The sequence below is a fragment of the Microcebus murinus genome, chromosome 16 (assembly GCF_040939455.1).
Source record: "Microcebus murinus isolate Inina chromosome 16, M.murinus_Inina_mat1.0, whole genome shotgun sequence".
Taxonomy (NCBI): Eukaryota; Metazoa; Chordata; class Mammalia; order Primates; family Cheirogaleidae; genus Microcebus; species Microcebus murinus.
In genome coordinates this window covers 65,020,277-65,160,557 of record NC_134119.1, presented here as the reverse complement: position 1 = coordinate 65,160,557, position 140,281 = coordinate 65,020,277, and the positions used below count along the sequence as shown (strand labels likewise).

At 52.2% G+C, this 140,281-nt stretch overlaps 4 protein-coding genes, 1 long non-coding RNA gene and 1 pseudogene across 7 annotated transcripts; 4 read left to right on the top strand and 2 right to left on the bottom strand.

Annotated features, from left to right (window-relative positions):
• Positions 1–3,984: 3,984 nt before the first annotated feature.
• Positions 3,985–4,101, bottom strand: LOC142861434 (uncharacterized; annotated as a pseudogene).
• A 40,976-nt stretch (positions 4,102–45,077) lies between these two features.
• Positions 45,078–46,223, top strand: LOC142861173 (insulin growth factor-like family member 1). Its single transcript, XM_075993379.1, has 3 exons — positions 45,078–45,219; positions 45,781–45,834; positions 45,943–46,223. Exons 1-3 carry the CDS (start codon positions 45,195–45,197, stop codon positions 46,206–46,208), a joined length of 345 nt encoding a protein of 114 aa, XP_075849494.1. The 5' UTR covers positions 45,078–45,194; the 3' UTR covers positions 46,209–46,223.
• A 15,050-nt stretch (positions 46,224–61,273) lies between these two features.
• Positions 61,274–64,960, top strand: PGLYRP1 (peptidoglycan recognition protein 1). The gene is made up of 3 exons (XM_012761480.2): positions 61,274–61,589; positions 64,044–64,165; positions 64,673–64,960. Exons 1-3 carry the CDS (start codon positions 61,300–61,302, stop codon positions 64,849–64,851), a joined length of 591 nt encoding a protein of 196 aa, XP_012616934.1. The 5' UTR covers positions 61,274–61,299; the 3' UTR covers positions 64,852–64,960.
• Positions 64,961–65,452: 492 nt separating this feature from the next.
• On the bottom strand, positions 65,453–85,878 carry CCDC61 (coiled-coil domain containing 61). Of its 3 annotated transcripts, XM_012761479.3 has the most exons (14): positions 85,814–85,878; positions 78,540–78,698; positions 78,228–78,310; positions 74,141–74,298; positions 72,959–73,120; positions 69,081–69,306; positions 68,912–68,994; positions 67,550–67,713; positions 67,386–67,461; positions 66,894–67,045; positions 66,705–66,783; positions 66,476–66,530; positions 65,912–65,984; positions 65,453–65,768 (listed from the first exon to the last, which is right to left on the bottom strand). In XM_012761479.3, the coding sequence occupies exons 2-14, from the start codon at positions 78,685–78,687 to the stop codon at positions 65,671–65,673; spliced, it is 1,557 nt and encodes a 518-aa protein (XP_012616933.1). In that variant the 5' UTR covers positions 78,688–78,698; positions 85,814–85,878; the 3' UTR covers positions 65,453–65,670. The 3 variants fall into 3 exon arrangements, with proteins under 3 accessions (XP_012616933.1, XP_075849302.1, XP_075849303.1); XM_075993187.1 differs by having other exon boundaries at positions 65,453–65,984; XM_075993188.1 differs by lacking the exon at positions 85,814–85,878 and adding an exon at positions 82,045–82,165 and having other exon boundaries at positions 65,453–65,984.
• Positions 69,278–73,868, top strand: LOC142861099 (uncharacterized). The gene is made up of 3 exons (XR_012912473.1): positions 69,278–69,630; positions 72,970–73,092; positions 73,781–73,868. It is a non-coding gene; the product is annotated as an uncharacterized LOC142861099 (long non-coding RNA).
• Positions 85,879–100,127: 14,249 nt separating the features above from the next.
• On the top strand, positions 100,128–129,744 carry NOVA2 (NOVA alternative splicing regulator 2). Its single transcript, XM_012761474.2, has 4 exons — positions 100,128–100,240; positions 109,654–109,797; positions 114,777–114,943; positions 125,455–129,744. The coding sequence occupies exons 1-4, from the start codon at positions 100,156–100,158 to the stop codon at positions 126,535–126,537; spliced, it is 1,479 nt and encodes a 492-aa protein (XP_012616928.1). The 5' UTR covers positions 100,128–100,155; the 3' UTR covers positions 126,538–129,744.
• Positions 129,745–140,281: the final 10,537 nt, after the last annotated feature.

Genomic DNA, 140,281 nt, shown 5'->3' with positions numbered 1-140,281 from the left:
GGAGGGCGTGGGGGGAAGGGCGGGGGGGGGCGGCTCTGAGTGTGGACCAGGGAGGAGTTGCCCCTGCTTAGGAGAGAAAAGTCGCCAAAGCTGTGTCCAGACAAATAAACATTAACACAATGAACAACAGGACTGTGCTTACCCCCAAGACAATGATGGTTCTTATCTCTGACACGGACATTTTCATTAAAAGTGTTCCATTTCCTCTGGTCCCTCGGCAGGCATTCTCAAATTTTTGCCCCTTTCCTCAAGCCCAGGCCAGAGAAATTCTAGCATCCAGCCCTTTTTAGTAAACATCCCCTTAGTGTAGACCCATCCGCTTCCTTTTCTTCACCTTAAATGTCACAGTTTCCTTCTAAAATGTCATGTAAAGGCAATCTGTCTCCTTGCTATCTATAATCACAAGATCCACCACAAATTCTAGGTCAGTGAGATTCAGTCTTTCCATGACAAATTCATGAAGATACCCCTAATATCACATTTATCAGATGGAAAGTATACCAGGAAGTCAGATACCACGTGTTATGAAAAAAAGGAAACCAAAGCATTTAATCATGAAAAACTACGAATTCCCAAGACCTCAGGGGAGAATCAATGAAGATGTGAATGAATGAAGGGCGTGTTCCTAGGTTAGGAATGAAATGGGAGGCAGAGAATTACTTTTGACCTAGCAAAGAGTCTACATATGGTCTGAGGGCAAATTTATGGCCTTTGACTTTGTACAATGCCTTTGGCAATATGAATAGTTAAGAAAATTAATTTGTCATGCAGTGAGTATCTTAAGGGAGAACCAATAGTGAACATCTCTGACTGGTCAGAGGCACCTCCCTCCTCACCTGTCCTCTCCTGCCCATATGTTTTCTGCCTTTGCATAACTGTTCATCTGCTTGCCAGTGATGGATTGGGGGGGGGGGGGCATACAGTCAGCACCATGGACAGAGCCCCACTCTTCATGGTGCAGGTGGCAGCTCACAGTGTGAGGATGGAGGCAATTGAGAAGTTTGCTATACTGGGATTCAGAGCACCCTGGGAAATGTCTAAAAAACATGCCCTGGGATGACAGAGTATGATCTAAGAAGTCTAAATGAGCCCTTTGGGGGCTGAAATCAGGGAGCTTTGGAGAGACTCCCAAAGCCTAGTACCCATCATTAAAACACACCAAGTGTCAGTTCACTAGTGCTACAGAATCAACTACCCCACATCAATGGCAAAAAAAAAAATGACTTTATGATTTCTCATGAGTGTACAGGTCATCAGGGTGGTTCTACTGATCTGAGCCAGCTCAGGTGATCTTGGCAGGGGCCACCCGCATGTTGGTGCTCAGATGGTGGGCAGGCTGGGTGCTGGCCCTTCTACAAGGAACTCATTCACATAGCCTCAGTTGCCTGGCAACAGGCTTCTCTGGGATGTCCTCAGCTGGGACAACAGGGTTCTCCTCTTGGTGATGTCTCACCCTCCAACAGGCTGGCCAGAGAGTGCTCACTTTGTTTTGGTTTCCTGAGAAAGAAAGTGGAAGCACCACTCAAGGAAGTCTCTTGAGTGAAGTCTAAACTTAGACTTTATAACCAGCATTGCTCCAAGAGCCAGCATCGTCACATAAGTATATGATGAAAGAGACTCAGTTTTTGGTTCTGCGGTAATTATTCAAATTGTAATGGTAATGCTCATTATCAATAATACCTTTAGACTCCGGCTCCAGGCGGCCAGCGCGATCGATAGGGCCCAGGCCGCCCGGCTCCCGCTGAGCAGCAGCGGCAGCAGTTCGCTGGAGGCACCGCGGCCCCCCACCCCCAGCCTCAGCCGCCCAGCCCGGGACGGACCCGCGGGGACTGGGGTGGCCTCGGGCTCCGGCCGGCCCGGCCGCCCAGGGCTGCGCCCGGCCCGCGGGCCTCGTCACCCACGCGGATCGCCACAGCCTGGCCGTCCTGTCCCAGGAAGTGGCCGTCCCGAGCGCCATGGCTCACTCCCGGGTGCAGTCGGGCCTGCCCGGCATGCAGAACCTAAAAGCAGATCCAGAAGAGCTTTTCACGAAACTAGAGAAAATTGGAAAGGGCTCTTTTGGTGAGGTGTTCAAAGGCATTGACAATCGGACTCAGAAAGTGGCTGCCATAAAAATCATTGATCTGGAAGAAGCCGAAGATGAGATAGAGGACATTCAACAAGAAACCACAGTGCTGAGTCAGTGCGACAGTCCATATGTAACCAAATATTTTGGATCCTATCTGAAGTAGAGATGGGGTCTCACTCTTGCTCAGGCTGGTTTTGAACTCCTAACCTCGAGCAATCTGCTCGCCTCGGCCTCCCAGTATGCTAGGATTACAGGTGTGAGCCACCGCGCCTGTGGTTTTACCATTTTATATCATTGTAGGGTATTCTGTTATACCACTAAAAAATTCAAGATGACTACGTGTGTTTCATGTTCTTTGATATATGCCTGTTTCACTGAACTTACAAATGTCATGTCTTTTAAGATGGGGTTTTGGAAATCTTAAGATTTGGTGAAATAAACTCTGAAATAATTCTTGTGGGAACTAAAACTTTATAGAAAGAAACGATTTCCTGAGGGAGGCAGAGATAAATCTGAATAATTTGGTCTAGGCCTCCTTCCCTCCTGGGCCTATTTCCTAAGTTCTCCAAGTTGCAGCTGACTGGCTCTCTGATGTATGAAGGGATAGTGTAGGTTTTCGTTTTGTGAAAATGTGATGATGAGGTATAAGTCAGAGGATGGAAATTTGGAGAACTATTGATTTGCTAAAATGAATATTTAAAGGAAATCAAGATTGAGTGGTAATTCTTTTTTTATCCCTCCATTGTATAAAGGATGTCAATATATCATAGGTCAAATGTAACTTTTTTGAAATGGAAAGAGTGAGTTTTGGGGTTAGATGTCCTGGACTTGAATCTTGTTGTCATTTACTTTGGTATGTGGTCTTGAGTGAGTTTTCTTTTCTTTCTTTCTTTTTAAAAATTCCATGCTTTCTCATTTGTAAAATGGAAAATCATGGTATATACCTTATTGTTGCAAAAATTAAATGGACTTAAGTATGTGAAAGTACCTAGCATGTAGTAGCTGTTTAACACATTGACTGCCAGCCAGACTAGAAAAAAAATTTTTTCCTTGTGGCCACGATGTTTTATTGCTGAAATAGAATAAAAACTTCAAAAACAAAACAACAAAAAATAATACCTTCAGAGGAAATGACATTATATACTTGACTCGCAGAGAAGAATAACAATAGTAATACAACAATGACACTCGAAAACCCGATATCCCAAGCTGGGCTCACTTGGCAGTTAGGACAGCAAAGAACCCAACAAACACATTCTTTTGGCTGTCATTCAGTTATTGCAGGGTCAGAATATTTGGCATTTAATACTACGCAAAGTGTTGCCCCCCTTTGATTGTTGAATACTATATAAGGCCATGGAGCATGATGTGAAGTAATTTAACAACTGGAATAATAAGCATTTGGGATAAAACTAATTTCTAATTTCATAGGAAGGCTGATCACAGACACCCACATGATCATTCTACTGTGCTCTAGGGATTACAAAAGGCACAAGGGCAGCTGAGATTAAAGGGGGTGGAGAAATGGACACCCAGCCTTGATAGAGATATTGCAAGTGCTATGAATGAGGAAGGGGGTAATTAGGACCACATCTGCAATCATCCTGTCGCAGACCCTCCCAGCCCTCTTTGCCAAGGCTGAGGGTATTCATCACGCCCTGTTAATTCCTCACACCCTCTCCTGCAATCCAAGTAGCCATGTATTATCCCTTCCCTCCAATCCTGAAGCACTGGGTCCCAAATCACCCAGACCCCATCAGACTGCCCTGCCCCTTCCAAGCCCGCTTGGCCTCACCATACAGTAAGTAGTCGTGTGGGAGGGGCTGTGGCACTCACAAAATTGGGCCTTATTTGCCTCCTAAGGAGGTTTGGTTTTAAAGAGATCATAAAGGCATAAGGCTTAAGGGGTTCTGGAAAATCATGGATCTGGATTTATCCCACAAAGGGGAGAGACTTTTTTTCTAAATTTCAATGAGCAATAATCATGTCTCAGATAAACCCCATTGGCTACAATACTGCCGCTGTGCAAAGCTGAGAAACATATTTAGAGAAGACATGGGGAGACTCAGACCCTCTCCCTCAGAAGAAGAGCCTGACTATCCAGGGGCCCTCTGAGTCCGCTGCAGGGCGGGGCCTGGCAATAGACAAGATGGGAAAGGGTCCAGGCCCCACCCCAAGCTTCATTTCAAATCCGGATGTACCACCCAGAGAGCGAGAGCATTTCCCTGCGGGCTGGAACGGAGTTAGGGGAGGGGTTAGATGTGTTTTCTGAGGCTTGTCAAGAAAGACCTCATTGTAGGTATCCTAGAGATTCTTAACTTGCCAAATTTGACATAAAATTGGTTGACAAATAAAATCAACAAGAGAAAATCATACTCATTTTCATTTAATTTTAAAAGCCCAAAATAAATAGATACCACAAAGCCCTGGGCCAAGTAAGGGAATAGGCAGGACCATGATGGGAAGGAGAGGGGAAGGGGACTTGTCCCGGGTCTGGTTGGCAGATTGGACCCCAAGACAAGCCATTGCACTCCAACTTTGGGAGACAGAGCAAGACCAAGTCTCTAAAAACAAAAAGAATATGGCCTCTAGTTGGGTGAGGAGAGCTTGTCCATCATTCCCAAGATGGGGTGGTACACCCCCTCTGTCACCAGTGGTACATTGTAGGCGTGACTTTCCCAATAATGCGGGTTGTGTGTAAACTCCAAACCAGGGACTTGAAGCAGCCTTGGCCAGTGCATGCCCAGGTCCCCATGTACACACATATGGACAACACTAGTGTGGAGTCACCTTGGGGAGGTGGCGAAATGGCCAGTGCACGGCGTTGGGAGTGAGGTTCCAGTTCTCTGGGGATGGAGGTGCCCACGGCAAGTTGATGAAGGAGACAGACTGTGTCTATCCTGGCTCTCAATATGCGTCCAAATTCTCATAATTTAAGTCGCTTTTGAGCCTCCCAATACCTTTCACTTGACTTCATAATGAAATTACTTTGGACATTGGTGTGGAACATGTATGCAAATATAGCAGGTTCTTTCTTTTAAAGTTCACATTGTAAATTCAGAAGTAAAAAGGGGCAATATTTACTGCCCCTTCCATATAAAATAATACATAGAGGTCCCCTGATGAATGTCTTACCAAACATTGTAAAATATATTATGGCTGGTTCCTGTTTTTATCTCATATTATGTGGGTACAAATATTCGTATCTTGCGCCTGCCCCCCCCCCCCCCGCCTCCCCGCTATGCCAGAGCTTCACACGTGGCCAGTTAGGGCTGGTTCTATGTGAAAAAAAGGGAAAAAGAGAAAAGCGATTGCTCCCAGCTAATTGCAAAGGGCGGCTGTTTCTTTGGCCTGTTTTTCCATTTTTTTCTCCCTCTTCCTTCGGAGGCTGGCCTGTCAGTCCGGTGAGAGTAGGAGCCTCAGAGAGTTTGCACCCCTGCTGTCTGCTCTTGGCTCTTCAAGGCTGTTAAAACTAACTTTCAAACAAAATAATTTAAGCCACAGGTGATTAATGTTAAAGACAAGGAGTGAAGCCACAGGTGGTTAAGCAAACAAAGGCCAAGTTGTGCTGTGAGAGTTTTCTCCCTTTTTTCCTCTGTTGGTTTAGTTTTCTCTCTTTTAGATAGTTTGTTAGCAAGCTCATCCTTTACTCTTCCAGGCACAGAACCTTCTGGAAGGCCACTCCAGAAAGCATAGATAGTGAATTGCATAGAGGAGGAACACAAGGGCTCAGAATGCGAAAAAGTTGTGCTTTTCATTTTATTCATTTCCACGCTACTTAAATTTTAAAAGAGCACTTCTGATGTTGATAAAGTAATGAAAAACACCAGCTATGCCCAGATGAAAAGAAGGTAAGAAAAAAAATTCAACGATTACAAATAAAATGTTAAATTAGATTGCCAAAGAAAAACAAACAGACCCTTTTAGCCAAAATATGTCAAAATCTCACATTTTTAATCTCAAAGACAGTGATCAAATGATGGGTGGGGAGAGAGAGCATGTAGGAAATTGTCACCCTCGATGTATGACAAAGTGACAATGTGAGAAGCTGCTGGCTCATTCCTGCTCTCCAGCACAACGTCACAAAGCCCTCAACTCTGTGACGCTGCAGCTCTCCGGAAAGATGCTTTGGAGATAGAACGGAATAGAACACACTGTCCCTAACCCCGTGGCTCTTGCCTGGTCTGGCCCCTACAGGGTCTGAGACTGAGAACCGGTTGCAAAGTTTGAATGAAGTGCAGGACACATTGAGGGATACACCCCTGAGCCTTCTCCCAGTGTAAGCCCTCCACCGCAGCAGGACGGACCCGTCCCACCTACTCCACTTTCCCAACTAGCCATCCACACCCCACTTAATGATCATCTCCTCAGCCCAGGTCAGGCCAGACCTGATTCACAGCCCTTGCTGGGAGGAGCACTGCAGTGTGGAATGGCTGGGGCTGGGGTCCAACCTGCCTCCCCGTCCTCGACAGGCCCCTTCCCCTCTCCTTCCTGTCGCGGTCCTGCCCCTTCCCTGCCTGGCCCAGGGCCTTGTGGTAGCGGTTCACTGTGGGCTTTGAAAATGGTGCTGGACGTGAGTATGATTTTCCCTGTATTCATTTTATTTCTTAAATCAATTTTATGTTAAATTTGGCAAGTAAAGAGTCTCTAGGAGGCCAGGCGCGGTGGCTCACCCCTGTAATCCTAGCACTTTGGGAGGCCAAGGTGGGCGGATTGCTCAAGGTCAGGAGTTCGAAACCAGCCTGAGCGAGACCCCGTCTCTACCAAAATTAGAAAGAAATTAATTGACCAACTAAAAATATATATAGAAAAAATTAGCCGGGCATGGTGGCGCATGCCTGTAGTACCAGCTACTTGGGAGGCTGAGGCAGGAGGACCGCTTGAGCCCAGGAGATTGAGGTTGCTGTGAGCGAGGCTGATGCCACGGCACTCACTCTAGCCTGGACAACAAAGTGAGAGTCTGTCTCAAAAAAAAAAAAAATAAAAGAGTCTCTAGGATGCCTAGAAGGAGGTCCTTCTTGACAAGCCTCAGAAAACACAGCCACCCCCTCCCCTCTGTCCCAGCCCACAGGGACATGCTGGTGTTCTGGGGGTGCCGCGTCCTGAGGGGCCCGAGGTGAAGTGGAGCTTGCCTTCTGGGGCCTCTGTCATATAACCGTTGGGTGTCTCTGGGGAGGTGACTTTGCCTTTCTGAACTTCAGTTTTTCTGCCTTGTTCACACCCAGCGGATCAGATCACGGCAGACGCAGGCTGAGGGTCACAGAGGTCACAGAATGACGTGGGAAATTGAGTCTGAGTCTTGCCTGTCCCCATACACACCCCGCACACCCCAGGTCTCAGGAGACCCCAGGGTCCTCCCTCCACCCTCATCCCTGGCGGGAACGGGACCTCACCTGTCACAAACTCTGTCATCCGAGGTTTGGGCCGAGGAGCACTTCTGGCTTCTCAGTTTCACCAGGAAAGACTTCCGGGGTCCCGGTGACCAGGGGCAGCACTGCTCGAAGCAGACTCTGAAGGTGCAGTTGCCACACCGTCGGCTCCTGCCCAAGGGCACCACAGCGTCGTCATAGCAACAGTACTGCAGGGGGTCATAGAACTTGTCCCCACATCTGGTGTGGGGCTGGCACAGCATCAGGTGAGTGTCCCCGGGGGCCACTAGAGGAGACACAGTTGGTGAGGCCCTAGCAAGACGACAGGAGGTCCCACCTGGGTTCTCTGGGAGCCGCACCCCGCTCTGAGCATCCCTGTCCCTCCTGGGCTCACCTGGGTGTCCCTGTGAGTAGAGACGTGTGAGAACTCGGAGAACGGCCAGGACCCCTGTGGGAGAAGAGTGGGCAGGGGGTGGCGGTGCATCTGGCACTGGACTTGGGAGCCCAGCCTGGGGCAGGGGAGGGTCCGAGGGGGCCTCTGTCCCGACTGAGCCCAGGGAAAGGCTAGGAGCAGACTCGGGTGGGGCCCAGCGCCCTGTGCTCAGGGCTCCTGTGCAGGGCCGGGCGGGGCGGGACTCCTGGGAGGAACGGGCTCAGGGCTCAGGAGCTTGTGGCTGTTTCCCGGGCGGGTGGGGGGTCAGAGCTGGGGCTCAGCCGGGGTCAGGCAGCGAAGGGCTGAGCTGAGTCTGCCAGTGCATGGCGGGGGTGACGCGCCCCAGAGTTGAGAAGAAGACAGGGTGGGAGTGGGACCCTAGGGGGCATCTGGCATGAGTTTGGGGACGGAACAGGGAGGTGGATGGGGCTGTATGGGGATGTGGAGCAGGAATTGCCATGAGGGAGTCACATATGGGAGCAGACAAGGCTTGGGGACAGGGATGAGGTGTGGGTCGGGGCAGGGTGGTGGCTGAGATGGGACCGGGCTCAGGACTGGGGCTGTGTCCTCCTTACCCAGGAAGCAGCTTCGGGGAGACATGGTTGTAGGAACCCACAGAGGAGCAGATGGCTGCGAGCAGACGTGGCGTCGGGGAGCAATGGCCCTGGGTGTCCGCAGTGGAGCACATGGGTGTGAGCAGACGGTTTATATACAGCAGGGCAGTGGGTGCTATCACTGGATCTCACTTGAGCAAGAACGGGTGACAGGCAGGGTGGGTCATGCAGAATATCTTAGAAGGAAAGACCACACCCATGCCTCTCCAGAAGCATTCAGATTTGGTTGATGTCCATTTCTAAAGGGCAATAATAAAAGAAAAAATATATATAAAATTTAAAAAATTAAAAAAAAGAAGCATTCAGAGCCTTAGAGGGCCAGGAGAGGCCGCTGTCCCCTCCACCTTCTCTCCCCAAGTGCCTCCCTCTCAGCCCGGCACCGAGGCCTCCGTGGCAAGCAGGGGGGTGCAGGACGCTCCTTGGGGTCGTCACCATCCCCACTGAGACAGTAAACCGCTTTCCCGTCACACCCCCTGGGTCCTCAGCCTGACCACACGCGTGGCGCATCCTCCCAGGTCCCCTGCGCTCCCGACCTCACGTCCCCAGCCCAGGCCCAGACGTGGTCACTGCTCACCCCCTGCGGTCCTGGCGCTCAGGTGGGGGACACCGTGGACCTCGCTCAGCTCAGTGTCGCATTTCTGGAAAGGTGGGAAAGGGCGCAGCTCAGGCGCCCCGGGGCCCTCGTCGTCCCTGAGTCTCCTCACTTGTGGCACTTACGTCAGGAGCACAAGTCCCCGTGGGACCTCGGACGCCCAGGCCTCACCCCAGACACTGGTGACGTCGTGCTGAGTAGGATAGTCAAGGTCAGTGTCTTCATGAAGGTCGGACACGGAGGGTGGGAAGGAGACAGAGAGAGAGAGGAGAATGGGAAAGGAAAACACCTTAGTTGTGGTCACTGAGCCCAATGTCCCTGTCAGTACATGTCCGAGAAGGTCTCAGGGAGAAGTTCCACAACCAGCCTGAGACGCTCACAGGCTTTTTGCCTAACGTGCTTCTTTTTTGTTTTATTTTGAGAAAGAGTCTCACTCTGTTGCCTGGGCTAGAATGCCGTCACGTCAGCCTAGCTCACAGCAACCTCAAACTCCTGGGCTCAAGCGATCCTCCTGCCTCAGCCTCCCGAGTAGCTGAGACTACAGGCATGCGCCACCATGCCTGGCTAATTTTTTCTAAATATTTTAGTTGGCCAATTAATTTCTTTCTATTTATAGTAGAGATGGAGTCTTGCTCTCGCTCAGGCTGGTCTCGAACTCCTGACCTCAAGCGATCCTCCTGCCTCGGGCCCCCAGAGTGCTAGGATTACAGGTATGAGCCACCGCGCCCGGCCATCCTAACGTGCTTCTTGAGAGGGGTAGCTATAGGGTTTTCCCCAAGAACAGGCTGGGGCTCAGAGTGTGGGGACAGAAGGAGAAGAGCCATTTGGGGACAATCCTGTGGGCCCAGGTCACAGTGTGAGTGAGGACTGGGGAGGGAACTGGTCCCAGCTCCTGCAGGAATCTGTCGGCCCAGAGCACACAGGCCCCGCCTGGCATGGAGCGGCCGTTCTGTCTGGGGCCAGGAGAGGTGACCAGTCACCTTGTAGGCAGTGGCCGCCTGTACAGCCCCGTCTGCCTTTGCACAGTCGCCGCCGCCCACGTCTCTGCTGCCCCAGGGAGCCTGGGACGCCCGCTGCCCATTCCCCGTCCCCAGCCCAGGCCCAAAGCTCAGGCTCCAAATGACCTGCTCTCCTTCCAGACTGGAACCAGAGCTGCAGGTGGCCCTGCTGTGACATGGGAATCACTCTGTGTTCAGGCCCAGCAGGAGTGGAGGATTAGTTAAAGGTCCTGGGTCAGCTGTGAGGCTGCTGATGGTGGAATCTCTGTTGTCACCCACACAGGGGCAAGGGTGTGGTCACCTCTGCAGCTCTGGGAGGTGGATGGGAAGTTGGCGCTGGTGCCCACTCGCTGGGGTCCCCACCCCGAGAGATTACACAAAACCGTATCCTTGCACAAAATCCTGTGTGTCCTGCCAGCGGGAGGAGCTTCTCACTCCCTGCCCCACGCACAGGGGATGCCATTTGTCTCTCCTGCATCTCGCCACACTCCCTGCCTCACACCTGACCACCCTGTAGAGCCCAGAGCAGAGGCACCCCGCTCCTTCCTGGGGCCTGTGTCATGGCCAGACTCTGCCATATAACTGTTGAGTGACCCTGGGGAGGCAACTTTGCCTCTCTGAGCCTCAGTTTCCCTGCCTGGAAATGGAGACAGGCTGGCTCACCTGATCCCCGTCTGTGAGACTAGTAGAGACGCACGGTTAAAGGCCTGGCAATAAGCATTCCCTGAGGACACCTGTGAGCCCTGTTGCCTGCCGGATGAGGTGAGCTAAGGACACAGCGGTGACATGCGGCAGGCCCCTTCGCAGCAGTGAGGGGCACAAACCGGCCTCAGAATGCGAAGACTCAGAGCGCCAGCGCTGGGATGGGGGGCCCAGGGTGGGGAGGCCCGAGGACGCCCCGCCGCAGCCTGGGAGTCAGGGACGAGGACGCTGCGTGGGAGGGCTCGAGGTGGAACAGGAACGGTGACTGTTTCAGCAAAGGCGGGGTCCCCAGGAGCAGAGGGCAGGGCAGGAGGGGCAGCAGGGCGGGTCACCTGGCAGGGCAGGAGAGGAGGCTGGACTCCACCCTGAGCACACGGGCACCGTGACCGGCCCTAGCGGGGGTGGACGTGGTCACTCTCGTGTGTGACGGTCAGGCGTGCCTTCCTGGGGAGGGTGGACGCAAGGCTTGACCCTGGGACAGCAGAGCAGGAGAGCTGCCGCAGCAGCGACCGCACCCGAGCGCCGAGGTGCTGGGCGCCCTCCTTCCCCCCTCCTGGCACCGCCGTGCCACCTGCTCCCCCGCCCCTGCCTGCCCGCTGTGGGCCCCGCAGAGTTTTCCGGGACACAGATTGGGACTTTTTAGTAGCATGGAGAATCAACTCAGTGGGCACAAAACAGTGTTATTTTGTTAAGTGAAAAGAATGTGTGGTGGCTCACGCCTGTAACCCTAGCACTCTGGGAGGCCGAGGCGGGTGGATCACTCAACGTCAGGAGTTCGAAACCAGCCTGAGCGAGACCCCATCTCTACTAAAAATAGAAAGAACTTAATTGACCAACTAAAAATATATACAAAAAATAGCCGGGCATCATGGTGGCGCATGCCTGTAGTCCCAGCTACTCGGGAGGCTGAGGCAGGAGGATTGCTTGAGCCCAGGAGTTTGAGGTTGCTGTGAGCTAGGCTGACGCCACGGCACTCACTCTAGCCTGGGCAACAAAGTGAGACTCTGTCTCAAAAAAAAAAAAAAAAAGGAATGGATTAGAAAATGGAATAGTATGCACAGACCAGAATGCTCTGCTAGATTGTTTGTCACACTTTATCTGTGACTATGGGAGGCAGTGATGGGATATCTACTATTCCTAGGGAATTCTAGCTAGATGGTTAGTACACTTGGGACGAGAGCAGGCTCCAGGGTCACCCTCTCCTCCCATAAGAGCCATCTACATATCTGCCCTGTCATGTCTTCCAAAAAGGGGTGTGTACTCACGTGCTTGGTTGGAGACATCTTCTGGGAGGCTGAAGAGGGGCCCTGCACAAGGGTTTGCTTTTGGTTTTTTTGTTTGTTTTGTTTTGTTTTTTGAGACAGAGTCTCACTCTGTTGTCCCGGCTAGAGTGAGTGCCGTGGCGTCAGCCTAGCTCACAGCAACCTCAAACTCCTGGGCTCAAGCGATCCTCCTGCCTCAGCCTCCCGAGTAGCTGAGACTACAGGCATGCGCCACCATGCCTGGCTAATTTTTTCTAAATATTTTAGTTGGCCAATTAATTTCTTTCTATTTATAGTAAAGATGGAGTCTTGCTCTCGCTCAGGCTGGTCTCGAACTCCTGACCTCAAGCGATCCTCCTGCCTCGGTCCCCCAGAGTGCTAGGATTACAGGTATGAGCCACCACGCCCGGCCATCCTAACGTGCTTCTTGAGAGGGGTAGCTATAGGGTTTTCCCCAAGAACAGGCTGGGGCTCAGAGTGTGGGGACAGAAGGAGAAGAGCCATTTGGGGACAATCCTGTGGGCCCAGGTCACAGTGTGAGTGAGGACTGGGGAGGGAAGTGGTCCCAGCTCCTGCAGGAATCTGTCGGCCCAGAGCACACAGGCCCCGCCTGGCATGGAGCGGCCGTTCTGTCTGGGGCCAGGAGAGGTGACCAGTCACCTTGTAGGCAGTGGCGCCTGTACAGCCCGTCTGCCTTTGCACAGTCGCCGCCGCCCACGTCTCTGCTGCCCCATGGAGCCTGGGACGCCCGCTGCCCAGACCCCGTCTCCAGCCCAGGCACAAAGCTCAGGCTCCAAATGACCTTCCAGATCAGAACCAGAGCTGCAGGTGGCCCTGCTGTGACATGGGAATCACTCTGTGTTCAGGCCCATCTTGAGTGGAGGATTCAGTTACAGACCTGGGTCAGCTGTGAGGCTGCTGATGGTGCAATCTCTGTTGTCACCCACACAGGGGCAAGGGTGTGGTCACCTCTGCAGCTCTGGGAGGTGGATGGGAAGTTGGCGCTGGTCCCCACTCGCTGGGGTCCCCACCCCGAGAGATTACACAAATCGGTACCACTCCTGTGTGTCCTGCCAGCGGGAGGAGCTTCTCACTCCCTGCCCCACGCACAGGGGATGCCATTTGTCTCTCCTGCATCTCGCCACACTCCCTGCCTCACACCTGACCACCCTGTAGAGCCAAGAGCAGAGGCACCCTGCTCCTTCCTGGGGCCTGTGTCATGGCCAGACTCTGCCATATAACTGTTGAGTGACCCTGGGGAGGCAACTTTGCCTCTCTGAGCCTCAGTTTCCCTGCCTGGAAATGGAGACAGGCTGGTCCACTTGATCACCCGTCTGCGGGACTAGTAGAGACGCACAGTTAAAGGCCTGGCAATAAGCATTCGCTGAGGACACCTGTGAGCCCTGTTGCCTGCCGGATGAGGTGAGCTAAGGACACAGCGGTGACATGCGGCAGGCCCCTTCGCAGCAGTGAGGGGCACAAACCGGCCTCAGAATGCGAAGACTCAGAGCGCCAGCGCTGGGATGGGGGGCCCAGGGTGGGGAGGCCCGAGGACGCCCCGCCGCAGCCTGGGAGTCAGGGACGAGGACGCTGCGTGGGAGGGCTCGAGGTGGAACAGGAACGGTGACTGTTTCAGCAAAGGCGGGGTCCCCAGGAGCAGAGGGCAGGGCAGGAGGGGCAGCAGGGCGGGTCACCTGGCAGGGCAGGAGAGGAGGCTGGACTCCACCCTGAGCACACGGGCACCGTGACCGGCCCTAGCGGGGGTGGACGTGGTCACTCTCGTGTGTGACGGTCAGGCGTGCCTTCCTGGGGAGGGTGGACGCAAGGCTTGACCCTGGGACAGCAGAGCAGGAGAGCTGCCGCAGCAGCGACCGCACCCGAGCGCCGAGGTGCTGGGCGCCCTCCTTCCCCCCTCCCGGCACCGCCGTGCCACCTGCTCCCCCGCCCCTGCCTGCCCGCTGTGGGCCCCGCAGAGTTTTCCGGGACACAGATTGGGACTTTTTAGTAGCATGGAGAATCAACTCAGTGGGCACAAAACAGTGTTATTTTGTTAAGTGAAAAGAATGTGTGGTGGCTCACGCCTGTAACCCTAGCACTCTGGGAGGCCGAGGCGGGTGGATCACTCAACGTCAGGAGTTCGAAACCAGCCTGAGCGAGACCCCATCTCTACTAAAAATAGAAAGAACTTAATTGACCAACTAAAAATATATACAAAAAATAGCCGGGCATCATGGTGGCGCATGCCTGTAGTCCCAGCTACTCGGGAGGCTGAGGCAGGAGGATTGCTTGAGCCCAGGAGTTTGAGGTTGCTGTGAGCTAGGCTGACGCCACGGCACTCACTCTAGCCTGGGCAACAAAGTGAGACTCTGTCTCAAAAAAAAAAAAAAAAAGGAATGGATTAGAAAATGGAATAGTATGCACAGACCAGAATGCTCTGCTAGATTGTTTGTCACACTTTATCTGTGACTATGGGAGGCAGTGATGGGATATCTACTATTCCTAGGGAATTCTAGCTAGATGGTTAGTACACTTGGGACGAGAGCAGGCTCCAGGGTCACCCTCTCCTCCCATAAGAGCCATCTACATATCTGCCCTGTCATGTCTTCCAAAAAGGGGTGTGTACTCACGTGCTTGGTTGGAGACATCTTCTGGGAGGCTGAAGAGGGGCCCTGCACAAGGGTTTGCTTTTGGTTTTTTTGTTTGTTTTGTTTTGTTTTTTGAGACAGAGTCTCACTCTGTTGTCCCGGCTAGAGTGAGTGCCGTGGCGTCAGCCTAGCTCACAGCAACCTCAAACTCCTGGGCTCAAGCGATCCTCCTGCCTCAGCCTCCCGAGTAGCTGGGACTACAGGCATGTGCCACCATGCTCAGCTAATTTTTTCTATATATATTAGTTGGGCAATTAATTTCTTCCTATTTATAGTAGAGACGGGGTCTCGCTCTTGCTCAGGCTGGTCTCGAACTCCTGACCTCGAGCGATCCTAGGATTATAGGCGTGAGCCACCGCGCCCAGCCAAGGGTTTGCTTTTGTGCCAAGAGCAGTGCATGAGGAGTTAAGCTTCCCAAGGCGGACTTCCTAATGCCAAGACTTGTCATCCTGCTCGACCTGCCCCAAGGTATGTGGCTCCTCCTTTTCTTTTTCAAGCAGCTTTTCCTGTTCTCCCAACAAGATGTCTTTCATATTTGTTTCTTGGCCGTCCTCATTGTGTCAATAATTGGATCTTTGTGTAACGAGCACCTGACCTACGCAGAAGTCCCCTTGTGGTTTCAATGACAGGAGCACTAAAGGGGAAATTCTGTAAAAACTCCTCAACAATAAGATTTGGTCTTCCTGCTGCTGAATACTAGGAGGTATTGGGAGGGTGCTATGCCCTGAGAGAGCATGGAAGCCCCAAATACCTACCCCACACCTTCTCATCCTCTGCATGTTAATCCAATCCTTTGTGATGCCCTCCATAATAAACCAGGAAAGGTAAGTAAGTGTTTCTCTGAGTTCTGTGAGTCATCCTAGCAAATTAACCAAATCCTAACAGCGTATCGAGGAAACCCTGGTTGGTATCCAGTCTGTAAGAAGCACAGGTGACAACCTACTACTTGCAACTGGCACCCAAAGTGGGGAGCAGTCTCGGGGATCTGAGCCCTCGATCTGCAGGATCTGACACTGTTTTCAGGTAGGTTGTGTCAAACTTGAAGCGGATTACAGGACACCCAGCTGGTGTCTGCTGGAGACCTGCTCGGTGTGTGGGGGGAGAACCCCACGCTTCTGGTCACAGGAGTGCTCTGTGCTGAGCGTGAGAGGACAGAGGACAAACACGGGGTTTGTCCCTTTAGACAGGGGAAGCAGGAGGGGCAGGACCCCAGGACCCAGCCCAGGGCAGACCCGGCAGCCTAGGGGTGCAGGAGCTGGACATGCACCTGCATGTTTATGGGGACAGAAGGCTGACAAGTGGGACAGAAGCCACCGGTGCACGGAGGTGAAGGAGCAGTCTGCATGGATGGAGGCGGAGAAAAGGGGGTGTTGGAGACAGGCAGCATGGCGCAGGACGCGGCACCCAGCCGCAGGGTGGAGAGCTAGGAAAGTGGACCCTCAGTCGGACCCTGAGGCCCCTTAGAGGGGACAGGGTAGAGGTCCTGAGATAGACCCTGAGGCATGTGACAGAGAACCAGGGAGTCATACAGCCTGTCACTGCCCAGATGACGGGGCCATCAAAACAAAGCTTCACAAAAGCTTCACAAAAAAGGAAATTTCTGATCTCAGGGAAGCCTGTGGGCAAAATCCTGGAAAGGACACACGCTCCTGGCCGTCTTGGGTAGCTGCTGAGGGAGGACAGAACTTCTCCTGTCCTTAAAGGAATGGCCCAGCCTGGGCAGACTGGCTCACGCCACCGTGTGGCAGTGCCCGTGTGGGCTCATCCTACGAGACGCAGCCGCAGATGCCAGGTCTCCACGCCAGGATCTTTATATTTATCAGGCATCTTGTGGTCTGCCCCGTTGCCCCACCCTTGTTGGATCCTCCCAGCTGCCTGATGCCACTTCAGCACAGAGGATGGGGCCACCACAGGGTGCCAGGAGGCTCGGGGCACCACAGCGCCACCTATGGGTGTGATAGGAATTGACCGCTGTCTGCTTGTCCGAGGGAGTGCTGTGCAGTGACTGTGTAGCTGACAGCCTTAGAGTAGCCCGTGATGAGCACACCGCACAAGAATCCTTGGAGCTGACAGTCACAGGTCTGTAACGGGTAGGCTGGGAAACAAACTCTGGTAAAATTCAAGGACCAGCCTAACACGTGACCTTTTTGGGGTCCCCCTGGGCTGGAGCTCAGTGTCATGAGCTCAGTGTCCAGAGCCCATCAGGGAGAAACTGTTAGCTTTAACCTAGGCAACTATAGGAAAGGATGCCCAGGCCTTGTTTGGATTTTTCAGACATTAGAGAAAACATTCTCCACCTGTGTGTTTTTTTTCTTCTTTTTTTGCCTCTCCGCACCAGATAACCAGGAATGTAGCTGCACCCACTGGGGCCCAGAGAAGACCAGACACCCCGTCCACACTGAGTGCTCTCACTCAGACCAGTGACACCGAATGGGTGAGGTAGACCCACAGTCAGGCCCAATATGGAGAACGGGGACAGATGAAGCTGAAAGCAATGGTGCCCAGCACCCAAAGACAAGATGGGTTCAAGTCCACCTGAGGAACTGCCACTGCCCCCATGCCAAATGGGGATCACAGTGACAGGATGCAGACTCTGACGCCTTCAACAAGTTCCCTGGAGGCTCAGCAACACAGCAGCCTGCAGGACACAATGGTCACAGCCACCGTCAATCTGGACACAGGAGACATGACCAGGACAGTGGCGGGGCACGGTGCCAGTGGGCAGGTTACAGGTGCCCACGAGCTAGACCTGTGGCTGTTGCCGTGAGGTTGAGCCCAGAGAGAGTGAGGACAAGGGTGGGGGGGTTGGCAGGGGGTGTCACCTGTGAGGCTTAGGAGAACCAGACTCTGACATCGGGGCAGTGGGGCCACAGATGACCCTAAACAGGGGACAGGTGTGATCAGGTAGGTGTTTGTGGCAAATCCCTTCATATTTCTTTGTGTGGAAGGTGGACAGGAGGCCTGAGAAGGGAGGCAGGACACCAGGGAGGAGGAACTAATCCTGCAATTACCAGAGTCCCAAGGCCCACCCTCTCCTGGGGGGGGCAGCCCCTCCCCGGCCCCAGCCCTCACTCTGCTCTCCCCCCTCCTGTCGCTGCAGGGTAGAGCAGCGCTCCACAGTGTGGACCACGCCCCTCCTTCAGGATGTAAAGCACTTTGTTCCTCATCATCAGTATTTGGAATATGAAAATACAACAGAAAGGAAATAGGAAGCGTGTGCCCAGCACAGGCCACAGAATCTTACCCCTGGTGGTCACTAGGCTTCCTTCTGGACCGTGTGTGAGCTCACGGTGATGCGATAAAAGCTATTCCCGGTGGGTGACGGCCACGTGCCTCTGCAAGGGCAAAGGCTCCGGGCTGGGCCTCCCCTGCTCCTTCCTACAAGCCTCTGACGTTGCTGCTCTGTCTCCCAGACAGTGAGTTCGACTGTCACAATGTCATTCCTAGCTGCTTCCTGGGGAGGCAGAGGAGGGCTTGGGACCCCGCCTGGTGGCCTCTGACAAACACAGAGGCCCGAGAGCAGCAGGTCTGGAGTGACGCACCTTCCCTAGGTGCTTGTCCCCACGTCTGCTGTGGGCTGGCTCAGCATCCGGTGAGCATCTGTGGGGGCCACTGGAGGAGACAGAGCTGCTGTGGCCCAGGCAGGGGGACAGGAGGGTCCCACATGGGGTTCTCTGGGAGCGGCACCGCCCTCTGAGCGTCCCCGACCCTCCTGGGCTCACCTGGGTGTCCGTGTGAGTAGAGACGTGTGAGAACTCGGAGAACGGCCAGGACCCCTGTGGGAGAAGAGCGGGCAGGGGGTGGCGGTGCAGCTGGCACTTGTCCTTGGGAGCCCAGCCTGGGGCAGGGGAGGGTCCGAGGGGGCCTCTGTCCCGACTGAGCCCAGGGAAAGGCTAGGAGCAGACTCGGGCGGGGCCCAGCGCCCTGTGCTCAGGGCTCCTGTGCAGGGCCGGGCGGGGCAGGACTCCTGGGAGAAACGGCTCAGGGCTCAGGAGCTTGTGGCTGTTTCCCGGGCGGGTGGGGGGTCAGAGCTGGGGGCTCAGCCGGGGTCAGGCAGCGAAGGGCTGAGCTGAGTCTGCCAGTGCATGGCGGGGGTGACGCGCCCAGAGTTCAGAAGAAGACAGGGTGGGAGTGGGACCCTAGGGGGCATCGGGCATGAGTTTGGGGATGGAACACGAATGTGGATGGGGCTGTATGGGGATGTGGAGCAGGAATTGCCGTGAGGGAGTCACATATAGGAGCAGACAAGGCTTGGGGACAGGGATGAGGTGTGGGTCGGGGCAGGGTGGTGGCTGAGATGGGACCGGGCTCAGGACTGGGGCTGTGTTCTCCTTACCCAGGAAGCAGCTTCGGGGAGGCATGGTTGTAGGAACCCACAGAGGAGCAGACGGCTGCGAGCAGACGTGGCGTCGGGGAGCAATGGCCCTGGGTGTCCGCAGCGGAGCACATGGGTGTGAGCAGACCCTTTATAGATACAGAGGAGTGGGTGCTATCACTGGATCTCACTTGAGCAAGAACAGGTGACAGGCAGGGTGTGTCATGCTGAATGTCTTACCAGGAAGGACCACACCCATGCCTCTCCAGAAGTATTCACATCATTAGAGGGCCAGGAGAGGCCCGCTGTCCCCTCCACCTTCTCTCCCCAAGAGCCTCCCTCTCATGCCCGGCACCGAGGCCTCCGTGGCAAGCAGGGAGGTGCAGGACGCTCCTTGGGGTCGTCACTGTCCCTGCTGAGACAGTAAACAGCTTTCCCGTCGCACCCCCTGGGTCCTCAGCCTGACCACATGCATGGGGCATCCTCCCAGGTCCCCTGCGCTCCCGACCTCACGTCCCCAGCCCAGGCCCAGACGTGGTCACTGCTCACCCCCCTGCGGTCCTGGCGCTCAGGTGGGACACACCGTGGCCCCCGCTCAGCTCAGTGTCGCATTTCTGGAAAGGTGGGAAAGGGCGTGACTCAGGCGACCCCGGGGCCCTCGCCGTCCCTGTGTCCCCTCACGCGTGGCCATTACGCCAGGAGCACAAGTCCCCGTGGGACCTCGGACGCCCAGGCCTCACCCCAGACACTGGTGACGTCGTGCTGAGGAGGATAGTCAAGGTCAGTGTCTTGGTGAAGGTCAGACACGGAGGGTGGGAAGGAGACAGAGAGACAGGAGGAGAATGGGAAAGGAAAACACCTTAGTTGTGGTCACTGAGCCCAATGTCCTTGTCAGTACATGTCCGCGAAGTTCAGAGGGAAGTTCCACAACCAGCCTGAGACGCTCAAAAGCATTTTGCCTAACATGCTTCTTGAGAGGGGTGGGGCTCAGGGTGTGGGGACAGAAGGAGAAGAGCCATTTGGGGACAATCCTGTGGGCCCAGGTCACAGTGTGAGTGAGGACTGGGGAGGGAACTGGTCCCAGCTCCTGCCGGAATCTGTCGGCCCAGAGCTCACAGGCCCCACCTGGCATGGAGCGGCCGTTCTGTCTAGGGCCAGGAGAGGTGACCAGTCACCTTGTAGGCAGTGGCGCCTGTACAGCCCGTCTGCCTTTGCACAGTCGCCGCCGCCCACGTCTCTGCTGCCCCATGGAGCCTGGGACGCCCGCTGCCCAGACCCCGTCCCCAGCCCAGGCCCAAAGCTCAGGCTCCAAATGACCTTCCAGACCAGAACCAGAGCTGCAGGTGGCCCTCCTGTGACATGGGAATCACTTCCGTGTTCAGGCCCATCTTGAGTGGAGGATTCAGTTACAGACCTGGGTCAGCTCTGAGGCTGCCGACGGTGCAATCTCTGTTGTCACCCACACAGGGGCAAGGGTGTGGTCACCACTGCAGCTCTCAGAGGTGGATGGGAAGTTGGGGCTGGTGCCCACTCGTGGGGTCCCCACCCCGAGAGATTACACAAAGCTCTATGACTGCACAGAAACCTGTGTGTCCTGCCAGCGGGAGGAGCTTCTCTCTCCCTGCCCCATGCACAGGGGATGCCATTTGTCTCTCCTGCATCTCGCCACACTCCCTGCCTCACACCTGACCACCCTGTAGAGCCAAGAGCAGAGGCACCCTGCTCCTTCCTGGGGCCTGTGTCATGGCCAGACTCTGCCATATAACTGTTGAGTGACCCTGGGGAGGCAACTTTGCCTCTCTGAGCCTCAGTTTCCCTGCCTGGAAATGGAGACAGGCTGGTCCACTTGATCACCCGTCTGCGGGACTAGTAGAGACGCACAGTTAAAGGCCTGGCAATAAGCATTCGCTGAGGACACCTGTGAGCCCTGTTGCCTGCCGGATGAGGTGAGCTAAGGACACAGCGGTGACATGCGGCAGGCCCCTTCGCAGCAGTGAGGGGCACAAACCGGCCTCAGAATGCGAAGACTCAGAGCGCCAGCGCTGGGATGGGGGGCCCAGGGTGGGGAGGCCCGAGGACGCCCCGCCGCAGCCTGGGAGTCAGGGACGAGGACGCTGGGTGGGAGGGCTCGAGCTGGAACAGGAACGGTGACTGTTTCAGCAAAGGCGGGGTCCCCAGGAGCAGAGGGCAGGGCAGGAGGGGCAGCAGGGCGGGTCACCTGGCAGGGCAGGAGAGGAGGCTGGACTCCACCCTGAGCACACGGGCACCGTGACCGGCCCTAGCGGGGGTGGACGCGGTCAGACTCGTGTGTGACGGTCTGGCATGTCTTCCTGGGGAGGGGGGACGCAAGGCTTGACCCTGGGACAGCAGAGCAGGAGAGCTGCTGCAGCGGTGACCGCACCCCAGTGCCGTGGTGCGGGGCGCCCTCCTTCCCCCCTCCCGGCACCGCCGCGCCACCTGCTCTTCCGCCCCTGCCTGCCCGCTGTGGGCCCCGCAGAGTTTTCCAGGACACAGATTGGGACTTTCTATAGCGTGGAGAGCCGGCTCAGTGGGCACAAAACATTATTTTGTTAAGTAAGAAAACAATGGATTAGAAAACGAAACAGTGTGTGCTGACCGCAATGCTCTGCCACATCATGACACTTGTTTGTGACTGTGTCAAGCAATGATGGGCCATCTACTATTGCCAGTGACTCACAGCCGAATGCTGAATGGACTTGGGAAGGCAGCAGGGGCCAGGCTCACCTGCTCCTTCTGGATTAGAAAGTGGGATCATACGCACAGACCAGCATGCTGTGGGAGAGTTTTTGTCACACCTTTTTTTGTCACTGTGGCCGGCAATGATGGGAAAACTACTACTGCTAGGGAGTCCCAGCCAGGTAGTTAGTGCACTTGGCCGGAGAGTGCGCTCCAGGGACATTTCCTCCTCCCTGAGAACCACCTACATATCTTCATTCTTATGTCTTCCAAAAAGGGAGGTGCTGTTCACTTCCTTGGTCTGAGACATTTTCTGGGAGGCTGCAGGAGGGCCCTGGGACCGGGCCTGCTTTCTGTACTAAGTACAGTGCATGAGGCTTGGCCTGGGTGTGAGCCAAGGTTAGATAAAAGCAGATTTCTTGGGTCTGGGCTGGGGTTGGCACCTGTGAGGACGGAGGGCCCCAGCTGGCCCTCCTTGGCCTGAGCCAGGTCTCTGAGGGTAGATGGGTCAGACCCAGGCCCAAGAAACAGAGGGCGGTCATGGTGGGGCAGGGGGCTGGGATGTTGGGAGTGCAGTAGGGGCCAGTCCAGGCCTCCCTGGCCACTAAGATCCCCTGACTGGACATTGATGAGGCTTTGCGTTAAGACAGCCCTGGGTTCCAATCCTGTCCCTGATGTTTCTGAAGGCATCAAAACAGCCTTTGCCCATAATGCTCTCCAATCCCACCTCCTGCCCTGTGGGCCTCCCACCCTCTTCTGGTCAAGCTGAGGAATGGGTCTCACTTCTGCACGGGAGCCCAGCCCGGGCTATCTGGGTGGAAGCTTCCCCTCGGGTGTTAATAATTTGGAACCTAACCAGATCTAGAGACGATTCTGGGCTTCTCGACAATAGGTATAAGATCCTAGCCTTAAATAGCCATTTGTTTAATTCTCTCACCCTACTTTCTGGGTCTAATCAAGATACTGGTTGAGGTCCTGCTGCTGCTCAGTGACACAGACTGGACTAGTACTCAGGTCTCCTGACCAAGGACAGCCAAACACTGTGTTCCCACCCCTCTGGGTAGGGCAGGCAGGCCCTGTTCCAAGACACCCATGAATGACACTCAGGTGGGAGGTTCCCAGGGCCCCTGGGTGTTGCTGGTTTCTCTGGGCTCCTGGAATGCGAAAAAAAGACAGAGATTGGGGCCGGGTGTGGTGGCTAATGCCTGTAATCCTAGCACTCTGGGAGGTCCAGCTGGGAGGATCACTTGAGCTCAGGAGTTCGAGACGAGCCTGAGCAAGAGCGAAACACCATCTCTACTAAACAAAAAAAAAAAAAGAAGAAGAAGAAGAAAGAAATTAGTTGGACAACTAAAAGTGTGTGTGTGTGTGTGTGTGTGTGTGTGTATATATATATATATTAGCCGGGCATGGTGGCGCATGCCTGTAGTCCCGGCCACTCGGGAGGCTGAGGCAGGAGGATTGCTTGAGCCCAGGAGTTTGAGGTTGCTGTGAGCTAGGCTGAGGCCATGGCACTCTAGCCCGGGCAACAGAGTGAGACTCTGTCTCAAAAATAAATAAATAAATATCAGGCAGAGGTTGGCATTTCATGATCTGAGAAGCTTCCCCACTAGCTCGCCCTTTTCCCCAGAAAAATAGAATGACTTTTCCTCCTGGGAGCTCTGGGGTATTATTTTCATCTGACTTCTGGAAAGCCCTCCTCTGCTGGCTGATAGGAGGAGTCTCTGTCAATCCTTTGCTCCAGACACAATAACTCAGGAACAGGTCCTAAACATCTTCCAGCCTGAGCAAGAGTGAGACCCTGTCTCTACAAAAAAATAGAAAAATAAGCCTGCTGTGGTGGCGCATGCCTGTAGTCCCAGCTACTTGGGAGGCTGAGGCAGGAGGATCGCTTGAGCCCTGGAATTTGAGGTCGCAGCGAGCTATGATAACACCACCATACTTTAGCCCAGATGACAGATTGAGACTGTGTCAAAAAAAATTTTTGGTTACAGGCTCAACATTTTCACTGTTCCTCTTATTCCAACTATGTTACATTTCAGCAGGAAGCAGCCAGATAGATCAGTGTCCTAATTACTCCAGATTGAGGAATGCACTAAACAGAAGAGGGGAGTTGTAAAGGGCTCAAGAAACAAATTTCAATGACCCCTATATGTTTTTCATAATATTTTCCCCTAACTCACTACTTGAAATTTGAGTTTTTTCTAAGAAATGATGAATTTTCTGCAAGACAAAGGAGTTGAGATTCTGAAGGTCCCATAGCAGACTTCCTGATGCCAAGACTCACCATCCCCCTCAAACTGCCCCAAGGCATGTGGCCCCTCCTTAAAAAGCCCATGATCTCCTTCAATGTCTCAAGCAGCTTCTCCTGTTCTCCCGACAAGACATCTTTCATATTAAAAATTCCTTTCTTGGCAGTCCTCATTGCCTCAATAATTGCATCTTTGTGTAACGAGCACCTGGACCTATGCAGAAGTCCCTTTGTGGTTTCAATGACAGGAGCACTAAAGACCACCTCTATAAAAACTCTTCAACAACAAGATTTGATCTTCTGGTTGCTGAATACTTGGAGGTATTGGGAGGGTGTCGTGTCCCCAGAGGGTATGGAAACTCCAAACCCCTACCCCACACCTTCTCTTCCTCTGCATGTTAATCCAATCCTGTCTAATGTTGTTCATAATATACCAGTAAGTGTAAATAAGTGTTTCTCTGAGTTTTGTGAGTCATCCTAGCAAATTAACCAAATCTAAGCAGGGGATCGTGGAAACCCTGGTTGGTATCCAGTCTGTAAGAAGCATAGGTGACAACCTACTATTTGCAACTGGCATCCAAAGTGGGGAGCAGTCTCGGGGATCTGAGCTCTCAATCTGCAGGATCTGACAGTATTTTCAGGTAGATTGTGTCAAACTTGAAGCAGACTATAGGACACCCAGCTGGTGTCTGCTGGAGACCTGCTCAGTGTGTGGGGGGAGAACCCCATGCTTCTGGTCACAGGAGTGCTCTGTGCTGAGCGTGAGAGGACAGAGGACAAACACGGGGTTTGTCCCTTTACACAGGGGAAGCAGGAGGGGCAGGACCCTGGGATCCAACCCAGGGCAGACCCGGCAGCCTGGGGGCACAGGAGCTGGACATGCACCTGCATGTTTATGAGGACAGAAGGCTGACAAGTGGGACAGAAGCCACCCGTGCACGGAGGTGAAGGGGCGGTCTGCATGGATGGAGGCAGAGAAAAGGGGGTGTTGGAGACAGGCAGCATGGCGCAGGACCCTCTGGTTTTAGGGCAGGACGAGGTCTCCCATCCGCAGGGTGGAGAGCTAGGAAAGTGGACCCTCAGTTGGACCCTGAGGCCCCACAGAGGGGACAGGGTAGAGGTCCTGAAATAGACCCTGAGGCATATGACAGAGAGCCAGGGAGTCATACAGCCCGTCACTGCCCAAATGATGGGGCCATCAAAGCAAAGCTTCACTAAAGCTTCACAAAAAGGGAAATTCCTGATCTCAGGGAAGCCTGTGGGCAAAATCCTGGAAAGGACACGTGGTCTTGGCCGTCTTGGGTAGCTGCTGAGGGACGACAGAACTTCTCCTGTCCTTAAAGGAATGGCCCAGCCTGGGCAGACTGGCTCACGCCACCGTGTGGGAGTGCCCGTGTGGGCTCATCCTACAAGTCGCAGCCGCAGATGCCAGGTCTCCACGCCAGGACCTTTTATATTTATCAGGCATCTTGTGGTCTGCCCCGTTCCCCCACCCTTGTTGGATCCTCCCAGCTGCCTGATGCCACTTCAGCACAGAGGATGGGGCCACCACAGGGTGCCAGGAGGCTCAGGGCTACCTGACAGTGTCACCTATGGGTGTGATAGGAATTGACCGCTGTCTGCTTGTCCGAGGGAGTGCTGTGCAGTGACCGTGTAGCTGACAGCCTTAGAGTAGCCCTTGATGAGCACACTGCACAAGAAGCCTTGGAGCTGACAGTCACAGGTCTGTAATGGGTAGGCTGGGAAACGAACTCTGATAAAACTCAAGAACTAGCCTAACATGTGTCCTTTTTGGGGTCCCCCTGGGCTGGAGCTCTGTGTCATGTCCCAGAGCCCATCCACCAGAAGCTGTTAGCTTTAACCTGGGCAACTAGATGCCCAGGCCTTGTTTGGATTTTTCAGATATTAGAGAAAACATAGTCTCTACCTGTGCATTTTTTTCCCTCTCTGCACCAGATAGCCAGAAAGGTAGCTGGACTCATTGGAGCCCAGGGTAGCCCGTCCATACTGCGGGCTGTCACACAGATCAGTGACACTGGATGGGTGTGGAACATCCAAGATCAGGCCCAGTGTGGACAGAAGCAAGTAATCAGGCTGAAAGCAATGGTGGCCAGCTACCCAAAGACAGGATGGGTTCAATTGCATCTGAGGAGCTGCCACCGCCCCCCATGCCAAATGGGGACCACGGCCACAGGATGCAGACTCTGACACCTTCCACAGGTTCCCTGGAGGCTCAGCAACACAGCAGCCTGCAGGGCACAATGGTCACAGCCACCGCCAATCGGGACACAGGAGACATGACCAAGGACAGTGGCGGGGCACGGTGCCAGTGGGCACGTTACAGGCAGGACGAGCTAGACCTGTGGCTGTTGCCGTGAGGCCAAGCTCAGAGAGGGTGAGGACTTGGGGGGTGTGCCAGCGGGTGTCACCTGTGAGCCTTAGGAGAACCAGACTTTGACGATGGGGCAGTGGGGCCACAGATGACCCTAAACAGGGGACAGGTGTGATCAGATTGTTGTTTGTGGCTAATCCCTTCGTGTGGAAGGTGGACAGGAGGCCTAGGAAGGGAGGCAGGACACCAGGGAGGAGGAACTAATCCTGCAATTACCAGTGTCCCACGGCCCATGCTCTCCTTGGTGGGGGCAGCCCCTCCCCGGCCACAGCCCTCCTCTGCTCTCCCCCCTCCTGTCGCTGCAGGGTAGAGCAGCGCTCCACAGTGTGGACCACGCCCCTCCTTCAGGATGTAAAGCACTTTGTTCCTCATCATCAGTATTTGGAACATGAAACTACAACAGAAATGAAATTAGAAGACTGTGCACAGCACTGACCACAGAATCTTACCCCTGGTGGTCACTAGGCTTCCTTCTGGACCGAATGTGAGCTCACGGTGATGCAATAAAAGCTATTCCCGGTGGGTGACGGCCACATGCCTCTGCAAGGGCAAAGGCTCCGGGCAGGGGCTCCCCTGCTCCTTCCTACAAGCCTCTGACTCAGCTGCTCCGGCTCCCACACAGTGAGTTCAAGGCTGACAGCCTCAATCCCGGGTACTTGCCTGGGAGGCTGAAACCGGGCTTGAACCCCAGCCTGGTGGCCTCTGCCAAAACATTGTGAAGCCTCTTCCCTGAACCGGGCAGGGTTCAGGTTGGCATCGCTTGAGGAGGGAGAGGCCCACTTTATCGCCCTTGATCTTGTAACAGAGGTAATGTTCTGATCAAGGACAACGGAATGTTTTAAAACCTTTAAAACGTCTTTAGAAACATCCCCACCCTTTTTAGAAATCAAAACCTACATTGCTCGCCAAGGCCAGTAATCCAAGGAGCAGAAAACTATTCTTTGCTGTTTGTTTTCAAGTATCTTAAAGCACAGGAGAGGGCTGGACAGAGTAGTGAGAAGATGTTGGTCGTGGAGGTGAGGGCTACTGAAACCATCACATGTAGTCAAATAAAAAAAGCCCGAAGCCACCACATGCGATGCTGGTCATGTAGACCCAAGCCCAACTGCTGAAAACCCCCCTTTAAAAAGCCTTGTTTTGGCTGGGCATGGTGACCCATGCTTGTAATCCTAGCACTCTGGGAGGTCGACTCGGGAAGATCACTTGATCTCAGAAATTTGAAACCAGCTTGAGCAAGAGCAAGACTTCATCTCTACTAAAAACAGAAAGAAATTAGGCCAGGCGCGGTGGCTCACGCCTGTAATGCTAGCACTCTGGGAGGCTGAGGCAGGTGGATTGCTCAAGTTCAGGACTTTGAGACCAGCCTGAGCAAGAGCGAGATCCTGTCTCTACTATAAATAGAAAAAATTAATTGGCCAACTAATACATATAGAAAAAATTATCCAGGCATGGTGGCGCATGCCTGTAGTCCCAGCTACTCGGGAGGCTGAGGCAGCAGGATTGCTTGAGCCCAGGAGTTTGAGGTTGCTGTGAGCTAGGCTGACGCCACGGCACTCACTCTAGCCTGGGCAACAAAGTGAGACTCTGTCTCAAAAAAAAAGAAAGAAAGAAATTAGCTGAACAACTAAAACTATATATAGAAAAAATTAGCCAGCCATGGTGGCACATGCCTGTAGTCCCAGCTACTTGAGAGGCTGAGGCAGGAAGATCGCTTGAGCCCAGGAGTTTGAGGTTGCTGTGAGCTACGCTGATGCCACGGCACTCTAACCTGGGCAACAGAGTGAGACTCTGTCTCAAAATAAATAAGGAAAAGAAAAGAAAATATAAAATAAAAAGCCCTGTTTCTCTGCTTAATGGCAGGATGCTGGTCTTTTGAGATGCTAGTCTGCTGCTCTCATCATTCACTGGCAAATGAATAACCGTCTCTTTCCTTTTCCTCAAACCACTGTCCTCATTCTCCATTCTCATTGATTCCGCCTCAAGGACCAGTATGGAACCTTCAGTGCCAGCCTGAGCCTGAGGAGCAGGGGCGTCTCACAGGCCGGGACAGTGGGAGGGCAACAGGAGCCAGTGCAGGACTCTCTGGAGGGGCCCTGGCACCGGCAGCCCTGGCCTGGAATCTTTTCTCCACATTTTCTCGAAGGGTCAAAGAAGTCACCTTTTAGTAGCTGCTCATCTCCAAGTATAAGAGGAAAATTCGATTTTGGATGTTGGACTCTGACCACTTGGGAGCCCTTCCCATGTCACTCCCACTGTACAGCGGGGTGCACCCTGTGCTCCCTCTCTTTGCAGCAGAAGGAAGCTCAAGCCACTCAGACCCCGGCCCACATTCAGGAACCTCACCTGGCCCCATATCCTGGCCCCAAAAGTAGTGGAAGCCACCTGCCCCATCTTGCACTTGCTTCATACTGGCCCAAGCCTCCCAGTGGCTTTGGGAATTTTGATATTGGTTCCAGTGTTCTCTGCTTGCCCTATCCCAGAGCTGCCCACTCTCCGTTGTCACCGTCTGGGGGCAAGTCAGTCACCTCTACTGGACCTAGAGCCCTGTGAAGACAGGAACCAGGGCTGCATCGGTCACTGCCATGTCCCCAGTGGTTGTCTGTCTCTTGGGAAATAAGAGTATACTCAACCCTCACTGCTCGTATTTTCTCACCCGAATTCCTTCTCCGTAGGAAAGACCTGCAGGTGAGGGCAACTGCAGGTCCCAGACACAGTCTGGACTAGACCTGGACACCCCAACTCTCAGACCAGCAACCTCCCTAAGTCCGGGCCCAGCCCCTCCAGAAAGGGTGATGAGGCCCTGATCCCAGACATCCCTGGCCCGGCCACAGGTAGGACTGTCACACATCGCCCAGGTGGCACTGGGAGTTCTGTGCTTCTAGAGTGTGAAAAACAAGAGAACCTTGGTGCCAGCCTCCATGGCACCAGTCCAGAAGAGGCTGACTCATCCTTGTTGCACCTGTGTGTTATTTACCTCTGGCTTCCAAGAGCCTCTGCCAAGTGATAGGTAGGAACCTGGCCATATTTCGAGTGCTCAGGAAAACTGGTAGGTGTGCAGGGTGTCACTGAGCGCGTGGAGCTGGGCCTCCCACGTCTGACCGGGTGGGATCCAGGGCTCTTTGCCCCACCTACACGCTTCATGCTTGCAGGCTGCTGCTTGCTACCTGGACGGTCGGGCCTGATCCCTTTCTGCCTAAAACATTTTGCCACAGGAAAAAGAGGCCACTTCCTCAACCAATATAAAGTAGAAGGAAGGAGCTTCAGTTCAAAGAATGGGGAACTGCTGACCAATCCTCTGGCAGGGCTGCATGTGCTGGCTCAGTGCTGGGACCTGAAATAACCTGTAACAACCGGAAAACTTTAAATTAAAAGCAAAAAACAGGCTTGGGGTGGTGGCTCACGCCTATAATCCTAGCACTCTGGGAGGCCGAGGCAGGAGGATCGCTCAAGGTCAGGAGTTTGAAACCAGCCTGAGCAAGAGCAAGACCCCGTCTCTACTAAAAATAGAAAGAAATTAATTGACCAACTAAAAATATATATACAAATAAATTAGCTGGGCATGGTGGCACATGCCTGTAGTCCCAGCTACTCGGGAGGCTGAGGCAGGAGGATCACTTGAGCCTAGGAGTTCAAGATTGCAGTGAGCTATGATCATGCCACTGCACTCCAGCCTGGGCAACAGTGTGAGACCACATCCCCCCCAAAAAAAAAGAAAAGAAAAGAAAGAAAATTACTAAAGGCAACTCTCCAGTGTGTACAATACAGAGGTAACCAAGTACTACAGTAATCCCACATTTGAGTGTCAATGGGGAATTTCAATTAGATAGCGGGCTTGTGTGAGGGATCTAGCCCCTGTGAACGCTGGGGTGATGGCTGTCCCTTGTCTTGGGGACCTGCCTCAGAAGTAGCCATGTTGTACACTGGTCCAGGTGACTTTCAGTCTCTGAGGTGTGGAAGGAGAAGTTCCCACTCCCACTTCCCAGAGAGACATAACCAAGTACAATTGGGAGTGAAGAGTCAGACAGGGAACACCTGCACGCTATGGCCTTGGAGATTTCACCAAAATCCCTCTGCAGCCATTAAATCATCTTGGTTCTTCATTAACCTGACTCCCATGGCATGAATTCAGTGTTGGGAACTTACATTCTCGGGGATATATGTTGTGAGAGACTATGCTACTAACACACATTGGCAGGACCACCATAGTTTTTAAAGGACAGAAAATTCCAGAAGTCAAACCCATAAATAGTTGCATTTGACCAGAAATTACTGGCAGGAATAGTGTGGTTGTCATCCTCTCAGAAGTGGAGGTTCAGGCACCACATGTACTCAGCAGCAAATTGGTATTAACTGATCAACACCCAAGTGGACATACAGGAATAACATTTATCAGGCGTCAGGCAGATGGGAGGAGCAGGAGGGGATGGGTGTATACATATATAATGAGTGCCATGCGCACCGTCTGGGGCATGGATGGACACGCTTGAAGCTCTGACTCTGGAAAGAAAGGCACCTAAATATTTGTACCCCCATAATATGCTGAAATAAAAACAAAGTGGAGGCTCTGGGCAGCGGGGGTTGGAAGATGTAGGTGAGGCAGACACAGAGCAAGAAAAACACACAGCATGCCCGAGGGCTGCTCAACGCTCCACCCAGTGAAACGTGCCTGACTCAGCAGCCTGGGCATTGGCAGACCAGGAATAAACAAAACGTTGATAGTGAGTTACAAGCTACATAAGAAAGACGAGGCAAAACCGTGGCATCATTTTTAACCAAACTAACAGCTGGATTCCAGGACTTCTTACTGCAGGAGACAGGTTGTCACGGGGATGTGACCTTAGAGTGAATATTAGGACAACATGAGAATGTTGAAGACCAAAGAGAGGAGGATGTAACTTTTTTGGACGTGATAATCATGACTCAGTTATGTCCCCAGTGGGTTAGGCAACAGCACCTTCTTGGTCGTAACATTTCAATAGAAACAACAGTATTTTATTTTATTCTTATCACACAAAGAATGATTTGGACATTGTCAAGTGATCTTTTTAGGAAACAAATCTGTTCTTCTAGAACATCTAACCATCTAATGTCTTCCAGAAAGACATCATACATTTTTGGATTATAAGATTTAATATTAAAATGGAACTACAAACCTGAATTGAGCTAGAGATTCAATATAATCCCTATCAGAAGAGAGCTACTACCCTATTTGCAGAAATTGGCAGCCTGATCCTCAAATTCACAAAGAAATGCAAAGGGGCCAGGCTCGGTGGCTCATGCCTGTAATTCTAGCACTCTGGGAGGCCGAGGTGGGCGGATCCTTTGAGCTCAGGAGTTTGAAACCAGCCTGAGCAAGAGCGAGACCCAGTCTCTACTAAAAAAAATAGAAAGAAATTAATTGGCCAACTAAAAAACTATATAACTATATAGAAAAAATGAAGGCCAGGCGTGGTGGCTCACGCCTGTAATCCTAGCACTCTGGGAGGCCGAGGCGGGTGGATTGCTCGAGGTCAGGAGTTCGAAACCAGCCTGAGCAAGAGCGAGACCCCGTCTCTACTATAAATAGAAAGAAATTAATTGGCCAACTAACATATATATAGAAAAAATTAGCCGGGCATGGTGGCGCATGCCTGTAGTCCCAGCTACTCGGGAGGCTGAGGCAGCAGGATCACTTAAGCCCAGGAGTTTGAGGTTGCTGTGAGCTAGGCTGACGCCACGGCACTCACTCTAGCCTGGACATCAAAGCAAGACTCTGTCTCAAAAAAAAAAAAAAATAGAAAGAAGCTAATTGACCAACTAAAAATATATATACAAAAAAATTAGCCGGGCATGGTGGCACATACCTGTAGTCCCAGCTACTCGGGAGGCTGAGGCAGGAGGATCGCTTGAGCCCAGGAGTTTGAGGTTGCTGTGAGCTAGGCTGATGCCACGGCACTCACTCTAGCCTGGGCAACAAAGTGAGACTCTGTTTCAAAAAAAAAAATAAATATATATATATATAGATAGATAGATAGATATACACACACACAGATATATAGAAAAAATGAGCCGGGCATAACATGGTGGCGCGTGCCTGTAGTCCCAGCTACTCGGGAGGCTGAGGCAGGAGGATCGCTTGAGCCCAGGAGTTGGAGGTTGCTGTGAGATAGGTTGACGCCACGGCACTCTAGCAACGGCACTTGGGCAACAAAGTGAGACTCTGTCTTGAAAAAAAAAAAGAAATGCAAGGGGCCTAGAATAGACTGCCCACCTTGAAAAAGAAGAAAAAAGTTAGAGGACTCTCTTCCCAATTCAAAATCACTACAAAGCTACTGTAGTCAAAACAATGTGATACTGACATGGGATAAAAATATACATCAATGGAATCTAATTGAGCATCCAGAAATAAATTCCCACATTTATAATCAACTGATTTTCAATAATGGTGCCAAGACCTCTCAATGGGAAAAGAATAATCTCTTCACAAATAGTGTTGTTACAACTAGATATCCACGTGCAAAAGAGTGAAGTGGGGCTCCTGCCTCACTATGTTAAAAATTAACTGAAAATGCATGAGAGAAGTAAATGTAAGAGCGAAAACTATAAAATTCCTAGAAGAAAACACGGAAGTAACTCTTCACAATCTCACAACAGGCAGTGGTTTCTTAAACTAGAGCAACATGCAAGAGACTAAAGAAAATCAGATAAATTTGACTTCACCAAAGTAAAAAGCTTTCTGCATCAAAGGACACATTTAAGAAAGTGACAGCCTGGGTGGTTTGGGAGCTGGTGTTGTAGGACTGGGGGGAGGCATGATCAGGGCTGCTTGGATGCAGGAGGTCGGGGGTGGTCAGTAGAGGGTGTGAGAAACATCCTCAGCCTTGGCAAAGAGGGCTGTGATGGGGTGATTGTAGATATGGTCCTGAATCCTCCCTTCCTCTTTCATACCACTTGCAATGTGGCTTTGCATCTTCTGTTACGATTTGGTGTCCATGTCCCCATGCCCTTAAGTCTCAGCTGCTCTTGTGAATGTCGTGGTCCATAGAACACAGTGAGGTAATCCTGTGCCAGTTCTGAGTTTAAACTTCACTCAAAGGACTGTGGTGCTTCCACTTTCTACCTCAGGAAACAAACAATGTGAGCACGCTCCCGTCAGCCTGTTGGGGGCTGAGAGACCACATGGAGGCGAGCCCACCAGAGGACATGTGAACGGGTTCGTCGTAGATGAGCCAGCACCCGGCCCCCCCCCATAAGCTGAGCACAAATGTGGGTGACCCCTGCCAAGACCAGCAGAGCCTGGCTTAGGTCATCAGAAGCGCCCCAATGACCTGTCGACTTGAGCAATTGTAAAGTAGTTGGTTCTGCAGCAGCAGCAAACTGACACATGGTGTGTTTAACGATGGGTTCTGGGCATTGGGGTCCCTGCAGAGCTCCCAGATTTTGGCACCCTGAAGGCTTGTTCAGACTTTGCTCAGATCCTACTCTGTCATCCTGATACCAGCATGGACCGCTGCATGCCATGGGTGAGAGGGTTCTCTGCCTTCATGCAGGAAGAAATTCAAGTGCCGGATCACAAGTGAAAGAGAAGAGTTCAGACACAAAGTAGGGCCAGAAGTAGAAAGACCACTGAAAGCCATTAAGAAAAGGCAAAAAGGGCTGGGCGAGGTGGCTCACGCCTGTAATCCTAGCACTCTGGGAAGCCAAGGCCGGCGGATTGCTTGAGGTCAGGAGTTCGAAACCAGCCTGAGCAAGAGCGAGACCCCATCTCTACTATAAATAGAAAGAAATTAATTGGCCAACTAATATATATAGGAAAAATTAGCCAGGCATGGTGGCGCATCCCTGTAGTCCCAGCTACTCGGGAGGCTGAGGCAGGAGGATCGCTTGAGCCCAGGAGTTTGAGGTTGCTGTGAGCTAGGCTGACGCCACGGCACTCTAGCCTGGGCAACAGAGTGAGACTCTGTCTTAAAAAGGGGAAAAAAAATCCTTGGAATTTTTCCAGGGCTAAAATAGTCGTGAGTTTTCTGGGAAAGGGGTGGCAAGTTCCTAGAACTGGGTCCCCTGCCATTTCCTCACCTTATAGGGTGACTTCCGGGAGTTGCCATGGCAATTGTAAACTGTCATGGTGCTGGTGGGTGTGATTTTTACTATGTTAAGGAGGGTAGTTCTTTTAGGGACAGTCACCTCAACTGTGCACATGCTCCAATTAAAGGAATTGCCCTTCTGCTTCAGATAAATGTGTTAAAATCAAAATAGAGTAACTCAAGAGACCCAATCGCTACCTTTGTCTTAGCTAAGCGTATTCACATTCTTGTAGATTTCTTTTTTTTGAGTCAGAGTCTCACTGTGTTGCCTGAGCTAGAGTACCCTGGTGTCAGCCTAGCTCACAGCAACCTTAAACTCCTGGGCTCAAGCGATCCTCCTGCCTCAGCCTCCTGAGTAGCTGGGACTATAGGCATGCACTACCATGCCCAGCTAATTTTTTCTACATATTTTTAGTTGGCCAATTAATTTCTTTCCATTTTTAGTAGAGACGGGGTCTCGCTCTTGCTCAGGTTGGTTTTGAACTCCTGACCTCAAGCAATCCGCCCGCCTCGGCCTCCCAGAGTGCTAGGATTACAACCGTGAGCCACCGCTCCCGGCCTCTTGTAGATTTCTTATCCTGTTTGCCTTCTCCTCTGACCCCTGCCCTAATGGCCTGTAGGATATCTGACTCCTGTCTCAAACCCAGGACGTGTTCTTTAGACATTTTATGTGCTCTGTTTCCCAGTGTGGGAGACTTCTCAGTTGCCTCCATCCTAATGCCTGGAGCTGCCACCTGCACTATGCTGAGTGGGGCTCTGTCCATGGTGCAGACCGAGTGCCTCCATCCATGCAGTGGCAGACGAACTGTCATGCAAAGGCAGGAAAAACATGGGCAGGAGAGGGCAGGGGAGGAGGGAGGTACCTCTCACCAGCCAAGAGTGTCAACTTTTGGTTCTTCCTTAAGGTAATCACTGTTTGGATGACAAATTTGCTTGTCGATTCATGTTGCCAAAGCCGTCTAACAAAGAGTCTTTCACTGGCTGTTTCACACAGGCTAGGAATTGCCACTCAGACCATGTGTAGTTTCTTTGTTGGGTCAAATGTAATCCTCTGGGGGAGGAAAGACCAGCCAGGGAAGCAGAAGGAAGACCAAGACAGTCACTGTCTTGCGGGGCGCCGTGGCTCACACCTGTAATCCTAGCACGCTGGGAGGCCAAGGCGGGCAGATTGCTCAAGGTCAGTAGTTCAAAACCAGCCTGGGGTGTTAATGAGGACACTGGTCTTGGGCCCAGGAGCTCCCTGTGGCGTCAGTCCCCTCCCAGCCCCCCACACCCATGCCTGCCCTCGCAGAGTACAGCTCGGACCACCAGGCGGCCGACATGGCCGAAGTAGATGCCCGCCTGAAGGCCTTGCAGGAATACATGAACCGACTGGACACGAGGTCGTGACCGTGGAGAAGGGGGTACTGCCCCTCCACCCCCACCCTCTGCTGGGTATGGCATGAGGGGTGGGCCAGGGTGGCCTTCCAGCCCCGCCCAGGCTCCACCCCTCCTGGTGCTCCTGGGGTCTCAGGTGTGTGAGGCCCTGACCCCGTCCTCTCCCCAGGCAAGGCATGCTGGGGGGGAGGATATGTGCATTTTGTAAATAAACATTTATGCCTTTGGGACCCCTCAGCTTATGACCAAAGGGTGAAGGTGGGATGGGGAGAAGGGAAGACTGGGGGGTGTAATTGGAACCTGAGTGCTCTTCTGGGCATGTCTGTGACTAGGAGGCATATTGGGAAAAACTCCCGCACCCTCTAAAGCACTGCAAGGAGGGGAGACCTGAGGGGTGGTAGTGAGCAGCCTGTCACCAGAGGAAACCAAGCAGAGATTCTGCACAGGATGCCTTTGGCTGTGTGGTGGGAAAGGGTGTCTTGCAGCACGGTTCCCTGCCTGGGAGGACCCCCGGCTGCTGTCGGGGACATCCAGGCCGACGCGGTGCTGATTCCTGGGCTCTGACCTGAGACCTCTGGGTTCTGAGCTGTGATGTTGCTTTCGAGCTGGGATCTCCGGGGTCTTGGTTCAGGGTCGGGGCCTCTGGGTTCTGAGCACCGGCGAGGAGAGCGTGGGGAGGAGACGGGAGGGCTGCGGTTTGGGGGGGCAGGGGACAGGGGAGGCTGCCTAGGAACACAGCTTGGGCTGCACCTTTATTGGAGGAGGCGGCAGTGGGCTTCTGGCCATGGGCTGAGAGGAACGGGGTGGGGGTGGGGGGCCGAGGAGCAGGTCCTCAGTCGTGGTAGTGCGGCCACTTCTGGATGATTCTGTAGAGCTGGTCTCCCGGAGAGAGCGTCCTCTGCGCATCCCGGTGTCCTTTGAGCTGATATATGGGTCTCAGGACTCCCCGAGCCACACCGCAGGCCAGCAGATTCTGGGCTGCCCGCAGGGCCCGGGCCGGGGGCTCCCGCTCTGGGGGAGGCAGAGACAGGGGTGAGGCTGGGTGGCCATCCTAGGCTGCGTAGGGGCCAGAGTCATGCACACTAGAGACCCAGACCAAGCTGGGGCAGCCTGGAACTGCACTTTCCTGCCACCCTGGCAGAGCTCAATGGAGGGCTCATTGGAGTGAAGGTCAACCCACACCTGGATACACACAGTCTGGGTTTGAATTCTGGCTCTGCCATCTACGTGCTGTGTGACTTGGGCGTATCCTTACCCTCTCTGAGTCTCACATTCTTTAATTTGGAAAATGTTGCTGCTTTTGCTTTTCATACCATACCCCTTTAAAGGACGGTTGTGACTTGGTGGTTACAAGTCCAGGCAGATCTGCATCCAAATTCTGACTTTCCCACTTCCCAGCTGTGTGAACTCAGGCGAGGGCCTTCCCCTCTCTGTGACAAAGCAGTGGGACAAATAGTAGTCCAGTTACATAGGGTTGTTGGGAAGATTCCCTAACCAAGAGGTGTGGCGACTGTTTGAAGAACTTTGCATGTAGGCCGGGCGCGGTGGCTCACGCCTGTAATCCTAGCACTCTGGGAGGCCAAGGCGGGCGGACTGCTCAAGGTCAGGAGTTCAGGAGGCGGAGCCTGGAGAGAGGGACAGGGAAGCCATCAAATCCTACTGGGGTTATTTCAAAAGGACAGTAAGAGGGCCAGGCACGGTGGCTCATGCCTGTAATCCTAGCACTCTGGGAGGCCGAGGCAAGAGGATCACTCAAGGTCAGGAGTTCGAGACCAGCCCGAGCAAGAGCGAGACTCCGTCTCTACTATAAATAGAAAGAAATTAGCTGGACAACTAAAAATGTATAGAAAAAATTAGCCGGGCATGGTGGCTCATGCCTGAAGTCCCAGGTACTCAGGAAGCTGAGGCAGAAAGATTGCTTGAGCCCAGGAGTTTGAGGTTGCTGTGAGCTAGGCTGACGCCATGGCACTCTAGCCCGGACAACACAGTGAAGACTCTGTCTCAAAAAAAAAAAAAAAAAAAAAAAAGGACATTATGAGCCAACCCAAAGGGGTTCCTACTGGCAGAAGAAAATAAGAGCATCAAAAAAGAACAATTTGCCGGCTGCGGTGGCTCACACCTATAGTTCCAGCTACTGGGGAGGCTGAGGCAGGAGGATCATTTGAGCCCAGGAGTCTGAGGTTGCTGTGAGCTAAGCTGATGCCACTCTAGCCAGGGCAACATAGCAAGACCCCATCTCTACAAAAAAATAAGAAAAAATAGCCAGGAGTGATGGTGCTGCCTGCCTGTAGTTTCAGCTACTCGGGAGGCTGAGGCAGGAGGATCGCTGGAGCCCGGGAGTTGGAGGCTGTAGCGAGCTATGACTGTGCCACTACGCTCCAGCCTGGGCAACAGAGAGAGACCTTGTCTCAAAAAAACAAAAGCAAAGGTAAGAAAAAGCAGCTGGAGGACAAGTATGTGTATAATATACTCCTGTCTACTTTTATGTGTGCTTAGAATTTTTCCTACTAAATCATTCTAAGAATCTGTGGCTGCCCTACACTCTCCAAAGAGCTTCACCCCACCTACTTCTCCCGCAGGGCTCCAAGTTCCTTCCTTCCAGAATGTTCTCTCCTTCTCCTCTGGCAGAAATAACCCCACGCACCCAGGGAAGCCTGCCTGCCCCCAATGCTCTCTGCTCCCCCAGCTCTCCGTACATTTCCTTCCTGGCACCAACCCCAGCAAAGCTGTCATCTGTCGGTCCGATTGTCTGTTTTCTGTCTAGCCCCCCCTTCTGGGACGGAGCCTCCACCTGTCCGGGTCACCGTGTAGGAACCTGGCTCTTGTCATCGGCGAAGAGGGATGGTCACAGCCACACCCACCTGTGGGGTTGTGGGACTGTCTAAAGAGCTTAGACCACGTCAGGCATAATAAACATTAACTATGCCGGGCAGAGTGTCTGGCAGTGTGTCTGACACAGTATGAACTCAATAAATACTGGCCAAATGAAGGAAGAAATCCTGGAGCCTTCCCAAACGCCCTAATTCCAGGCCGGAAAGAGGAGGATAAGAAGCCACTGACCGGCTGTGGGATCGCAAGTCACCCTCTCCAGTTCTGTGGGCGGAGGGCGCCACCTTGTGGCCAGCCTGGGAAAACGCACACACGCACACACCGCCCCCACTCCTCAATCCCTCCGCTGCCCAGGGCAGATCCTAAGGATGAGCTTACCCTGCTTCCCACTCTGGCCTCCCCACCATGGCCTCCCTACCCCTCGGCCCAGCCCGGCCCAGCCGAGCTCCTCCAGGAAGACCCGCAGGGTTTCTCCAACCCCGGAGCTCCCATTCCGGGAGGGGAGCGGGCAGGTCCTCTCTGTCCTGGGCTCGCAGCCTGGATCTAAGGTCGACGCTGGCCTTACTGCTCACTGTGTGACTTGGGGCAAGCTCCCTAACTTCTCTGGGCCTCAGTTTCCTCTTCTGTGAAAAGGGGTTGAGGGCAGGGCCTCGCTCACACGGTAAGATCAAATGAATTCAATCATAAAGCACTGACCGGAGTCCCTGGCACACGGTTAAATGCTCAATAAGCGTTAGCTACTGGTATTATTATCATCACTAAAAACATTATCAGTCCTCCCCAATGAGGCGGGCCTCTCCAGGTTCCGGCTCCCCCACAGCCCGCAGCACGTGGCAGGAATGAATGAATGTGCCACAAGCCTTCGCTTTCTCCAGTTCTCTCTTCGCTCTTTCAGTCCACTTGTTCTCACCACATTCCCACTGAACACAAGGACTTTGCACGTGCTGTTCCCTCTGCCCACAACACTGTTCCCTCATGCAGTGCCCAGGCCCTCTGCCTGACCCACCCCAATCCCCCACCAAGGTCCACAGCACAGGTCCCTTGCCTGCCTAACCCCACTGCATCTGCAATGGCATCTCAGGGGGTTATGTGACTAACGCCCACCTGCCCTGGGCTGGGCATCCCATGAGGGACAGCGCACGGGGTGGTGGCCAGCATGTGGCCCCGGGGAAGGCGGATTCAACTGAATATAGCTCAGCCTCCCACCCTGTCTCTGACCTGCTGTTCCCTGTGCTGAGAACACTCGTCCCTCACCAAACAGGGCCAGGTCCCCCCTCTGGGATCCCCAAACCCACCTGCTCTGAGTCCCCACTCTCTGCAGAGAGAGGATTGCTTGAGCCCAGGAGTTTGAGGTTGCTGTGAGCGAGGCTGACGCCATGGCATTCACTGTAGCCTGGGCAACAAAGTGACACTCTGTCTCAAAAAAAAAAAAAAAAAAAAAAAAATTCCCAAAGCCACTGGGAGGCTTGGGCCAGCATGAAGCAAGTGCAAGATGGGGCAGGTGGCTTCCACTACTTTGGGGCCAGGATATGGGGCCAGGTGAGGCTTCCTGAATGTGGGCCGGGGTCTGAGTGGCTTGAGCTTCCTTCTGCTGCAAAGAGAGGGAGCATGGAGTGCACCCCGCCAAGCAGTGGGAGTGACTCCCAAGTGGTCAGAGTCCAACATCCAAAATCGAATTTTCCTCTTATACTTGGAGATGAGCAGCTACTGAAAGGTGACTTCTTTGACCCTTCGAGAAAATGTGGAGAAAAGATTCCAGGCCAGGGCTGCCAGCGCCAGGGCCCCTCCAGAGAGTCCTGCCCTGGCTCCTGTTGCCCTCCCACGGTCCCAGCCTGTGAGACGCCCCTGCTCCTCAGGCTCAGGCTGGCACTGAAGGTTCCATACTGGTCCTTGAGGCGGAATCAATGAGAATGGAGAATGAGGACAGTGGTTTGAGGAAAAGGAAAGAGACGGTTATTCAGTTGCCAGTGAATGATGACAACGGCAGACTAGCATCTCAAAAGACCAGCATCCTGCCATTAAGCAGAGAAACAGGGCATTTTATTTTATTTTATTTCCTTTATTTATTTTGAGACAGAGTCTCACACTGTTGCCCAGGTTAGAGTGCCATGGCATCAGCGTAGCTCACAGCAACCTCAAACTCCTGGGCTCAAGCGATCCTCCTGCCTCAGCCTCCCGAGTAGCTGGGACTACAGGCATGAGCCACCATGCCCGGCTAATTTTTTCTATATATATTTTTAGTTGTTCTGCTAATTTCTTTCTGTTTTCAGTAGAGATGATGTCTCACTCTTGCTCAGGCTGGTTTCGAACTCCTGAGCTCAAGTGACCCTCCCGAGTCGACCCCCCAGAGTGCTAGGATTACAAGCATGGCCCACTATGCCCAGCCAAAACAAGGCTTTTTAAACGGGGGTTTTCAGCCGGGCGTGGTGGCTCACGCCTGTAATCCTAGCACTCTGGGAGGCCGAGGTGGGCGGATTGCTCAAGGTCAGGAGTTCAAAACCAGCCTGAGCGAGACCCCGTCTCTACCATAAAAATAGAAAGAAATTAATTGGCCAACTAATATATATAATATAAAAATCAGCCGGGCATGGTGGCTCGTGCCTGTAGTCCCAGCTACTCGGGAGGCTGAGGCAGGAGGATCGCTTGAGCCCAGGAGTTTGAGGTTGCTGTGAGCTAGGCTGACGCCACGGCACTCACTCTAGCCTAGGCAAGAAATCGAGACTCTGTCTCAAAAAAAATAAAATAAAATAAAATAAAATAAAATAAAATAAAATAAAGGGGGGTTTTCAGCAGTTGGGCTTGGGTCTACATGACCAGCATCGCATATGGTGGCTTCAGGCTTTTGTCGTTTAACTACATGTGATGGTTTCAGTAGCCCTCACCTCCACGACCAACATCTTCCGACTACTCTGTCCAGCCCTCTCCTGTGGTTTAAGATACTTGAAAACAAACAGCAAAAAATATTTTTCTGCTCCTTGGATTACTGGCCTTGGCGAGCAATGTAGGTTTTGATTTCTAAAAAGGGTGGGGATGTTTCTAAAGACGTTTTAAATGTTTTAAAACATTCCGTTGTCCTTTAAGAACATTACCTCTGTTACAAGGCCAAGGGCGATAAAGTGGGCCTCTCCCTCCTGAAGCGATGCCAACCTCAACCCTGCCCCAGGGAAGACGCTTCACAGTGTTTTGGCAGAGGCCACCAGGCTGGGGCCCAAGACCGGTTTCAGCCTCCCAGGCAAGTACCCGGGTTTGAGGCTGTGAGCCTTGAACTCACTGTCTGGGAGATGGAGCAGCTGAGGCAGAGGCTTGTAGGAAGGAGCAGGGGAGCCCCTGCCCAGAGCCTTTGCCCTTGCAGAGGCACGTGGCCGTCACCCACCGGGAATAGCTTTTATCGCATCACCGTGAGCTCACATTCGGTCCAGAAGGAAGCCTAGTGACCACCAGGGGTAAGATTCTGTGGTCAGTGCTGTGCACAGTCTTCTAATTTCATTTCTGTTGTAGTTTCATGTTTCAAATACTGATGATGAGGAACAAAGTGCTTTACATCCTGAAGGAGGGGCGAGGTCCACACTGTGGAGCGCTGCTCTACCCTGCAGCGACAGGAGGGGGGAGAGCAGAGGAGGGCTGGGGCCGCGGAGGGGCTGCCCCCCCCAGGAGAGCGTGGGCCTTGGGACACTGGTAATGCAGGATTAGTTCCTCCTCCCTGGTGTCCTGCCTCCCTTCTCAGGCCTCCTGCCTACCTTCCACACAAAGAAGCACAAAGAGATTAGCCACAAACACCAACCTGATCACACCTGTTCCCTGTTTAGGGTCATCTGTGGCCCCACTGCCCCGTCATCAAAGTCTGGTTCTCCTAAGGCTCACAGATGACACGGCCCTGCCACCCTGCCCCCCCCCGTCCTCACCCTCTCTGGGCTCAGCCTCACGGCAATAGCCACAGGTCTAGCTCATCCTGCCTGTAACGTGCCCACTGGCACCGTGCCGGCCACTGTCCTGGTCATGTCTCCTGTGTCCTGATTGACGGTGGCTGCGACCATTTGCCCTGCAGGCTGCTGTGTCACTGAGCCGGCAGGGAACCACTGGAAAGTGTCAAAGTCTGCATCCTGTCACTGTGGTCCCCATTTGGAATGGGGGGGTGGCGGCAGCTCCTCAGATGCAGTTGAACCCATCCTGTCTTTGGGTAGCTGGGCACAATTGCTTTCAGCCTGATTACTTGCCCCTGTGCATACTAGCCGGGTCTTGCATGTACCACACGCATTCAGCACGGCTGATCTGAGTGAGAGCCCACTCTATGGACCGGGGTGTCTTGTCTTTCCTGGGCCCCAATGGGTGCAGCTACGTTCCTGGTTATCTGGTGCAGAGAGGCAAAAATATGCACAGGTGGAAAATGTGTTTTCTCTAATATCTGAAAAATCCAAATACCTGCTGGGCATCCTTTCCCACAGTTGCCCAGGTTAAAACTAACAGTTTCTCGAGGATGGGTTCTGAGACATGACACTGAACTCCAGCCTGGGTGGATGCCCAAAACGGGGGGCCTGTGAGCTCCTGGGCTGACGGATTCCCGCAGGAGCTGGGACCAATTCTCTCCCCAGTCCTCACTCACACTGTGACCACGGGACTTCCCCCAGATGGCTCTTCTCCTGTCCAAACACCGACCCCCTGGTTGTACTTCCTGGGGAAAACCACACAGCCATCCCTCTAAAGAAGCACATTAGGCAAAATGGCGTGTAGGGGACTGACATATATTTTTCTAGTTTAAGAATTAACGTTAGTGAGTAATGTATGTGTTCTGCCCAGAGCGTTTGAAAGTAATCTGTTCCAGACAGTCTCCCTGTGGTAAACAAAGGTGTTGCCTAGAGGCATAACAAAGAACCTGAGCTGCAAGTAGCAAGAGCGGCCCTGCCCCACGGCACTGGGGGTCTGGAAGCCACACGATAAACACATTGCTCCTGTGATTGCTGCCTACACCTCATAAGATGGCTGGTTAGTCAATGACGGGTAAGACCCCTCAAAGGAGGGGCGACCTAAGCCATGCACAGCCACCGGGGTTCAGCCGAAGATCTTAGGGGGTCACCCTAAGAGAAGCTGGGGATGAGACATGCCCCCTGTGGCTCACCTTGCCCATCCTTGCTAATCTTGGTCCTTTATCTATGCCTAGTGCCTAGAGCAACCACCTTGAAATTCTGAGTCAGGGGCTATCTGCTTCCCTAAGGCCACGCATTCCGGAATTTATGGCTGTCACTGCCATGCCTGGGTGGTTGCACAAGGAACTAACTTTAATCTTTTAGAGTATAAAAATAAAACGGACCCAGTATATTATTACTCAAGTCAACCATTTGTATGTGTGTCTGTGTTTTTCTTTGTATTCTGCGCATTTGTGTTTTATGTTCTGTGTTCATCCTCCGTCCTGCAAACGGGCCACGACAATGCCCTTTTTTTTTTTTGAGACAGAATCTCACTCTGTTGCCCAGGCTAGAGTGCCGTGGCATCAGCCTAGCTCACAGCAGCCTCAAACTCCTGGGCTCAAGCGATCCTTCTGCCTCAGCCTCCCGAGTAGCTGGGACTACAGGCATGCGCCACCATGCCCGGCTAAATTTTTCTATATATATTTTTAGTTGGCCAATTAATTTCTTTCTATTTATAGTAGAGACGGGGTCTCGCTCTTGCTCAGGCTGGTTTCAAACTCCTGACCTTGAACGATCCTCCCACCTCGGCCTCCCAGAGTGCTAGGATTACAGGCGTGAGCCACCATGCCTGGCCAGCAAAATGCCTGTGAGCGTCTCGGGCTGGTTGTGGAACTTCTCCCTGAGACCTTCGCCGACATGTACCGACAAGGACATTGAGCTCAGGAACCAAAACCTTGACTATCCTACTCAGCACGACGTCACCAGTGTCTGGGATGAGGCTTGGGCGTCCGAGGTCCCACGGGGACTTGTGCTCCTGACGTAATGGCCATGCGTGAGGAGATGCAGGGACGGCGAGGGCCCCGGGGTCGCCTGAGCCGCGCCCTTTCCCACCTTTCCAGAAACGCGACACTGAGCTGAGCGAGGGCCACGGTGTCTCCCACCTGAGCGCCAGGACCCCAGGGGGTGAGCAGTGACCACGTCTGGGCCTGGGCCGGGGACGTGAGGTCGGGGAGCGCAGGGGACCTGGGAGGATGCGCCACGCGTGTGGTCAGGCTGAGGACCCAGGGGGTGGGACGGGAAAGCTGTTTACTGTCTCAGTGGGGACAGTGACGGCCCCAAGGAGCGTCCTGCACCTCCCTGCTTGCCACGAAGGCCTCGGTGCTGGGCTGAGTGGGAGGCACTTGGGGAGAGAAGGTGGAGGGGACATTGGTCCTCTCCTGGCCCTCTAAGGCTCTGAATGCTTCTGGAGAGGCATGGGTGTGGTCCTGGTAAGACATTGAGCATGACCCACCCTGTTTGTCACCCGTTCTTGCTCAAGTGAGATCCAGTGATAGCACCACACTGCCCTGCCATATATAATCCGTCTGCTCACACCCATGTGCTCCGCTGCGGACACCCAGGGCCATTGCTCCCCGACGCCACGTCTGCTCGCAGCCATCTGCTCCTCTGTGGGTTCCTACAACCATGTCTCCCCGAAGCTGCTTCCTGGGTAAGGAGAACACAGCCCCAGTCCTGAGCCCGGTCCCATCTCAGCCACCTCCCTGCCCCGACCCACACCTCATCCCTGTCCCCAAGCCTTGTCTGCTCCTATATGTGACTCCCTCATGGCAATTCCTGCTCCACATCCCCATACAGCCCCATCCATGTCCCTGTTCCATCCCCAAACTCATGCCCAGTGCCCTCCTCGGGTCCCACTCCCACCCTGTCTTCTTCTGAACTCTGGGCGCGTCACCCCCGCCATGCACTGGCAGACTCAGCTCAGCCCTTCGCTGCCTGACCCCGGCTGAGCCCCCAGCTCTGACCCCCCACCCGCCCGGGAAACAGCCACAAGCTCCTGAGCCCTGAGCCCGTTTCTCCCAGGAGTCCTGCCCCGCCCGGCCCTGCACAGGAGCCCTGAGCACAGGGCGCTGGGCCCCGCCCGAGTCTGCTCCTAGCCTTTCCCTGGGCTCAGTCGGGACAGAGGCCCCCTCGGACCCTCCCCTGCCCCAGGCTGGGCTCCCAAGTCCAGTGCCAGCTGCACCGCCACCGCCTGCCTGCTCTTCTCCCACAGGGGTCCTGGCCGTTCTCTGCGTTCTCACATGTCTCTACTCACACGGACACCCAGGTGAGCCCAGGAGGGACAGGGATGCTCAGAGCGGGGTGCGGCTCCCAGAGAACCCAGGTGGGACCTCCTGTCGTCTTGCTAGGGCCTCACCAACTGTGTCTCCTCTAGTGGCCCCCAGGGACACTCACCTGATGCTGTGCCAGCCCCACACCAGATGTGGGGACAAGTTCTATGACCCCCTGCATTACTGTTGCTATGACGACGCTGTGGTGCCCTTGGGCAGGAGCCGACGGTGTGGCAACTGCACCTTCAGAGTCTGCTTCGAGCAGTGCTGCCCCTGGTCACCGGGACCCCAGAAGTCTTTCCTGGTGAAGCTGAGAAGCCAGAGGTGCTCCTCGGCCCAAACCTCGGATGACAGAGTTTGTGACAGGTGAGGTCCCGTTCCCGCCAGGGATGAGGGTGGAGGGAGGGCCCGGGGGTCTCCTGAGACCTGGGTGTGCAGGGTGTGTATGGGACAGGCGAGACTCGGACTCAATTTCCCCCGTCATTCTGTGACCTCTGTGACCCTCAGCCTGCGTCTGCCCCGATCTGAGCCCCCACCCCAAGCTCCACTTCACCTCGGGCCCCTCAGGACGCGGCACCCCCAGAGCACCAGCATGTCCCTGTGGGCTGGGACAGAGGGGGAGGGGCGGCTGTGTTTTCTGAGGCTTGTCAAGAAGGACCTCCTTCTAGGCATCCTGGAGACTCTTACTTGCCAAATGTAACATAAAATTGATTTAAGAAATAAAACGAATACAGAGAAAATCACACTCACTTTCAGCACCATTTTCAAAGCCCACAATGAACCGATACCACAAAGCCCTGGGCCAGGCAGGGAAGAGGCAGGACGGCGACAGGAAGGAGAGGGGAAGGGGGCTTGTCCGAGGACTGGAGAGGCAAATTGGACCCAGCCCAAGCAATTCCTCACTGCAGTGCTCCTCTCAGAAAGAGCTGGGATTCATTCAGGTTTGACCTGACCTGGGCTGAGGAGATGATCAGAAAGTGGAGTGTGGCCGGACGTGGTGGCCCCCACCTGTAACCCTAGCACTCTGGGAGGCCGAAGAGGATGGATTGCTCAAGGTCAGAAGTTCGAAACCAGCTTGAGCAAGAGCGAGGCCCCGTCTCTACTATAAATAGAAAGAAATTAATTGGCCAACTAATATATATAGAAAAAATTAGCCGGGCATGGTGGCGCATGCCTGTAGTCCCAGCTACTCGGGAGGCTGAGGCAGGAGGATCGCTTGAGCCCAGGAGTTTGAGGTTGCTGTGAGCTAGGCTGACGCCACGGCACTCACTCTAGCCTGGGCAACAAAGCGAGACTCTCTTGGGATGGCTAGTTGGGAAAGTGGGGTAGGGAAAGGGCTGGGTGGGACAGGTCCGTCCTGCTGCGGTGGAGGGCTTACACTGGGAGAAGGCTCAGGGGTGTATCCCTCAATGTGTCCTGCACTTCCTTCAAACTTTGCAACCGGTTCTCAATCTCAGACCCCGTAGGGGCCAGACCAGGCAAGAGCCACGGGGTTAGGGACAGTGTGTTCTATTCTGTTCTATCTCCAAAGCATCTTTCCGGAGAGCTGCAGCGTCACAGAGTTGAGGGCTTTGTGACATTGTGCTGGAGAGCAGGAATGAGCCAGCAGCTTCTCACATTGTCACTTTGTCACACATGAGGGTGACAATTTCCCACATTCTCTCTCTCCCCACCCATCATTTGATCACTGTCTTTGAGATTAAAAATGTGAGATTTTGACATATTTTGGCTAAAAGGGTCTGTTTGTTTTTCTTTGGCAATCTAATTTAACATTTTATTTGTAATCGTTGAATTTTTTTATTCTTACCTTCTTTTCATCTTGGCATAGCTGGTGTTTTTCGTTATTTTATCAACATCAGAAGTGCTCTGTTTAAATTTAAGTAGCGTGGAAATGAATAAAATGAAAAGCACAACTTTTTCCCATTCTGAGCCCTTGTGTTCCCCCTCTATGCAATTCACTATCTATGCTTTCTGGAGTGGCCTTCCAGAATGTTCTGTGCCTGGAAGAGTAAAGGATGACCTTGCTAACAAACTGTCTAAAAGAGAGAAAACTAAACCAACAGAGGAAAAAAGGGAGAAAACTCTCACAGCACAACTTGGCCTTTGTTTGCTTAACTGTAGAGCAGAGGAAGGGAAGAGGAATTTTTCTAATTGTCAGGAATTTACTTGGGTGGGGCAGTGAACTAACCGCTAACTTTTGCTTCTGGTCGTTGCTTGCCTGCTACACCGCTGTAGGGGGAATTATGGGATGAGTTCATTGAAGCACAGGCCACTGGCCCATCGGGCAATAGAGGGCAACCAATCATATTAGAAGGACAATAGTGGGCAACCGATCATCTTAAAGGTCAATGCATGATTCACGCGTGATCGGCTTGTGCACCATTTGTGCGCCATGGGTATAAAAAGCATGCCGTTACCCCAGTCGGGGGCCCTGCCTGCGAAAGAGTGGCCACTGCGTTGGTGCTCTAAGGCTCGGACCCTGGCTAGCCAGAAAATAAAGCTCCTCTCTTGTGTGACTGCATCCTCGGTGACTCTGTCTCTCTGTCCGGTAACGGTAACGCTGTGGGTATCTCGACTCTAACATAACCACCTGTGGCTTCACTCTTTGTCTTCAACATTAATCACCTGTGGCTTAAATTATTTTGTTTGAAAGTTTGTTTTAACAGTCTTGAAGTGCCAAGAGCAGACAGCAGGGGTGCAAACTCTCCAGCAGTTTCCGGCAGCTCCTACTCTCACCAAATCACTTCAAAGACTCTGAGACGCCAGCCTCGCTCTGTTCCAGCCCGCCGGCTCTCCTTTGAAATGAAGCTTGGGGCGGGGCCTGGACCCTTTCTCCTGTGTCCATTGCCAGGCCCCACCCCGCCCTCCAGGTGACTCAGCAGGGCCCCTGAATAGTCAGCCCCTTCTGAGGGAGAGGGTCTGAATCTCCCCATGTAAATATATTTCTCAGCTTTGCATGGCGGCAGTATTGTAGGCAGACTATGTGCAGACACTTCGCTAGGTGAAATGTAATTCTCTGCCTCCCATTTCATTCCTAAGCTAAGAACACGCCCTTCATTCACTCACATCTTCATTGATTTCATGATTAAATGTGTAAGGCTGGTGGCGGGCCCACTTCCTTCCCTAGATCAAAAAAGAAAAGGCTCACGAGACCAGGCCCGCCAAAACTGCCAAGGCCCCCTGAGAGGACCCACACCCAGATCCCCTCCTAAAATCCCCAGCTCTTCCGCCACAAAGTCCCTAGCCAGGCCCAAAGGATATAAAAGGCCTCAACCACTTCAAACAGCGGCGACTTCCGGGCCCCCCCCTTGGGGCCCCAGAACCTCGTCCACGAGTGTATAATAAAGCCATGTTGTTTGCCCCCCACTCTTTCTCTCTCTGTGTCTGTCTTTTCTTTTCGCCGCCGCCGAAAAACCTTACAGGAATCAGAGGAAATGGAACACTTTTAATGAAAATGTCCGTGTCAGAGATGAGAACCATCATTGTCTTGGGGGTAAGCACAGTCCTGGTTGTTCATTGTGTTAATGTTTATTTGTCTGGACACAGCTTTGGCGACTTTTCTCTCCTAAGCAGGGGCAACTCCTCCCTGGTCCACACTCAGAGCTGCCCCCCCCCCCCGCCCTGCCCCCCACGCCCACCAGGGGTCGTGCCCCTGGGTGGACACAGGTGGGGCTCCAGTGGGTTGTGTCCCCTCCCTGTCCTTCACGCTGAAGTATGAAAGAGTTCGAGCCTTGCAATTGAGATGGGATTTTTATCCGTTGAACCCAGGAGGTCCCGGGTGTTTATCTTGAAACTATGAATAGCATATAGAACAGGCGGGTACGTTGGGTGTGTTTTGCTGCCTCTGGGTACAAGAGCAGGGCCCCCATCTGCCCTTTGTGGCCCTTCCCGAACTCTGAGCTCACATGATTGCAGTAAACGCAGGGGACTACATGAAAAATTCCTTGTCCTTTACCTCCTGACAGAGATCAGGGTCTAAAGAAATGAAATTTCTCAAAAAAGGTGTACCCAGGGCAGACCTGGGAATGGTGCCTTCTTTGGCTTGGCCATTGGGGTAGTAGTGAGGGTTCAGGGGCCCAGCAACCTCTCATCTCCACAAAGCCCCCCGTGTTTCTTGAGGAGCATGGGAAGGGGACCTGTCACCCTACCCCGGGAAGTTTCAGGCTGAGTGTTAAGGAGGAGACGGAATGAGAAGGCAGATTGAGTCCGAGTCTGTCCCGTTTCCAAACACCGGCTCCACGTCCCAGACCTGAGTCAAGGCCGGTCCCCTCTCGCCAGGCTCATCCAGGAGGCAAGTGCTGGCTGTCAGCTTGTCACCTGATCTTCCATCAGTTGATGCTGGGGAGTGAGAAGTACAGACCCATCCAGAGACAGAGGGAGAGACAGAAGAGGCATGGAAAAGACAGACAGGAAAGGAAAGCTGAGAGTTCAGTTCAGAGAGTGAGAGCAAAAAGAAGGAGGAGGAGGAGGAGGAGAGAAGGAGAAAAAGGAGGATAGAGATACAGAGGAGAGGGGCACCTCACTCCCCTGAACCCCTAATCCAGTGAAGGGGACAGGACCGCACCTGTGACAGACCCTGCCATCTGCAGTTGGGGCCAAGGAGGCCTTCATACTTTCCCCCTTCACCATGAGGGACCCTGAGTGTGGGTCACCAGGGGCAGCACTGCTCAAAGCCGGCTCTGAAGGAGAAGTTGCCACACGCTTGGATCCTGCCCAAGCGCACCAGGATGGCGACAGCGCGGCAGCGGGTCGTAGGGCCCATCCCTCATCTCACATGTGCCCGGCGCAGCACGAGCTGAGCACGCGTGGGGGCCACTGGAGGAGACAGGGCGGGTGTGTCCAGGCATCTTTCAGTGGACACCCCTGCAACCAAGGTGTTACATTGGTTACATTGGTTACATCCAAGGAGTTACATTTTGTCCTTCTCTGCATGTGACCAGAGAAGTCACATATTCATGTCACATATTGAAGCACACACAAAAAAAATCAGTGTGTGTTTGCAATATGCAGCTTATGGGACGTGAGGGCGATCTGGCTGCAACATCTGTCACCCCATTGATCGCCAGGATTGATTCGGCTGACCTGGCTGGCTAGGCCGGTGCCCCCTTCCTCCCTTGCTGCCCCACGTGTGTCCTTCCCGAAGCTGCACACTCGGTGGCAGAGGACGACCTTGCCCCCTAGAGGAGGAACCGTCTTCGGTCAAGGGTATGCGAGTAGCCACACTGCCCTGCAGGACCTCCAAACAAGCTCACAATACGCAGCTCAGGGGCAGAATCATTTTCAGAGACACGAGGTGCTGTCAGACAGGCCACGGGGGACAGCCAGGTGTGGGCCCCCAGCCCCGCAGGACACCGCGAGCATCTGTAAAGCAGTGGTGGGGGAACACAGGAGGGGGCAGGGCCCAGTGGGGACAGGAGCTCCGACACCCAGACTTCATGTGGGGCACGGCGCCCTCTCCCATCACCCGAGGGTCCGGGCATTGCTTCCCTGACACGATCCTGCCGGCCCCATGGAATTCCGCCCGTCACTTTGACCTGATCCCATCCCAGACTGGCTCCACCTGAGCGCCCGACAACCGGCACGACGGGGTCGGGTCGGATCTGGGTCCCCTGGTCGTCGAGAAGGCTGCTCCTGGTTCCATACGAAACGTAAAATTATTTTTTCTATATCTGTGAAAAATGACGATGGTATTTTAATTGGGATTGCATTGACTCTGTAGATCACTTTGGGTAGTATAGACATTTTAACAATGTTATCCTGCCGCCCTACGAGCATGGTATCCCGTAGGTAAGCTCTTTTTTTTTTTGAGACAGAGTCTCACTGTGTCGCCCAGGCTAGAGTGCGGTGGCGTCAGCCTAGCTCACAGCAACCTCAAACTCCTGGGCTCAAGCAATCCTCCTGCCTCAGCCTCCCGAGTAGCTGGGACTACAGGCATGCGCCACCATGCCCAGCTAATTTTTCCTATATATATTTTTAGTTGGCCAATTAATTTCTTTCTATTTTTAGTAGAGACGGGGTCTCACTCTTGCTCAGGCTGGTTTTGAACTCCTGACCTTGAGCGATCCTCCCGTCTCAGCCTCCCAGAGTGCTAGGATTTCAGGCGTGAGCCACCGCGCCCGGCCTACTCCAGCTTTTCTAAATTCAAATGTTACCAAGTTTAGAGCACTTCTATCTTTCTCTATCTACATCATGGACAAGATTTATTTCTCAATCTGCTCCCCATCGCTGCTCCACAGGGATGAGGCATTTAGCATTTATTTACTTTCCAGATCCCCGTCTCACGAGTGGAGTTTGATGGGAAATCTTTGAAACTACATTTCAACTATTTGCTAAGCTCCCGTTTACAATGAGGGAGCTCGGGAAATTTCACCCCAAAATATGACCCGATGGGATGAAGTGTATTTTGAATGACAGGCCCTTTAAGATAAAATCAAAAAGCATTGGAGGAAAAAAATAAAATAAAAAAAAAAAAAGCATTGGAGGGCTTCCGGAAGATCTTTTGCAGGAAAGAAATAAAAAATTAAAATAAAAAAAATTTTTTTAAACAAAGCATTGCAGGGGACTTCCCCTCTATCTGCTTAAACCAGACTGGCCAATCAAAATATCAAAGGGAAGTCCAGGCGAGGTGGCTCACACCTGTAATCCTAGCACTCTGGGAGGCTGAGGCTGGTGGATCGCTCAAGGTTAGGAGTTCCAAACAAGCCTGAGCAAGAGCAAGACTCTGTCTCTACTAAAAATAGAAAGAAATTAGCAGGACAACTAAAAATATATAGAAAAAGGTAGCCGGGCATTGTGGTGCATGCCTGTAGTCCCAGCGACTCGGGAGGCTGAGGCAGGAGGATCGCTTGAGCCCTGGAGTTTGAGGTTGCTGTGAGCTAGGCTGACACCACAACAGAGGCAAACTCTGTCTCAAGAAAAAAAAAAAGTGAATGCTTTAAATATGCAACAGAGCTGAAAATCAATAAAATAGGTGGAGTAAAATTAAGACAATATCAGTAAAAAAATTAAAAATAAAATGCAGGCCGGGCACAGTGGCTCACGCCTGTAATCCTAGCACTCTGGGAGGCTGAGGCGGGCAGATTGCTCGAGATCAGGAGTTCGAAACTAGCCTGAGCAAGAGCGAGACCCTGTCTGTACTATAAATAGAAAAAAATTAATTGGCCAACTAATATATATAAAAAAAATTAGCCGGGCATGGTGGACACATGCCTGTAGTCCCAGCTACTCGGGAGGCTGAGGCAGGAGGATCGCTTGAGCCCAGGAGTTTGAGGTTGCTGTGAGCTAGGCTGACGCCATGGCACTCACTCTAGCCTGGGCAACAAAGCGAGACTCTGTCTCAAAAAAAAAAAAAAAAAAAAAAAAATGCTAGAGTTCAAATCGGGACTATTCCATTTACAAGAACCAGATTTTGTGCAAAGTTTTTGACCTCTCTGGGACTCCGTTTTCTCATTTCTGAGTGAGGATAATGCATGTTCCCCAGAGGCTAATTTCCCCAGCTTAGTTTTATCAGTATGAACTATGCATCTTTGTTTGGCATAATAATGATGGTTTTAAATTCCATATGACTGCACATTACTAACCATTGCATTTTATTTTATTTATTTATTTATTTTTGAGACAGAGTCTCGCTTTGTTGCCCAGGCTAGAGTGAGTGCCGTGGCGTCAGCCTAGCTCACAGCAACCTCAAACTCCTGGGCTCAAGCAATCCTCCTGCCTCAGCCTCCCGAGTAGCTGGGACTACAGGCATGCGCCACCATGCCCGGCTAATTTTTTTTTATATATATTAGTTGGCCAATTAATTTTTTTCTATTTATAGTAGAGACGAGGGTCTCGCTCTTGCTCAGGCTGGTTTCGAACTCCTGACCTTGAGCAATCCGCCCGCCTCGTCTTCCCAGAGTGCTAGGATTACAGGCGTGAGCCACCGCGCCCAGCCTGAATTCTAGCATTTTAGATCCAAGTTGCTGTTAATCATTGTGTGAATCGCCTCTGAATGCTGTAACAAATTAACCCACAAATTTGGTGCATGAAAACAATGGAAATGTATCCTGTCACAGTTCTAGAGGCCAGCAGTCCAAAATTAAGGTAGCAGCAGGGCCACCCTTCCCCTGCAGGTTCTAGGAGAAGACCCATTCTTTGTCTCTTCCAATTTCTGGTGGCCGCTGGCATTCCTTGGCTTGTGGCTGCACCAGTCCAATCTCTGCTCCTCTCTTAGCAGTGCCTTCTCCTCTCTGCCTGTAGTCAAATATCCCCTGGGCTCACTCTTAAGTGGACACATGTGATTGTAATTAGGGTCTGCCCAGATAATCTATGCTAATCCCATCTCAAGATCCTTAACGTAATCACACACACCTATGAAGACCCTTTTGGGGTTTCTGTTGTTGTTGTCGTTGTTTTGCATATAAAGTAACATTCCTAGGTGCCAGGGATCAGGATGTGGCTATCTTTCAGGGGACCATTTCTCAGATTTCCACAACCATGATATTATACTTTGCAAGATACAGTAAACACAACGGTCCTGAATAATTGAGAGGTAGAAACAAGAAAACAGTAAAAATGAATCTGATCTATTTAGTACTTTAGAGCAGCAAAGGGCAGAAGCATTTGGTGAAGGGGTTGACCTTAAATGAGATGAATTCCATTGGCCCAGCAAGATCATGGCAGGCTGGTCTCTTTCTGCATCTCATCTGCCTCCTGGAGTGTTGACTACACTCATTTTGGCTTCCCTCATGATTGAAAACGGGCTTCCAGACTCTTCCACTACTGCCTGAGAGAGGCGGCCCCCAGGAAAATCGCAGATCAGGAGCCCTGCCTGGCCAAGAGGCTGCCCTGCCAAGATCAGGCTTGGGAGAAAAAAAGCGCGCGAGTGAGGACAAATGGGGACGGCGCGCCCTCTGGCGACGGAAGAAGGGAAGCACGGAGAAGGACGTAGCATCTTTTTTTTCCCCAGTGCCAAGACCAAGCCCAAGGTCAGAGCTGCCAGGCACCACGCTAATCGCATCGCCTACGTGAAATATAGCAGATATGGCTTTTAAAAATAGTTACCAGGGTTTTTTTAAAAAAACTGCTGCCAGTCTTCCCAACTAGAATGTGGGTGCAGGAAGTTCTGTTTTGCTCACGGTGGAATCCCTAGCACCTACAACAGGTAGGTTTGGGGTTTTTTTGTTTTGGGTTTTTTTTTTTTTTTGCATCAGTACTACCCTTAGACTCAGGCCTCAGTCTCTCCTCTCAGGGCAAGGACTCGCCAGGAGCAAGATGTGCCTGTCCCTGCTTCTGGACCATGTTTGGAGGGCTTTGAGATCCCAGAATTCTCTGCACAGGCAACCCCTAACCTCCTTCCAGAACCTGCACACCACTGTTCCCTGAGTCAGCGATGCAAGGGGGTCGAGCATGCCCCAAGGGGCCCTCCATCTCTGGGCTGTGGACAGAGGCAGAGCAAGCAGGTGGCATGAACAAGAGGCCCCCATGGTGGCACAAAAGGAAGGAGATTTGGGAAAAAAGAGGAATGGGCTGTGAGTTGGGAGCCAGGAGCCAGCTCTCGTAAATGCCTCCATGTTCCAGGGCAGAATTCTAAGGTGTCCAAGAATTCTAAACTCCAAACCAGTTTTCCAGCCTCCACTTCCTCTGAGGAACTGAAAAGGGCGCTGCCTGCAGAACTGGGGGCTGGAAGTGCTTTGTGAACAGACATTTCCCAAGTTAGCCCAGGTAAGGGGAGGAGACAGACACCCGTAGGAAATGCCTGGATGGGGGCAGAAGAGGAGGGATGGGAAGAAAGTCCCCTCCCCCAATAAAGAGGAAGAGAAACTGGGTGTTTATTACATGGGTGTCCCAAATTACCGGAAGAGGGGTTGACAAAGAGTGTCCAGGTAATTCAATAAAAGCTCCCTCCTCCCCTTCTCCCCCCTCCCCCAACTCCCCATGTCTTTGGCAGAAAAGGAAATCCATTTTGAAATTGTGCTCTCCACAGTTACTTGTGTGGACTGTTGCTTTGCACATATTTTTCTATTTTGTCTTTTTGAAGGTGTTCGTGTGCAGAGGGCAGAAACGTACTTTGTTTAGCAGCTGTTGGCTTGATGTATAACTTTTAAATATTTAGCAATTCAGTATGTAGCCCTCCATCTGTACTTTTGTCCAGGAATTTGCAAATGAGGGGCAGCCCTGATGCTCACAACAGCCCCCTTCACAGATGGAGAAACTGAGGGTGGATCAATGTCTGATATTTACATGGATGGATGGCCAAACCTGTGCTAGCGCTGAGGACATTATGCTGAATTGGCAGCCCCTTCTTTATCTTTATTTGTTTGTTTGTTTTTTGAGACAGAGTCTCCCTTTGTTGCCCAGGCTAGAGTGAGTGCCCTGGTGTCAGCCTAGCTCACAGCAACCTCAAACTCCTGGGCTCAAGCGATCCTCCTGCCTCAGCCTCCCGAGTAGCTGGGACTACAGGCATGCACCACCATGCCCAGCTAATTTTTCTATATATATTAGTTGGCCAATTTATTTCTTTCTATTTATATGGTCTCGCTCTTGCTCAGGCTGATTTCAAACTCCTGACCTCGAGCTATCCGCCTCGGCCTCGCAGAGTGCTAGGATTACAGGCGTGAGCCACCGAGCCCAGTCCCTTCCTTATCTTTAAATGGGGAAGTTATACATCCCATGTATGCCTATTGGTCAGACACAGAATTATTTTTTTTAGAAACAGTGTCTCACTTTGTAGTCCAAGCTAGAATGCAGTGGCACAATCATAGCTCACTGCAGCCTCCAACTCCTGGGCTCAAGTGATCCTCCTGCCTCAGCCTCCTGAGTAACTAGGACTACAAGCATGAGCCACCATACATGCTCTTTTTTTTTTTTTTTTTTTTTTTTGAGATGGTCTCGCCAGGTTACCCAGGTTGGTCTCAAACTCCTGACCTAAAATGATCCTCCCACTTCAGCCTCCCAAAGCGCTAGGACTACAGACATGAGCCACTATGTCCAGCCTCTGCCTAATGACTCATAGCTCCCTCTTTCACTCTCAAATGTCATGGTTTGAACAATAAATTATATGATGACCCTACTTATAGACCTTCATATATAAGACAGAAATCAATTTAAGTACACAGGTAAATTAAAAACTGCAGTTCTGATAAATTCAAAGAAGAGGAAATGATATCAAGGAAGCAAATACGGGGGATTTGTCCTAGACCAAAATACCAGAAAAGAGGTGTCACCCTAGGAGGTGACAATAAGGATGAGGTGAACGAAAAGGGAGAGCAATCCAGGCTTGGGAACATCAAGGAGGAAAAAAATCAAGAGTCTATATTGCATTTTAAACTATTGCTATTATTACCATTTATTATAATTTTACTTCTATCATTTTTAATACAACAAAGGAAACCAGTGTTTTTGCTAACAGCAAGAGAACCGGAGGAGTTTTTGTTTAACTGGCTGAATTAATTATAACAGGTAAATTAAGGCAGCTAGTGAGTTAAATATTTAAAATTCAATTTTCTAAAACATACAGGAAGTAAATCTAATTTCCTATGAAAACAATACACAAAGTAACATAGTCTCAATATTAAACTCAATATAACAATCAGCGATTACAAGGTGTGTCTCAATTTTAGGCTGACAAAATACACAATAAATGAAACTCTAAGAAGGGAAGACTTCACCCCACCTGGCTATGGTTTATATTCTTAGTATCTTTAAGGAATCTGATGTGTAAATATCCCTGTCTTTTTACAAAAGGCTAGCTCGGTGTTTGCTACCTTCAAGCAAAGGTACAAAGTTCCTGAATTCCTTAAGGTTCCTCTATTTAAAACTGTACATAGAGTGTCCAAAGTCCCCATGGGGGCAGGGTGGTCAAAGCATGATCAAGGGCAGCAAGAAGGGGAAGGTGGCTGGGGGCAGGGGGGTCAGAAAGAGGGTCTTGGGAGTGAGGAGGTGAGGCTGGGATGGGGCCCACCCATGCTGTCCCCAGCCCATTGCTGTTAGCCATGGGGAGGAGCGTGGGCCTCATTCTAGGAGCCATGAGAAGCCACAGAAAAATGTGACTGCCTTTAGAGGGTGGCCTTCTGGAAAAGACCTCATCAGATCTGAATTTTGGTCTCACAGGGGCCAGAGTGCATGCTGGGCAGTCACTGAAGGGGCAGGAACAAAATCCAGGTGAGAAAAGACAGTGACTGGGCCAGGGTGGAGACATTGGAAATAGACAGATGTGGTCTAATTCACAAGATATTTAGGAGGTAACAGCAACATGATCTGGAGGTAGATCGATATTCATTCAATCATTTGGTAACTATTTAGTGAGCACCTGCTATGTGCTGGACATCATTTTGGGTGCTGGATACAAGAAGGGAAGGGACAGAGTTGGTCAAGGATGGTGCTCAAATTAATGGCTTTTGCAGTGGGAAGATGGTGATGCCAGTCCCTTAGGGACTCCTGAAAGAGGGCTGATTCGGAGGAGAAAATCACCTTGTATTGGAGGTGGGACATCCAAGTGGAAATGGGACACCCATGTGGCAATGTCGGGTTAGGCAGAGGGACACACAGATCCAGAACTCAGCTGAGAGGTCCAGGCTAGACACTGAAATCTGAGAGTCCCCTGCTTTTCAGTGGTGGCTAAAACCATTACGCGGTCCAGGAGGGAAGAATTAGTTTGAAAAAGGGGGCGGGGGGGAGGAAAGACCAGCCAGGGAAGCAGAAGGAAGACCAAGACAGTCACAGTCTTGCGGGGCTTGGTGGCTCACACCTGTAATCCTAGCACGCTGGGAGGCCGAGGTGGGCGGATTGCTCAAGGTCAGGAGTTCGAAACCAGCCTGAGCAAGACCCCATCTCTACTAAAAATAGAAATTAATTGACCAACTAAAATATATATATACAAAAAATTAGCCGGGCATGGTGGCGCATGCCTGTAGTCCCAGCTACTTGGGAGGCTGAGGCAGGAGGATTGCTTCAGCCCAGGAGATTGAGGTTGCTGTGATAAATTAATTGGCTAACTAAAAATAGAAAAAAACATTTTAAAAATTAAAAAAATAAATAAAAATTTAAAAATTAAAAAAAAAAGAGGTTGCTGTGAGCTAGGCTGATGCCATGGCACTTACTCTAGCCTGGGCAACAAAGTGAGACTCTGTCTCAAAAACAAAACAAAACAAAACAAAAAAGACAATCACAGTCTTACATCACAGAAGCTAAGAGAAGTAAGCATTTCAAGAAGAAGGAAGTGGTCAACTATGTCAAATGCTGCCCAATTGCCCAAGGTCTTCCGGGTAGATAAAGATCGAAAAGTAAAACACAAAATAACAATATTTTCCAAATAACAAGTTTTATAATCTTGGTGTCAAATGTCCTTCTTAAGGCAAGACAGGAAACACTGAAACCATAAAAGAAAAAAAAAAGTAGATTTTCTTAAATGAATTGGAGGAAAAGGCTTGCAGTACATTTGACAGACATGGGATTACTATCTCTCATATACCACAACCCAACAGGAAAATGGTTAAAAGAGATGGACAAACAGAAGAAGATGGATGTTCACAGCCATAAATATGCAGAGACCATCACTCCTCTAATTAATGTTCAAACGTATGCAAATAAAATAATGATGAGATCCTGTTCCTTGGATTAGCAAAGCATTTTAAAACTGATCACATTGCTGGGAAAAATAAACACTAAAACCTTTTGGGAATGGTATTTGGCAATACCTATTAAAATTTCAAATGTAGCTCTAGTTCTTGATGGATACACGGGTGTATTCACTTTGTGAAAATTAACAGAGCTCTCCACTCTATTAACTCTATAAAAATAAGTTTGCATACTGTTTATATGTATGTTATTCTTTAATGCTTCTTTAAAAAAAAAAAAAACCTGGGACACACAAAATATAAATATCCAGCAACTCAACAATCCCATTTATGAGATACTTTTCTTCATTTTGCAAATGACAACAAAAACGCAAACAACCCAATTTTAAAAAATAGGCAATGGATATGAACAGGCAATTGACAGAAGAGGAAATCGAAACAGGCAGCAAACAGAAAAATAATCTTCTCTGTGGTCATAAAAATGCCAATTAAAGTTACAAGGAGATATCACTTTATAGTATGCCTCCAGGCCTCAGTTTCCTCGACTGTAAAAGGTGTTAATAATAACTTGTACCTCACAAGCTTGTTGTGAGCATGTAATGACTTCTGAAAAGTGCTCAGAGAAGCCTGGTGCACAGTTCCATGACATGGGCATGAACAAGCTCATATGCACATCTATGTGAGGGTGGAGAACATGGTGGAAGAGAACGTACCACACCTCTCTCACTGGTGACCTCAGGTGGACAGAGCTGAAGGGGTGGCACACAGGTGGCAAACATTTTGAATTAATATTAATTCAACTTTGTTACAGCTAGCATGTGTTACTTTTGTAATTTTTAAAAGAGCCACTAAAGCAGAAGGAAAGGAGGAAGAGCAAACCAGGCATCTGCCCTGAACTCACCACCTGCTCTAGGAAGGATGGGAAAGGGGGCCTGGTGGCAGAGAGGCCCCAAGAAAGCCTTCTGGCCCGACAAATGATCCCAACCCACTCATCAGCCCTGGGCAAATGGTTGATTCTCTCCGGAATTCAGATTCCCTCCTCCCCGGAATGGAGCTGCTAGCAGCACCCCTGGGAAGCATGTTCCTTACTATTAATTCCAAGGACAGACTTGAGCTCCAGTCTTGGTGGCGCTTATGTGGCACAATGTGCTAAACATCTTTGAAGGGCCCTACACTTGTCAACTATTTAATCACTCATCAACCCTATGAGTTTGGAATTTATTAATATTATCATCCCCATGCGGCAGGCGGGGGAAACTGAGGCGCAGGAAGGTGAAAGCACTTTCTGGGGCTTGCACACTAGAAGGTGGCCAGGATTCCAATGCAGGCAGCCTGGCTTTGAATCCAGGCGTGGGACCACCAGGCTCTACCGTCTCCTATGTGACTTTCCCTCTCCCAACCTCAGTTTACTCAACTGTGAAATGGGCTTCCTGATCCTCACCTCTCCAGTTTGGGGCAAGGGGTAAATGTCCTCAGGCCTGGACCTGGGAGAAGGAAGTGTTTTTAAAATGGGCCGCTTTGTGAGCTCAATCTCTGCAGGAAGGAGATGTGTCAACACCCCGGGCCTCTCACTCTGGGGTAAGTTCCCGCTGAGCTGTTCAATGCCCCACGGAGGGGACAAAGCAGGGCAAGAATGCAAGCCTGGGTCTTCCAGGAACCAGAGGGCGAAGTGCCCAGGGTCCTGTGCGTCCCTCCGGCCCATCCTCCTCCCCGCCGGACCCAAACCCCCAAACCACACCGCATCCTGTTCTGGCTCTGCCAGATTAGGAAACCGAGCTCGGGGTCCCGCGTGACCGGGCCGGAAGCCCCGCCAGGGTGTGAAGCAAGCCGTTCCCGCCGCTCCGCCCCACAGATAAAGGCGGCCGGGCCCGGCGCGCTCCTAGCGGTCCCCGCGCCCTGCCCGCCATGTCCCGCCGCCGCGCGCTGCCCGCCGGGGCCCTGCTCGCCCTCCTCGCCCTCGGGGGCGCGGCTCAGACGACAGACGACACGGCCTGCTGCGGCCCCATCGTGCCCCGGAGCGAGTGGGGGGGCCAGGAGTCCAACTGCAACCAGAACCTGAGCCTGCCAGTGTCCTTCGCGGTGGTGTCGCACACGGCGGGCAGCACCTGTGAGTCCCCGGCCTCGTGCCAGCAGCAGGTGCGGAACGTGCACCACTACCACACGCAGACGCTGCAGTGGTGCGACGTGGGCTACAAGTGAGTACGGGGGCGGCGGGCCCGGCTCTGCGCCCCAGCCGCAGCCGCTGGCGGACGGCCCGCGCAGCTTGCTCAGCCCCGCAGGGTCCCCACCCCCGGGGTCACCATGTAGGGCGGAGCTGGCGCAGGCAGCACAAAGATGCTATAAAGGACGGGAAAGGGCTGAAGTCCGAACCCTGGTCCCTAGAGGAAGGGCAGGCTTCGCCCCACGCCCCCGAAAGCGTCTGCTACACATTACGAAGGGACCCCATAAAGGATGGCACTGTTGCTAGGAGCCAGAACGCCAGGCCGGGCCAGGTTCCAGCGTCAGCTCAGCTGACTGCTGGCTGAGACCTGCGGCAGGTCCCCTCACCTTCATCTTCCTCTGCAAAGTGCAGGGGATTGCGACCACCCTGGTCGTTCAACGAGCCAATGCGTGCAAAGCACTTAGGGTACCACCTGGCAGGTAACAGAAGCCCCCAAGGCCTGGGCTGTTGGCATTAGGCACCTTCTGTGTGCCAGGGATGGTGGCCGGGAGGCAGCGGTGGGCAGTGCGACTCTAGCCCTACGGGGCTGAAGGACCACAGGGAGAAAGAGGCGAGAAGCAAGCCAAGTCAACAAGATGAGCTCAGATGGGGCCAGAAGCCATAAGTAAAAGGAACGGGGTGATTGATGGAAGGTGACCTCAGAAATGCCCACGCGGACCTTTAAAGGGTGGGGGAAGGGAAGGCCTCCCTGAGACAGTGGCTTTGAGCTGGCACCGGACAGGGCAGCGGAGAGAGGAGCGCAGGAAGCTGGGGCCCGGCAGAGGCCATGATGCTGAGCGGGCAGGTCAGCCTGCAGCGCGGGCTGCCGGACACAGCTGGGCAGTGCCACGCACAAGGACTTTGGCTTTCCTGAGCCGGCAGCCGCAGGAGGGCTGCGGCTTCGGCACGAGGCTCCCCCTGGCGGCCGCGGGGAGTGAGGGCAGAACCGGGGCCGGGGGTGGGGTTGGCTCAGCTTCCAGGGCCCCGCCCACCAGCTCCCCCTTCAGTGCCACAGGCTGGGGCCAGCGCGGGGCAGCGGGGAGTCCCGCGGCGAGAGGGGACAGCGAACCCAGCCCTCGCAGCGGCCCAGAATCGCCCGGTGCACTTACTGCACACGCAGGTGCCCAGCTCCCACCCACAGGCCGCCTCAGTAGACCCCACTCAGAGAGGTCTAGAAGGTTCCGTGGGTATCCCCAGCTCTTCCAGCTCAAGATGTTATCATTCAAAGGCTCCGACTTCAAGGTTTTGCTTCCAAGAGTCAGGTGCCCCAACGCTGGGCGTGCCCAGCAAGCGATGGAGACTCGAGCCCGGCTCCGCAGCCTCCGGACTCAACCACCTACAGAGGAGCAGACTGCAGTCTAAGCTTTTAGGATGCAGAGTTTGATTCTAACCTTCTGAGTCCCCTTGTCGTGTCACCTGCTCTCTGAGCCTGTTGAATGGGGGGCTCTTTCTTGACTGTATGGTGGTTCCAGTTTAACTTAGATGTGTCCATGTGACAAATACGAGGGACCACCGACTCCCTGTGCCAGGGGCTGGGAAGGTGGCAGGACCATACGCCACCCAATCCTGGCAGCTGGCGTCACTGTGGTGTTCTAGTCTCCTCCGAGCCAGATTCTGAGAGCTGGCTTCCTAAGCAGCAAATTCGAGACTCAGAGGGTCCAACATTCTGTGCACCTGGAGCTGAGTCGGCAGATGCAGCCACTCCAAGATGCTGATCTTCCGGTTAACGACAACATGCCAAGTCACACTCGCCCAATCAAGACACGCTGAATGCGTCTCAGGGACTCACTGGCAAGATTAGAAACCTCAAACAGGCAGATGCTGGGGTCACCTGCTTGTGACCCCAATCTTGAGTCCCCGATGCTGTGGCCCCGGTGGACCCTGATGGCGGGAAGCAGGTGGGGGTGAGGGCAGGGTTCTGAGACGCAGGGGTCTTTGAGGACCTCGTATAAATGATGTCGCTTTGTGATCTCTACTCCCTAAGCTTAAAATGGGGATGAGAACAGTACCGACCTCAGAGGGCTGTCTCTTTAAGGATTTGGCAAAGCAAGAGTTCAACAAATCCTCCGGGGAGGCAGGAAAGAGCAAGGAACAAGATGACATGGGTGGGAGTCACAGAGACCTGGCTGGAAGACCCAGCTCATCCCTGTGACAGTCTATGTGACCTTGGAGAGGTGACTCCACCACTCTGACTCTCTATAAAATGGGAGGGGTACTGACTCCTGGGGTTGGCGTGATGATGAAAATGGCACATTCAGACCTGTGCTTGGCACGTGGCAGGGGCTCCATGAAGGGTCAAGGTCATTGCTATTATTGTGGAAAATGAGGGGAAGAGGTTGAGGGAATTATGTGTGCATGGCAGGAATGGGGGTGGGGCGAGTGGAAGAGGGGGCAGGGGTCCTCCCGGAGGAAGCCCTCCCTCGCTCACCCAGCCCCCCTCCCCGAGCAGCTTCCTGATTGGAGAAGACGGGCTCGTGTACGAGGGCCGGGGCTGGCACACCAAGGGCGCCCACTCGGGTCCCAGCTGGAACCCCATATCCATTGGCATCACCTTCATGGGCAACTACATGGGTGAGTGACTGGTCAGCCGGCAGAGATGGGGGCTGACAAGGGGCATGGAGACGGCGTGGCACGGTGGCCGGTGGTCGAGAGGCTCTGCCATCTCCCCATCTCCAAGTCCCGCGGGCCTCCGTTCTTCCATTTGCAACCACACGGTAAGGGCGGGGATTGGTTGATGTAAAAATCCTCACACCAACCCATGGCACTCCAACAAGTGCTTGGACCCAGAAGACCCAGAGGTCTGGGGACAGAGGAGGGCGAATAAGCAATAATCACCATGACAACCAATACTCTGTGCCAGGCACCGTTCTGTGGGTTTTATACAAAATAATTCACTTGACCCTCCCAAAGGGTCAAATGTGGGAGGGTAGGGGCCACTATGCTCCCTTTTCATGGATGAGAAAACTGAGGCACAAACAGGTTAAGTCCAGCTCCGAGCGCACAGTTGTACCCACACTCCCCGCACTACCTCTGCCCTTCTAGTGACCCCAGCCTCACCCCTGTCTCTGCCTCCCCCAGAGCGGGAGCCCCCGGCCCGGGCCCTGCGGGCAGCCCAGAATCTGCTGGCCTGCGGTGTGGCTCGGGGAGTCCTGAGACCCATATATCAGCTCAAAGGACACCGGGATGCGCAGAGGACGCTCTCTCCGGGAGACCAGCTCTACAGAATCATCCAGAAGTGGCCGCACTACCACGACTGAGGACCTGCTCCTCAGCCCCCCACCCCCACCCCGTTCCTCTCCGCCCATGGCCAGAAGCCCACTGCCGCCTCCTCCAATAAAGGTGCAGCCCAAGCTGTGTTCCTAGGCAGCCTCCCCTGTCTCCCTGCCCCCCAAACCGCAGCCCTCCCGTCTCCTCCCCACGCTCTCCTCGCCGGTGCTCAGAACCCAGAGGCCCCGACCCTGAACCAAGACCCCGGAGATCCCAGCTCGAAAGCAACATCACAGCTCAGAACCCAGAGGTCTCAGGTCAGAGCCCAGGAATCAGCACCGCGTCGCCTGGCTGTCCCCAACAGCAGCCGGGGGTCCTCCCAGGCAGGGAACCGTGCTGCAAGACACCCTTTCCCACCACACAGCCAAAGGCATCCTGACCAGAATCTCTGCTTGGTTTCCTCTGGTGACAGGCTGCTCACTACCACCCCTCAGGTCTCCCCTCCTTGCAGTGCTTTAGAGGGTGCGGGAGTTTTTCCCAATATGCCTCCTAGTCACAGACATGCCCAGAAGAGCACTCAGGTTCCAATTACACCCCCCAGTCTTCCCTTCTCCCCATCCCACCTTCACCCTTTGGTCATAAGCTGAGGGGTCCCAAAGGCATAAATGTTTATTTACAAAATGCACATATCCTCCCCCCCAGCATGCCTTGCCTGGGGAGAGGACGGGGTCAGGGCCTCACACACCTGAGACCCCAGGAGCACCAGGAGGGGTGGAGCCTGGGCAGGGCTGGAAGGCCACCCTGGCCCACCCCCCATGCCAAACCCAGCAGAGGGTGGGGGTGGAGGGGCAGTACCCCCTTCTCCACGGTCACGACCTCGTGTCCAGTCGGTTCATGTATTCCTGCAAGGCCTTCAGGCGGGCATCTATTTCGGCTATGTCGGCCGCCTGGTGGTCCGAGCTGTACTCTGCGAGGGCAGGCATGGGTGTGGGAGGCTGGGAGGGGACTGAAGCCACAGGGAGCTCCTGGGCCCAAGACCAGTGTCCTCATTAACACCCCAGTGGGTTCTATGGCTAGTGGTGGGGGGGAATGTGGGAGTCCCAGGCTCACCTTTGATGGGGACCCAGCCACCTGAGTTGGCCAGGTGTCTCTGATGGTGGCTGCGTTCCAGGGGGGTGGACTTCTGGTGACGGGGAAGGCAGGAAAGGGGGTCAGGCACCCTCCCCTCTATTCCTACCCCCCAAATCCCACAGCAAATTCTGAACCTAAGGACTTCTGGAAAAATAAGGCCTGACACCTACTGAACACTCACTACATGCAAAATAACCTCCTGGTGTCCTCAAGAGAACTCTCTGAAGTGACACTACCACCATCCCTGTTTAACCGACAAAGCAACTGAGTTACAGGGAGGCCAATGAACTACCTGAGCCACGCAGGCGGTAGAAGGCAGGTTTTAACACCTGACAATCTGAGGCAAGAGCCTTAAACAGCGTCGCGTGGCCTCGTTGCTCCCACCTCCAATCCACGGGTCTGAAAACACCTTGTTTCCAGAGACAGATCAGAGTGGCCCCTGCGACATGACCCCCAGGATGGAATCATGGGAAATGGGCACACCTGGCTTCCAGTGGCTTAAATGCTACCCTTCCTCCTCCAAGGTCTGAGAAAGACACTCACCCTGTTGGACCCACTCCAGGGTGTGGGGCTGGGCGGCTTCCCACGGCGAGGAACGCTGGGACGAGGGAGAACCAAGGAGCTATGGTGGGGCGCCTTTGGTTCCTCGCACCTTGCCCCCTTTGTGGGTTCAAGGTCCCCAGCCTCCATCACCCAATTCCCCCGCAAAAGGCTGTTTCCAGTCTCCCCAGACACCCTTCGAGGTAGTCCTTTCTCCCAGTCCAAGTTTTACCCTCTGGAGATGGACTCCGAGAAGTCCTCGAACTCGCTACAGGAGCTGGCGGAGGAGCAGCGGCTGCGGAAACTGTCCACTGGCGGCGGCGGCGGAGGAGGAGGAGGAGGAGGAGGAGGAGGAGGAGGGTGAGAGCCGCCCGCACCCTCCAGCCCGCTCGCCCGCCCTGGCCCCAGCGCAACCAGTTACCGGAGGAGCTGCGGTTGCGGTTCCGGGAGCGATTGGCTGCGTCCCCTCGGCCAGTCACGGCAGCCGGGGGCCGGGGCTGACGAGACCATGAGACGGAGGGACCGTCCCCGCTTCCTCCACTGCCCAAGCGGTTCCGCTGCTGCTGCCGTTGCCTGGGAAGCGGGAGAGGACACAGCCGCCTGTGCGCCACACGGTCGTGGCGAAGGGCGCCCTGCGCTCTACCGGTCAAGGCCAGAGCCAGTAATCCCATCTCCCGGCCAGGGGAGAAAGCGTGCGGTGACATGGACCAAGTGAGAGTGGGAAGAGACAAGAAAACAGGGCCGATCCGGGCTGAGGAGAGCAGGCGGTGGGAAGGGGAGACGAGCAGGTGACAGGTGATGGAAGGTAGGAAGAAATGAGTGACCCGCTCAGATGGCGAGAAAGCGGGCACAGGTGAGGGAGCTGGGTGCCGGGGCAGGGATGAAGGCAGGTGACAGGGGAATGGGCACTAACTTCATCCTGATCTCCCTCTGCTTCTTTTCCTTGGCTTTCACAAAGGCTGTGGGGTCGAAACGGAGCGCGCGACCACCTAGGACAGGGTGGGGAAGTGTGGAAAGAGGAGGAGACTGTGGTCACAGGATCCACCTCCCCTCAGGGCAGGGCAGGCGGGTACAGACCTGTGGGTGAGGGCGAGGGGTGGGCAGGGCGGCCCCGGCCCCGGCTTCCGCGGCCGCTCTCCCGGGACGAGGAGCGAGCGGCGACACGGCCACGAGAGGTGGAGCGCTCGCGGGACGACGAAGCCCGGTCCTCCCGGGCCAGCGCCACCGGCGGAGTCCGTCTCCTGGTACATGGGGCCAGCTGTCAGTTTCCTGCCAGGCTGAACCACCTCAATCACAGCCTCCTCGCTAACCCACCGCACCTTCTTCTCTCAACGCCCATCCCCTATCAATTCCTAGACATTCACGCTCATCCCGACCCTCCAAATACTCTCCCCCAGACTCCGCCCCACCCCAAGTCCATAGACCCCACCCACCAAAAAAAAAAAAAACTATCATTTTCCTACATCCTTTCAACACACTCCCTTCACCAGACCCTTCCTCCCGAGGTCTCACTCAGCTCCCTGGAAACCTTTCCCAACTTTCTACCGCCCACCCCAATAAATCCCAACAGACGACACCCTGATCCCCATCTGCTGGGCCGCACCCTTTCTGCTCAAGAACCTCAGGCCCCGCCCCCTTGCCAGTCCCTCTCTCCAGGCCCCGCCTCCTGGATGCTGCACCAGAACCTACTCATCACTCCGCAGGTCCACTGTTGCTAACTCCGGTACTACAGTATTCCCCGTCTCTCCCTATGCGCCACGCAGCCCAGTAGGCACCGCCCAGTCTCAGGCTGCGCCCGCCCCCTCCAGCCGACTCGGCCCCGCCCAGCCGCCCTCAGGCTCCACCCTCTCCCCACGCCCCGCCCAGCCGCCCCCAGCCCACCTACAGGCCCCCCCCCCCGAACCTCTCTCCAAGCCCCGCCTCTTGAATGCTGCGCCAGCACCTACCCATCTCCCCGCGGTCGACTCTTTCTAACTCAGGTACCGCACAGTACTCCCGGTCTCTCCCTACGCTCCACGCAGCCCAGTAGGCCCCGCCCGGTCTCAGGCGCACCGCTCCCTCCAGCCGACTCGGGCCCCGCCCACCCGCGCAGGCTCCACCCTCTCCCCACGCCCCGCCCCCGCAGGCCCCGCCCCGTCTCAGGCGCACCGCTCCCTCCAGCCGACTCGGGCCCCGCCCACCCGGCCAGGCTCCACCCTCTCCCCACGCCCCGCCCCCGCAGGCCCCGCCCGGTCTCAGGCGCACCGCTCCCTCCAGCCGACTCGGCCCCGCCCACCCGGCCAGGCTCCACCCTCTCCCCACGCCCCGCCCCCGCAGGCCCCGCCCGGTCTCAGGCGCACCGCTCCCTCCAGCCGACTCGGGCCCCGCCCAGCCGCCCAGGCTCCACCCTCTCCCCCGCCCCGCCCCCGCAGGCCCCGCCCCGCGGAGCCCGCCTCTCACCCGCGTTTGTACAGAGCCAGCTCGGTGTTGAGCGTCTTCAGCCGCGAGCGCAGGCTCCGCTCCGAAGCCTTCACCTCCTCGAGCTGCCGCGGGGGACAGGGGTGCCGAGGTCCGACTGAGCCGACGCCCTCGCCCCACCGCCCGTCCCGCGGCCGCCCAGCCCCCTCACCTCCTTGGCCAGGCGGCGGCAGTCCTGGCCGCGGCAGTCCTGGCCGCGGTGACCCGCAGCCCTGTGCCCGAGGCCGCGTTCCTGCCGCAGCTCCTGCTCCAGGCCGCGCACCAGCCCGCGCAGCGCCTCGGCCTCCTGGCGCGCCGCCCGGCCGGCCAGAGCCTCCTCGCGCGACCGGCCCAGCTGGCACTCCAGCTCGCGCTTCTCAGCCGCCAAGCGCGACACCCTGGGGGGACACGTGGGGGGGAAGCTGGGCCCGCCCTGTCCCCTGCCCCCGCCTCCCCGCCGATCTCCCACTCACCAGAGGACTCTCTCTAAAATGCAGATTTGATCGGGTTACCACCATGCTCAAAACCCTTCCTTGAGCAAATGACATACACACGAGGCTATTCGTTTCAGCACTATTTGTAATAGCAAAAGAGCGGAAACAGCCAATGTCCGTCAACAGAGAGCTAGTTGAATTTCTGATACACTTACTCCATCGAGCACCCACAACTGCAGAAAGGAATGAGGATGATGTCTACATCCTGTCTATATCCGCGTCTATGATGTATGTATCTAGTCACCAAGTGATTGCCATAACGTTAAGACAGTGCAGAACAGTATGTTTAGTATGTCCTGTTTTGTACAAGAGAATTACAAATTGTATGTTTATGTTTTCAAAAATATATAATGAATACAAACTAAAAGAAATAATAAGGGTTACCCATGGGAGAGAGGAGAACAGGAACAGAAATAGAACTCTCTGAATATACCTCTTTTTTAGTTTTTACTCTCAGACTATGAAAATATTTTATATAAATAAGTTAATAAATGTTAACAAAAGCCATCCCAAAATTTTTTTAAGAAACTGGTTCGGCTGGGCCCAGGGGCTCAGGCTTGTAATCCTAGCACTCTGGGAGGCCGAGGCGGGTGGATTGCTCGAGGTCAGGAGTTTGAAACCAGCCTGAGCAAGATTGAGACCCCGTCTCTACTATAAATAGAAAGAAATAAATTGGCCAACTAATATATATAGAAAAAATTAGCCGGGCATGGTGGCGCATGTCTGTAGTCCCAGCCACTTGGGGAGGCTGAGGCAGAAAGATCGCTTGAGCCCAGGAGTTTGAGGTTGCTGTGAGTTAGGCTGACACCATGGTACTCTAGCCTGGGCAACAGAGTGAAGACTCTGTCTTAAAAAAAAAAATAAATGAGCCAATGTGAAGGGGTTCCTACTGGCAGAAGAAAATAAGAGCATCAAAAAAGAATAATTGGCCGGGTGTGGTGGCTCACACCTTTAGTTCCAGCTACTGGGGAGGCTGAGGCAGGAGGATCATTTGAGCCCAGGAGTCTGAGGTTGCTGTGAGCTAAGCTGATGCCACTCTAGCCAGGGCAACATAGCAGGACCCCATCTCTACAAAAAAATAAGAAAAATTAGCCAGGAGTGATGGTGCTGCCTGCCTGTAGTTTCAGCTACTCGGGAGGCTGAGGCAGGAGGATGGCTGGAGCCCGGGAGTTGGAGGCTGTAGCGAGCTATGACTGTGCCACTACGCTCCAGCCTGGGCAACAGAGAGAGACCTTGTCTCAAAAAAACAAAAGCAGGCGGGGCGCTGTGGCTCACGCCTGTAATCCTAGCTCTTGGGAGGCCGAGGCGGGCGGATTGCTCAAGGTCAGGAGTTCAAAACCAGCCTGAGCAAGAGCGAGACCCCGCCTCTACTATAAATAGAAAGAAATCAATTGGCCAACTGATATATATATATAAAAATTAGCCGGGCATGGTGGCGCATGCCTGTAGTCCCAGCTACCCGGGAGGCTGAGGCAGAAGGATCACTCGAGCCCAGGAGTTTGAGGTTGCTGTGAGCTAGGCTGATGCCACGGCACTCACTCTAGCCTGGGCAACAAAGCGAGACTCTGTCTCAAAAAAAAAAAAAAAAAAAAAACAAAAGCAAAGGTAAGAAAAAGCAGCTGGAGGACAAGTATGTGTATAATATACTCCTGTCTGCTTTTATGTGTGCTTAGAATTTTTCCTAATAAATTTTTCCTAATAAATCATTCTAAGAATCTGTGGCTGCCCTACACTCTCCAAAGAGCTTCACCCCACCTACTTCTTCCGCAGGGCTCCAAGTTCCTTCCTTCCAGAATGTTCTCTCCTTCTCCTCTGGCAGAAATAACCCCACGCACCCAGGGAAGCCTGCCTGCCCCCATGCTCTCTGCTCCCCCAGCTCTGTACATTTCCTTCCTGGCACCAACCCCAGCAAAGCTGTCATCTGTCGGTCCGATTGTCTGTTTTCTGTCTAGCCCCCCCTTCTGGGACGGAGCCTCCACCCGTCCGGGTCACCGTGTAGGAACCTGGCTCTTGTCATCTGCGAAGAGGGATGGTCATAGCCACACCCACCTGTGGGGTTGTGGGACTGTCTAAAGAGCTTAGACCACGTCAGGCATAATAAACATTAACTATGCCGGGCAGTGTGTCTGGCACACAGTATGAACTCAATAAATACTGGCCAAATGAAGGAAGAAATCCTGGAGCCTTCCCAAACGCCCTAATTCCAGGCCGGGAACAGGAGGATAAGAAGCCACTGACCGGCTGTGGGATCGCGTCACCCTCTGCAGTTCTGTGGGCGGAGGGCGCCACCTTGTGGCCAGCCTGGGAAAACGCACACACGCACACACCGCCCCCACTCCTCAATCCCTCCGCTGCCCAGGGCAGATCCTAAGGATGAGGCTTACCCTGCTTCCCACTCTGGCCTCCCCACCATGGCCTTCTACCCCTCGGCCCAGCCCGGCCCAGCCGAGCTCCTCCAGGAAGACCCGCAGGGTTTCTCCAACCCCGGAGCTCCCATTCCGGGAGGGGAGCGGGCAGGTCCTCTCTGTCCTGGGCTCGCAGCCTGGATCTAAGGTCGACGCTGGCCTTACTGCTCACTGTGTGACTTGGGGCAAGCTCCCTAACTTCTCTGGGCCTCAGTTTCCTCCTCTGTAAAAAGGGGTTGAGAGCAGGGCCTCGCTCACACGGTACGATCAAATGAATTCAATCATAAAGCACTGACCGGAGTCCCTGGCACACGGTTAAATGCTCAATAAGCGTTAGCTACTGGTATTATTATTATCATCACTAAAAACATTATCAGTCCTCCCCAATGAGGCGGGCCCTCCAGGTTCCGGCTTCCCCGCAGCACGTGGCAGGAATGAATGAATGTGCCACAAGCCTTCGCTTTCTCCAGTTCTCTCTTCACTCTTTCAGTCCACTTGTTCTCACCACATTCCCACTGAACACAAGGACTTTGCACGTGCTGTTCCCTCTGCCCACAACACTGTTCCCTCATGCAGTCCCCAGGCCCTCTGCCTGACCCACCCCAATCCTCCACCAAGGTCCTGTCACAGCCTCCCACAGCACAGGTCCCTTGCCTGCCTAACCCCACTGTATCTGCAATGGCATCTCAGGGGGTTATGTGACTAACGCCCACCTGCCCTGGGCTGGGCATCCCATGAGGGACAGCGCACGGGGTGGTGGCCAGCATGTGGCCCCGGGGAAGGCGGATTCAACTGAATATAGCTCAGCCTCCCACCCTGTCTCTGACCTGCTATTCCCTGTGCTGAGAACACTCGTCCCTTACCAAACAGGGCCAGGTCCCCCCTCTGGGATCCCCAAACCCACCTGCTCTGAGTCCCCACTCTCTGCAGACAGAGCCATCCCCCTCGTGGGACTGGGAGCCCCCACAGGGCCAGCCAGGATAACCGTGGTCGCCAGCACCACCCAGTACAAGGCAGGCACAGAGGAGGGGCTCAGAATAAATGCATGGCAGATGAGACACAGCTGTCCTCCCAACAGTGCCATGCATGGGACCCTCGAAGTGCATGATGGGACATGCCCCCCTCAGTGCCCCCAGCCCTCCAAGACTCACTGCTCCCGCAGGTGCCAGATCTCAGTCTCCCGGGTGTCCTGAGTGGCCTGGCCATCCGGCCCTCGCAGGCGGCCCAGCTCTTCCTTCAGCGAGCGGATGATGCCCTGCAGGACCACGGGGTCGGGCTTGCCATGGTACGGGAGGGGCAGCGGGTAGTGAATCCTGGGGAGGGGGGATTAGAACCAGGGCAGTTCAGAGGCCAAGAATCCACCCGAGGGCAACTAAGGACTCTGAGAGCCACAGAGTACGAAACTAGACAATTCCAAAACTAGACAATTCCAAAACCTCACCTTCTAAGGTTTACGATACAAGCCTCTCCCTGCCCCCAGGCCACCTGTACCAGTCACTACCCCTAAGAGCCTCTTATATAGCAATTTGGGGACCACTGGGATGGACAGCCCTGGTGCAGTCTGAATTCGCTTCCTTGTCACACCGCTGGCAATGGGACACTAGTATCATCTTACTTGCAGCTAAACACAATCCTAATTCAGATTCCACAGTGGGAGATTTGGGTGGCCTGACCTGGGTCACCCCTTGGATCGGTAACTTCCCACTAGAAAATCCAGAAGCTATCAACACATGGAGCAGACGCTGTCGTCTCGCTGCCCAACAGCCATTCCCAACTCCTTGCTGCCCCCCACTATAAAGGCTGGAAGGCTAGATATTCATTTTCCCAGCATCCCTTGCATGGGATGGCTTCTGGTTGTATATTATGGGAAATCTGTTGGAGAGTCTTCTGGGAACACTTTTGTTTTCCTGATAAAAACAGCAGAGGCAATTAGCAAACACAGCCCTGTCCCTTTCCTTCCTGCCTTGATACAGATGCAATGCTCGGAGGCCCAGCAGCTATTTTGTGACCATGAAGAGATAAAGATGAAGTCAAGAAGCCAACACATTAAAGATGACAAAGAAAAAAAAAAATAAAACAAAAACAGAAAGAGTCTGAGTCCCTAATGGAACTGCTGAGTAGCAGCCACCTACCTAGACATCTTGTGTGATAAACTATTATTTCCCTAAGGCACCGGTAATGGTTGTTCTGCCACTCATAGCCAAGCACAACACCAAATGATACAAACCCCAACACCCCCACCTTGCCCTGGGGCCAGGGATTCCTGAGGTCTAGCCACATCCTCTCCCGCCCTGCCCACCAGCCAGGGCCCTGAGCCAGCCCCTTTTCCCCACCTGTCAAATTCCACGGAGTAGATGAGGATCAGGTAGCGCTTGGAGTTGAGCTGAGCCGACCTGGGGCCCAAGGAGCCCGGGCGGGCCCCCATCTTGCGGTTTCGCAGGGACTCCAGGTCTGTGTAGGTCAGCAGGTCTAGGGTGACCGACTCACTGCTCTGTTGGAGAGGAGGGGAGGAGGTGCCAACACGGCCATGCCCCTTCCCGTTGTCTGGGCTGGCTGGGCTCTCCTCCACTAAGGCTGCCGATCAAGGCGGCCCTGTCCCAGGGGCTGGCACAGGGAGTTCACCAGAGGGAGACACTGGAAAGGACCTAAATGCTCAACCATGGGCAACAGCTGAGACCTGTCAATCTCCAAGGGTTGTCTACAGATCCATGGGGGAATCCCAGATATCTTTCCAGGAAGTCCGTGAGGTCAAAACTATTTTCATAATAATACAGACACATCGTGTGTCTTTGCACTAATGCTGCAAAAGAAATGGTGGGAGAAACTGCTGGCACCAAGTGGTACCAGTTGTCACTGCCATGCAGTCTCAGTGGGAGGTTCGGGAGGAGGCAGAAATAAACAAACAAGTAAATAAATAAAACACAGGAAATGAAACTTAGGAATGTTCTTGATAAAGCAGTAAAAATTATTAATTTGATTGAGTCTTGACCCGTGAGTACACACCTCTTTGCATTCTGTGCAACAAGATGGGAAGCGCACACAAAGTACATCTGCTGCATGACGGGGGTCTCAGGAAAAGCTCTTGTGCAACTGAGCTTTGAACTAAATTGGCCACTTTTTCATGGAATGCTATTTTTACTTGAAAGAACGACTGACAGACAAAACTCGGGTTATTCAGACTTGGATATTTGGCAGGCACGTTCTCAAAAATAAACAAAGTGAGCCTGTCACTTCAAGAAAAACAGCTACCAGGATGTGTTGCCAATGATAAAATTCAAGCTCTGCACTTAAATTAGAATGCGACTTTTGGAAAACTTGTATCTTCTACTATGCGTCTGACAGCTTCTAAAAGTTCAAAGACTTTCCGGTTGAGATCAGAGAGGATATTAACAAACGTGACTTCCTGGTATTATATAAGGAAATGTGCCAACATTTGCAAGATCTGTACAGCTGAGAGAACCAGTATTTTCCAAGTGATCAATGCACGATGTTAGAAAATCATGCACAGGTTTAAAAGATCCATGCAAGGCCAGGATATGTCAATGGAATTTAAGCGGCAATATGAAAAGTTCGTTAATGAAGCTTCAGATTCTAGACTCCAACTAACCTTTAACGAACTACCCCTTGTCCAGTCTTAGTGTGTTAGCAAAAAAGGATATCCATAATTATCTGAGAAAGCTATTCTGGTACTCCCCTTTTCATCCATATCTGTGTGAGGCAAGATTTTTCTGCATATACTTCTACCGAAACATATCATATAGGGTCGATATAGAAGTACATATGAGAATCTATCAATTTTCCATTAAGATAGACATTCAAGAGATTTGCAAAGATGTAAACCAATGCTACACTTCTTACTAATTCTTTGTTTTAGAAAATACATTTTTCATAAAAATGTTATTTAGGCTAACGAATAACAGGTTTATTCTTTTTTTTTTTTTTTGGAGACAGAGTCTCACTCTGTTGCCTGAACCAGAGTGCCATGGCGTCAGCCTACCTCACAGCGACCTCAAACTCCTGGGCTCAAGCAATCCTCCTGCCTCAGCCTCCTGAGTAGCTGGGACTACAGGCACGTGCTACCATGGCCAGATAATTTTTTCTGTATATTTTTAGTTGGCCAATCAATTCCTTTCTATTTTTAGTAGAGATGGGGTCTTGCTCTTGCTCAGGCTGGTCTCAAACTCCTGACCTTGAGCGATCCTCCCGCCTCGGCCTCCCAGAGTGCTAGGATTACAGCTGTGAGCCACCGCGCCCGGCCAACAGGTTTATTCTTGCTATTTTAAGTGAATTCATATTTTGAAATTTTTCTCTGTTCTTTGAATATAACCTGCATAAACAAAAGCTCTTTGGTGTCTTCAATAATTTTGAAAAGTATAAAGGGGTCAGGAGACAAATAATTTGAGTACCACGGGGATAGATAAATCACAATATACAGGTACAATGGAATACTGAGCAACCACTAACAATAAACTCAGTAGCTGATATAAAAGTAGATAATGCCTATATAGCACTTATTGTGAGCCAGACTCTATTCTAAGCTTTTTTACATATTTTATTTTATTTTTGTTGAGACAGTCTCATTCTGCCACCCCGGCTGGGGGTGCAGTGCTGCGATCATAGCTCGCTGCAGCCTCGAAGTCCTGGGCTCAAGGGATCTTCCCGCCTCAGCCTCCTGAGCTTCTTTAAATATACTAACTCATTTAATCTTTGCAATAGTATGAAAGGAGAACTATTATTATTCCCACTTTACAGACAGGGAAACTAAGGCACCGAGGGGAAATAACTGGTCCAGGGCACCCAGCCAATAAGTGGCAATGATGAGTCTGAACTCAGAATCCATGCTTAACTACTACCCTATACTGCCTATAGATATTAAAATGTTAATAGTCCACGTATGGAGCCAGCTGCGGTGGCTCATTCCTATAATCCCACCAACTGGAGGGGCTGAGGCGGGAGAATTGCTTGAGGCCAGGAGTTCAAGACCTACCCAGGCGAACAAGGCAAGGCAAAATCCCATCTCTAAAAATAAAAAATTAGCCAGGCATGATTTTTTTTTTTTTTTTTTTTTGAGAGCCAGGTCTTGCTCTTGCTCAGGCTGGTCTCAAACTCCTGAACTCAAGCAATCCTCCCACTTTGGCCTCCCAAAACGCTAGGAATTACAGACGTGAGTCGCCTCACCCAGCCAATTAGCCAGGCACAATAATGGCACACACCTATAGTCCCAAGACTCCAGAGGCTGAGGCAGGAGGATCGCCTGAGTCAGGAGTCTGAGGTTGCTGTGAGCTATGATGACACGACTGCACCCCACCCTAGGCAACAAAGTGAGTCCCAGCTCTAAAAAACAATTTCATGAGTGCGTATTTTATGTGTAGTCAGAGAAACAATCTAGTTCACAGTTTTATTTTTATTTTTTTTTTGAGACAGAGTCTCACTCTGTTGCCCAGGCTAGAGTGAGTGCCATGGCGTCAGCCTAGCTCACTGCAACCTCAAACTCCTGGGTTCAAGCAATCCTCCTGCCTCAGCCTCCCGCATAGCTGGGACTACAGGCATGCACCACCATGCCCGGCTAATTTTTTCTATATATATTTTTAGTTGGCCAATTAATTTCTTTCTATTTATAGTAGAGACAGGGTCTCGCTCTTGCTCAGGCTGGTTTCAAACTCCTGACCTTGAGCAATCCGCCCACCTCGGCCTCCCAAAGAGCTAGGATTACAGGCGTGAAGCCACCGCGCCCGGCCTAGTTCACAGTTTTAAAATGATATCTAAATACCACCCCTGTTACTCTAAGTTCTAACCTGCTTTTTTTTTTCCCTATTAGTACATTTAACTACTTTACATTATGTATTTTTTCATTTTGCTGGTCTCTCCCACTGGAATGTCAGCCCATAAAGACAGAGATTCTATCTGTGTTCACTGCCCTGTCCCCAATGTCCCCAACAGTGCCTGGCATCCTGTGGATGCTCCCTAAATAAATGATGTTAGAAAATCTGGGAATGGCTATATTCACTGATGTGACTACATTTTTATGAAATATTGTTGAATCTTTTAAAGACATGTTGCAAAATATATCAACTATATACAATCATAGGTCTCAAAATACATACACACACACACATTCAGAAATGAATAGAGAAATGGAGAAATGGCTAGAGTGATTGTCACCAAAATATTAATGGGAATGAATATTAGGGGTGGAGTGATTTTTACTTTCCTCTTTACATTTCTATGTGACCTGAATTTTCTACCTGAGAATAACTATCATTAGAAGCAGAATAAACCATTTAGGACGCTTGGGAAAGAAGAAAAAAAATAGCCCTGTTCTTGCAATGATAGAGAAGACAGGCAGTCTTGCATATATCAGATGGGGATCTACCCCCCAGGGAATCCAGACAGAGCCCACCCCAAAACCCTGTCCCCTACCTGCGTGAGGGCTGACTCCAGCATGTTACAGAAGATGTTGAACTGTTTGAAGTTCCCTGTCTTGTGAGTCAAATCTTCGATGACTGGGTGGGGAGAAAAGTCCCTCCTGAAGTCTGACCACTTGCCCAGCCCAAGGGCAATGCAGCTACGCTCTCCAACTCTCCCCGACTTGGTGCCTCACCCCTCCCCACATTTGGAGAGCTTCTAGTCACACAGAAGAGGCAGGTGGACAGGACTCTGGTGGCCTCATCTTCCAGGAGAAGCTGATCCCAGGGGAGGAGTGGCGAGCCCACCCCAGGCAGGCACACTCACAGCTGGCATCGAACTCGCCCCGCCACTGGTCAGCCGTCATCCGGTCCTCCACCTCCAGCTCCAGCACCTGCCCAGAAACCACTACCCGCACGGCATGCTCCACACCCCGGAAGACGTAGTCCACCTGCAGGCCAGCCGGCTGGTCCATGGCCAAGGTTGCTAGAGAGAGGGATGACACAGAGACCCAGAGGGGCTGAAAACCCAGGCTCGTGAGCTGGTAGCACAAGATTCATATCTTGGCTCCATTATTTACCAGCTATGGCACTTTGGGAAAGCAACTTCACCTCTCTGTGCCTCAGTTTCCTTATCTGGAAAATGGGTATAATGATGGCACCTACCTCATAGAGTTGTGAGGATTAACCTGGGCAACATACATAAAAGCATTAAAACTGTGTCCTGCACATTGCTCTGCCCAACACACGCTGCCTAGTAGAAACATATGATGACCAACAAAAGCATGATTAATATGATAAATTCATTAATCCTTATCCTCATTTTATATTTATTATTCATTCATTCATTGAGCAAATATTTGTGGAGAAAAATCAAGCTGGAAAGGGAGACAGAATATTAGAGTAGGGCAGGACAGAGCTTTTATTTATTTGTTTGTTTATTTATTTATTTATTTTAGACAGAGTCTCACTTTGTTGCCCAGGCTAGAGTGAGTGCCATGGCATCAGCCTAGCTCACAGCAACCTCAAACTCCTGGGCTCAAGCAATCCTCCTGCCTCAGCTTCCCGAGTAGCTGGGACTACAGGCATGTGCCACCATGCCCGGCTAATTTTTTGTATATATATTTTTAGTTGGTCAATTAATTTCTTTCTTTTAGTAGAGATGGGGTCTCGCTCAGGGTGGTTTCGAACTCGTGACCTCAAGCAATCTGCCCGCTTCGGCCTCCCAGAGTGCTAGGAAGGACAGCTTTTAAATAGGGGATCACAGCAGGCATCTCTGAGGAGGTGACATTTGAGCAGAGAAGTGAAGGAGGTCAGAGAGCAAGCCACGTGGCCATCAGGGTTAAGTGCTCCAAGCCAAGGGAACAGCCAGTGCTATATATTATCTATGACTTACTTAAATCATTTACACTGAATTAATAATTAATTTTATTAATTAGTCTGTTATAAGCGTAAGTACGTTCTCTTAGCTGACAGAGCTACTACTTAACGTTAGCTCTATGAGGAGCTGGAGAAGATGATGAGGCCTCCGCCCTCAGCCCAGGATTCTGGAGGTGTTTCAGAATGGGGGCTCAGGGCTGTCTGGATTCCGATCTGGGTTTTTCTGTGTGTACATGGGCAAGTTACTTAACCTCTCTGTCAGCCAGATTCCTTATCTATAAAATGTATGCCAGCCTGGGTGCTGAAGATATGATGAGAAACCAGATTATGTCCCTACTTTCAGGAGGGGACAACAGACAGATATAAAAAAAAATGCCAAGTAGTGGGACAAGGGGATGTGCTGGGGGCAGGGAGGAGAGAGGGGCACATGAACGCCCAAGAGAAGAGTGTCCAGGCAGTAGGCAGAGCCAGGCAAAGGTGTGAAGGTGGGTGTTCCTGATTTGTTCTAAGAACAGCAAGGAGATCAGGGTGGCTGGAAGAGAGTGAACGAGGGACAGAGAGCTAAGTGGTGAGATCAGAGATGTAACAAGGGACAGATGATTATCATAAAGGCTTCTGAAAGCCCGTAAGTAGATAACAGCATCCACTTCTTGGGTTGGTATAAATAAGGCTTACGTGAGTTAAGCATGTTAAACTCCTTGGAGAACCTGAGCAATGCCTGACCTGTAGCAAGCACCCAATACATACTGGGATTATCATCATCATTGTTGCTACTATTACTTTGTTGTTGTTTCTGAGCTTGAAAGGAACTACAAAGAAGTCCATGCTCTCCCCAATGGACAGAAGCAGAAACTGAGGCTCAGCAGGAAAGGGAGTCCACAGCTTTTCCAAAGTCAGAGCCACCAATTCAGACCGTGGGGGCCCCCTCCAATGCCTGATTTCTTTCTCCTCCCCACCACCTCCTCCAGTCCTCACACTTCCCCCAGGAAGTCCTTTTAAAGTCTAACACCGGACAATATGTTGTAAGGCAGAAAAAGATAGGTCCTGAAACTACAGGTCAGTGATTTTTTTTTAAAACCTTTTTAGAGTCCTTGAGCCTTTGAGAATCTAATGAAATCCCTTAACCTTCCTCAGATAAATAAATAGTGCCACAACCTTTTGCAAGTGACTTCAAGGGCTCCCTAATTACCATGCCCCAGGCCCATCCACAGATCTCTTTTCTCAGAGGTCCCAAAACAACAGGAACCCTAGACATCCCGACGGGCACCTCTCTCGAGATCGCAGCTCTTAATTTTATTTGGGGGAAGGGTGCTTTGCAGGGTCTGATGAAACCCGCGGGCTCTTCCCCTGGAAAATTCACACTCTTGAAACTGCGTCTTTATTCTCCGAGGATTCGGAGGTCGAGGTTAATAACCCCTGATCTCGCCGCAAACAAATCGCTGCACGTTTCAATTTACCCTTCACCCCTGGCCCCGCCCACCGTCCCACCCGCAGATTGCGCGAGCCAATCAGCGGCCGCCCCGCCCCGGTTACCAAGGCGTTGGAGGCACCCACGGACTGAACACCGGAGGGGCCGCGCAGCACCACCGCCCCCACTCGTGGTACCCAACTCCCCGGGGGAGACCGAGGACGGGAAGGGGGCCTGCCACACCCCATCCCCGCCACCAACCCGGCCCTGACCTCACCCCGCGAATAACAGCACCTTCCGGCGTTATTCGACTGCCCAGTCCTTAGCCCCCACCCCGCCCTCAGTCCCAGAAATTAAGCCTCTGAATATTCTGCCTGAACTCAACCCTCCCCTTGAAAACACACACACACACACACACACACCCCTCTCTTACCCCCACAAACTTCACCCGCTCCCCTCCCCCATGCCCTCTTCTAGACATGTCATAGGCTCAGTAACTGTTGATGGAATAAATCCCACACCTCTGAACACAGCCCCCCAACACTCATCGCCCCAGACGGCCAAGGGATTCTGGGCTCCCCTTCCCCTCCTCTCTGCAGAAGCTCCCTCCCTCCATAATCCAGCCATGCCCACGAAACCAGTCCCCTCCCCTCCTCAAAGTCCCTAAATTCCATCCAGCTCCCCCAGATTGGGAAGGGGGCAGCCACACTCTTCTCCTACCTACAGCAGCCACCCGTGTTCTCCTGGGGTTCCATATTCGACCCCGATTCTGCGCCCCCTAATCCGCCTGCATTCTGCCCACGAATCTGCTCACCATTCTACTCCACACACCCCACTTTCGGCCTGTATTCCGTCACCCCTACACTTCCCCCGGATTCTGTCCCCTCCCAAATTGTATGTAAACCCCCCACCCCCACCGGCACACACGTTTCCCACCTCTCTTCCCTTTGGAGAGCCGCCCCCCCCAAAACCCACCACCACCACTTCTGAGATTCCGGGGACCTGAGCTCCCCCTGCCCTCCCGCCGCCAACCCTGTCCCTCTACCTGCAGCCTCCCTCCTCGCTTTGTGACCAGTGGCCCATGCTGGCCGCTGATTTCACTCCAGTGCCAAGTCTCTCCTGGCTCCTCTTCTCGGCCTCAGCCTCCTGACCCCGCATCCCAGCGGAGCCTTCGAGGCCCCGCCCCCGCCAACCCGTGACGTCAGCACCCCAACCCTGCGCGCGCCGTGCGGACACCCCAGCGCCCCCATTCTGGCCCACACACCTGACCCCAGTTCTTGGGCTTCACGGACACCACGGCTCCAGCACACGAACTCCCAATTTGCCAGCCCCCAGCTGTGTCCCTCTCATCCTTCACTACGGTGACCCCTTCTCTTTTCCACTGTTGGTTACATCACCGGCCCTGGCTCCTCCTCCCAAACTGCTCTCCCGGATAGCTCAGATTTCACACCCAGGGCCGAGCTCCACGCTCGCTTGGCTTCCCAAAGACAAATCCACATCACCACCTCCCACACCCCACATGGGCAAATCACCACCCCTGGCAGCCGACCCCCCACACACACACCTGATGGCTGTTGTCTCACTCTGCAGCCGCCACCACCACATACTCCAGCCTGGCCATGACCTAGCTGGGCCCTCCAATGCAAGAACCCCATCACACACACAAACACAAACACACACACAGACACACACGTGCCTGGCCTGGATGACCCTTCTGCCCCCATTCTAAGCTCACCTCCCCACCACGTGGGGGACTTTGAGCTGGACAGGATCCCCCGGAATACAGACCAAAGCCTTTAACATTGTCCCCACGGAATGTACAGACACAAAAGCCCTTTAGGGCACCACACAATACAGACCTCCAGTGTCCAGACCCTGCCACCCTTCCACTACCCCACAAATGCCTTTTTAGCCTTAGATAAGGGTCATGCACACTTATCAACCCAGGGCCTCACCCTTAAGTCTGCTCTCTGGAAGATACAACCATCCCGTTTTACAGAGAACGAAACTGAGGCTTGCGTGGGATCCCACAGAGGACAGGAACATCCATCCCCCTACTCATTACCCAGCTGCCCTTCCCTAACCATCTTCTGCTTCCTCCCAGCACTCTCTGCTCCTTTCCCTCCCAGCCCTAACCCACATGTGGCCTTGCGCCTTAATGATGGCACATCTGCAGGCTGGGGACTCCTGGGTTCAGGTCTCGGCTCCACCACTTACCCGTGGTGTGACCTTGGGCAAATCACTTTCCTCATGAGTAAAATGGGACAATAAGAGCTCCTACCCTAAAGCTTATTCTGTTGCTAGGGAAGAAAAATAAAATTAAACTTTTAAAAAATTTTTTAAAAAGAGTTCCTACTTCATGGGATTGTTGTGGGTATTAAATTAATTAATGTATATAAGGTGCTTCGAGCAGTGCCTGGCACTCTCTGTTACCATCTGTGTGATTCGTTGATGATTATTTGACAGACCAGGAGCCCATGAGGACAGAGCTATTTTTATCATTCTTGTATCCTCAGTATCCTGGCTTTGCACAGATCAAGGACCACTTGTGAATTTAATGGGAGATGTCAGGTTATGGGGTTCCAGGCATGAGGGATACAGTCGAGGTCTTTTCCCTTCGGCTCACTCCTTGTCATCCTCCAGGTCTCAAATGGAGGATGCCACCTCCTGCAGGAAGCCCTCCCTGACTTCGCTGACTCCCTGGCTAGGTCTCAATCACCACAGTGACCCCAGCACTACCCAGCAGAGGACTGGCCACAGGAGAGGAGCTTGATGGTAACAGTTGTTTCCTTCCAGCCCAAGCTCTCAACCAGCCCAATGGTGTTTCTCAAAGTGAGGGCCAAAGAACACCAGCATCACCATGGTGCTTGTGAAAATGCAGCTTCCTAGGCCTGGTCCCAAACCTATACAAACAGAATCTCTGCAGGTGGGCCCAGGGATCTGCATTTCCTACAAGCTCCTTCAGACACTAAAGTTGAGACCCTCTGTCTTTGGGCACCACAATCTTCCCAGGTTACTACCCCACCTAACCCCAGCACCCAAGACACTCCCAGCTCAACAACCCTGCCCCATACCACAGGGAGACCCTGAGGGCAGTGAGCACGGTATAGAAGCAACACCTTTCAAGCACCTATGTGCTCTTCTAGGTGCCGAGTTCCATATGCACATGGAGTCAGACACTCTGGTGGGAAGTCTGAGCAGCTTAGTGGATATATTTTTTTTTTTAATTTTCCATTATTAAGTGAGGTGCTAAGCTTAGTGGATATAAATAAACAATAATCTACATCAAGCAGTAGTAAGTGTTATGAAGAAAAATAAAGCCAGGTAAGGGGCCAGGCAGTGGCAGGAGCTATTTTGTCTTGGGTGGGCAGCAGGGACCTATCTGTGAAGTTGACATCTGAACAGAAACCTGAAAGAGGTGACGGAGAAGCCATGTAAACACTGGGGGAACCAGATCCAGAAGGAGGGGACAGCGAGTACAAAGACCCTGGGGTGGCAATGTACTTGCTATGTTCCATGGACAGCGAGGAGGCCAGGGTGGCTGCAGCGTTTGAGCAAGGGGGACAGGGGAGAGGTGAGTGGAGGGTGCAAGAGGAAGGTGGATTGGATGGAGCACAGTAAAGACTTGCTGAGTGAGATGTGAGGCCAGGACCCTTTGAACAGAGGAGCAACATGATCTGACTTTTGTTTTAACAGGCTCCTCCTGACTGTCGAGGCCAAGGGCAGAGGGAGGCAGCCCAGTAAGGAGGCCACTGCAAAAGACCAGGTGAGAGCAGATGACTTGAACCAGAGTGGCAGCAAGGGAGGTCGTGAGACACGGTTGGATTCCAGATGTTTTAAAGGCAGAGCGAATGGGATTAGCTGATGGATAGACCCTATGTGGGTGCTCCAAGGTGTTTGTCCTGAGTATCTGGAACGATGGACCTGCCATCAACTGGGTTTGGAGGTTGAAGGAGGGAAACCTCAAGTTTGGTTTGGGACAAGTTTAAGTCTGGAAGTCAGCTGAAATTCCAAGCAGAGAAGAGTCCACCATCGAATATACCAGTATAGAGTTCAGGGCAGAGATCCAAGCTGGAAGCAGACACCTGAGAGTTATCATTATATAAAGATGGTGAAGCTAGTAAGTGACACAGAGATGAGGTCATTCTATTGATGACGAAACTTAGGCACAGAAGGGGTTAAGCAAGTCGCCCAAAGCCACAGTAATGTTCACCTGTAAGGCCACTGGCAGAGCCAGGATTCAAACTCAGGCAACCCGACCCCAGAGCCCACACTCTTAACTCCGGGTTGTATTAGTTTAAGAGTTAATCCACGAAAAACACGGTAGGTGCCTGGCACGCAGTAAACGCTACATGTATAATATGCCCCCACATCTCATGAAAGCACAGCTCATTCCTGCAGCTCTCCCTCCCCTTAATGCCGATTCCTCACTTGCCTTCCACCTAAGTTAGAGCTTACAGCTCATCGCAGGGACCTCTGTTCCTCGGCACTGCGCTGTAATAACCTGGGCCTTAAAACCCCCTATTAAAGCGCAACGCTGTGCAAGGGCATCTCTTTATTTTGCCATCTGCCGTCCCTGCCTTACAACTTTCCCCATTAAAGACCCTCCCAAGAATACAGAACATTCCCGACTCACAAACCTCTCTCTGCCTCTCAACCCTCACTCAGGCGCCCACCCGTGTTAAAGGGCACCCTACCCCTGGTTCCCATCCTGCCGGGTCACCTGCCCGCCGCAGCCCACTCTCCCCGAGAGGACCCCTCCCCCCAGGCCCGCCGCCCCGGCCCGCGCACCCACACCTCCCGCCGCCGCTCACCTTCTCCGCGGACAGCCCTCGTCGCGAGCCGTTCAACTGCCGAAGCTCCAGCCCCGCCCCAGGATCCGGCCTTCTCGCTCCTGATCGGTCCAGGCAAACCCGCAGCCAAGTTTCCATTAGTCAAAGCAGACGCCCGTCATTCCGTCCCGCCCCCCCAGAGGAGAACCCGCCCTCCAAAGCTTGCAATTGGCCAACTTGGAAGAGGCGTTCCAAAATGGGTTGGGGAGGACCCTATCGTTGGTCTCCTTTCCAATCGCTACTGGCCAATAGTGCTGTCAATCATACAAGGGCTGTTCCCCCAGAGTGGGAGGGAGATAAGCTCGGAAGTAGCCCATTGACCCCGCCCACCACCCCCTGCTGTAGCGTAGGCCGCACCCACGTGGAGGGGAGGGGCTGTAGGAGAGATTTGGGACGTGCATGCGCAGAGGAAAGTCCTGGAAGCGGTCCGGAAGCTGCGGGAATGTTCTAAACATAAAGACAGGTTGAGTTTTATCATCGCTCAGTACATTCCGAGGCTACACGAAGCACTTTGCAGGCCTCGGTTTGTTTGTTTGTTTGTTTATTTATTTATTTATTTATTTTTTTTGAGGCAGAGTCTCGCTTTGTTGGCCAGGCTAGAGTGAATGCCGGGGCCTCAGCCTAGCTCACAGCAACCTCAAACTCCTGGGCTCAAGCAATCCTGCTGCCTCAGCCTCCTGAGCAGCTGGGACTACAGGCATGCGCCACCATGCCCGGCTAATTTTTTCTGTGTATATTAATTGGCCAATTAATTTCTTCCTCTTTATAGTAGAGACAGGGGTCTCGCTCTTGCTCAGGCTGGTTTCGAACTCCTGACCTGGAGCAATCCGCCGCCCCCCGCCTTGGTTTATTTAAAGATCATAACAACCTTGCAAAGTAGGCGATATTATGATCTCCACTTTGCCACTAAGAAAACAGGCTCAGAGAGGTGTAGCCACTAGGCTGGGATCACACAGCTATGAACGACCCCTTCTTTGAGCCAATGAGTCATCAACAGGGCGGATCCAGCTTAAGGAATTGAATGGGCGTGCCCTCTTTAAGAAAAGGAAAATCAAAATTACAAACAAAATTGGATATGAACATGAAACTTCAGTTAGACTGAAATAATAACAAATGACATATTTAAAAGAGCTGACATTTACCACAAACATTTCAAAATCCCAAAAGGTAACGTAATGTTTTTATTAATTTACTGGCTGACACACCTCTGTGATATGTCTCCTACTTTTTGGGCTGCATACACATTTCATAACTTCCTTATCTACAGAGAAAAGAGAAAAGTAAATTGTCTTTCCTCTAGCATGTTTGATGAAAATTTTTTTATTCATTGTAATTTAGAACAAGTTTTGGCTTCACAAGTCAGTATTGGTGATGTCATCTAGATCTTCTGGAAATTTGGGAAAACTTACATGAAGTTTCATTCATACGTTAACTATATGATTTGGAAAATGTTTCCATGGACTAACTTCTAACTCAGTCCTTTCAATACTTGATATCTGCATCACACAGATGCTTCTAGAGTGAGCCACTAAAGGACATTCATTCGGTGGTGAGGCATGGTTGCTCACACCTGTAATCCTAGCACTTTGGGAGGCCAAGACGGGAGCATCGCTTAAAGCCAGGAGTTCAAGACCAGCCTGGGCAACACAGCAAAACACTGTCTCTACAGAAAATGAAAAAATTAGCCAGGCATGGTGGCCTGCACCTGTAGTCCCAGCTACTCAGGAGGCTGAGGCAGGAGGATTGCTTGGGCCCAGGAGTTTGAGGTTGCAGTGAGCTATGATGACATCACTGCACTCTACACTGGGTGACAGAGTGAGACCCTGTCTCAAAAAAAAAAAAAGAGAAGAAGCATTTCAAAAAAATAAAAAAAAAAAAAAAGAGAAGACAGTGAGTACAAAGGCCCTGTGGTAGGCACATGCATGATGCACTTAATAAACAGCAAAAAAGTCAGGAGTGAGTGAGTGGGAGTGTATTAGAAGACAACATAGGGAAAGGGGCCAGAAACCAGGTAGTATGGGGTCTTATAGGCCATTGTGAGGTCTTTTGCTTTCACTCTGAGTGAGAGAGGGGGGCCATTGAAGGTGTTAGGTGCAGGTGACATAATTTTACTCATGTCTTAAATTATCATAATGGTGGCTGCTTTAAGAATAGCCTGTTAAAATAATTTTGGTATGAGAAACAGTTTGCTGGTTCCTCAAAAAGTTAAACATCATCCTACACCAATTCATCTGGGAAAAAAAAAAAAAAAGTTAAACATCGAATTACCACGTGACCCAGCAATTCCAGTTCCCAAGAGAATTGAGAACTGGTGTTCCAACAAATACTTGGATATGAATGTTCATAGCAGCTTTAGTCACAATAGCCAAAAGGTAGAAACTGCCCAAATGTCCATAAATCAATGAACAGTTAAATCAAATATGGCATATCTGTACAATGGAATAATATTCTGCCAGAAAAAGGAATGAAATAAATACTCATACATGTTATGACATAGATAAACCTTGAAAACATCATGCTACATGAAAGAAGCCAGACACAAAAGGTCACGCGTATGATTCCATTCATACGAGTACACAATAGGCAAGTCCCTAGAGAGAGAAAATGGTCTCATGGTGTCAGGGATTGGGGGGAGGAGGGAATGGGGAGTCACTGTTTCATGAGTGTGGGGTCTCCTTTGGGAGTGATGAAAGATGATAATTATACAACATTCTGAATGTGCTAAATGCCACTGAATTGTTCTACTTGAACATGGTTCATTTTATGTTCATGTGAATTTCACCTCAATCAGAAGAAATTTTAAGCAAAAGATTAAAAGAAATACTTCAAGTGCGAGGTGACGGTGGCTTTTCCGAGGGTGGTGGCGGTGGAGGTGGTGAGAGGTGGTTAGAATCTGCATATATTCTAAAGGTAGAGCTGACAGAATTTGCTGTCAGATTGAGTGTTGGGAGGGAGAAAAAGGAGTCAGAAATGATTCCAAGGTTTTTGATCTGAGAAAGATGCCAAGACGAAGTTTCCATTTACTGAGATTAGATGAATTGCAGGTATGGGGAGACAGGGGGCGAATGGGGATTAGGAGTTTGTTTTTGGACACATTGATGTACCTAATAGACTTCCAAGTGGAGATGTTTTAGAAGATAGGTGAATACATGAGTCTGAATGGGAGGGATGAGGTCCAACCTTGATTGATACACATATAGAGACAGGTAGACATTAATAGATAGATATTTAGGAGTCCATCACCAAAGGAGTGAGTAAAGAAAGAAAAGAGAAGAGGACCCAGGACCGAGCCCCAAGACCCTCCAATGTTTAAAGATCCCAGAAACGAGGAGAAATGAGTATAGACGCACCACTGAGCTAGGGGGGAATCACAAGAGAGGGCTGTCCTAGAAGCCAAGGGAGAAAATACACCTCGGAGGACCACTGCGGCCATCAGTGAGACGGGATTGCTCAAGAAATGTGAGGCCAAGTCACTGGATTATCCAACTGCATCCCATGGAGGCCACTAGTAACCTCACTAAGAGCTGATTTGGCCACGTGGCAGCCACAGCCTGATCGCAATGATTCTGGAAGGATTGGGAGGAGCAGAATCAGAGTCCTGAGTACAGATACCTTTCTTTGGGTTTTGTTGTAAAGGGCAACAGAACGTTAGAGCTGGAACGTTGGAAGGAGAAGGGCCGGAGGGGCATATTTGCATCGGAATGTGTTGTGTTGCCCATGGGAATGGTCCAGGAGAGAAGGGAGAGTGGATGGTGACGGAGAGAGAGGGGAGACTTGCTTGGCTGAAGTCCCTGTGTAGGCGAGAGAGGATGGGGTCTAGCACACACATGTAGAAGTTGGCCTCCTTGCCTGAGCGTGTTTTGTAGCTCACAGGAGGAAGCCAAGTAACGGATCGCATGTGTTGGGAACCCGGGAGAGATCTCTTCGGATGGCTTCGCTTCTCCCCAGGAACTAGGAGCAGGGTCAAAGGGGAGAGCGAGGTTGGAGAGGAGGCGGAAGAGATTGGAGGAGGGAGGCACAGGTGTGCAATGGACGTCCAGGAGCAGGGGGGGAGTGAATGGACAAAGGTTGCCTGGCAGCCCAGGCGAGACACCGTGAAATTGTGGCGAGCCCAGTCTCACTGTCTGGTGTGTTTTTCTCCAGCCACGTTCTGTGGGTGCAGGTGCAGAGCAGGCAAGAGTAGGGTGAGAACTGTGTACCCCACAGAAGAGCTGCTGTGTGGGATCCCCATAAAAACCTGGGAACAAGAATGGTACCCAGTGATTGCTGGAAAGAGGGTTGCTGTTGATGGTTATGAACACTTTGATCTGGGGAACAGAGGGGCTCCGGAAAAGAGAGAGCTCATGGGTCTTACCCAGCTCTCTCCCTTCCCAGATGGGGAGATGGCCCAGATAATGTCCCTTCTGGGTTTTATATACTCTAACATGATTTTATTTTTTCAAATCTAAGGTGCTGTTATTAATATGCACGTAAAATGTCCCAGTAGCTCAACCCATTATGCAATTTGCTGAGGCAATCAGGAAACATTCCCCAAACCCTTCTGGGCTGCCCTGTCAGATTATTGCAGCTGTGACAATACAAAATGTTCGTGAAGCCCTAGGTGCTCTTCATGCATCATGTCATTGAGAGACAGTGAGATGGTTAATGAGCCTCTCTGCCTGGGTTCGAATCCCAGCTCTGCTTCTTATAATCAACTTCTACCTGTGTCGGTTTTCTCATCGGTAACATAAGGGTGATGACGGCAGCAGGTGCCTGCTAGGATTTTTGTGAGGAATGAACGAGTAAACATGTCGAGTGCTTAGCACAGGGCCTGCCATGCATGTAGCAAACACATAATAACTGGTGGCTGTTAAGGTCTTGTTGAATCCTCATAACAGTCTGGGAGGATGGTACTGTTAGGAACCCTTTTCTACTGCGACTAGGATTAAAATATTAAAGTGTCAGGCCGGGCGCGGTGGCTCACGCCTGTAATCCTAGCACTCTGCGAGGCCGAGGTGGGCAGATTGCTCGAGGTCAGGAGTTCGAAACCAGCCTGAGCAAGAGCGAGACCCCGTCTCTACTATAAATAGAAAGAAATTAATTGGCCAACTAATATATATATATATATATATATATATATATATATATATATATATATATATATATAAAATTAGCCAGGTGTGGTGGTGCATGCCTGTAGTCCCAACTACTTGGGAGGCTGAGGCAGGAGGATTGCTTGAGCCCAGGAGTTTGAGGTTGCTGTGAGCTAGGCTGACGCCAAGGCACTCACTCTAGCCTGGGCAACAAAGTGAGACTCTGTCTCAAAAAAAAAAAAAAAATTAAAGTGTCAGCATCCAAAGCCTCACACACACACACACACACCTGTTAGTTTGTGGTAGCTCTGGGTGGACATGAAGACTAAAGAAGCCCAGAGAAGCTGCACTGACCTACACAAGAAAGAAAGTACATAAAGCAATATATTCATACACATCGATCAGATTGGCAAAAAATTAGACAGTCTAAGAACACCAAGTTCTGGAGGAGCATATAGAAGGATGGGTCATTCGGCGCTGCTGGCGGGATGGCAGCATGGCGGGAGGTACATCCTTTCTGGAGAACAATCTAGCAATACTTTAAGAAATTGGGCCGGGCACGGTGGCTCATGCCTATAATCCTAGCACTCTGGGAGGCCGAGGCAGGTGGATCTTTGAGCTCAAGAGTTCAAGACCAGCCTGAGCAAGAGTGAGACCCCATCTCTACTAAAAATAGAAAGAAATTACTTGGACAGCTAAAAATATGTAGAAAAAGTTAACCGGGCATGGTGGCACATACCTGTAGTCCCAGCTACTTGGGAGGCTGAGGCAGCAGGATTACTTGAGCCCAGGAGTTTGAGGTTGCTGTGAGCTCGGCTGACGCCACGGCACTCACTCTAGCCTGGGCAACAAAGCGAGACTCTGTCTCAAAAAAAAAAAAAAAAGAAAAGAAATTAAATATGAGGATGTCCGATGGCCCAATGACCCCACTCTCCGCCAGGCACATAAATGAGCTGTGTGTGAGAACACACATTGAAGTGTGGGTTTTAGGTAGCAAGGAGTTGGAAGAAACTGGATATCCATCATTAGAGCTGGAGAAGTAGAATAGGAACACCCAGTGGAATACTATACAGCAAGGTAAAAGAGGGAGCCGCTAACATCAGTCCAGTGCCCAGTAAATGTCCACTGCTGAATGCTTTAAGCTGCCAGTTTGCAGCAATCCTATGAGCCAAGTACCATTCCTTAACAACTCCTATTTTACACATGGAAAAACTGAAGCCCAGGGAGGTTAAGTAACTCGGCCGAGGTCATTCAGCTAGTGAGGAGTGAGGATGGCACTTGAACCCAGGCAGCCTCTTCAGGGTCTATAAAACGCACTCATCTTGAGCCAGAAATAAGCGTAGCCACCTAGAGAGCTCTCGAAGACAACAAAGAAAGAAAAGATAATGAGATTTGTCGCTCAAGAGCATTTTTATAAATTTAAAACATACATCCAGCAACACTGACTTTAAGGATACACATGGATCTTGATAAAAGAATAGAAAAAGAATTGGAAGGCCAAAAATTAAGCATATAAGAGTGGGTGCCTGTGGGGGGTGCAGATGAAGGGGTGGAATTACTAAAATTAAATTCAACCAAAGATGATTGCATAGAATCAGCACAAGGCTACGCACTCGTGGGTCTAAGCCGGGAAAACATCTAGCTCCCCAGGGAAGGAGGAGACCATGGGCTGGGGAGGTGCCAGGGCTGAGGGAAAAGAGTTCTTGAGAAAGGCAGGCGGCGTGGGGAAGCCCCCTGTAGCCAGGCTGCAAGGCCACCAGGGTTCAGAGCCCAGCTCTGTGACAGTCCCACTTGTTAACAAGTGCTTTAGCCTCGCTGAGCCTTGGGTTCCCATGCATGCTATATGTGAAGTCACACCCCGTGGAGAAAATGCACAGAAAGCTCCTTCTTCTTCCGCAACCCGAGGCAAGAAATACAGCAATATAGATTGCTCCTCAATGTTCCTACAGAAATCCCGTTTTTATTTCTTTTGGATACGACTCAGGGTACGATCTGACTCACCTTTGAAAAGGATGGCTCTGGCTGCTGGTGGGAGAGGCCGGGCAAGGGTGGAAGTGGGGGCCGAGGGAGGAGGCTCCTTGGAGAGTACAGGTGGGACTGGATGGGGGACCCCCGGTGGTGGCGATGCAGGTGGAGAGATGGGATCGGATTTGGAACCTAAAGTTACAGCAGAGAGGATTTGCCGATGGTGTGGATGCCGGTGTGAGGGAAAAAGAGGTGTCAAGGACAACGCCAAGGTTTTTGGCCTGAGCAACCAGAAAAGTTTGGAATTTATCCCAGCGGCAGCAGGGAGTCAGAGGAGGATGTTGAGGCAGGAGGATGGGAGGGGACTTGGTCAGATGCCCAAATCACCAAGGTGGCAGCCAGGACCAGGAACTCGGGCCTGAGATCAAGACACAGGGATGGATTCTAGCCCTGGCTCAGCCCCCAACTCATGATGGCCTCCCGGGCAAGCGAAAGCCCCTCGTGGACCTCAATGTTGCCATCTAGATAAACACACAATCAGCACGCAAAATTAAACCTCCTCTCCTCGTCCCCCTCCCCAAACCCTCCCTTGCACCCCTGGACAATACACACGAGTGCCCAGGTTGGAGAACCTGGAGGATAGTATCAGTGACAGTGGCAGGTAGTATTTGTAATGTCATTCTGGGCCAAGAGTTATCCACGCTCAATGACACTAAGACCACACAAGAGCCCCGAGAGGTGGATCCCTGGTGATCGTCCTCATTTGTAAATGGGGAGACAGTCTCTGGACTGTTGAGGGCTGCAGAGGAGAGGTGAAATGACTTCCTCAAAGTCACAAGGGGGGACTGGGACTCCAAGATGTCTCCCCAGGCGCATGGCTATCTGTCATCCTGGTCCAGCCACTACCACCTCTGACCTGGATGGTCCAAGTCACCTCCTCACTGGGCTCCTTACTTCTAGCTCTGCTTCGGACATCACGTTCTTCCCGTGCAGTCAGAAGGATCTGGTGATAAATGCTAAGTCAGCTCACCTTCTTCCTCTGCTCCGAACCCTCCCATGGCTCCCACTTTCGTCAGAGTCAAATTGGCATCTTTACAGTGGTCCTCGAAGCCCTGCACTATCTGCTCCTTGCCTAACACTATGGCCTCTTTGTGCCCACCCTCCCCTCCCCCACTGTCCTCCTCCGGCTTCCCTGGGCTCCTTCCTCTTCTTCCAATGAGACATCCCAACATGAGCTCATGAAGCCAGGATCTTGTGTCCGTTTTGTTCACTGCTATATCTCTCCCTAGTGCCTAGAACGGTGCCCAGCACATGCTGAGTGCTCAGTAAGTCCTTGCTGAGTAGATGAGTATCTGCCTTCCCTGTCTTTTTATGCAAAGCTTTTGTGCAAAGCTCTATGTGTTGGCGTTCGATCCCATCTCTCCATCTCCCCTGCCCCTGCCCAGGGGTCCGGGCAAGGAAGCCCTCCCCCCTGCCGCTCCCCCCAGTCTGTTCTGGCTCCATCCCAGGCCCCAGTCTGGCCAGCACCCTCTATCACCTCTTTGATGCCCATGTCACTTCCCTGCTTAAAATCCCACAGTGACTCAAGGACCCCAACATGTAACCTCCACACCATGGCTTTCCATACTGTTAGTCACAACTGGTTAGCGGGCTGTGACATCAACCAGCATGTTTGAATAGACTAGAATAGGCAGGGCGCGGTGGCTCACATCTATAATCCTAGTACTCTGGGAGGCCGAGGTGTGTGGATTGCTCGAGGTCAGGAGTTCGAAATCAGCCTGAGCAAGAGTGAGACCCCGTCTCTACTATAAATAGAAAGAGATTAATTGGCCAACTAATATATATAGAAAAAATTAGCCGGGCATGGTGGCACATGCCCGTAGTCCCAGCTACTCAGGAGGCTGAGGCAGGAGGATTGCTTGAGCCCAGGAGATTGAGGTTGCTGTGAGCTAGGCTGACGCCACGGCACTCACTCTAGCCTGGGCAACAAAGCGAGACTGTCTCAAAAAAAAAAAAAAATAGACTAGAATACACTGGATCAGACTTTGTGCACATAGCATAGACATAATGTAGACTAAGGTATAGGTGAAGTATGATTTCAGGAAACTTCTGTTTCAGTTTTATATGCCTCACATCATGACATAAGTGTATTTCTTACTATGAGTCAAAAAAGTTTGCATGGCCCGGCGTGGTGGCTCACACCTATAATCCTAGCACCCTGGGAGGCCGAGACGGGAGGATTGCTGGAGCTCAGGAGTTCGAGACCAGCCTGAGCAAGAGTGAGACCCTGTCTCTACTATAAATAGAAAAAGTTAGCCAGTCAACTAAAAATGAAACAAAAAATTAGCCGGGCGTGATGGCTCATACCTGTATGTAGTCCCAGCTACTCGGGAGGCTGAGGCAGGAGGATCGCTTGAGCCCAGGAGTTTGAGGTTGCTGTGAGCTAGGCTGTTGCCATGGCACTCACTCTAGCCCAGGCAAGAAAGAGAGACTCTGTCTCAAAAAAAAAAAAAAAAAAAAAAAAAAAAAAAAAGGCTGGGCGTGGTGGCTCACGCCTGTAATCCTAGCACTTTGGGAGGCCGAGGCGGGCGGATTGCTCAAGGTCAGGAGTTCGAAACCAGCCTGAGTGAGACCCCGTCTCTACCAAAAATAGAAAGAAATTAATTGACCAACTGAAAATATATATACAAAAAATTAGCCGGGCATGGTGGTGCATGCCTGTAGTCCCAGCTACTAGGGAGGCTGAGGCAGTAGGATCGCTGAGCCCCAGAGATTGAGGTTGCTGTGAGCCAGGCTGACGCCACGGCACTCACTCTAGCCTGGGCAACAAAGTGAGACTCTGTCTCAAAAAAAAAAAAAAAAAAAAAGTTTGCAAAATGTTGTACTGCACCATTCTGCCTCTCCCAGACCACATGTACTGAGTGGATGGATGATATTAATAGTAGCTCAGACTCATCTCTTTGCCAAGACCCAGGCCAAGGAGTTTTACCTGCTTTTGTTCATGGACTTCTCGCTACACCCTGAGTATGGTCCCGGTTGCCATTTGATATGCGGTGAGACTGAGACTTAGACTAGAGCAAGCTGGTGCCTGAGGTCACCAAGGCTGGGAAGGCTGAGGCTTGAGCCCCAGCCAGGCTCCCTCCTGCACATGGAAAACCTGCTCCCTTGCCCGCTTGCCCTGCCCTGCTTTGCACCTGCACAGAGCACGCATGTGCCAGCCCATCCTCAAAGCCCCACGGGTGCAAGCTGCCTTGCACTCAAGCTGCCATCGACTCTCCCAACAACCCTGCCAGCAGTAGCGTTTCAACTCAATTCTGCAGGCTGGAAATCTGAGGTCTTTCATCCAAGAAAACAAATGCTAGAAAGCATTCCCAAGAATCTACCACTCTATCTCCCTTCTCCAAATCCCCTCTTTGATAGGTAGGAGAGAGAAATGGCTAAGGACATGACTTTGACCGCCTGGGTTCAAATCCCATCCTTCAAAACTTTGTAGGTATGTGACCCCGCCCCCAGGCAAGCTCTCCGGGCCTCAGTTTTCTTTTTCTGCAAAATGGGGGTAATAATAGTAACCTACCCATAAGGTCATGCTTAAAACAAATAAGTTAGAATACATGCAAAGTTCTTTTTTTTTTTTTTTTTGAGACAGAGTCTCACTTTGTTGCCCAGGATAGAGTGAGTGCCGTGGCGTCAGCCTAGCTCACAGCAACCTCAATCTCCTGGGCTCAAGCAATCCTCCTGCCTCAGCCTCCCGAGTGGCTGGGACTACAGGCATGGGCCACCATGTCCAGCTAATTTTTTCTATATATATTAGTTGGCCAATTAATTTCTTTCTATTTATAGTAGAGACGGGGTCTCGCTCTTGCTCAGGCTGGTATCGAACTCCTGACCTTGAGCGATCCACCCGCCTTGGCCTCCCAGAGTGCTAGGATTACAGGTGTGAGCCACCTCGCCCGGCCTACATGCAAAGTTCTTAGAACAGTCGCCACACCTCTTGGTTAGGGAATCTTCCCAACAACCCTATGTAACTGGACTACTATTTGTCCCGCAGCTTTGTCACAGAGAGGGGAAGGCCCTCGCCTGAGTTCACACACCTGGGAAGTGGGAAAGTCAGAATTTGGATGCAAATCTGCCTGGATTTGTAACCACCAACTCACAACCGTCCTTTAAAGGGGTATGGTATGAAAAGCAAAAGCAGCAACATTTTCCAAATTAAAGAATGTGAGACTCAGAGAGGGTAAGGATACGCCCAAGTCACACAGCACGTAGATGGCAGAGCCAGAATTCAAACCCAGACTGTGTGTGTCCAGGTGTGGGTTGACCTTCACTCCAATGAGCCCTCCATTCAGCTCTGCCAGGGTGGCAGGAAAGTACAGGTTTGGGACTGCCCCAGGTTGGTCTGGGTCTCTAGTGTGCATGACTCTGGCCCCTACGCAGCCTAGAATAGCCACTCCCCTAAAAGTTCTGGGGTGGGGGCACAAGGGTGGCACGGATGATGGCAGAGGGTACAGCAGCCCCCTCCACCAGCCTCTGATTGGGGCCCTGCAATCCCCCAGGATTTGTTGCTTGGAAAGCTGACGTTGGGTTGCTATGGTGATGGGTTTGGGGCGGTTGCCATGGCAGCAGAACTAGCCTGAGTTTAAAAATATCTAGCTGGAGGTTTGTGTTTGTGTGTGAGTGTGAGTGCGTGACCGACCGTGCTGTTGTGTGTGTCCAAACGGGAGGGTTGTGGGGGGAGTGTGGAGTTAGGGCTGCAGGCATGACTCGGGGGTGGGCGCTGAGCAGCATACGCATTCCATGTGTGTTGTACGTGTGTCACTGTGCAGCCCGTGAGGTCCGGTCATTGTGTGTGTTAGACTATGCGGGCCGTGTATCTAAATGTGTGTGTTTACTCAATTTGTGAGCAAGGCATGCCTGAGTCTTCTTCCATCTATAGAGCATATGTCGCTGATAAGTATGGCTTATATAACATAAACCATGTATGTCCTGTGGCTTTCATCACATCTTTGTCATTTCTCAGAGTGTGTGGGTCCGAGTGTGGAGTTGTCGTGGCACCTGGGACACACTTGGCTATTAGATGTGATTACCTGGATATTAGACGTGTGTCTATTTGTGTGTGAGAGCTTGTGCTGTGGCTTTGAGTCCACATGACTGAGTGTGCATTGTGTGTGCGTATGTGTGTGTGTGTGTGTGGCCTGGCCCTTGTGAGTGTGCCTGTGTGACACTGTGTTCAGTCCGTGCACCTGTTTAGCTGCAGCAGGGCCTTTGTGGCTGTGGCTGTGTGTGAGAGAGAAATTTCACACCCAACTTCATGGGTGTTCGGATATATACCTGTGTGGTGTGAGTCTATGCGACTCAGAGGGTCTAAGAAGGTATGGGTCTCGTCCTGACCCCAGCTTCTCCCTGCATCCCTCTGCCTCTTCCTCATCTCCATGGCAACCAGCTCCTCAGCTCCCTCCAGGAAGATGGAGGGGGAGGATCCAGACTGCAGTGGACCACAACCCCCTCCAGTGCCCCTTGGCTCTGGGGACAATGGGGGGGGAGGGGACAGATGGGCAGCCACCCCATCCACCCCAGGCCATCTGCTACCCCCCATCCTGGGGACCTGAGAACGTGGCAAGGGAGGGGCAGGGAGCAGAGTGGAGCAGATCCCACAGCACCAGATATCCTCCAGCGACCACAACTACCCCCCTCCAGACCCCCTCGGACCTAATCTTGCCTCTGGCTGACCTAGGAAGGAAAGAATCCTTGGAGACTAGGAATCCAGAAAGAAGAAAATTCATGTATCGGAGAACAGAGTCTTGGGAATGATCCACTCTAAGAAAGGGCCCCCTACTTCCAGTGACTTCTGGCTCTGCAATTAGACTTGTCCTGTGTTCAAATTCCTGTTTCCCTCTCTCAAGCTGTGTGCCCTTGGACAAGCCACATTGCATTCCCGGGCCTTGCTTTGACATCTGAAAATCAGTTTTCTTAATGACATGAATAATAATACTCCACAAGGGCCGAGACTGTTTTGTCCCCTGGTGTATCCCAGCGTCTGGGCAGTGCCTGGCATTTAGTAGGTGGGCTCTGAGTCCTGCTGATTGAATGGAGAGCCAGTGTATACCAGGCTCAGTGCTACCTGCTTCAACTCAAGTGCTCATTGAAATCCCGAGCCTTTGCGGCAACCCTGTGTGATCCTTCAAAGGATAGATGAAAGATCTGAAGGGGGAACTTCCCAACTGTTAGGGCTGGAAGACACATAAAGTGAGATTTGTTATCTCGGCCAAGTGATGTCAGGTCCCTGAGGCCGTTTCCTCATCTGTAAAGTGAGGGTAATAAGAGAGTTGGTCACTTTGGGGCTTTAAGTGCGATAAGGTCTGTGAAGGGCTTGGTTGGAACAGGCCCTGGCACATAGTAGGTACTCAATAAACGTTTGTTAAAGGTGAGACGTGAGGGAGACCTGGAGGAGCCCAGGGTCCTCATTGTAGCCTGGGCGAGTGCGGTCCTTCTCGCTGTGGCTGGGAGGGGCGTGGCCAACCCGGAGGGACACGGTCCAGGCTTCAAGGGTGGACCAATGGGGGCGCCGAGGGGCGTGGTCCTGACCGGCATGGGCGTGACCTTGCGCGAGTGGGAGGGGCCAGGCCGCTGTGGGAGCCTCCGGGAAGAAGATGCTCGGGCCAGCAGCCACCAGCGCCAGCCCTGTCGCCGCGGCCGCCCGCGCCTGCCGCCCCCCTGGCCCCCACTAGCGGTCGCCTCCGCCTTCCACCTCCGGCCACGCTCCTCCGGCCCCCCGCCCCGAGCAGGGTCTGGGGGGCTCGGCCCTCTGCTCCGGGGAGCAAAGAAAGGGGGTCCCGTCCCCCCCAGTGGCGCGGCCAGTCCCCGGCCTCTGTGATCTTGAGAGAGACCCCACCCCTCAGTTCTCTCCGGGCCCTATCGGAGACCCCCTCTGCCCTCCTATCCTGCTCACATCCGCTCTCCAGGCTCTGTCAGCCCCCCGAGAACCGGCTCCCTCCCGCCTTCCCTCTCCGGGGGTTCCCCCTCCCCCATCCCTCCGCCGCCCCCTCCCCCTCCCACATCCCCTTCCCTCCCCCTCCCCCGCCCCCCGCCCCCCCCACCATGAGGATGATGGCCGCCGGCGCGGTGCACGGCCTCTTCACGGCCTCCGCGGCCCCGCAGCCGCCGCCGCCCCCGCCGCCGCCGCCGCCGCAACCCCAGCCTCCCCAGCAGCCGTCGCCGCCGCCACAGCAGCCGCCGCCGCCGCCGCCGCAGCCGCCGCAGCAGCAGCAGCCGCCGCCCCAGGCCCCCCCCATGGAGCCCGAGACCCCGGATTCCCGCAAGAGGCCCCTCGAAACGCCCCCCGAGGTGGTCTGCACCAAACGCAGCAACACGGGAGGTGAGAAAGGGCTGCGGCTCGGTGTGGGGGCACAGGCAGGGGGCCTCGCCTTTCTCCATCCTCCCCCCTCCCGTGGCAGGTGCAAGGGAGCTGGAGAGCGTAGGGGCACCCCTCCCCGAGGCGGGGGACAGAAGGGGAAGTTGGGGCGGGGGCCGGACCCCCTCCTCCTCTTGCCGAGGCCCGGGGCTGGGAGCTTTGTCTGAGAGGGTTGGGGGGAGGGGGTGATAAGTGTCCTTGCGGGGGGGCCGTAGCGGATGGGGGCGTGGGTCCCTCCGGGCGAGTGTCTGTGTGTCCTTGAGGGGTGTGTGATGTGACCCTTTCGGGACAGGGGTGTTCCCCCGGGCTTGCCTGTCCTGGCAGGGGGAGGGGAAGGAGTAGAGGCCTGTGGACCTGGAGCTTCCCAGCCTCCCTCCCTGGGGATGTCCTGAGCAAGGGTTGTCCCAGAGGGAGGCTTGTGCCGGCCATGGGCGGGATCGTGCGTGGGGACAGGCCGGGTGGGTGTGTTGGGTGACATGGAGGAAAGGGGGGGTGGGTGTGTAAAGCCAGATTGGAGACTGTGAGGCTGGGACAGGTGTGTGTGTGCCCTGTAAGGCCTGCATGTGTGACATTAGGGATCATGAATATGACAGCACAGAGGGGGTGTGTATGAGGGCGACAAGGTGAGAGGAGAGGGGCTGGGCCCCATGTTCGAGACCCTCAGGGGGGTATGTGTGACCAGGGAAGGTGTGTGTGCTTGTCACCCCAGAGGGGGCTGTGGCAGAGTGTGATACACAAGCAAGAGGGCGTGTGTGACATGCAAGGGGGTGTGTGGGGGACGCCGAATGGGCTGGCCCTGGGCGTGGGCCAGGAGAGGCCGTGGGGATTAGAGGAAGGGGCTTGGCGTGTGCGACACAGGCGTGGCTGGGGCAGGCTGGGCTCAGGAGAAGCTGCTGAGGGGCTGTGACAAGAAAAGGGTGTGGGTGTGACTCCAGAGAGGCTGTGGCTGGGTGTGACACATGGAGGTGTGCAACAGTGACATCAGAGGGGGTGTGTGCAACGGGGACGGTGGGTGTATGACGAGGGAGAGGCTGGGGCTTGCGGGTGACATGCACGAGGGTGTGTAATAAGGCAAAGGAAGGACGGGTCCCCGTGTGACAGGGAACGTGGCGTTTGACACCCAAGCGTGTGTATATGTGTAACACGGAAAGGTGTGTGTGTCAAATGGCCGAGTGTGTGGCACCAGAGAGGTGGGGATGATTCTGCATGTGTGTGACAAGGGAGGGCGTGTGCGTGTGTGCACGTGTGTGAGATTGCTGAACAGCATAGGAGGGGGGTGTGAGGCAGGGGGGGCCCTCTCTGTGTGACCCGAAGAGGTGCGTGTGCCAGCGAAGAAAAGCCAAGCTGGGGACTCTAGGTTTCTGCCCTGCGGTGGGGGGATCGGGGAAGAGGCAGGGCTTGTTGGAGTCCTCACAGTCCAGACCACTGGCTCCGTAGCAGGAGGAAGACCCCAGAGCAGACCTGCCCCTCCCCACAGTCACCTTGCCAAAACCTCCACTTCCTCTGGCCTTTTCCTCCGGATGGGAGAAGGATGGCCTGGGGTAGAGTGCGCTGTAGTGGAGGGGGTGGGGCCCTCCCCTTCCCCCCCAGATGAATAGAATCTGAGTTTCTTCCTCCCATCCCAGCACCCCCCATCCAGGTGGGTCAGGAATCAGGGACCCCCCCCATGCCTAGAGGGTGTCCAGCAGAAATTGGAGGAAAGGGAAGTTGGAGGAGGAGTGGGAGGGAGTTTCCTGTCCTTCTTCCTGCTCCCCCACCCCCAGCACACACATGAATATGTCCCTGACTTCCTTCCCTCCTTCCTGCCCCACTGCCATTCCCAGTTCTGGAGAAGGTCGGGGACCCAGGAGGTCCCTGAGCCCAGCCTGGCTGTCCAGCCCTCCACTCCCCCCACCCCGACAGGTGGTGTCCCCACCCTTCTCTTAAAGGGACTGAGATGCTCAAAATCTGATCACTCGGCTGCACAACATAATAGTCATGATGTCGCAGCCGCTAATAACAGTCACCTGCTTGGCACCTACTAAGAGCTTGGCTCTGAGATGTGAGTTAATTTCTCAATACAACCCTCGGGGGAGATGATTTGAGCTGCTTCTTACAGATGAGGAAAACTGAGGCTCAGCAAAATGAAACCACTCGCCCAAGGTCACTAGCTCCTAAGTGCTAGAGCTAGAATTTATCCAGTCCGGGCTGCCTTTTTCCAGAGCTCATGTGCTTGACCACTGTGCTATCCTGCCCCCCTCAGCCATGGGGAAACTAGGACGAGCCTTTAGGGACCATCTCCTCCAGACTTTTCCCCACCCCCACTCCTGTTTACCCCCGGGGAAACTGAGGCCGGAAATGCAAAGACCTCCATTGACAGAAACACTCAGGGGCGGGGCTGGTCAAGGGTCCAGGACTTTGATCTCAGAAGTGAGAGCTTCTTTCAATAATATGCCTCCATCGCTGTAGGACGCTGGGTCAACTCCTCCCCTTTTCTGAGCCTCAGTGTCCCCATCTGCCAAATAGTCACAGCCCAGCCTCCTCCTGCCTCCATAGAACATGCCAACTCTCCCGTCCCCAATAACATAACAATAACCACAACGATCATAGTAATAATATCTACCAATATTATTGTTTAATGCCTGACATGCAATTTCATATAACCTTTCCCAACACTCTATGATGTAATAATAATAATAATAATAATAATGAATTATAATAATGGCTAACATTTATGGCACTACAATATGTCAGGAAGTATTATGGAAAGTGCTTGACATCGATCAGTCCCTTAATCCTTACAGCAATTCTATTATGTCACCCATGTTACAAATGAAAAATTGAGGCACAGAGGGGTTGAGTCACTTGCCCAAGGTCAACCAGTTAATAAGAGGCAGAGCCATGATTTGACCACAGGAGCCTGGCCCCATTGTGTGCGTAGACACTGTAGTGAACCCCATTTTCAGGGGAGGAAACTGGGGCTCAGAAGGGTGAGGGGCTTTTTCCAGGGTGTCACAGCAAGTTGTGGCATACTGGACAGATCAGGCTCTTGCCCTCAGCGCCAGCCTGCCCCTCCTTGCTTGTTCCTGGGAGCAGATGGGAGCAATAGAAGAGACGGTGGCTGTTCACACTGGCTTCTGGGCACCGTGACTGGCTGGCAGATGCCACTGGGAGGGAGATGAGGCACTAAGGGCAGAGGCCTTGGGTGAAGAGATTGGGTGGAAATCCCCGTTAAAGACTCATTAGAGGAATAAATGACCCCAGTCTGGTGGGACAATGACAAAGAATGTCCTCCCTGAGTATAGATCGTAACTCTTAAGCTGCGACTATAATGGCCCCCATACTGTACAGAGGTGGGACTGTATTCCCACCTCTGCCATCCCCCAAAATATAGAGGAAGCAAAAAATATACTATATACAAACACACACACAAATCTCACACCCCAAATATAGCTTCCACTAGCCAGGTCTTGCTCCTAACAGCCCTTGATCAAAGACAATGTCACCAGGGTTAAGAGCTCTAGAATGAGATCTTTCAGGATTCCTATCTCGTCATTGTCGTGTGCTTGGCCTGGAATTTTCAGGCAAGTTATTTCACTGCTCTGAGCCTCAGTCTCCTCGTCTGGAAAATGGGCACAGTAAAATCTACGTCTCTGGGTGGGTGCATGCATTAGATGAGATTGCATATGTAAAGCACATAGCGTTAAGGCCTGGTAGATGGTAAGTGCTCAGTAAACAATAACTATGGTTGTTATCATTATCAATGCCACTGAGAATGTCATCTCCCTTTTCCGCCATCCAATGGTGATTCACCCCAAGAAAGTCATACCCCATCCGCCTTTCTCGCGCTCAGAGACAGTCACAACTCAAAGACAGCATCACACCTCTCAGCGTCTCAGCCCTACAGAAGCACGCTCCGGTTGTATTTCATTTCTCACCCAAACAGGCAACGCCATCATTCACAGAAAGACATCACACTTCCGATGTCCCAGCCCTCCTGGGTGGAACCGTTCCCACACCACACCCTCACCATCTTTCACCAGCAGTATCGCCACACGCTCCCAATGACAGTACCGTTGTCACAGCCCAGCCTCCTCCTGCCTCCGTAGAACATGCCAACTCTCCTGTCCCCAAACCCCAAACAAGAACAGGTGCCATGAGGACAGCACCGCAGCATTGGTTTTCTCCAGACACATTGTCACCCCAAAGAGCACCTCTGTAATGTACACTCCTTAGGCTTTGCTTTGTCATTAATGACGGCCACGAATCAAAGCCACCTTACAGGGCCAGCTCTCTTGACTTTAAAATGGGCCACTCTTACTGCAACACCCCAAATTGCTTGGGTAAGGTAAACCTTACTTAAGGAAGGGGAAAGGGAGTATTCGTTGATTCCTGGAAGCTTCCAGAAGCATCCCCGAAGGGAGTGAGTACAAAAAGAGGAGGGAACAGAGACTCAGTGACTAGAATAGGAAAGACAGTTCCTTCCCAAGATGGAAATGTTTGAAATTGTAGCAAAAGGCAGATGGGTTGATGAGGAGAGCTGAAAGTGTCACCTTCAGTTCTTCAGACTCTGTCATTGGGTAGAGGGCGCTGCCTGGACCCCCAAGGGAAGAGCTAAAAGGGGGTGGGAGTGGGTGGGTGCAGAGTTCTGGCATGCAGATTCTGCCTTGGTGGAGGGAAGAAGTTCCTCACTGGCAGAGCCTTGGTCGTTCGAGAAGGGTGGGAGACTGTGATTTCTGAGGGCTCCTGTTCAGCTGAGGGTGAGTGTCTGCCCCTGCTGCAAGGAAGGCTGGGAAATACAGGCCTGGCGTCTTTCTGGGGAGAGGTGGGACTCACATGGTGGGAAAGATTCTGAAAGGACCAGAGCAGACTGATGGCCAGGGTGGGGATCCTGGGACTTAGAGTTCTGAGCTTTCTACAGGCAGGAGGTCTCAGCCTGTCACTCCCCATAGGAGACTCACAGGAGGTGGGGACCCCAGGAGCCAGATAGCCACTAGTCTGATACCGGGACCACCAAGCCACCACCAGGTGGTCCAAGGACACACTTGTTTTCTTCTTTGACCATTATATGTTTATATTAATGTACTTTTGGGGAGAAAAAACATAACTATCCCTTCAAGCTCCGATTATCATAAAAGATTTTTTTTTTTTTTAAGAGACAGGGTCTCACTCTGCTGCCCAGGCTAGAGTGCAGTGGCACAATCATAGCTCACTGCAGCAGGTCCTCCTGCTTCAGCCCCCTGAGTAGCTGGGAGTACAGGTGCATGCCACCACACCCCGCTAACTTTTTTAGTTTTTTGTTTTGTTTTGTTTTTTTGAGACAGTCTCATTTTGTTGCCCCAGCTAGAGTGAGTCCTGTGGCGTCAGCCTAGCTCACAGCAACCTCAAACTCCTGGGCTTAAGCGGTCCTCCTGCCTCAGCCTCCTGAGTAGCTGGGACTACAGGTGTGAACCACCACACCTAGCTAATTTTTTGTTTCTATTTTTAGTTGACTGGCTAATCTTTTTTCTATTTTTAGTAGAGATGGGGTCTCAGTCTTTCTCAGGCTGGTCTCAAACTGTGTGAGCTCAAGCGATCCTCCCGCCTCGGCCTCCCAAAGTGCTGGGATTATAGATGTGAGCCACTTTGCCCAGCTCAGAAACAATTTGTAAATTTCCCTTTAAATAAATGCATTTAAATTTTTAAAGGAATTTAAAGGAGGTGGACCGCGTCTGTCAAGTCCCTTGCTATATCCTCAGCAGCTAAGACAAGGACCAGCACAGAGTGGTGCTCAGGAAGGATTGGCTGGAGGAAGGCAGGGAAGAGGGACCGAAGAAATAGCACCTGTATAGAGGGACATAAGAAGGCATGATTCTGGAAGGTGGCATGAGAAAGAGAAGAGTTAGAGGGATGCTGAGGTGACAGAATGGGGCCAGGGTCTCATTTATATCCGTGAGATGATATTCCTGCTCCAAGAATCAGGGGGAAAGCTTGGGGCAGCCCCTGGGTGGATGGATGAACACAGTGGGATCTAGCCTCCTGCTCCTTCCTCCCAGCCAGAATTGCAAACCCCATTCATAGAGTATTGCCCGTGTGCCAGACAGTGCAATGAGCACTTTGCTTATGTTCATGATGCAGGTAATACTAGCCGTGACAATGATATCTAACATTTCCCTAGTCCTCTATGAGCCCAGGACCATCCTAAGAACTTGACGTGTTGTCATTTATTTATTTATTTATTTTGAGACAGAGTCTCACTTTGTTGCCCAGGCTAGAGTGAGTGCCGTGGCGTCAGCCTAGCTCACAGCAACCTCAAACTCCTGGACTCAAGCGATCCTCCTGCCTCAGCCTCCCGAGTAGCTGGGACAACAGGCATGTCCCACCATGCCTGGCTAATTTATTTTTCTATATATATTAGTTGGCCAATTAATTTCTTTCTATTTATAGTAGAGACGGGGGTCTCGCTCTTGCTCAGGCTGGTTTCGAACTCCTGACCTCGAGCAATCCGCCCACCTTGGCCTCCCAGAGTGCTAGGATTACAGGCCTGAGCCACCACGCCCGGCCTGTTGTCATTTAACTAATCACAATAACTCTGTCAAGGCGATAGTATCCTGATGCCCATTTTATAGATGGGGAAACTGAGGCCCAAAAGGACGCGGCAACTTGCTCGAGTCCCTACAGCCTGTTGGTGACAAAATTCACACTTAGTCTAGGGTTGTTTCTGCTGTTTCATAAGAGAGAAGGGGCATGAAATGGGGAGGGGGCGACCCCAGTTTTCTTTAGAGAAGATGAATACCTTCCACCCTTAAGAGGGGAGGCGGCATGAACCCCTGTGTGGGGGGCAGGGTGGACAGTGACATTGCAGGAGAGAGTGGATGGAGTCCCAAGGATTAGTGAGAATTCCCTGCCCATGTTTCTGAGCCTTCTGGAGATAAAGAACTCCATCCCTGTGACAGGTTTAGGGATGAGAGTGGCAGGGAGAGCCTGGTGGCTCTCCTTCCAGTGAGCCCAGGAAGAAAGCGACTTCAGGAGGGTCAGGATGATTGATGGCAGGGCACGCTAGGGGGGCTAATTACCTAATAGGCTTAATGGTCTGATTAGGCCAGTTTAAGAGGATTGCCTTGGGCTCAGGGAAACCCCTCAGTTCTGGACCCCTCCCCACGCCTGCAAGACCACACCCAGCCCCTCTTCCTCACACCCCCATCTGAAATACATCAGGCAACCCAGAACCTTCCATCTTAAGAGACCAAGCAGAGACGGGCAGGACTCCCCGCCCCCCTTCCCTGCCCCCACGTTCACTGGAGCACTGTTTCTTTCATCTGCTCTGTGTGTTGGGGTTTCACGGGAGACGTTGAAACTATGCTTTCTTTGCTTAAAAGAAAAAGTTAAAACGCCATCAGGGGATGGTGGAAGACCTTAGGTTTTGGAAGCCGAACGGCCTGGCCGCCCCCTTCCCTTTCCCAGTGTTCATTGCATACCTGCCGTGTGGGAGTCCACCGCGCAGGGCCCCTGGGGCGCAGGGTTGAGCTCCGCGGATGTGGTCCACGGAGGACTCCTGTGGTCAGTTGGCCTGAAACCATGAAACAGGGGGAGCCACCTCATTCTCGGGGGCAAGGAAAGCTTCCAAGAAGAAGCAACATTTGAGCGGGGCCCTAAAGGACAAGAGGAACTACTGGGGGGAGGGAAGCGTCAGGCAGGGAGACTGTGCAAAGGCCCTGGGGTGGGAGGGAGCAGGGGATGTTTGAGCAAAAGAAACGACAGTGAGTCTGGTGCTGCTAGAAGAAGAAGAGAAAGTGAAGCCAGAAAGGTGGGTGGAGCCAAATCACAAAGGGTCTTAGACTGAGAAGGGTCTGGAATTTCTACCCTGGGAGCACTTAGGGGCAGCAGTTTGATTAGGAGAGATTAGGTAAGAGAGGTTAGGGACAGGGCCTTGAGGCTGCATTAACAAAGCGCTTTATGCATGGCCGAGAAAGCGGGTCTATCACAAAGAACGACCAAAGCCCCACAAACCTCCCTCGGCGCTGTCCCCGGGTCCCTGAGACTGTCCCTCAGCATGCTGGTCTCTAGCCACCAGCAGCGGAAGGTGTTGAGCAAGGATGGGGGGAGACTGCTCAGAACCGGATTTGATTCTCAACCCAGCGACTGTCTTAGTGCCCTTGGGCTGGTGAGCATGGGCTGGTACCTTCACTTCTCTGTGCCCCTCTGTGCCTCAGTTTCCTCTTGTGTAAAAATGGAGCTCATTCTACCCGCCTCACCGGGAGGTTGTGAGGAACGGACGAGATCAAGCTTGCAAAGCACTCAGCACAGCGCCTGGTCAAAAGTGAGTCTCCACGACATCGCCAATGTCCAGCCCTCTTCCGCCTCCGCCCTCACCGCTTGCACTGGTCAGAACGTCATGCTCATCGCGGTCACCTCCTCACTGGGGCCCCCGGCTCTTCCACCTTTGCTCTGGCAGTCCGCTCTCCTCATGGGCATCGCAGGGGTCCTCTCAAAACCTCGGTCAGATCACATCCCTCCCCTGACTCCCATCTCACCTGGAGTCAAGGCCAAGCCTCGGCATCCCCCACCCTTCTCTGCCCTCGTCTCCTCCCAGACAGACTGGCCTCCTCACTGTCCCCGGAACAGCCAGGCACAGACCCACCCCAGGGCCGTTGCACTCACTTTTCCTTCCCGTGGTCACCTCTTCCTGTGCAGCCGGGGCCAGAGCTTGCCCTCTGGAGTCCCAGCTCTGTCACCTACTAGTCATGTGAACTTGGGTGACTCCTTCACCTTTGTTTTCCTCATCTGTAGAATGGGTTTTTGAACGGTACCTCCATCGTAGGACCAGTGTGAACGTGAAAACGACTGGTATTTGTAGAGTACCTGGAACAGGGTCCAGCGCACGTGGGGTGCCGTAGAAGTGTGTCATGGATAAAGAACGCCACATTGTTGGGATGAGCTTCCCTGGCCTCCCATCTGACCCTGCGGCCCTCTACACACCCTCACCCCCTCTTCCTGCCTCCTTTTGTGTTCGTAGCACTTACCACCATCTGACATGAGCTATCCTGTCTGTCTCCCCACTCTAGAAGAATGTAGCTATGAGCTCTTGGCTGAATCACTAAAATTCTGTTGGCCTCATTTGCCTGATTCGCCCATGAAATCAGGGAACATTGTCTATTTTCCTCTTGGTTGTTTCCCTAGACCAGTGCCAGGCACGTAGCAGGTGCTCAGCAACTATTGATTGATGAATGAATGAGTGAACGAAGGTCATTATTTGTAGTATTGTCCTTATTGCTATGTTCCTGGTCATCGCTCCTATGTGCTACTGTGATCCCTATGGTTTCCTCTGCCCACCCCCTCCGGGCGCCTCCCTGAAGGTGCCTTCCAAAGGTGGGACCCGTCCCGGCTCTGATTCCCCTCCACCCTGTGTACCCCTGCAGAGGAAGGCGAATACTTCCTGAAGGTGCTGATCCCCAGCTACGCAGCGGGCTCCATCATTGGCAAGGGCGGGCAGACCATCGTGCAGCTGCAGAAGGAGACTGGAGCCACCATCAAGCTCTCCAAGTCCAAAGACTTCTATCCCGGTGAGCCCAGACCCAGGTCTCAGCCCTAGCCCTCCCCTTCCTCGTTCCCTCCCACCTGAGCCCCAGATGAGGGAGAAGGGCTGCCCCAGGGGCAGTGATAGTTGGGGCTGGGGGGCCTCCTCTCCCCCTAAGAGGACAGAGCTGCCCCCAACCCAGGGGCCTGGCGGGCCTGGCCTAGCAGATGGGGGTGGGGGCAGGGAAAGACAATGGACCTACTGCATATTCATGAGCTTATTTGCATGATGTGCTGGCAGATGTGTCTCTTCCCACACACCTGCCCCCTCTGGTCAGTTGGAGGAGCGAGGGTGGGAGGGAGGCAGGTGGCAGGGCGTCCCTCGGGGGTCAGGGGCCAGCCATCCATGGTACACACACATGCCCCCTTTTCTTTTTGGATTTCTGTCACCCCATCTTGCTCAGTCTCACTGGTTTTCTCTGTCTTGGTGTCACTCTTTAGTGTCTCTCTCTCTCCTTCTGTTTCTGACTTTCCTGTCTCAGTCTCCATTTCCCTTGGCCTCCTTCTGTCCCCTCCTGCCCCTCTTTCTGCCCCTCCCCCTCTGCCTCTGTCTCTCTGGTTCTGTTTGGATGTCCTCATCTCTTTCCCTCTTGTCTGTCTGTTCTCTGTCTGCTTCCCTCTCCCTTGCCCGGCTCTCCCTGCATGCGACTCTCTTTCTCCTAAGTCTCAGCTCCCTCCTGTTTTTTTTTTCCCCTCCCTCCAAACCCAGCCCGTTTTCTGCCTCTCCTCTGCCTCCATCTCTCTCCCCCAGCCATAAAATGTCCAAGGCCCCTCCACTCTCTCTGTCCCCCCTCAATATCTCTCTCCCTCCTTATCTCCCTCCCAAGACCAAGGCCTGAGCTTCAACATGTAGGGATCCAGGGAAGGCCGCCTGAATCGTATCTTTGGTCCAGCACTGGTTCTAGTTCATCCTTAATCCTCTTGATTTTTTTAGGTCAAACACCAGAGCTGGAGCCCAGGGTCAGGACACATTCATTTCTCTCTCTCTCTCTCTCTTTTGCTTTCTCTCTCCCCCCCCCCCAACCCCTGGCATCCCATCCCACTAAGCAGCTTTGGCAAGGGGTTTAGAGAAAAATCTAGTGAACCAGGCGCACCTCCTCCTTTTCTCTTCCACCCTGGCCCAGTTTCCCCTGCACCCCTCTAGCCCACAAGACATGGATGAGATCTCTGCTTGGGACATTCATTCGAGGACACTTGGTTCCTTGCCACTGGATCACATTCTGTGCCAGGAGACATGTCATCCCCTCCCAACTCAATGACATACCTCACAGGCCAGGCAGCTGAGAAACCCAGAGGGTGGCACAGTCGTGGGTTCTCCTAGTCAAACACTATTCAGACAAGCAACGTGAGCTAGTGTCTCCCTGCAGGCCCTAGACAGGCAGCCAGCGCCCCCACTCCTGACATAGACCTTCCAGATCATACAGAAGGAGCAGCTCCTGGCTCGGGGATGCAGGACACAGCCCCCCACATCCTATTCCTGTCCCTAGGACTTCGGGGGACCCGCAGGAACACAAGAAATGGAGATGCCATGGCAAGAGACAAAGAACATTTCCCATTTCATTCATTTATTCAACGCACATTCTCTGAGCGCCTCCTCTACGCCAGCCCTGTGCTGGACAGAGACGGGGGTATGGCAGTGACCGCAACATCCCAGCCTTGCTCTCTTCGATCTCACGGCCCAGTCAGGGAGACAGACACCGTACCAGTGACGACCCAGAACAGTCAGGGCCGGGACAGGGGAGTCCAGAGGATGGTGGGAGCCCAGGGACTGCACACGACCCAGCCTAGAGAGGTCAGGATGTGCTTCCTGAAGTGGAAGCCCAGAACAACAAGTAAGAATGAGCTAGGTACCAAACAGGGCGGGTATGTCAGGAAGACAAGGCCACACGACTAAGGGCTGTAGAGTAGTTTGTTCAATGTGGCCAAAGCAGAGAGAACAGGTGAGAAATGACAAGGGAGAAATGAGAGGGTTCTCTGGGCCTAGTAGGTTCACACGCAAACACACAGACATGTATAATGCTGACAAGTTGGGGGGTGGGGACAACACACGGACACACTGCACTTGTGCGTCTACCGCCTGGAATAAAAAGGTATCTGGCCCTTAACCCCAGGGAGTGGAAGAACACACAAAGGACTTCTCCTCCTTGGTGTTGGTCCCAATGCCCTAGATTCACTCCTTCCAGGTCATATGTGGAGAAACTGAGGCCCCCCAAAAAGGCAGGTACCTGCCCAAGGCCACACAGGCTCCTGTTCACCGGCTGGATCACCCTACTGATGCTAAAACTCCTGATTTTGAGCTTCTGCGTGAAGCTCTGGAACCTCCCCCCAGAAGACAATCATAGACACACAGGCTTTAAAAAAAAATTTATAGGTTTATAACATACTTGCACCAAAGTGCAAACTCTTAAGTGACTACTTAATAAATTCATACGTATTCTTTTTTAATATCAAAAATACAGAAACAAAACTGCAGTCATGTCGTGGCTACCTCCGACACATACACATAGAGCTACTCAGTCCACGTGCCCACGATTTAGCACAGGGTGGCATAGCGGTTAAGAGCACAGACTGAGCCAGGTGCAGTAGCATGCACTTGTCGACCCAGCTACTCAGGAGGCTGGGGCAGGAGGATCGCTTGAGCCTAAGAGTTCAAGGCCAGCCTGGGCAGCATAGCAAGATCCCATCTCTAAAATTAAAAAACAAAAAAAAAAAGCACAGACTCTGAAGTTGGATGCCTAAGATCAAAACCCTGATCATTTACAATCTATAATAAGTGAACCCGGACAAATCTCCAGCCCTCTCTGTGTCTCAGTGTCCTTAGCAGGAAATCAGGGATAATAATATTGCCTACCTCATATATTAAGTGAACAAAAATATAAAAAGTGCTCAGAATGGTGCCTGGAGCTTAGTGTTATATAAGCACCAGTTATTATTGGACATTTTTTCAGGGTTTAGCGGAGTCCCCCGAAAAGCCCCTGCAGAACCCGGGTTAAGAACTGCAAGGCGGCGGAGCCCTGGGAGCTGGAGCCCTGGAGCTGTCGCAGAGACGGGAGAACCCGGCCACCCAACCAGGCTCTCCCGGGGGCTTCCCCTCCCCCACCCCGACCCACACCCTTTCCTATTTACACCCAGACGAGGCAGCCTGTACGCTGACTCACCCTTGGCTCAGACCAAGCCATTGTTCTGGGCTGGGGGGTAGTAAGAGTGAGGGACGTGGCCCGAAGGGAGTGTGGGATGTCGACTATACAAATGACCCACAGCCAGGGACACCCAGACACATGGCGAGGCTGGCATCGCTGGCTGAGAGATGGCAAGCAAAGGGTCAGGACTGTAGCTCCAGCGCACTGAAACGTTCACAGGACACTGACACTGAGCTCCAGGGGGCCCAGACACAGTCACACTGAGCCTGGCACACGCTCAAGTCTTTCATGTTCTCAGGGACAGAGTCCCACCCAGGGAGACAAGCATACTCACGAACCACACGTCACATGCGCCCAGGCTCACCCAGGTACACATGACTCTCAGACAAACCAGTCATGGTCGAGTCTTCTTTGTCTCGCTGTGTACACACACACACACACACACACACCAGTCACACAGTCTTACATACTGTCACCTGAGTCCGCCTGTCTTTTTCTCTCTGTCCTTCTCACGCTCAGACACCAGCCATAGGGTCTTGCCTGTCTCCTGTAAATATATATACATAGCACACAGCCGTAGGAACACCCAGGGGTCTGTCGCCTTCACTCACACACGAGCAGACACACCGCCACAGTGTCACAGGGGTACACTTCCATTGCACAGCCTCCGTGCCCCTTCGTGAGATTCTTTGTTTCTTTCTCTCAAACTCTCACGCACCCTCGGCTCAGTCTTGCAAATACTGCACGGACCCTCAATCGTCACAGCGACACCGAAGTCTTCGCCACACACTAGGGCGCTCACAAGTATCTTTGCCAGGGTCACTAGGTCATGCAGTCTGTTGACATCACAGTCTTTGTGCCCTTTCTCTTATACACACAAACACAGGTTAAGATAATCTAGCCGGTCCTGCTCAAGTACACACACACACAGCCCACTCACCCAAATAGCCCCACAGATACACACACTGGTCACAGTGCCACCCAGAGTCTCACACACATATATCCCAACACCACCAGTTTCTCTGTCCCCCCCCCACCCCACCATACACATACAGAAGTGAGAGGGATGCCCCGGTCACATCTACAGGCAATATCTGGAGAATGGACAGCAAAGACACCCACTGTACCCTCCTTTCCCAGTCCCTTAGTCCCCACTCCTCTGCGAGTTGTCTTTGGCCCACTCCACTCTCCCCTGTCCACACCCCTGCCCTCCCCCACCCCTCAGCCCTCCATGTGGTGGGTCCAGGCAGGCACTCAGGCCTCTTTTCTGCCTCCCCCATCCCCCAGCCCTTCCCCATCCTCTCCAAAAGCCCAGAGGCAGGCTTTCAGGGGTTGCCATGGCAACGGGGCCTCATCCCTCGTCCCTCTGGGGGTGGGCCGAGGACCCGGCCAGCTAGACCGATAAGGGGGTTCCAGTTACTGTGGCAACCGTTGCAGGCCTGAGCTCTCCGCTTCTAGAAGGGGGGGGTGTGAGTGAATGGTTGCCAAAGCAACCCGGGAGCCCACAAGAACTGGGAAGAGGCAGCTGAGCCCTGTCTCTCCTGGCCAGGGCTGCTGTGGGCATCACAAAGCACTTAAGCATCATTCTTCCATCGCTGGAGGTTGTTTTAAGGGAGCGCAGATTATAAAACAAGAATTCCATTCTCTCAGCTACTCATCATGGCCTGAGAACCCATGCCAATTGCCCGGGCTCACTGTGTGGCCTAGATCAGCCAGGTCCACCTTTGGACATCAGTTTTCCCCTTCCATTAAATGGGGCCTGTCTCTCAGGAATGTCCCCATTCCTGTCTGATCAGTGTGCCCTCTCTCTCTCCGTTGCCTAACAGGAACCACAGAGCGAGTATGCCTGGTACAGGGCACGGCAGAGGCCTTGAATGCTGTGCACAGCTTTATTGCCGAGAAGGTCCGAGAAATCCCACAAGCGATGACCAAGCCTGAGGTGGTCAACATCCTTCAACCCCAAACCACGATGAACCCCGACAGAGCCAAGCAGGTCAGCCGGGCGGAGACTGGGTTGCTGTAAAGCTGGCAATGTACATAAAGGGACACTCCTCCTCCATCACTGCGTTACTATGGAGGTTCAATGGGACAAAGCTCATTAAAAGTTTACCAGTCAAATACCACGTGGTAGTGGTTAGTGTTGTCACTAGGAAGTCAGCCCTAGTAGTTTACAAAGGACTCCAGACCATTTGGAGTAGGCTTGATTCAGAAAGGGAGTGAAGGTCTGGGGGAATGTAGCCTGACATTCCACTTAAGCTTCCTTCCTGGGATCCTCTGCATCCTCTCCTCCCTTCCACTTCATCCCATTGTTTCCTGAATAAACTGCCTCCCACTTCCTGTTCTAACCGGAAGTGAGCTCAGTGACAGCCCAGCCACATCCAGAATAGTTTAGGAATGGCGGCTCCTTCTACCTCCCCCTGTAATTAGCGTATGGGGGTAGAGATGGTGTTTCATTAGCGAGAGAGGGGGTGTGTCCCTCTCCTACACAGCCCTCTCCAGGAAGGGACAGGGAGGAGGAGGGCAGCGCTCATCCGTTGCCTTAGTTACGGGGTAGCGGTGGCGTAGGGGCGTGGCAGGGAGTGGACCAATCGCTTCCCTGGTCTCTCCGGTTGCCATGACGATGGTGTGCACTGGGCAGGTGGGCTTGCAGCAAAACCCCGGGCGGCGTGGTCCAGACCTGGAAGCGGATAAAAGGGGTGGGAACGCGGGGCTAGCTGCGCGCGCTCCCCGGTTTTTCCTCCGCTCCCCACTCCCATATGCGTGCGGACTCGATACGAAAGGGGCGAGAAGCCCTGGGCCGCCGGGTTGGCCACCTGCGAGGGTTCCTTAACGTCTGCCTAGAGGCAAAGACAGGAGAGAGAGGGCCTCAGTAAAAGGAATCTGGAATTCTTGGATCCTGTCGTTGCCTTGAGATGGGGCAGACCATGGGCCTGAGTTCCTCCAAGTTCATGGGGAAATGGTGGGCCAAGAGCCCTGGAGCAGCGCTTGCCGGGTGGATCGTGGATCGCTCCCCGAAAAAGACCGCGCGGGCTTGGGGCGTGGAGCGCTGCTGCTGTCCTTGGTGCTGAAGCGACTCTGCTCTTCGCCCGCCAGGCCTCTCCCGAATTCCTTCCCACCAGCAGGACACAGCTTACCCACAGCTTACAGAGAAGCGAGGGCAGCCTCTTCCCTCCGCCTTGGTTGTGGCCACAGGGGACTCAGGGTTCATCAGGAGTTTATGAATGTTGCAGGGAAAATGGGGTCAGCACCATCTGTGCCTGAGCCTTCCACCGCCTCCTTCTAATCCACAGGAACTCGGAGACTTTGCAACCGAAAGGTGATAGAACCAAGATTTATCTTCTGCCTTATTACTCAGGGGTTCCAAAGACGGATAGAAATAATGGCTGAAGGCCTAGGCTCTGGGGTCAGATGTTGAGTTGAACACTCTGTGTTTACTTCCTACCTGTGTGACCTTGGGCGAGTGATTCGATTTCTCCATGCCTCTCATCTGTCAAATGAGATTCATTATGGTGCCTGCTTAAAGGTGATGGTTAGTGTTCATTGATGTTTGAAAACCACTTAGCTTTGTATGCATAATGCATAGAAAGTTCTCAAAAAATGTTAGCTGCTGTTATTGTCATTGTCAGACTTTTTGGTCAGAAAACATCTCTACTCGCTTTGTGCCTTGGACTTGTTGTGTTGCTCAGGGCTCCTTCGCTTTTGTAGGCCTCAGTTTCTCTTTCTTTACAGTGTGACACTTGGGCCAAACTTAGGACAAATTGAAATGAAACCATCAATTTTTGAAATCAACTGATTTAAAAGGTTGGCTCTGTTTTTAAAACACTATGAAGGTCCAAGAAAATATGGCTGTAGGCTGGGGGTGGCCTGAGGATCACCAGTTTGCCACGTCTGAACTAGAACTGTGGCTCTTGGCCCTGGCTAGAGTCATCTGAGTAGCCTAGAATGCAGGTGCCTGGATCCCGCTCCAGAACCAATGAATCAGAATTTCGGGTAAAGCCTGGGAATCTGAGCATGGGCTCTCTGGCCTGGGATCAGATCCTGACTCTACTGCTCCCTACCTGTGTGACCTTGCACAAGTTCTTTCTCTGGGCCTCCTTTTCCCAATCTAGAAAATGTGATGATAGCAGCACCTATCGTATAGGGTTGTTGTGAAGCCTAAACAAGTCACTGTTGAAAACTGTCTAGAAAAGTGCCTGGCACATGATAAGCCCTATGTTAGCTGTCGCTGCTGCTGCTGTTTTTGTTTTTGTTGTTGTTTTTGTTTGTAGTAGCAGTATTTGAAAATTTCCGTGGGTTTGCAAATCACTGGGGCAGATGGTCTCTGAGGTCTTTCTGGCTCTAAAACTTCTACAGTTTTATGGCTCTGTGATTCCAAGATTCTAGGCATACATTATTTAAGACTCTACTGTTCGAGTATTCTGGGACTCCAAGATTCTATGGGTCTACACCTGAGGATCTCTCTAGGATGTCGTGCTTGTATGATTCTGGATGTATCATGAAAGCAGTGGCCATTTTCTTAGGGCTTCCCATGTGCCAGGCACTGAGCAGTCACTCCAGTCATTGAATCTTCCTAATAATTATATAGGGTAGATGCGGTTATGCTAATATTGGAGATGAGGAAACTGAGAGTCAGAGAGGGGAAGGCATTTGCCTAAGGTCACAGTTACTAAATAGCAAACTAAGATTGGGAACTTGCTTTGTTGTGAAAATAGAACCCCACTGCCAGCAGTAGTTCTCATCGCAGTTGACATTGGCTGAGTGATTACTATGGAAGAGGCCACCAATGTCTCACTGAATACTTGCCCAAACTATATAGATCAGGAATGATACACCCATCTTACAGATGTGGAAAAAGAGGCTCTGAGAAGTAAAGGGATTTTCCTAGGCCACCAGCTAGGAGGTGGCAGAAGTGGGAATTTTTTAAAATCTAATTTAATTTTTCCCATACAATTAACCACTTGTCTTAAAACCTCAAACTTTTTTTTTGGCTAATCCATCCTTCCCTCACTACTCTGAAATTCTGTATCACAGACTAGATATTTCTTCTGGGTCTGGTTGTATACATACTGTTCCATTCCCTTGACTTGTCAGGCTGTTTGTTTTTCCTGGTGATTCTTTTTATAAATAACAGTTGTGTTGAGACATAATTCCCATACTGTAAACCTCACTGTTTCGAAGTATACGATTCAGGATTCTTTTTTGTATAGTCAGAGTTCTGCATCAATTACCATCTAAATCCAGAACATTTTCATCATGCCAGAAAGGAACTCTGTGTACATTAGCCGTCACTCCTCATTCCCCCACCCCCATCGCAGCCACTAATCTACTTTTGGTCTTCATGGATTGGCCAATTCTTGATCTTTTATATAAATGGAACGCTACAGTATGTGGCCTTTTTTTTGTGTCTGGCTTTTTCCACTTAACATAACCCTTCCCAGGCTTATCCGTGTAGCATGTGTCGAAACTGTATTCCTTTTTATGGCCAAGTAATATTTCATTGCACGGATATAGCACATTGTGTTTGTCTGGTCACCAGTTGATGGACATTTGGGTTCTTCCTGCTTTTTAGCTATTATGAATAATGCTGCTATGAACATTCATGTACAAGTTTTTGTGTGGACATATGTTTTCAGTTCTCTTGGGTAGATACCTAGAATGGAATCCTCTGGGACATACGATAAATCTATGTTCCACTTTTTGAAGAACTTCCAGATTGTTTTCCATAATAGCTATACCACAGGTGTGAGATTTAAGTCCAGGTCTGTCTGTGCGGATAACAGTGACAATAATTTCTTGTTATAGCACCTCACTGGGCACATATTAATTGCATACTCACATGGTACTGTATGCTTGGCATATAGTAGGTGTCAGCACCTGTTGCTGGTTTGAATGAATGGACAATGACATGCCCATTGGGTCAAACAGAAATATGCCTGAGGGGACTGAAGTGTAACTCGCCAGTGTTGGGAGCTTTGAGTCACCTGACAGGCAGTCACACTCAGTTCCAGCTACTTGTGGCCATATTTGGATTTCAAGCATGCTTGATCTCAATTAAGCCTCCTAAGACTCCTGTAGAGAAGGTATGACTATCCCCATTTTACAGATGAGAAAACTGAGTCTCAAAGAGGTTAGGTCCCCTGCCCAGTGTCAGTGATGGAGGCAGGATTTCAACCTGAGCAGGTGACTCCAGAGTCCAAGGCAGCTTTCCAGGGATTTCTATGCACAGACTGTGAATGGGGTAGTCTGGCTAGCACACTGCATTGTTTACACCACACAGTGGTTCTTAGACATGGTGAAGAGGTTGCCAACATTTTCAAACTAGGATGCTTCTTCGCATTTTACAAATCAGCATTTACAACTAATCTAGAAAACTCTGATCAGGCTGAATTTGGCTGAGTTTGGCCACCCAAATGCACAGCGCTGTACCACGCACACCCTCCCCCAGGTGAGATTACACCTGCTGCCTCCAGCCAGTTCCATTCCTGCTTTGTCCTGTGGGCATGTGACCCTTCATTCTTTCATTCAGCCATTTGTTTACCCACCCTTTGCTGAGCATCTGCTGTGTACCAGGCACTTCTCTAGACACTGAGAACCCAGTAGGAACAATACAGACAAAAGCCCTACCCACATGGATTTTAAATTCTTTCAGAGAGAAACAGAAAATAAACAAGCAAATAAGTAAAATATATAGGATCTCAGAGAGTAAAAAGTACTATGAAGAAAAGTAAAGCAGAGAAGAAGGGAAGGGAATATTGGGGCATAGTTTTTTTTCTCCTTTTTATTTTGAAAATGCTTAATGAATGGTCCCTATACACTGTACTTAGATTCATCAATTGTTAACATTTGCTTTATCTGCTTACACACAAAAACGCATACACAACACACACAGTTTTGGGGGTTTTTTTTGTTTTTGTTTTTTGTTTTTGTTTTTGAGACAGAGTCTCGCTTTGTTGCCCAGGCTAGAGTGAGTGCCGTGGCATCAGCCTAGCTCACAGCAACCTCAAACTAACTCCTGGGCTCAAGGAACCCTCCTGCCTCAGCCTCCCGAGTAGCTGGGACTACAGGCATGCGCCACCATGCCCGGCTAATTTTTTCTATATATATTAGTTGGCCAATTAATTTCTTTCTATTTATAGTAGAGAAGGGGTCTCGCTCTTGCTCAGGCTGGTTTCGAACTCCTGGCCTTGAGCAATCTGCCCGCCTCGGCCTCCCAGAGTGCTAGGATTACAGGTGTGAGCCAACGCGCCTGGCCTTTTGTTTTGTTTTGTTTTGTTTTGTTTTGTTTTGATGATCCATTTGAAAATAAATGATAGACCTCATGGCTCTTTTACCCCTACATACGTTTTTATTATTATTATTCACCTGTGACTGTCAGGATACCCTTATATTCTTTAACATATAACTCTCAAGTCTCCTACATCTTATTTAATAAAAATTCCATATTTGAATCACCATAAAATATCTTTTGTACCTATACAAGGTTTTTCTATCCAAGATTCAGTCAGGCCAGGCGCGGTGGCTCACGCCTGTAATCCTAGCACTCTGGGAGGCCGAGGCAGGTGGATTGCTCAAGGTCAGGAGTTCGAAACCAGCCTGAGCAAGAGCGAGACCCATCTCTACTATAAATAGAAAGAATTTAATTGGCCAACTAACATATACAGAAAAGGTTAGCCAGGCATGGTGGCGCACGCCTGTAGTCCCAGCTACTCGGGAGGGTGAGGCAGGAGGATCGCTTGAGCCCAGGAGTTTGAGGTTGCTGTGAGCTAGGCTGACGCCAGGGCACTCACTCTAGCCTGGGCAACAAAGCGAGACTCTGAAAAAAAAGATTCAGTCAACACTCATGCATTGCAGTTGGTTTTTATATCTCCTTAGTCTCTTTTACTCTAGAATGGTCTAGGATATATTTTGAAGACAGAGCCAACAGAATTTCTGATTACATTTTGAGTGCAAGAAAAAGAGAAGACTCCTAATTCTTGTGTCTGAGTACCAGAAGGATGCATTTGCTCTGTCCTGAAAGGAGGAAGACCATGGTGGAAACACACTTGAGAAGGCTGTTTTGGACTTTAAGTTTCAGGTGTCCATGTGGCGTCATGGGATGTTGATGTGAGGTTAGCAGTTGGCTATGAATCTAGAAGTATCCATGCTGGGGGCATACAGTAGGCCAAAAAACAGGCTGTGATAGTTGTGTGGTCAGGGAAGGTCTCTGCATGAAGGTGGGGCTTGGGGGGTGGGGAACACGAGCCTCTTCTCCTGAGAAAGAGTACTCCAGGTGAGGGTGCAAAGGCCTTGGGTCTGGCCTGACTTTGGCAAGTTGGAGGAATAGCAGGGAGTTCAGTGTGTCTGCAATAGAGTGAGCAAGGGGTGGGGGGGAAAGAGTTGAAGTCAGAGAGACTGACAAAGAACAAAGCATGGATGCTGGGCGCAGTGGCTCACGCCTGTAATCCTAGCACTCTGGGAGGCCGAGGCAGGTGGATTGCTGGAGGTCAGGAGTTCGAGACCAGCCTGAGCAAGAGCGAGACCCCGTCTCTACTATAAATAGAAAAAAATTAATTGGCCAACTAAAAATATATAGAAAAAATTAGTTAGGTATGGTGGCGCATGCCTGTAGTCCCAGCTACTCGGGAGGCTAAGGCAGGAGGATCGCTTGAGCCCAGGAGTCTGATGTTGCTGTGAGCTAGGCTGACGCCATGACACTCACTCTAGCCTGGGCAACAGAGAGAGACTCTGTCTCAAAATAAAAAAAGAAAGAAAGAAATTAATTGGCCAACTAAAAATATATAGAAAAAATTAGCCAGGCATGGTGGCATATACCTGTAGTCCCAGCTACTCGGGAGGCTGAGGCAGAAGGATTGCTTGAGCCCAGGAGTTTGAGGTTGCTGTGAGCTAGGCTGACGCCATGGCACTCTAGCCAGGACAACAGAGTGAGACTCTGTCTCAAAAAAAAAAATACACAGAGCAATGAGAGCTGCTCTTCCCATCCCTGTCACACTGATGCCCCCCGTCCCCTACAATAATTTTGCCATGCCCCCTTTATTCTCAGAAATGCCATTCATATCATATGTATATACAAACATACCTATACCCATAAGACTTTTAACTATTGAGATATCATCCACATATATACAATTCACCCACTTAGAATATACAGCTCAATAGCTCAATCCACTCATCACCACAATCAATTTTAGAACATTTGCATCACCTCCAAAATACATCTGGATCCATTTAGCTATCACCCCTCAGTCTCCCACCCCAGCTAACCCCCTCCATAGCCTTAAGCCATCATGAATCTACTTTCTATATCTATGAATTTTCCTATTCGAGACAGTCATATCAATGGAACCATACAAGATGTGGTCAACCATCACCACCATCTAATTCCAGAATATTTCCATCATCCCTCAAAGAACTGCCATACCCGTTAGCAGCCACCCCCAATTCCCTTCCTCCCATCCCTTGGCAACCATTAATCTATCTTTTTCCTCTGTGGATTTGCATATTATGAACATGCATGTAAATGGACTCATACATAGACTTCCATGATTGGCTTCTTTCACTTAGCATAATGTTTTCTAGCGTCATGCATGCCATATGTAGAATGTATCAATACTTTGTTTGTTTAAATGTATTGCCAAATAATATTCCTTGTATGGATATACCACATTTTCTTTATCCCATGAGACTTTTTTAAATAAAGGAGAAATAAAAGGAAGGTGCTTGGTTAGAAAACAAGATGAATTTCAATATGTAAATATTCAGCCAGAACCACAGTAGAAAAAATAATGAATTAGTCAGCTGCTCACACCTGAACGTACCTAAGTGAGACAGCTACGAATGCAAAGTGATCCAGAGTGTAGTATTGGGGACTTATGATGTGAATGGTGTTACTACTGATGCCAGGTTTTCTAAAATGATGCACAACTCTTGGTAAAGCTCAAAACAAAACAAAGTACAATCTTCTCTTGATTTACTGGTAGTTGTATTCCTGGAAATTTCAGTGGCTCTAAAAATCATCCCCCAGCAAAAAAAGGAAATGAAACCTTCGTACTTACATGTACCACAGGGTTGGGTTCTGGGCTCAGAGATTTATAAATAGGCTTTTCATCAGCACGAATGTCCAGTGGGACATTTGAAAGTCATAAAAGACCTGAGACAGTTCTTTGTAAGGAACGCAGTGGTGGGATGCAGACACCCATGGCCCTGCCCACCCAATGTCCACATCTGCCCCCAGTCCTTGCAACAACCAAAACCACCCCCACAAATTTCCCAAACGTCTGGCATGGAGATGGATAAGAGAAGCAGAGGTTCAAGCTCAAGGGTATAGAATCCACAGGTCTAAGGGAATATGGGAAGGATTTTTGAGGAGGAATTTATGTGCAGAAATGCTCTTGGAGATACGAAAGGATTGGTTTTGAAATGTCTCCACTAGAATTAAGCTTGATCAGACTGTCGGATGCTCGGACAGATGGGTGATTGCAACCGAGAAGGGGACCGCCACATTCGAATGACCAATTTCCTCATCCTGGAGAGGTCTCTTCTAACTCCCTGCCTTCTCAGACATAGGCTTCTTATTATCTTCATTTTGCATATAAGACAACTGAATTAGTCTGCTAGGGCTGCCGTCACAAACGCTGGACATTTATTTTCTCACAATTTGTAGGCCAGAAGTCCAAGATCAAGGTGTCTTTTTTTGTTTTCTTTTCTTTTCTTTTTTTTCTTTTCTTTTCTTTTTTTTCTTTTCTTTTCTTTTCTTTTCTTTCTTTCTTTCTTTCTTTTCTTCTTTCTTTCTCCTTCCTTCCTTCCTTCCTTCCTTCCTTCCTTCCTTCCTTCCTTCCTTCCTTCCTTCCTTCCTTCTTCTTCTTCTTCTTCTTCTTCTTCTTCTTCTTCTTCTTCTTTTCTTTCTTTCTTTCTTTCTTTCTTTCTTTCTTTCTTTCTTTCTTTCTTTCTTTCTTTCTTTCTCTTCTTTCTCCTTCCTTCCTTCCTTCCTTCTTCTTCTTTTCTTTCTTTCTTTCTTCTTTCTTTCTCCTTCCTTCCTTCCTTCCTTCCTTCCTTCCTTCCTTCCTTCCTTCCTTCCTTCCTTCCTTCCTTCCTTCCTTCCTTCCTTTCTTTCTTTCTTTCTTTCTTTCTTTCTTTCTTTCTTTCTTTCTTTCTTTCTTTCTTTCTTTCTTTCTTTCTTCTATAGGGTCTCACTATGCTGCCCATGCTGGGGTGTAGTGGCTATTCACAGACATGACCATATCACACTGCAGCCTTAAAATCCTGGGCTCCTGTGACCCTCCCACTTTAGCCTCTTGAGTAGCTGGGACTACAGGCATGCCACTGTGCCCAGCTTAGGACTGCTTTCTTCTGAGACAGACATATCTCCTTGGCTTGTACACAGCTGTCTTCTCTCTGTGTCTTCATGTGGTCTTCCCTCTGTGTGTGTCTGTGACCTCATGTCTTCTTCTTATAAGGACACCAGTCATAGTAAATTAGGGCCAAAGCTGATGACCTCACTTTACCTTAATTACCTGTTTAAAGACCCCATCTCCAAATACAGTCATATTCTGAGATACTGGGGGTTAGGATTTCAACATATGAATTTGAGGGGGACACAATTCAGCCCATAATAACAAAGAGGTTAAAGGAGGAGACAGGCTGGGAGTGGTGGCTCACACCTGTGATCCTAGCACTTTGGGAGGCCAAGGTGGGAGGATCGCTTGAGCTTAAGAATTCAAGAGCAGCCTGGACAGCATAGCAAGACCCCCTATCTACTAAAGATAGAAAAATTAGCTGGGTGTCTTGGCTCACGTCTGTAGTCCTAACTACTCTGGAGGATGAGGCAGGAGGATCGCTTGAGCCCAGGAGTTTGAGGTTCAAGCAGTGAGCTATGATGATGGCACTGCACTCTAGCCCAGGTGACAGCGAGACCCTTTCTCAAAATAAAAGGAGACAATGTCATAGAGTAGGGAGCATAATGATCAGGTCAGAACCTAGATTTCTTCCATTCTGTGTTTAGCTATTAAAAAAAAAAAAAAAAAAAAAAGAACCTAGATTTCAGCTCCTTCACTCTGGGAGGGACCTTGGGGCAAGTCCCTTCACCTCTTAGGCCCGAAGCAGCTCATGTATAAAGTGAGACTTGCAAAGCCTTTTCCGGGCCGGGAAGTCAGAGCACCTAACGCTAGCAGGTGGGCATGGGCACCAGTGCTTGCTTGGAGCAGGGTCCTGGTGGCCCCACTGGGTCAGCCATCAAGCCTTTAGGTGGTGGCTGCAGGGGAGGTACTGGCAGTCTCAGGGGCATGGGAGAGGGTGGCTGAGGACCTCCTGAGGGGACCTGAAATCCTGGCCATTGATTTTCCATTGAGGAAATATTTCAATATTTTTAACAACCAATGGGACCGCGCAGACGCATACCAAGGGGGCAGGCTGGGCTCGATTTAGGACGCTGGAGGAGGGGCGGGGAATGACCTGAGCCTGCGCAGTCTCCAGCTCCCCTAAAGACCCTCCCTCTCGCTCCCCACGCAGGCCAAGCTGATCGTGCCCAACAGCACAGCGGGCTTGATCATCGGCAAGGGGGGCGCGACGGTGAAAGCCGTGATGGAACAGTCGGGCGCGTGGGTGCAGCTGTCCCAGAAGCCAGAGGGCATCAACCTGCAGGAGCGCGTGGTGACGGTCAGCGGAGAGCCGGAGCAGGTGCACAAGGCCGTGAGCGCCATCGTGCAGAAGGTACAGGAAGACCCCCAGAGCAGCAGCTGCCTCAACATCAGCTACGCCAACGTGGCCGGCCCCGTGGCCAACTCCAACCCCACCGGCTCGCCGTACGCCAGCCCGGCCGATGTGCTGCCCGCCGCGGCCGCCGCCTCGGCCGCCGCCGCCTCGGGCCTGCTGGGCCCCGCGGGGCTGGCGGGCGTGGGAGCCTTCCCCGCCGCCCTGCCTGCCTTCTCGGGCACCGACCTGCTGGCCATCAGCACGGCGCTTAACACGCTGGCCAGCTACGGCTACAACACCAACTCCCTGGGCCTGGGCCTCAACTCGGCCGCGGCCTCCGGCGTCCTGGCCGCCGTGGCCGCCGGGGCCAACCCCGCCGCCGCCGCCGCGGCCAACCTCCTGGCCTCCTACGCGGGGGACGCGGGGGCCGGGCCCGCCGGAGGGGCCGCCCCGCCGCCGCCCCCGCCGCCCGGAGCCCTGGGCTCCTTCGCTTTGGCCGCGGCCGCCAACGGCTACCTCGGGGCGGGCGCCGGGGGCGGGGCGGGCGGAGGGGGTGGCCCGCTGGTGGCCGCGGCAGCCGCGGCGGGGGCGGCTGGGGGCTTCTTGACGGCGGAGAAGTTGGCGGCCGAGAGTGCCAAGGAGCTGGTGGAGATTGCGGTGCCTGAGAACCTGGTGGGAGCCATCCTGGGCAAGGGGGGCAAGACGTTGGTGGAGTACCAGGAGCTGACAGGCGCCCGCATCCAGATCTCCAAGAAGGGCGAGTTCCTGCCAGGCACGCGGAACCGGCGGGTCACCATCACGGGCAGCCCCGCGGCCACGCAAGCCGCTCAATACCTCATCAGCCAGCGGGTCACCTACGAGCAGGGAGTGAGGGCCTCAAACCCCCAGAAAGTGGGATGAGGCCTGTGGTGTGTGCTCCCACCCCTCTCCCTCTTCCTCCTCCCACCTCCTCCTCCCCTCCCTCCTCCTCCTGCCCCCAACTCCTGACCTCAGCTTGGTGTAGTCCTGCTGCTCTTGGAACGGGGCTGGGGTAGGCCTGACCGCACCCTCCCCTCTTGGTAGTCATAGGCAGGATTGAGTGATGGTTGGGGACGGGGCTCAGAAGCCCCCTCCCCAGCCCTGAACTGACCCCTCCTTCCTCCCTCCCTGTGCTTGGCTGGGCCTGACCCCCCTCTCCCAGGGCCCAGGTCTGTGTGATATCTGTATATATTGCATTTTGTTGATTTTAATAGAAAACAAAGCGTTATTTTCTCTTTCTTTCCCTCCTTTTTTTTTTTTTTTTTTTTGGGTAAGGATTTTTTCCCCCTTTATACGATTTTGTTTCCATATGGGAGGAGGGGAGGGAGCCTCAGGGTCACCCAGAAAGAGGGGCCTCCCCAAAATACAACACCCCACCTCTCTGCTGAGGGAGTAGAGGTAGCCGAGGAGTCTGAGCTGAAATGGGGCGCTTGGAGCAAGGACCCCAGAGTGCCAGATCTTCTCAGCTACTCTCCCCCCACCGGAGTTGTCCCCCTTAGGTGGGAATTTTTGCTCTTTTGTTGTCAGGTTGTATGGGGGCAGGGCTGGTTCTGCTGGGAATGAGGCCAGCTCTGGGATCCGGCCAGTCCCATGGGCAAGACTCCTGTGAGAGGCTGGAGCAGCTTGCTGTGGCGTCTCGTGTGGCTTTTCCTGGATTCATGGGCATGAGGGTCCCTGTTGTGACATCACTGAGTCAAGACTTCCTGGGGTGCTTCTGGGCACTCCTAATGATGTCACAGGAAGCAGTTCCCCGGAGGTCACCTCTTGTGATTAGAAGAGAAACAGGTACTTCCTATGATGTGCCAATGAGCCTTTCCTTGAAGGTCACTTCGGTGATATCACGGGGACATGTACTTCCTGAGGTGCCTCGAAGTCACTTCCTGTGATGTCATTAGGGCGAAGCGTGTACTTCCTGTATTGGACGTGCCCAGCCCCTTGACCCTCCTTCTCCACCCACTCCCCTCTTTGGTGGGGTCTTCCCAGGAAAAGGATAAAAGTCCGGACTTAGATCCGATCTGGAGGACTCTACGGGGAAAAACCCAGTACTGGCAGGGTCATCTCCATCCAAACACACCACGTCTGTGCTCTTGCCCTGGCAGGGAGGGGGTGGAGATGGAGTTAGTGAAAAATACTGTTTAAGTTAAGACCCCCCCCTCATCCCCACCCCCACCTTTTGTGTGCATGCCTTTGTCTGCGTGGCTTTGTTTCATTGAATCATGAGCCAGACGTGTGGTGGCTCTGTCAGGCCAGTGTGGCCCGGTGTAGAGTTCAGTGAGCCATGGTTGGGTCCCTTGGGCTGGAATGCTTCGTGTGCTCTGATAGTTTGGCTTGGTGGCATCTGGCAAGCTGGCGTATTTTGGTGGTGTCTGATGGATCAGAATGCTTTGGAAGCCAAGCAGCCCTGAGAGTTGGTTTGGGAGTGGCTCCCTGAGCACTGTGACTGTGGTTAGCTGTAAGGACCTGATGACAGACTGAGATTTCAGGGCCTGACAACCCTGTAGACTAGCATAGCTGAGACGCACCTCTACCCCATCCATCGCCCCGTCCCCGTTGGAGATCACCTCCACTCTCTCCAACCCAAAGCAGGGCCCCCAGGGCCCTGGTTCCATCATCAGCATCTCTGGGGGAGGGGCACCCCATGCCCACCCTCTCCCCCATTTGCCCTCCTCCTAGGTCTTCCAGACCCTTCTCTTCTCCATGGCTTTGGGGAATCCAGCCCCCTTGTCTCTCTCCTAAATAAGGAGGGAAGAAAAGCCACAGAGACAATTCCTACCCCTAAAGCCTGGGAGACCCCTACCCCTTGCTAGAGAGACACCCCCAAATCAAAATGTGAAAATCCCTAGAAAGCAATAGCCTTTGAGGTACCTTGCACTGAATTTCCCACCCCGGCCCTACCACCCAGTGGGAGCCTGTAGCTTGGGCACTGGGGTGACTTTTTCCATGCCCTCGTCATCCCAGGGTGTGGGAAGGCCCCATTCCCCCGTCTCCCATTCCCCACCTCCCATCGCTGCTGCCCCCACCCCTAATCTCCAGACTGAACCCAGATGGAGATCTGAGTGCCAAAACAATTCTTGATGTAACTTTGTACATATCTTCCATAATTCGGGGCTCTGGGGGTTGGAGGTGGGAGCGGCTGTGTGGGCCGTTGCTCCCCTCCACCTCTCAAAAGATCTTACAGTATTCCCAGTATCTCTGCCCACAAGTGGGTATTGCAGTATCCAGCTGGAATATCCCCCTGTCACCCACCCCCCAGCCCCCACAGGGCGAGGCTGGGAAGGAACCAGGGAGAGGTGCGGTAAGGTCTGGGAGTGGGGAGGGGTGGGGTATGAGAGATGTCATTTGCATATCATTTGCATCCTCAGCTTGCAGGGCTCTCGTGCTTTCCGCAGGCTTGTTCTTGGAGTCTGGGTCCCAATCAGCCGGGTCCAGGACTCCTCTCACACAGACACCTCTCTGGAGGCTGGGCCTCCTGAAAAGTGTTCCCTTGGGGTGTCTGTGTGACAGCCCTTCCCTATTCACATTTCTCGGGGATCCCCTACCCCGCCAGCCAGGGCTATCTGAAAGGTAGTTTGCTAGCTCAGTGAGCTAGTTCACTCACCATGTTGGTGAGTGAAGAGTCACATACCTTTCCCTATTTTCCCCTGGGAAACTCACTGCATCATCTTCGGCATCCCTTGGAAGTCCCTTCTGCAATCTGACCTCAATCTTTTGTGCTGCAGTTTGTCCAGAAGGGACATAGATGTGAGGCCAGGGATGGGGATTATTGAAAAACCCATCACCTCCTTTTTTTTTTTTCTCTCCCTGTTAGCCAATCAGATCTCAGAGACTCTGAGTGGCCTCCCTGCACCTTGCTTTTCAGCACCCAGTAGGTGCTTAATAAGTGTTTGCTGCATTCAATTGTCTCCCTGTTCCTTCTCATTTGCCCTCCAGTTTCCATACCTTCCTCATGTGTTTTCCACTTTCTCTGATTCCCAATGGCTTTCTATTTTTTTTCCTCCGTGGTGCCCCGCTGTTATCTGTCCTGTCTCAATCTTTGTCTATGTCTGTCTTCCTCCTCTCCTCAGCTCTCTCAACGCTCTCTCCCCAATTTCCCCATTTGAAAAAAAAAAAAAAAAAGTGCCAAACTTCCTTGGAACTGAGCCGCTCTGGGGAGAGAGGACCTTGGACAGAGGGGAGCAAATGGGGACCATCTCTCCTCGAGGAGGTCCCTAGAGGCATTGAGAAAATCTGGACATTGAGCTAAATCGGGTCCCCCTTCCTCAATCCTCCTGCCCTGAGTTTTTCTTAGAATATTTGTAAGAAAAAAAAAAAAAAGAAAGAAAAAAAAATCTCCTTTTCAGCTAACCCCTACCCTTTTGGAACACCCCAAATTCCACCAGCCGGGAAGAACCCCACTTGCTTTCTTTCAGGCAAATCTATGGAAATTGGGGAGGGGGAGACGAGCTCAACCCCCCCTTCTGCTGGGCCAAGGGGCGGTACTAACTGGATGCAAGAGGACCTCAAAAGCACTTATGAGAAGAAGGGGTTCAATGTGCCAAATTCACCTCCTTCATCCCCCATCCCAGGGGGCTCTGAGCCAACCTGCCCAGCCACCTTCGTCTGCCCTGTCCCAGCCATCTGAACATGGGCAAGGCGGCTGCACTGCAATAATTAGGAGGGGCGGGGATCAGAAGGCAACAACTTTGCCATCTTTGTATCTGCCCTAATGCCTGCCCTGGATTTGTGGGTGGGAATTCTGGGCTTCCCAAATGGAGCTTTGTAAGAGCTGACTTATAGATGGTTGGGGACCTGTGCTTGGAACAATACGGTACCACTTATCTCCCAGTGGTATTTCTTCTCCCCTCTTGACCACCAAGCCCCTCAATACCCCCCTGTTCTGTTTCTCCTGCCTATTCCACCATCCTACACCCTCCTTCTTAACTTTGTTTCTGGTTGGTGGCCACCCGTTTGGAAGATGAGAAGCGTTCCCTTGTGTTGATCATTGCTGTTTCAAGACCAGGATTCGAGGTTGCGATAGACTGAGATGTGGCAAAAAATATTAACGAGGGTGGCGATGAGGATGGCAATCTGGGCGTCCAGGCTGCTGACTGGGTGCACACCTGTCCCGGCAGCCAGGTGGGCCTTCACTGTGTGTCACCCCCGTGCCTGGCCATCCAGAACCGAGGCTGGCTGTGGTGGATGTCGCCATGGGGCGAATGGGGCCGTGATAACCAAGTTGGGGCACGGCAGGCTGGAGACACTGGTTTACTGGGGTCGCAACACCCAGGCCTGCTATCACGATCTGATTCCACTGCAGTCAGCGGTCTCGAGGCCATAGGGGAGGGGGCTTCTGTCCTTGGCGCCGCTGCTGGTGTGTATGGTCCGTCTCGGTGCCCTGTCCCCTCGCCGGTCCGGTCGCGTTGGGGACTGCCGGGTGGCAGCGTGGGAAATGGGAAAGGAATCTGTTGGGGGTAGTGGTGGTGAAGGCTGCTGGTTTTTAATCCCTTCTCAGCCAGTCCAGGACACTCTTGTCTCCCAGAGATAATTGGGGGGGACTGCCTAACCCCCCCTTCCCCACCCCTCTTCCCCACCCTACCCCTTCCCCCAAAACCACCAACCTCTCATCTTCTAAGTGACTTCATCACCACCGGCCACCAGGACCTGCGGCCTCATTGCTCCAGCCCGCCCCACTCGACCGTCAGACTCGCTCATCGAACTCTTTTTGATTAACCCTTTCTGTGTTCATCCCACGGAAAACTGTGTGTCCGGCAGGGGGGAGGGGGGAGGCTAGGGGCAGTTGCTGCCTTTCCTCCATCTCCTCCCACCGCCCATGCCTCCCTACCCGCACCCCATCCCATGCCCCACCCCATCCTCCCCCCTAGGGGCCGCCCAGCCCTAGGGATAGAGATCCTCTATAAATATCTGTGCTGTTTGGCTTTGTCCCTTTAAAAGGCGGGTCCAGGGGCGTGGCCTCCCTCAAGTGGAGCCGCCCACTCCTGTCCCACTCCTTCCTGTGCGCCCCCCACACTCCCCACGCCTTCATTGTAAATAGTCACTTTTCTACTGGATTTGAGCCAGGGGACGTGGGGAGTCATTTTTTTTTCTTTGTGTTGGCATCTCAGGCCACTGGAGGCATGGCCCACACCCCCGGTTGGATTTGGGAGAGTCCCAAAATGTGCCCCTCACCTGTACCCAATGCTAAGGATTTCAAGATACCAGTATTACTCCTAGAGGGATGGGGTGCATAGATCCCCCGGCAGGGAGGTGGGAGAGGCGTGGTAAGGTGTAGTCTGACAGGATGCCTCAGTTATCCCCATCTGTGAAATGGGTTAATCCTCCAGGTTCCCTAAGGAGCCTCCGTGAGATAAGGGTGAAGTCAAAGGAGTTAGAATCTCTCTTCCCCCTTTCTCTGCTGGAGACAGGGTAGGAGAGGAAAGGGAATGGGGAAAGCTGGAGGGCTGTCACAGGACTGATTGCTAAGTCCTTAGGACCTTAAGCTGGCCTCTCCCCAGGCTTGTTTCTCTTGGAAAATGGGGAGACTGGAGGGCCTCTAAGGTACCTTGGTTCTCCCCGTTCCTTAGATGAAAAGACCCAAGCCCCAGGCTGGTTCCTGCCTGTCCTAGGACACTCCAGCATTCCATGTCTTGGAATGTGGCCATGCCTCCAGTACCTCCATTCAACCCCCTCTAACTGATTCCTTCCATCCTCTGCGACCAGAGACGCCGCCCACCTCTCCCACCACCTCCAGAAGCTCCTGGCTGGGGCCACTGCCGTCTCCTCCCCCTCCCCCCATTGCCATGCCTGGGCCGCGCCCACCCCACCCACTCACCCACCCCCAGTGTCCGTTGTGTGACCTAGTGCACCATGTATTAGCTTCCATGGCCCCCCACTCCAGCCCCCACCACACCCCCTTCCCCCACCCCTTCTCCCTCGGTGACTTCACCTTTTTTTGCCGCGATAAACGCCATCTCAGCATCTGTGTCTAATGTTGTCTTTTTTGCTTGACATCACACACTCCTTCTTAACCCATCCCCTTCCCTCTCCCTCCTCCCTGCACCTCCACCCTCATCCTAAATTCTTTCTCCCTTTCCCCCAGGGTTCTGGGGACTTAGGGGAGGAGGGTGGGGGGACCCCAAGGATGGTCCCAGATGGGGAGGAGGGCAGAGGTGGACTGTTCTCTCTGGCCTGGGTGAGCGCCCACAGCAAACGTGGCAGGGGGGTGGGGTGGGGGGGAGCACTTGCTCAAGATTTCCCTTCCAGGGCCTCAGTGTCCAACCAAGAGAGCCACCAGCAGCGCCACCACCACACAGACGCGGAGCAGCAGTTCCACAGACAGGCTCCTGGACACCCCCACGCACAGCACTGCAAACAACCCTAGGTAGAATCAGGATGGCCCAGGGTTAAGGTTTTTGAGTCAGGTGAGACCCGGTTTAGATCCCAGAGCTGCTATGTTACCCTGAGACTTTGCCCTTTTGAGCCTCCATCTTCCCATCTGTTAAATGGGGAGTTTTTAAAAATGGTATTTCTCCATCACATGGTTCATCCTTAGATTCAATACACTATTCACTTTTTTTTTTTTTTTAGAGTATTGAACACCTGCTCTGTGTAAGGCGCTATTCTAGGTGCTAAAGATAAAAGCAATGAAAAAAGCAGACCCAGGTATCCCTGCCTTTATGGAGCACACATTCTACTGGAATCTGGAAATTCTTCTTAGCCCAGAGCCTGCCACGTGTAACTAAAACCAATTCAAGGGTGGCACACCATCAGCCAGCAGATGGGTCCGATGTACATAATTTGATCTGACCCAAACAGTGTTATGTGTGAATTTGTCACCAGTATTTAAACATCGGGAGACTTCTGAAAACATGGGTTTTGAGACCCTTCTGAGAATTGCCTTGTGACATCTTTGGTTGCAGGTACCCCCTGGCCATAATGAGCTGGCATGAGGCAGCCACTGACTCTCACCCAGGCCAGGCAGCCTCAGCCCCTTCCCACCCTGCTCTGCTCATTGGTGGCATGTGCCTAGCCTCTGGGCATGTCAGTTTGCAGTCCCTGAGTAGATGTTTAAAACTAATAGCCTTATATCTTGGAAGTGTCAGAGATGTGGCCGGTGGGTGGAGTAGAAGCCAAGTAGAAGGAAGGATGGCATTCCAGAGGAAGAGACAAAAGCCAGGTGGGATGGGGCCACACACTCTGATTCTGGTGTGACCCAAGGCACCTCGCTTCCTCTCTCAGGGTCTCAGTCTCCACCATCTGGAAAACACCCTACAGAAGTTCTGAAATATTCAAATCGCCCCATCAGTTACCTGCTGTAGAGGGAATGCTCAGCACATGGCGGTCACGGTCACCAGAGACCTGTCCAGCTGAACAGGAACAATGACACGACTCTAAAGGAGGACAGAAACAAAGAGAGGGGCATGGAAGGAGAAAAGGGACTGAAGCCAGGAGAAAGTGACAAAGAGACAGCAGGGGGATGAAGAGAAGGGCCAACATAGAGATGAGTCCCCAACGGCTTGGGGTGTGTTTATTCATTCATTCATTCATTCCACAGACATCTATTGAGCACCTGCTGTGTTCTGGGGCCTAGGGATATGGTGACAGCCACGCCAAGTCACTGTCCTCATATTTACAGTCCCCAAGCCATATCCCCCTGCTCTCAGTACATAGCAGGTGCTCCGAAGTCTTCCATCCTGTGAACTGCAGGCACCACCAGCCCCGGCCTGTGTATTGCCTGGTATTCGGAAATATGGCCAAGCCAGGCCCTTTGCACAGAGTGGAGGAATTTTCCACCGGGAAACTGGGAACCTGTAAGGGATTTAGGGGGGTGAGGGTGGAGTTAGTTTCTGTTCTGCTGTGTGACTTTGGGAAACTTTCATGACCTCTCTGGCCCAGGAGATGGAAAGGAAAGGAGATGAAGTCAGGATGAAGGTGAGTAATGGGAGATTGGTGGCTCCCTGGAAGCAGGGGATGGGATGTGAAGACAATTGCAAGGGTGAGGACCTCCATGAGAAAAGAGATGAAGAAAGAAGACAGAGAAGTTGCCTGGAAGAGAGAAAAAAAAAACCTAGAAACAGCACTAGGAAGGGGGAAAAAGGGGGGTGGGGACCTGGACGTCTCAAGGTGGCTCTGCACATTGGAGCCAGGTCATTAAGAGAGGGAGGAGAATAGGGAAGGAAGAAATGGACCAGACCGGGCTCAGTGGCTCACGCCTGTAATCCTAGCACTCTGGGAGGTCAAGGTGGGAAGAACACTCAAGGTCAGGAGTTCGAGACCAGCCTGAGCAAGAGTGAGACCCCCATCTCTACAAAAAATAGAAATATTAGCTGGGCATCCTGGCTTGTGCCTGTAGTCCCAGCTACTAGGAGGCTGAGGCAGGAGGATCGCTTGAGCCTGGGAGTTGGAGGTTGCAATGAGTTACTATGACAGCACTGCACTCCACCTGGGGTGACAGAGCTAGACTCTTGTCTAAAAAAAAAGAAATGGACCAGAAAAGAGGGGAAAACAAGCACAAACAGGAAATGGTAAAGAGGCAGAAACAGGAAAGTGATGGAGACAAGGTTGCCAAGATTTAGCAAATGAAAATACTGTATGCCCAGTAAATTTTCAATTTCAGATTAAAAAGAGAATGTTTTCAAAGTATAAGTATGTCCCATGCAATATCAGGGCCATCCTTATGCTAAAATATTAGTTGTTGCTTATCTAAAACTCAAATGGAACTGGGTGTCCTGTACTTTATCTGGGACCCTAGACTGAGGAGAACAAAAGGAAATCTGAGGGCGACAATGTAGCCGGGAGAACCGGTCAGACAAGCCAGGGCATGGAGTCCACCATCTGGAGCCCTAACTCGGGCATGCCTGGCTCACAGCCCGACTCTGCCCTTCCTAAGCTCCTCTCTGTCCCTCTCTCTCTCTCCAGTCCCCATGTCCCCCTCTCTCTGCTTCTTTTTCCATGTCCCTCGGTCTCCCCTCTCTCTGCCTCACCCTCTTCTCCCTCTCTGTCCCTAAAGTCTCCCTCGTTTGCCTTCAGTCTCCCTCTTGGCAGTCCCTCTGTACCCCCCCCCAACTCTTCTTAGTTCCTCAGTCTTCTGCTACCCCTGGAATCTGCCTCAGACACCAAGAGGGGTTGGGCAGTCACTGTTCTCACCCCTCCCGAGTCATCAAGGAGGGGCTGGCTTGTGGGGGGTGGGCAAGGCCTGCGGGGCAAGTGAATGGAGGGTAGGAAGTGCAATGGGGGACACTAACCCGTCCTCAGTCATAGCTGCTTGGGGCTGGGAGTAGGCACTGGGAAAGAGACAGTGGGCTGGAAGAATGCTCCATCAGCAGTGATCTCAGCAAGTCAGGGACTTCTCCAAAGTCCCCTCCATTGTCTTAACTTCAACTGCTATACTTTCCGGAGAAGTTTAGTCTCTAAAGGGTCCTCTCTACCAACACCCCATGCCAGCCTTCTGAGGTCTCGGCATCAGTTTCTGGCCCCTGCCCTTGCCTCTCACTGCTCTCTGCCTCAGTTTACCTTCTGTATTTCTCTAGGTGTCTGCCTCACCAGGTCTTCCTCCATGCTCACTTTTTTTTTTTTCCTGCACGCCCATGCCATTGTATCTCTGCAAGGTTGTCTCTCTCCTTGTCTCTCCTGCGGGATGGGGTCTCTGTGTGCCTCTCTGAATCACTTTCCCTGTCTCTGCCCGTACCCGCATTTCTTTCTCCCTGTCTGTGCACCCTGCGTCGCTCAATGGCCACGAACGGAATCCGCTCGGGACAGGGTAAGCAGAAAGGGACTTATTAAGGGGACACAGAACTTCTCGGAAGAAACAGTCTCTAGGTTGAGCCTGCAGGGCACTCCCACATCCAGCTCCCGGAAAGAGCCGCCCAGGAACTGCTTCTCCCCCTGCGCGACCAGGAAGGCGGCCGCCGGCTCCACGATCGCACCGCACGGCGCCGTGGGGACGGCCCGGGCGGAGGGGCCGTCTGCGGGCTGCCTCTCTCCCCGCTTACTTTGGTTAGAAATTCAAGCTTCCCGCGAAGACATCTGATTGGTGGGCCCTTGCCTTGGTCCAGAACGCTGGCCACAAGGCATTCTGGGAAATGTAGTTTTTAGCCTTCCAGCTCCTGCAGGCACAGGGAGGAATAGATCTTGAGGGGTCCCGCGTCCTCCCATTGTTCCACGCGCTCTCTCTCTCTGTCCGTCTCTCGTTCATTGCTCGCTTTTGGTCTTTCTGTGTATCTCTGTCTTCTTGGGGTTTATTATTTTTTTTTTTTTGCTTTTTTTTCACTCTCCGGTTTTTCTTTCGGTTCTTCCCTCTCTGTGGCCTTCTCTGTCCTTTTTCTCGGTCACTGGCTGCATGCCCAGCGCCAGTCCTCATAGTCCCCTGCCTCACCTTTGCCCATCCTCAGTTCCAGCTCCACTATTGAGGTGGGGTCTCTCTCTCTTGACCCTCATCCCATTCTCAGCTGAACCGGAGGCTCAGACCCGCAGGGCAGGAGAGGAGGGATGGGGACCGGGAAGAGGACCCAAGCCTTGGCTTTCACAGCCAGGTTGGGAAGATCCCTCACCTGCGGGTAGGCAGCATACACAGGAAGACTCTGGTGAGTTCCTGGCTAGAGCTGGAGTGGCCACAGGGGTGGATTATAGTTTGGGTTTGGAGGTGCATCCTTCTCAGGAAGTACCTAGTCATTCAAAAATATTTATTAGGCACCTACTGTGTGCCTGGCACTATTCTAGACACTGAGGGTGCATCAGGGAATAAAAGGGACAACGAATTTCCCTATCCCGGGGAGCTTATGCTCTCCTGGGGGAAATAAACCATAAACAAAATAAATGAATCAGGCAAGCCAGGCGCGGTGGCTCACGCCTGTAATCCTAGCACTCTGGGAGGCCGAGGCGGGAGGATTGCTCAAGGTTAGGAGTTGGAAACCAGCCTGAGCAAGAGCGAGACCCCGTCTCTACCATAAAATAGAAAGAAATTAATTGGTCAACTAATATATATAGAGAGAAAAAATTAGCTGGGCATGGTGGCGCATGCCTGTAGTCCCAGCTACTCGGGAGGCTGAGGCAGGAGGATCGCTTGAGCCCAGGAGTTTGAGGTTGCTGTGAGCTAGGCTGACGCCACGGCACTCACTCTAGCCTGGGCAACAAAGCGAGACTCTGTCTCAAAAAAAAAATAATAATAATGAATCAGGCGTATAGTACACTAGCTGATAACAATGTTATGAAGGAAAATGAGGCAGAGAAGGGAAACAGAGAGTGCTGGAAGAGAAGGTGTTGCAATTTTCATTAAAGGGGACAGGAAAGGCTTCACTGAAAATGTGACATGTGAGTAAAGCCCTGAAGAAAGGGTGGGAGTGACACTGTGGCTCTCCGGGGAAAGAGCCTCTAGGTAGAGAGAACAGCAACTGCAAAGACCCCGAGGTAGGATGTGCCCGAAACGTGTGGGACAGCGAGCAGCCAAAGGAGGTTGGAGCAGAGTGACAAAGAGGAGTTGGGAGAAAACGAGGTCAGAGAGGGGACAATGGGGGCCCGATTCTTTAGGGCCTGGGGGCCAACATAGGACTTTGAATTTTAGGAGCCAAGGGAGGATTCTGAGCAGAGGGACATGAGCTGACTCAAGCTGTAACAGGATTCCTCTGACCACGGTGTGGGGAACAGTCTGTAGGGGACAGGGTGAACCAATGAGACAGTGAAGGCAGCCTTCCAGGCAGAAGATGATAATGGATGGACCGGGGTCGGGGGGAGAGTGAGGGGGGCAGTGGAGAGAGAGGGAAGACCAGATTCTGATAGAGTTTGAAGGTGGCAGACTGGATGTGGGGAGCCAGAGAAGGAGGACAGTCAAAGATAAAACTCTTAACGCTGGATTTTGGTTCCAATTAGGATTAGAAAATAAGAATAAGCCTAGGGCTAAAGTTAAGGATCAGTAACAATTAGTATTGATATAGAGTTTGGCATTGGGTTGAACACAGGGTTAAGATTCAGGTAAAGGTGACAACTAGCCTTGATGTTTGGGTTTGGGCCATGGTTAAGGTTAGGGTCAATGGTGAGATCACCGTAAAGATTATGTATAGAGTTAAGACTCTGGTTATAGCCAGAATCAAAATCAAGGCTAGGATTATGGCTAATGTCAAGACTAGGTTTGGGCCGGGTGCATGAGGTGGCTCACGCCTGTAATCCTAGCACTCTTGGGAGGCCAAGGCGGGCGGATTGCTCAAGGTCAGGAATTTGAAAACAGCCTGAGCAAGAGGGAGACCCCGTCTCAAAGAAATCAATTGGCCAACTAAAAATATATAGAAAAAATTAGCCGGGCATGGTGGCGCATGCCCATAGTCCCAGCTACTTGGGAGGCTGAGGCAGAAGGAGTTTGAGGTTGCTGTGAGCTAGGCTGATGCCACGGCACTCTAGCCCGGTGGGCAACACAGTAAGACTCTGTCTCAAAAAAAAAAAAAAAAAAAAGGCTTGGTTTGGACTCAGGACTGAATTAGGATTATAGCTGGAATCAAGGTCAGGGTGAATCTATGATCAGGGACAGAATTAAGGTTAGGCTTGGGGTATAACTAGGTTATTATCATCAGACTTACTGTCAAGGGTAGCATCAAGGTCAGGGTTATAAGAGATAGAATTAGGTCAAGATTGGAATCATGGGTAAGAACGGGCCATAAATTTAGGGCTGGGGACAGTGCTGGGGGTAAGGACAAAGTCAGAGTTAGGTGTATAACAGAGATCAAGTTAGGGATATAGCTAAGGTCAGAGTGAGGTTAGGCCAAAGGTAGAGTTAAGACTAGGATTGGGGTAGGATGAGGTTTGAGTGTTGACCTGGCTTTTGGCAGGGTGTGGGTTGGGTTAAGGTTGTGACTTAGGGCTAATGTAGTTTGGAAATGGATATGAGAGAAGGTTCAGAAATGTTATTGTTGGTGTCTTGTCAGCTTTCTGAACAGGAACGTAGGTTGAGTGTGGCATTAGGTTAGGTGACATTAGCTGATGTAACAAATAAACTCTGATATGTACCATACCATGGGAGTCTACAGCAGGAGAGGTCCATATTGGGGTTGCACCATCTTCAACTCATGCTACCCAAGGAAAGGGAAGGTGAAGTGACACAGGCCACTTCTGCTAACCTTCCTAGCAAACACTAGTCTCATGGCCTTTCCCAGCTATGCAGGAGGTGGCTTTGGGACAGGAAGAGTGGGACTAACAGCCCTGGAATCGATGGGAAGAAACAAGGCTTGACAGTCTTTGGCCCTGGGGTTGGGGGTACTAAGAAAGGGCTATGGCCAAAGGTCCAGAGAGATGGCAGAGAGAGACTGAGAAAGCAGGGAAACTCAGAGACAGAGAGAAATGGATATAGCCCAGAAAGAATGAGAGGGGAATTCAGAGAGAGAGAGACAGCATCTCTGGGGAAAGGGGTGGCAGAGATCTAGAGACAGAAGGTGACAAAGACCAAGGTGGGGGAGATAAAGCCCTACAGAGAAAGAGACAGAGACACAGGGATTCAGACCCAGAGAGAAGGGGACAGAGAGACCAAGAGAGAAGGGGGTCAGAGTCCAAAGGGATGGCCCGAGAACCATAGAGAGGGAGGGAAACAGACCAAAAAAGGGAGAACAGAGACCCAGGAGAGTGGGGAGATAGACAACAACAGGAGAGGATAGATACCGGAGAGATGGGA

What these genes read in the sequence shown, in the direction of transcription:
- LOC142861173 (XM_075993379.1), top strand. Translation starts at nt 45,195, where the DNA reads ATGTCTCCCCGAAGCTGCTTCCTGG. An exon ending in TCCCCGAAGCTGCTTCCTGG is followed by an intron (nt 45,220 to 45,780) that starts GTAAGGAGAACA and finishes CTTCTCCCACAG; the next exon opens with GGGTCCTGGCCGTTCTCTGC. An exon ending in CTACTCACACGGACACCCAG is followed by an intron (nt 45,835 to 45,942) that starts GTGAGCCCAGGA and finishes TGTCTCCTCTAG; the next exon opens with TGGCCCCCAGGGACACTCAC.
- PGLYRP1 (XM_012761480.2), top strand. Translation starts at nt 61,300, where the DNA reads ATGTCCCGCCGCCGCGCGCTGCCCGCCGGGGCCCTGCTCGCCCTCCTC. An exon ending in TGGTGCGACGTGGGCTACAA is followed by an intron (nt 61,590 to 64,043) that starts GTGAGTACGGGG and finishes CTCCCCGAGCAG; the next exon opens with CTTCCTGATTGGAGAAGACG. An exon ending in CTTCATGGGCAACTACATGG is followed by an intron (nt 64,166 to 64,672) that starts GTGAGTGACTGG and finishes TGCCTCCCCCAG; the next exon opens with AGCGGGAGCCCCCGGCCCGG.
- CCDC61 (XM_075993187.1), bottom strand. Translation starts at nt 78,687, where the DNA reads ATGGACCAGCCGGCTGGCCTGCAGGTGGACTACGTCTTCCGGGGTGTG. An exon ending in ATCTGGCACCTGCGGGAGCA is followed by an intron (nt 69,307 to 72,958) that starts GTGAGTCTTGGA and finishes GTGTCCCCCCAG; the next exon opens with GGTGTCGCGCTTGGCGGCTG. An exon ending in CTGGCTCTGTACAAACGCGG is followed by an intron (nt 67,714 to 68,911) that starts GTGAGAGGCGGG and finishes CCCATGTACCAG; the next exon opens with GAGACGGACTCCGCCGGTGG.
- NOVA2 (XM_012761474.2), top strand. Translation starts at nt 100,156, where the DNA reads ATGGAGCCCGAGACCCCGGATTCCCGCAAGAGGCCCCTCGAAACGCCC. An exon ending in CAAACGCAGCAACACGGGAG is followed by an intron (nt 100,241 to 109,653) that starts GTGAGAAAGGGC and finishes GTACCCCTGCAG; the next exon opens with AGGAAGGCGAATACTTCCTG. An exon ending in ACCCCGACAGAGCCAAGCAG is followed by an intron (nt 114,944 to 125,454) that starts GTCAGCCGGGCG and finishes CTCCCCACGCAG; the next exon opens with GCCAAGCTGATCGTGCCCAA.